The 144,179-nt window shown below is 44.8% G+C and overlaps 3 protein-coding genes across 12 annotated transcripts; 1 reads left to right on the forward strand and 2 right to left on the reverse strand.

The window, feature by feature from the left end:
• The first annotated feature begins 3,917 nt into the window (after window positions 1-3,917).
• AHNAK2 (AHNAK nucleoprotein 2) lies at window positions 3,918-34,106 on the forward strand. The gene is made up of 8 exons (XM_069857030.1): window positions 3,918-3,938; window positions 5,405-5,509; window positions 8,851-8,940; window positions 9,664-9,720; window positions 10,297-10,438; window positions 11,204-11,385; window positions 12,175-20,416; window positions 20,846-34,106. The coding sequence occupies exons 1-8, from the start codon at window positions 3,918-3,920 to the stop codon at window positions 33,133-33,135; spliced, it is 21,129 nt and encodes a 7,042-aa protein (XP_069713131.1). The 3' UTR covers window positions 33,136-34,106.
• Window positions 34,107-40,263: 6,157 nt separating this feature from the next.
• PLD4 (phospholipase D family member 4) lies at window positions 40,264-53,735 on the reverse strand. Of its 2 annotated transcripts, none has more exons than XM_069858944.1 (11): window positions 53,632-53,735; window positions 51,329-51,418; window positions 49,413-49,621; window positions 48,587-48,770; window positions 47,370-47,490; window positions 46,877-47,004; window positions 46,502-46,702; window positions 45,967-46,106; window positions 43,384-43,549; window positions 41,844-41,940; window positions 40,264-40,542 (listed from the first exon to the last, which is right to left on the reverse strand). In XM_069858944.1, the coding sequence occupies exons 2-11, from the start codon at window positions 51,365-51,367 to the stop codon at window positions 40,334-40,336; spliced, it is 1,494 nt and encodes a 497-aa protein (XP_069715045.1). In that variant the 5' UTR covers window positions 51,368-51,418; window positions 53,632-53,735; the 3' UTR covers window positions 40,264-40,333. The 2 variants fall into 2 exon arrangements, with proteins under 2 accessions (XP_069715045.1, XP_069715044.1); XM_069858943.1 differs by having other exon boundaries at window positions 53,583-53,686.
• Window positions 53,736-59,914: 6,179 nt separating this feature from the next.
• Window positions 59,915-119,591, reverse strand: CEP170B (centrosomal protein 170B). Of its 9 annotated transcripts, none has more exons than XM_069858951.1 (21): window positions 119,532-119,591; window positions 117,929-118,064; window positions 105,774-105,863; window positions 102,656-102,736; window positions 99,811-99,867; window positions 98,371-98,509; window positions 88,757-88,858; window positions 87,734-88,210; window positions 85,469-85,531; window positions 83,910-84,673; window positions 81,727-81,888; window positions 81,397-81,505; window positions 78,255-80,027; window positions 74,774-75,023; window positions 72,134-72,293; window positions 68,253-68,291; window positions 67,551-67,694; window positions 65,893-65,981; window positions 65,262-65,355; window positions 64,337-64,388; window positions 59,915-63,601 (listed from the first exon to the last, which is right to left on the reverse strand). In XM_069858951.1, the coding sequence occupies exons 2-21, from the start codon at window positions 118,031-118,033 to the stop codon at window positions 63,366-63,368; spliced, it is 4,986 nt and encodes a 1,661-aa protein (XP_069715052.1). In that variant the 5' UTR covers window positions 118,034-118,064; window positions 119,532-119,591; the 3' UTR covers window positions 59,915-63,365. The 9 variants fall into 9 exon arrangements, with proteins under 9 accessions (XP_069715052.1, XP_069715056.1, XP_069715051.1 ...); XM_069858955.1 differs by having other exon boundaries at window positions 74,774-74,918; window positions 81,700-81,888; XM_069858950.1 differs by having other exon boundaries at window positions 81,700-81,888.
• Window positions 119,592-144,179: the final 24,588 nt, after the last annotated feature.

A 144,179-nucleotide genomic window follows, 5' to 3' on the forward strand; every position in this document is an offset into this window, starting at 1 on the left:
CAATCTAAAAAACTCCCAGTGTTGCTCACAAGTCTAGGTCTGAGTCTTCTAACCGGCTATAGGCTCAACGCTCTTCATTTCCAGAACACTGCACAAACAGGACTTCTTGTTTCACAGCTAAGAAATTGTAAATAGCAAACACCAAAATCCTGGTTGAAAAAAAAAAGGCACAGGTTGTGACCTTTATATACTAACAAATAATAAATGAATGAGCAAAGCACACAAGTTTTTGCCTGTGAACAGATGTTTACTTCAGAACAGGTTTCAGTTTGTTAAGAGGAACTATTTGTTGAAGTGAAGTTAGATAATTCCTGCCAGTCAGGACACAGCAAGAAGGAAACTCTTACTGGTGAAGATGGTATTTAACCTGCACCTCTGTAAGAAATACGTGCTTTGCAATCATTGTTACTCTTGTCAGTTTTAAGAGTTTAAGTCCCAGGGAAGACAACACGACAGCAGCATTTTGGTTCTCTCTGACAAAAAAAAGAACCAAATTAAATTAAAAGAAACTAATCAAAGCCACTTTTAGCAGGAAAAATAACACCTAAGGAGTTGATACAATGAAAAATTATATGCTTAAAGATAAGAACAGATTACTTAGATTCACTACATTCATGTGCAAGCATAAATTTAGTATAAAATCTTAAATAATAGGAAGCCCAAGTCTAAGAATTGCAGAAAAGGGGATATAATACGTAAACAAGGAAACCACGATGATGAGCGAAGCTGTTATAGTCTCTTTTTTTAACAACATCTCTGCTATTCTCATTTGCTGTTTATTTGATTTTAATGCATACAGATTATGGTAATTTTATATGTCAGTGTCCCAATTAAAGCTAGGTTTCTGCTCAGTTTATACAATACATTAAAGCACAATTGACTTGAATTCAAGCCATTGTCATATTTTAAACTAGCTATAAAGTTTCAAATGTGTTTTTTGAGACAGTTAACCACTGAATGTGAATACCAAAAAAACCCCCTGGTTTTACATTTTTGTGGTTTTACCAAAAACAGTTCAGCTGGTTTGCTACATTAAGGATAATTTTTTTTAAACTGCACATAAAAAAGCAAATACAATTTTCAGTCTTAGGATATGAAAATGTTCCAGCCTATATAACTCCTACTGCCTGCTTTCAAAAAATTCCCTTGTTCCGAAGTCAGTTCAGCAGCTATTAAAAGCAGTCACTGAAGTAAATTCCATCTTGTTTATGAAAACATTTTGAACAAAGCATTGATTGTCCTGAGTTTATACAAAAACTAAAACCTATAATATATTGGCATCACTACTATTTGGAGCATGAGAATGACATGCATATAAATCACAGTTGATTTGCACAGTCTTTTATACACAGAAAGAAGGCTTTGCTGAAAATGGTATTCATCAATGTACTGTAATTCCCCTCTTTTATAGATTTATTTTTAATGTATTCTGAATTGGGAAAAAATCTGAAGCAAACTTCAGTCTACAGTAGGAATCACGGGCATAAGTCTTTTATGAAATGGGTTAGCTACGCCAGAGGGGAGAACTAATGTACGAGTAGGCAGAGTTTGAGGAAATTATGGCCTGAAGCTCTGCCAGGGGAGGTTCAGGCTGGACATCAGAAAAAAAAATTCACGGAAAGGGTCATTGGGCACTGGAACAGGCTGCCCAGGGAGGTGGTCGAGTCACCTTCCCTGGAGGTGTTTAAAAGACAGGTGGATGTGGTGCTGAGGGGCATGGTTTAGTGATTGATAGGAATGGTTGGACTCGATGATCCAATGGGTCCTTTCCAACCTAGTGATTCTGTGATTCGGTGAAATCAGGATGGATGCAAAGGTTGCAGTGTGAAGCTTTAGGAGAGGAGATTTTTCTGTGCAGCTGATGTCCCTCTGTGCAATCTCAACCACAACTGTATTAGCCCTGGGGGCAGTAGTCTCTTGCTCCAGTTTGTAGGAGAGAGTCCTACCATCACCATTTAGAAGATGCAGCAGTTTACTAAAGCCTTTCGCAGGAGGACTCTGTCCTTTCCTGCACATCTGTGAGGTGGGTGAAGGAGACCTTTTATGCGACAGATTTGCATCTTAACGTAAGGGGATTTTCCTGGTCACATTGTGGCAAACCTTGATCCTTGGCCCCTCTAGCAAAGACAAGGTGGGCAATTACTTGGCCAAGCATGTGAAGCCACCCTTGTGCCTCATACCCCACTGCTTTGCATGATTAGCAGCTGGTGGAAAACACAAAACTTCTCTCTTGGTCCAGGCCCAGATGAGATGTTAACCAAACCAGGTCAATCTTTCTGCATCCATGCTGAACAAGACTTGGCAGTGCTGTTTGTTGTTTTTAAAGAGGCATCCTAATGGGAAATAAATGTTCAGGTCTTATTGCAGGAAGTGATCTAATTCTCTTGGATTTTATGAGTAGCCTGGTCTTAGCAACAGGAAGGTTTTTAAGGTGTGGGTCACAAAATCATTCTAAGCATCTGTTGTTTAAAACATCTAGTTGTAAAAGTTTTACCTGTGTTAGAACGTGTAGGACAGCTGCAGTTTCCTAGACTCAAAAGATATTCCTCACAAAATCAACAGCACAGACTCTACAGGACCATTCAAGTCCTGGAAATGGAGCACTCCAAACCTGCATTGCTTCAATTCTAGACAACTAAAATGTCACTGAAGTTACATCAGAGTAAAACAAGAGAAATAGCAATGAAGCAGCCCAAGAATTCTCCCAGATAATTCTTTCCTTTTCCTTTTCCATTAGAAAAATTATTGGCAACCAACAGGGATCAATGCTGTAATTGGCCTTGAAGTGCTGCACTGAAGAGTAAATGCTCTAGCAATTCAAGTAATATTCTGTTAAGTCATTCTACCAGACTGCAGGGCTTGTGGGTGGGATTCTCCCAAGTGAAAAATACAGCAATGCCGCAAGATCTAGTCCTTACTGTTTCTTGGAATTTTAGTAACAGCTATAAAATTCACTGTTGGCACCTGGACCTTCAGAAACACTGAGCAAATAAAACAATCAAGCCTCAGTCCTGCAGCTCTTCTCCACATATGATGCTTATTAAAATACAATTGCTGAAGAGCTTCATGAATGGATTCCAGAATTTTCAAGCAGAAATGCCTGTAATTAGGTTCATAAATCCACATCTAATTTTTTTTAGCAGGGTTGTACTCATTTTCCAATTTTCTCAGGCTTCTGAAGGTTGAAAATGCTGAAGCTTTTGAAAAAAAGTCAGGCCAGTTCTTGCAGGTCTTTAATCTGAATTAGGGTCTGCATTAAGACCATTTTCTAGAGTTATTTATTGTAGGCATCAGGATTATTCCTGTGAAGGCTAATGGAAGCATGGTCTGGCAGCCCAGATGTGTTCTGAGTTCATTTAGGCTCTCTGGAGCTGAAACACCACAGGAGCACGTATTAAGAGGAAGTATGCATGGCTAATGAGGATAATGAGGATGTTCTCCATTCTATCAGGTTTGGAAACTTGGCCCACAGGCTGACATGGGATATTCCCACTGGAAGCTCACTATCACCATTCATCTTAACGCAGTGGTCCATCACTGATTATGTGGCATAATAGGGTCTTTCAAGATCCTGCTGTACCAAATAATTCTGTGTTCAGAAGATTCAAGGTAAAAATAAATGCAGGCGATCAGAAAACTATGAGGAAGTACTAGCAAAATCACAGCTATTTTAACAATAGCTTGACAACTGGCCTAAGTTACAGTGATTCCATACACACTTTAGTCATGCCAGCTTGTCTGCACACAGAGCTTGTAATATCCACAGTCAGAAATGTTGTGTTCCAGCCCAAGGAGTCTTCATTTAAAGCAGACAATGAAGGAGTTGCACAGTTCTGCTTGTGATTGTCTTCTCTAGTGTTCAGGCATATTTTAAAGCCAGAGGATCTGTTTTGGGAAAGCCAAAACTACGTATGCGAATGGCAGTTGCAGAATTTGATGTGAGAGAGCTGGACAGTCTGATGGCTTGAAAAAAAAAAATGGAGCACAGAGACAGGAAAGACACCTAGTTATAAGGACAAGGACTTGTGCATGTATTAGAATAGCCCATGCATCAGGGAACTTGTAATTCAGCTACACTGTCCTCTACTGGCTAAGCCCAGGTCGCTGAAAACGATGATATATTCATACTGTTTTCATCCTTCAGTGCCTGATGTAAGGCATTTCAACAGAATAATTCTCTCAAACAGCTCATCTCCTTCACCTCATATCTCTCTGCCCTTGATGTTTTGAAAAAACAAGAAAGCAGAGTCAAAACTTCATGATGTTTATTCTCTGGCTTTTAAGACCTCTATAAAAGGCAAGCAAGAGTATTGAGATGGGGAATTTAAACTGATTTAATTTATTGCCAATTAATGAATTCTTAAATACTGATTCTGATACTTAAAAAAATAAAAGCACTGAGGGAAAAACACCTCAGCTCTCCTCCATACACCTCTCCTCCCCTCTTCCTGGTCTCCAGTCCCCTCACGGTGGGCTATACCCAGTCCCTTTGGGGAGGTGAGGGATGGCACAGAACATGGGGGTCAGCAAACGTTAGCTGCTTTTCTTTTTCCACTCATTTTGTACTCACTTGCCTCAGAGTAAGTCCCTCCAACAGCCACCAATCAATCAGAGCAAAGCAGCTTCCTCTGTGCCCCTGCTCAGGTGGCTCTTCTTCCTCCAGCTCCTCCTTGAGATCCTATCTCACTCCAGCATTTCTCCTGCTGGACCTCCCCTCTCCTGCTCTCTCCTCCTCTTTCCTACTCTGGTGTCGTCTTCTCTGTCTTTCTAGTGATGTTGTCTCTTTTTTCTCAGCATTTGCCAACATTCCTTAAGCACATTTTCAACAGAGGTGGCAGAAACTCCTCTGCTCGGTTCAGTATTGCAAGCAGAACTGGCTGCAAGTGTCTGCATCCAGCATAGAAATAGTAATAGGAAATATTTCTTTCACCCTCATGCCTTATATATAGTAGAGATCTGTCTCAGCAAGAACCATATATAGCTAACGGCTGGGCTCAGGAGATGCTAGAATACTTAGCCAGTGCAGACAGACTTGACTGGACTTATTCTCCAGCCCCTTCACCAGCTTCGTTGTTCTTCTCTGAACACGCTCCAGAACCTCATCATCCTTCTTGTGGTGAGGGGCCCAGCACAGGATTGTCCTTGATGTCCTCCCACAAAGACCAAGCACAAGCATACCACTGGCACAACCTGCTTTTACATTTTCTCTAGTCTGGGGATTTTTTCCTTTACGAAAGTCTTTGCATCAGTATCTTTGGAAAGATGGGCCTGATGAGATCTGAGATAAGGAAACGGGGTGAAAGCAGGACTTTCTAGGGCTGGCCTTGCATGTTCCCCAGGTGTGTTGCCTCTGAGAGGTTCAGCTTGCGAGCTGTCTGCTCTGTGCTCTGCCTGCCCCCAACAGAAGCCAACAACTTGTATGCTGCTTTCAGGTTCTGGACGACAGCTGAGACCAGCCGAGCCTCCGGGAGATGCGGATGCTGATGTGGATGCAGAAGATGAAGATTCTGTGAGTTTTTTTAGAGCTGGATTTTTTTGGGGGGAAGGGAGTTTACCTTGTTAAAATGGGATCTCAAACGTTTTCTTTATAGCTGGGTCTTGCTGGTGATTTTTTTCCTCATCAACAATCTTGCATTTCTGCTTGGGGATCTTCTGCCAGCTCAAAAGCCAGAATGATGCTTCAGTATAAAGTGATCTGCTCTTTGACATGATTCACCAGCATAAGTTTAATACCAAGACTTAGCGAACTATTATACGGCTGTTGGCTACAGTAATTTTTCTTTATAGCTTTATTTGGTTTAGATTCCCTATTGTTTGAGTCGAGAAGGAAGCATGCCAAGAGCTTGTCAGCAGAAATTCCTGCTGGGACTCTTCCATGATGTGCTTGGTTACAAAGGGTAATAAAGTTTGTGTGGCGTATTAACAGACACGGACTCCACTTTCATTTCAAGCTAAGACCAAGTTTATTGTTACAAGCTCACATTTATACCTTAGTGAAAATGTCAACAACGGTCCTGCAAGTCCTTCATAAAAATTTCCACAGTATGTTCTTCTCTTTCCAAGCTCCTTGTGACCTCTGTTATTGTTTTCATCCCTTCTTGTTTTTGCCACTGATGCTGATTCTTCTCAGGCCAGAGGCTCGCTGGTTATCAAAGCTCTCTGCACTCTGTCTCCAGAGGCTCAGCAGCACTCATGGTCATTTTTTGCTCAGCATCTCTTCTGACATTTCCCCCTTTTCTTGTTTTTGTGAACTACTCATATTTGTCATAACACACTTTGCACTAATTTGATTAAGCAAGGCACACAAATCAATATGCTAGAAAAAAAAAAACAAGTAAAATCATAAAACCTATCATGATTAATTTTATAACCCAAGGTCCAATTTCAATAAAAAGTCCTGCAAATGTATTCCATTCATTCTATAGTTGCAATTTTTCTGTTAAATCTTCTAAGGTGTTAATACTTTAATGTATAAATTCTGAATGGTCTGATAAATACGTCAAAACACTAGATAAAGCTGCCAATGTGGCATTTGTTTGATGACGGAGAGCCAAAGTGTGGTTTAAAAATCATAGAAACATTCAGAGTTAATTATGCTACTTTGCCTAATGTACATGGGCCTCCTGAAATATAGGAAGGAATATCTGCCCATGCTCCATCTCCTCAAATAAAATACAGTTCTCTTGGTAATTGCAGGGAGATGTTGTTGGATTTGGATATATCTGCAGATATGCAATTACATCATATAAAATAATTTCTACACACACTAAGTAAGGAATTAGCATTTTATATGTGTTACATTTTTGCTTATATAACTAAAATATTTACTAAAATCTACTTTTATCACACCTAATAAAGTACATCATCTTTCGGCAAACATACTAAACAGGTGCTAAATAGATTGGTCGGAGCTGCTACAGACAAACACAATGAATCTTGCTGTGCCATATTATCAAGGGTTACCAAGATGTTTTCCTGGAATTGTTCAGTGATCCATGGAATAGCGGTTGCTCAACACGAAATTCCCACAATTATTGCAATGCAGGTCATACACATCTTGCTGGCATCCACTGCAGTCGACAATCTGTAGCGACACAAGCACCCTCGCCCCCACGTTATTAATGGCCATGGACCTTCCTATTGTCTCGTTTCTAAGTTACGTATCATTACTTTAGCTTTACTCATGTTATCATCTGATTTTGCAATAAAATGTCATTCTATTGGGGGAATACTGTCTTGCTAACGATTTAAAAAATTTAGAACGTACATAGCTTTTAATAGTCTCTCTTGAGGGGCATATCCCGTGCTCCCCCTTTTTTGTTTTAACAACATATTTTTTAATGTACCATGAGCTCATTCAACTATGGCTTGCCCTGTCGGTGAGTGAGGAATGCCCGTGACATGTGTGATTCCCCATTGTTGAAAAAAGGATTTTGTTATATTAGAAACATATCCTGGGCCATTATCTGTTTTTACTGGTTTTGGCACCCCTAAAATAGCAATTGCGTATAATAAATGGTTTTTTATGTCTTTTGCTCGTTCCCCCGTATGTGCAGAGGCAACAATGCAGATAGAAAACGTGTCAATTGACAAGTGTACCCGGGGATGTGTGTTACATCAGTTTGCCATATTTCAAGTGCACCTAATCCACAAGGATTTACACCACCAAAAGTAGTGTTTGGGATTAACTGACAATCAGGGCACGTCTGTACAATTTGTTGAGCTTGTTCATGAGTTAACTGAAATATTTTCCTAAGGGCTGTACTACCGTGGTGATAAAAATCATGTGACATACATGCTTGTTGTAATGTATCTGGAATGATTACAGGGGCTGCCAGAGCATCAGCTCAGCGATTGCCTTCATCTAAATATCCTGGTACATTTTTATGAGAACGTACATGCATTATAAAGTAAGGTCCATGTCGATTGTCTAACAGATATTTCAATTCCTTTAAAAAAACATATAGCTGTCCATTGTCTACATACTTTAAATAGGCATTCTCCAAGCATGAAACAATGCCAGCAACATAGGCTGAATCGGTAACAATGTTTATGGGTTGTGAAAACAGCTTAAAGCATCTAACAGCCACAGCTGATTCCACAATTTAAGGTAATCCTGACACTTGACAAAGGTCTGATTTCCACATGCCTTGTTTGGTCCTCCAAACAATCACTGATTTTCCAGTTTTCCCTGATCCGTCTGTAAAAAGTATCAACGCCTCCTTCTCCCTGTATGCGATTTGCTGCATGGGGTACAATTGCTTGAAAACAGATAAGCTGAGCAATTCTCCAGCCGCTCCAGTCGGCGCCACAGCAGCTGGGGGGAGAGGGGGGACTCGGCTGGGCGGCTTGGCTGCAGAACAGTTAGTGCGTCCGCTTTTGCAGCTTTTGGAATCTCCTTTATCACTTCCTAACTAATTGGTTCCCAGCACGGAACGCATTTTTTGCTCAGCATCTCTTCTGACAGTTTGAAGCTGTGGGATGCAAAGGTTAGGTGTGCAAATACAGCAAGGGAGGGAATTCTTATTGTCTTGTTCAATTACTACTAATTAACCATCACTATTTCCAGTCTGTTCATCCCATAGATGCATACAGTTCATAAGGAAAACCAAAATCAGCATATTATTGTTTTTCAGGGGTCTGTCCCTTGTGTTCTTGAGTAACACCCTTAAATGAGAACTGTATTTGTTCTTGATCTAAGGAAAGAATTACTGATCATTTTACATCCAGCATTACTAATGAAAGATTTGTACGCAGGAGAGTATGCCTAAGTAGAAAAGCGCTCCTAAAAAACTGGGTCACTGTTTAATGGTGGATGTTCTTTTTGCCCCACTCATTTCTTTTCTACAGGTTAATGAAGTGGCAGTAGAAGACATCCGTCCAAGGCCACAAGGATCCTCTCCAGTGTATGAATATTCCATAGAAGAAGACTATTTAAAGGCAAGAGACTGAGTTTTCATGCAGGCCCAGCTTTACCAATTTGATTCAAGAGGCTTTAGCTCCAACAAGCAGCTAGACTCATATATGTCATGTAACAGGTCCATGGTCATTGATGGTTTTATATTGTACTAGACTTGTTGGCCATGTTCCTATTTCTTGGCAAAAAATATGTTTAACTTTATTCCTTAAAGGACTTGGAGCATAGACTGTCAAGACATTGCAAAGCTTTTCCTATTAGAATATTCAACTGAATTGAATGCAACTAACACGTTTCAAAATTAACTGCACTTTTTGGTTATTAAAAGTTAAAGACCTAATTAATACTGCCATGTTAAGATAAGCAGGCAACAGTTTGAAATTCATGCTAAAGTAGAACAGATGAAGCAAATGTATGTTCATGAAGATGAAAGCATAAGAAATGTGCAACATGAGTAACATACAGAAGAGTTCCCAACATCTTAATACGACTGGTCTCTGGTGTTCATTTCATGAAATTTTTGGTACAATGCAGGGAGGCCTTGGCATCTCATTTACTACAGGGAATAATATAGTTAAGCCATTCACATTGTGCATTGCACTCATAGATCCCAATGTTACTCTGTTGCCATTAAAGTCAGCCTCAGTTCTTAGTCTAAACCAGGGATTTTAACTGATACAGGACTTTTGTTGTACTTTACAACAGCATGACTTATGAATGCTAAATAATTGCAAATTATTTTTCAGCATCAAGAAGAAAACAAAAAATATTCTACAGACAAATCAAAACAGAGTCATCCGCAGGTCAGTCTAAAAGCAATCTGTAGTTTTAAGGCATGTGAGTTGCAAAATAGTAGAGTCCGTTACAACACACAGATGCGGATGGGTGGACAGAGGGAAGGACTAACAGGCAAAGAGTCACTTAGACTTGTTTTGACCAGGAACTTCACAAATTACCCAGTTGTGGCACAGGCATGAACATTTGCTTGTCCTTTTTGGGGTCCTTCCATAATTGTTCCTAGCTTTCTTTAGTTTTCTCTAGCTTGAGTACAATACAGCATTGGCTCTTAGTCTTACTTTTCTGGCCCATTGACTCTAACTGAGGTGCTTAACATCATCACAGAAAATACAATCTTTCAGCCCTAAATTATAAAGTATTTTGCCTATGGCCCTGATCCAGCAGAGCCCTAACACATGTTCAGTTCTAAATTAGAACAGAATCAAACCCACACTGAATAAGTACGTTCTCTGTTTTAGATAACCTTTCTTGAGGTACTAACAATATACCTAAGGAGACTCATTTTTTTTATGGTACAATAATGTAGAATACTTTGATATAAATGAGTAAAGTTACAAATTTGCACCTTTTTCTACATCTAGGAGACAATGGAAGTGACCCTGAAAACAGAAGTGGAAGCTGGTGCTAGTGGTTTTAGTGTGGCAGGTGGAGGAAATGAAGGAATATTTATCAAAAAAGTACTTAAGGAATCTCCTGCTTCAAAAGTATTTAGCCTGAGAGAAGGTACAGTCTGATTTCTTTGTTTGTTTGCAGGGACAATGTCTTAAAATAGCCAGGTGTGCAGCTGTGTGTGTTTATAGATACCTACCTGATCTGTCATCTCTTTATGTAAAAGAAATAGTGGATCCAAAACCTACTGATATTATATGTGAGATCAACCTTTCCATATTTATAATTTCAAAGACCACTTTCTTAAACAATGATGAAATGTGTGATTTTTTTTTTAATACCATAAAATATTTCTCATTTTCACTGGAACAGTGAAAAGGATACACAGAAATTAGTGTGTACGCAACTAAAATGAAAATAGCTGAACACATAACATTCATGAAGAACCTACCTTTATTTCTTTCATAAAATAGTATGACACAAAACTACAATAAATAATGATGTTAACAAAAACAGAAGTCCAAATGTAAGGAAAAAATGTAGTTACTCTCCAAGTGGTCAGATTGGTAGAAGGTTTTTCCAGAGAGGTTGTGGAGTCACCATCACTGGAAATACTCAAACCCTGACTGCACATAGACCTGAGCAATCAGCTGAGGTTGAGCTTTCCCTGAGCAGGGTGGTTGAACTGGGTGATCTCCAGAGGTCCTTTCCAGCCTTAATCATTCCGTGATTCTATTATGTGAACATGATTTTATAGTGAAATAAATGAGATGTATTTTTTTAATTTTTTTTTATTTTACATGAGTATTAATTCAGCAGAATTAAAAAAACTGTAAGAAAACACGAAGTAATTAAAATCATGCCTGATTCCACTTGCAGGTGATCAGCTTCTAAGTGCTACAATATTTTTTGATAATATCAAATATGAAGATGCACTCAAGATTCTCCAATATTCTGAGCCATACAGAGTCCAATTCAGCCTCAAAAGAAAAATTGCTGGGAAAGAGGAGCTAGAACACATTCACTCGACAGCCCAGTACAAAAAGGAAAGAGTAAGACAAGTGGGTATTTGATTATGTCACAAAAGTTTGGATAACACTGTAGTAATGTGTGGAAACAGACTAGAAAATACACGCTTATGTCTTCTTAAGATTTAGAGAGATGTTTAAACATACTGGTATGAATATTCATGAGAAGAAAAAAACCCCAAATATCTGAAGATTAATAAATATCCCAAGCAAGACCATAGATTTTGGATAAATTGAGATTCTTGTGTTAGGGTAGAAAACAATTCTTTTCTACTGTGTCAGCACTTTGTTGTTGTTAAGTGTTCACTGACTGACCAGGCTCAGATGAGCTTTGTAAATATTTATATACACTATTTCCCAAAATGTAAAATATCAGGAAATATTTTTTTGCAAAAGCTCATCGATGAAATATTCACACAAAAATATCTGTTTAATCACTGATGTCTACGTAGATGTGATATGCTCATAGGTCTGCATCACATTTAAAATAAGTTTTCTCTTCATATACACATGTAAAATTATAATCTATGTACTTGTACGGACATACATAGAGAGAGATACGTATGGAAACCTCTGTTTGCTGGAATATTTTGCAAAGGATATAAACCTTCATGAATTCACATATTATAGTCATATAATCAATTTGTTTTATACAGTTTCTGTGAATTATATATACCACTTTTCAGGAGACTCTTATATAACACATAGATACTGTAACTAAAAAGCAAATTTTCCTACGTATTTTATAGTATGTATTTGACATTGTGTTGTATCTGTATTTAGTTTACTTATAATCTAACGAATATTATTTCTTTTTTCTAGGAAAAAGAACTGAGTGAGAGCATTCCAGAAGAAATGGTGCATGATTCAGGAAAAGCCATTTCAGAAGAAGACAGAGAAACACTAATTGTAAGCCAAAGGGTTGGGAGAAGCAAGAGACCTAAGAAAGACAGATTATCATGGCCAAAATTCCAGTCAATCAAAAATAAAAAGATACTAGCGCACAGAAGATCTCATAGTACATCAGATGCATATGAACCTGCTACACAGGATGTTTCCCCTACAAGCACAGACACAGAGTCTCAATTTCAACAGGAAGGACACATCAAAGAGAAAAAAGGAAGCCAAAAGAAACTGAAATTCCCTAGCATTGGATTCAAAATGCACAGATCCAAAACAGAAACACAAGAGAAGCCAAAAAAAGAAATAAAAACTACATTGTTATCTGAAAGAGAAAAAATACATGAAGAAGAAATCAGCCTGGAATATCCTGAAATACTAACAGTTGAATATACAACATCTCCTGTTTATGAAATTAAAACAGGGGATGAACATGAAACTTTAAAAAAAGAAGAAAAAGATATGAAAAACGGCATTCTCTCTAATGCAATAAAATGCCCTGATGTTGAAATAAGCATTGAAAAAGAAAAAGAAAAGGAAACGATATCAAGATTTGCTGTAATTGAAGAACCAACTATAACTACACAGCTATCACAGCTGAGTTTGGAAACACCAGATCTGAAACAAATCCCAACTAAACAATCACCACAAGCCTCATCAAAATCTAGAAAAAAGAAACAAAAAGGAATGGCAGCTAAAATGAAAGAAGAAAGTGGAATAAATATAAACATGATGAGTGATAAAGCGCAAGGACCAATACAGGTAAAAGAAATAGGTACAGCTAAAGCAGAAATGCCAACAACTACTGCCACATTGAAAACAACACGAAAAACTGCAGAGGAAATAAAACAAGAAATACAGAGATTACAGGTCCCCTCCAAGCCAACTGTTGAGACTCCCAAAGTGGACACTGAAATCAGCCTACCCAAAGTCGACGCCAGCCTCCCACAGGCAGACCTCCAGGTCAGGACTGGCACCACAAGCATCACGGGCCCTGATGACAAGATTCCCTCCAATGAGGGCTCCCTTGATCTCCATGTGTGCGAGGTAGACATCAAAGTACCCTCTGGCGAAGGATCATTTGATGGAGCTGAGCTGAAAGCCACAGGCCTGAAAGGCAAGTTTAAGATGCCCAAGTTCGACAAGCCCAAATTTGGAATGTCTGCTCCCAAGGTGGAAGGGCTGGAAGGCCAGGTCAGCCTGCCCACCACAGAGGTTGACCTCCCCTCTGCCACCATGACGGCTGAAGGTGAAGTGCTAAGCGTCAAAGTAGAAGGGGCGGAGGGAGAGGTGGAGAAGCCCTCCCTCAAAATGCCCAAAGTGGACATCAGCCTCCCATCCGTCGATGTCACCCTACCAAAGGCCAGCCTCGATGTCGAGACACCCGCGGCAGCCCTCACCATTGAAGCGGCATCAAAAGCCCCAGAGAAAGAGGCTGCAAAGACCAAGGACGGCAAGTTCAAGATGCCCAAGTTCGGCATGCCCTCCTTTGGCTGGTCTAGCAGCAGAGAGGCCAAAGGCACCGTGGCAGCCGATGTGGACATCAGCCACAAGGAGCCCCAAGTCACGGTGCCCTCGGGAAGCGTTGATGCTGACGTCACTCTGCCTGCGGCCGAGATCCAAGCGCCTAGTGTGGACGTGACGGCTGCCGCAGGAGACGGTGAAAAAGGTCGATTCAAGACGCCCGACGTCAAGATACCCAAGGTCAAGGTGCCCAGTGTGGACTTCTCCAAGCACACTGTCAAGGCTCCCAAAGTCCATGACAGCCTCCCAGAGGCAGAGCTCCAGGTCGGCACCGGCACCATCAGCATCACGGGCCCTGATGTCCACATGCCCTCCATCGAAGGCTCCCTTGATCTCCAGGCACCAGAAATAGACCTCAAAGTGCCCTCTGGCGAAGGATCATCTGATGGAGCTGAGCTGAAAGCCACAGGCCTGAAAGGCAAGTTTAAGATGCCCAAGTTCGACAAGCCCAAATTTGGAGTGTCCGCTCCCAAGGTGGAAGGACTGGAAGGCCAGGTCAGCCTGCCCAGCGCAGAGATTGACCTCCCCTCTGCCACCGTGATGGCCACAGGGGAAATCCCCAGCGCCAGAGTAGAAGGAGAGGAGGGAGAGGTGGAAAAGCCCTCCCTCAAAATGCCCAAAGTGGACATCAAAGCTCCCAAGGTCGACATCAGCCTCCCATCCGTCGACGTCACCCTTCCAAAGGCCAGTGTCGACCTCGATAAGCCAGAGGCAGCCCTCACTGTTGAAGGGGAAGGAAAAGCTCCAGTGAAGGAAGCTGCAAAGACCAAGGACGGCAAGTTCAAGATGCCCAAGTTCGGCATGCCCTCCTTTGGCTGGCCCAGCAGCAGAGAGGCCAAAGGCACCGTGGCAGCCGACGTGGACATCAGCCTCAAGGAGCCCCAAGTCACGGTGCCCTTGGGAAGTGTTGATGTCGATGTCTCTGTGCCCGCGGCCGAGATCCAGGTTCCTAGCGTGGACGTGACGGCTGCCGCAGGAGACGGTGAGAAAGGTCGATTCAAGATGCCCGATGTCAAGATGCCCAGCATCAAGATACCCAAAGTCAAAGCTCCCCACGTGCAGGTCAGCCTGCCAAAGGCAGAGGGCTCGCTACCCAAAGCTCAGGCAGAGGTTCAGCAGGGCGAACTCGTCCTGCAGGGTCCCGAAGCCGGAGGTGCCCTGGAGTTCGCTGCTGGCAAAGTTGAGGGCGGCAGCATGAAACTACAAATGCCCAAAGTCAAGGTGCCCAGTGTGGACTTCTCCAAGCCCACTGTCAAGGCTCCTAAAGTTGACGCCAGCCTCCCAGAGGCAGACCTCCAGGTTGGCACCGGCACCATCAGCATCACCGGCCCTGATGTCAAGATGCCCTCCGTTGAAGGCTCTCTTGAGCTCCAGGCACCAGAGGTGGACCTCAAAGGGCCCTCTGGGGAAGGATTGCTTGACGCAGCCGAGCTGAAAGCCACAGACCTGAAGGGAAAGTTTAAGATGCCCAAGTTCGACAAGCCCAAATTTGGAGTGTCCGCTCCCAAGGTGGAAGGGCTGGAAGGCCAGGTCAGCCTGCCAACCACAGAGGTTGACCTCCCCTCTGCCACCGTGATGGCTGAAGGGGAAATCCCCAGCGCCAGAGTAGAAGGAGAGGAGGGAGAGGTGGAAAAGCCCTCCCTCAAAATGCCCAAAGTGGACATCAAAGCTCCCAAGGTCGACATCAGCCTCCCATCCGTCGACGTCACCCTTCCAAAGGCCAGTGTCGACCTCGATAAGCCAGAGGCAGCCCTCACTGTTGAAGGGGAAGGAAAAGCTCCAGTGAAAGAAGCTGCAAAGACCAAGGACGGCAAGTTCAAGATGCCCAAGTTCGGCATGCCCTCCTTTGGCTGGTCCAGCAGCAGAGAGGCCAAAGGCACCGTGGCAGCCGACGTGGACATCAGCCTCAAGGAGCCCCAAGTCACGGTGCCCTCGGGAAGCGTTGATGTCAACATCACTCTGCCTGCGGCCGAGATCCAAGCGCCTAGTGTGGACGTGACGGCTGCTGCAGGAGACGGCGACAACGGTAAATTCAAGATGCCCGACGTCAAGATACCCAAGGTCAAGGTGCCCAGTGTGGACTTCTCCAAGCACACTGTCAAGGCTCCCAAAGTCCATGACAGCCTCCCAGAGGCAGAGCTCCAGGTCGGCACTGGCACCATCAGCATCACGGGCCCTGATGTCCACATGCCCTCCATCGAAGGCTCCCTAGATCTCCAGGCACCAGAAATAGACCTCAAAGTGCCCTCTGGTGAAGGATCATCTGATGGAGCTGAGCTGAAAGCCACAGGCCTGAAAGGCAAGTTTAAGATGCCCAAGTTTGACAAGCCCAAATTTGGAGTGTCCGCTCCCAAGGTGGAAGGGCTGGAAGGCCAGGTCAGCCTGCCCAGCGCAGAGATTGACCTCCCCTCTGCCACCGTGATGGCCACAGGGGAAATCCCCAGCGCCAGAGTAGAAGGAGAGGAGGGAGAGGTGGAAAAGCCCTCCCTCAAAATGCCCAAAGTGGACATCAAAGCTCCCAAGGTCGACATCAGCCTCCCATCCGTCGACGTCACCCTTCCAAAGGCCAGTGTCGACCTCGATAAGCCAGAGGCAGCCCTCACTGTTGAAGGGGAAGGAAAAGCTCCAGTGAAGGAAGCTGCAAAGACCAAGGACGGCAAGTTCAAGATGCCCAAGTTCGGCATGCCCTCCTTTGGCTGGTCCAGCAGCAGAGAGGCCAAAGGCACCGTGGCAGCCGACGTGGACATCAGCCTCAAGGAGCCCCAAGTCACGGTGCCCTTGGGAAGTGTTGATGTCGACGTCACTGTGCCCGCGGCCGAGATCCAGGTTCCTAGCGTGGACGTGACGGCTGCCGCAGGAGACGGTGAGAAAGGTCGATTCAAGATGCCCGATGTCAAGATGCCCAGCATCAAGATGCCCAGAGTCAAAGCTCCCCACGTGCAGGTCAGCCTGCCAAAGGCAGAGGGCTCGCTACCCAAAGCTCAGGCAGAGGTTCAGCAGGGCGAACTCGTCCTGCAGGGTCCCGAAGCTGGAGGTGCCCTGGAATTGGCTGCTGGCAATGTTGAGGGCGGCAGCATGAAACTACAAATGCCCAAAGTCAAGGTGCCCAGTGTGGAATTCTCCAAGCCCACTGTCAAGGCTCCTAAAGTTGACGCCAGCCTCCCAGAGGCAGACCTCCAGGTCGGCACCGGCACCATCAGCATCACCGGCCCTGATGTCAAGATGCCCTCCGTCGAAGGCTCTCTTGAGCTCCAGGCACCAGAGGTGGACCTCAAAGGGCCCTCTGGGGAAGGATTGCTTGACGCAGCCGAGCTGAAAGCCACAGACCTGAAGGGAAAGTTTAAGATGCCCAAGTTCGACAAGCCCAAATTTGGAGTGTCCGCTCCCAAGGTGGAAGGGCTGGAAGGCCAGGTCAGCCTGCCCACCACAGAGGTTGACCTCCCCTCTGCCACCGTGATGGCTGAAGGGGAAGTGCTAAGCATCAAAGTAGAAGGGGCCAAGGGAGAGGTGGAGAAGCCCTCCCTCAAAATGCCCAAAGTGGACATCAGCCTCCCATCCGTCGACGTCACCCTTCCAAAGGCCAGCCTCGACGCTGAGACACCCGCGGCAGCCCTCACAGCTGAAGTGGAATCAAAAGCCCCAGAGAAAGAAGCTGCAAAGACCAAGGACGGCAAGTTCAAGATGCCCAAATTCGGCATGCCCTCCTTTGGCTGGCCCAGCAGCAGAGAGGCCAAAGGCACCGTGGCAGCCGACGTGGACGTCAGCCTCAAGGAGCCCCAAGTCACGGTGCCCTCGGGAAGCATTGATGCAAACATCACTCTGCCTGCGGCCGAGATCCAAGCGCCTAGTGTGGACGTGACGGCTGCCGCAGGAGACGGCGACAACAGTAAATTCAAGATGCCCGACGTCAAGATGCCAAAGGTCAAGGTGCCCAGTGTGGACTTCTCCAAGCACACTGCCAAGGCTCCCAAAGTCGACGCCAGCCTCCCAGAGGCAGACCTCCAGGTCAGCACCGGCACCATCAGCATCACTGCCCCTGATGTCCACATGCCCTCCATCGAAGGCTCCCTTGATCTCCAGGCACCCGAAATAGACCTCAAAGTGCATTCTGGCGAAGGATCATTTGATGGAGCTGAGCCGAAAGCCACAGGCCTGAAAGGCAAGTTTAAGATGCCCAAGTTCGACAAGCCCAAATTTGGAGTGTCCGCTCCCAAGGTGGAAGGGCTGGAAGGCCAGGTCAGCCTGCCCAGCGCAGAGATTGACCTCCCCTCTGCCACCGTGATGGCCACAGGGGAAATCCCCAGTGCCAGAGTAGAAGGAGAGGAGGGAGAGGTGGAAAAGCCCTCCCTCAAAATGCCCAAAGTGGACATCAAAGCTCCCAAGGTTGACATCAGCCTCCCATCCGTCGACGTCACCCTTCCAAAGGACCGCCTCGACCTGCATTCGCCCGAGGCAGCCCTCACTGTTGAAGGGGAAGGAAAAGCTCCAGAGAAAGAAGCTGCAAAGACCAAGGACGGCAAGTTCAAGATGCCCAAGTTTGGCATGCCCTCCTTTGGCTGGTCCAGCAGCAGAGAGGCCAAAGGCACCGTGGCAGCCGACGTGGACATCAGCCTCAAGGAGCCCCAAGTCACGGTGCCCTCGGGAAGCGTTGATGTCAACATCACTCTGCCTGCGGCCGAGATCCAAGCGCCTAGTGTGGACGTGACGGCTGCTGCAGGAGACGGCGACAACGGTAAATTCAAGATGCCCGACGTCAAGATACCCAAGGTCAAGGTGCCCAGTGTGGACTTCTCCAAGCACACTGTCAAGGCTCCCAAAGTCCATGACAGCCTCCCAGAGGCAGAGCTCCAGGTCGGCACTGGCACCATCAGCATCACGGGCCCTGATGTCCACATGCCCTCCATCGAAGGCTCCCTAGATCTCCAGGCACCAGAAATAGACCTCAAAGTGCCCTCTGGTGAAGGATCATCTGATGGAGCTGAGCTGAAAGCCACAGGCCTGAAAGGCAAGTTTAAGATGCCCAAGTTTGACAAGCCCAAATTTGGAGTGTCCGCTCCCAAGGTGGAAGGGCTGGAAGGCCAGGTCAGCCTGCCCAGCGCAGAGATTGACCTCCCCTCTGCCACCGTGATGGCCACAGGGGAAATCCCCAGCGCCAGAGTAGAAGGAGAGGAGGGAGAGGTGGAAAAGCCCTCCCTCAAAATGCCCAAAGTGGACATCAAAGCTCCCAAGGTCGACATCAGCCTCCCATCCGTCGACGTCACCCTTCCAAAGGCCAGTGTCGACCTCGATAAGCCAGAGGCAGCCCTCACTGTTGAAGGGGAAGGAAAAGCTCCAGTGAAGGAAGCTGCAAAGACCAAGGACGGCAAGTTCAAGATGCCCAAGTTCGGCATGCCCTCCTTTGGCTGGTCCAGCAGCAGAGAGGCCAAAGGCACCGTGGCAGCCGACGTGGACATCAGCCTCAAGGAGCCCCAAGTCACGGTGCCCTTGGGAAGTGTTGATGTCGACGTCACTGTGCCCGCGGCCGAGATCCAGGTTCCTAGCGTGGACGTGACGGCTGCCGCAGGAGACGGTGAGAAAGGTCGATTCAAGATGCCCGATGTCAAGATGCCCAGCATCAAGATGCCCAGAGTCAAAGCTCCCCACGTGCAGGTCAGCCTGCCAAAGGCAGAGGGCTCGCTACCCAAAGCTCAGGCAGAGGTTCAGCAGGGCGAACTCGTCCTGCAGGGTCCCGAAGCTGGAGGTGCCCTGGAATTGGCTGCTGGCAATGTTGAGGGCGGCAGCATGAAACTACAAATGCCCAAAGTCAAGGTGCCCAGTGTGGAATTCTCCAAGCCCACTGTCAAGGCTCCTAAAGTTGACGCCAGCCTCCCAGAGGCAGACCTCCAGGTCGGCACCGGCACCATCAGCATCACCGGCCCTGATGTCAAGATGCCCTCCGTCGAAGGCTCTCTTGAGCTCCAGGCACCAGAGGTGGACCTCAAAGGGCCCTCTGGGGAAGGATTGCTTGACGCAGCCGAGCTGAAAGCCACAGACCTGAAGGGAAAGTTTAAGATGCCCAAGTTCGACAAGCCCAAATTTGGAGTGTCCGCTCCCAAGGTGGAAGGGCTGGAAGGCCAGGTCAGCCTGCCAACCACAGAGGTTGACCTCCCCTCTGCCACCGTGATGGCTGAAGGGGAAGTGCTAAGCATCAAAGTAGAAGGGGCCAAGGGAGAGGTGGAGAAGCCCTCCCTCAAAATGCCCAAAGTGGACATCAGCCTCCCATCCGTCGACGTCACCCTTCCAAAGGCCAGCCTCGACGCTGAGACACCCGCGGCAGCCCTCACAGCTGAAGTGGAATCAAAAGCCCCAGAGAAAGAAGCTGCAAAGACCAAGGACGGCAAGTTCAAGATGCCCAAATTCGGCATGCCCTCCTTTGGCTGGCCCAGCAGCAGAGAGGCCAAAGGCACCGTGGCAGCCGACGTGGACGTCAGCCTCAAGGAGCCCCAAGTCTCGGTGCCCTCGGGAAGCGTTGATGTCGACATCACTCTGCCTGCGGCCGAGATCCAAGCGCCTAGTGTGGATGTGACGGCTGCCGCAGGAGACGGCGACAACAGTAAATTCAAGATGCCCGACATGAAGATACCCAAGGTCAAGGTGCCCAGTGTGGACTTCTCCAAGCACACTACCAAGGCTGCCAAAGTCAATGACAGCCTCCCAGAGGCAGACCTCCAGGTCAGCACCGGCACCATCAGCATCACGGCCCCTGATATAAGGATGCCCTCCATCGAAGGCTCCCTCGATCACCAGGCACCCAAAATAGACCTCAAAGTGCCCTCTGGGGAGGGGTCACCTGATGGAGCTGAGCCAAAAGCCACAGGCCTGAAAGGCAAGTTTAAGATGCCCAAGTTCGACAAGCCCAAATTTGGAGTGTCCGCTCCCAAGGTGGAAGGGCTGGAAGGCCAGGTCAGCCTGCCCACCATAGAGGTTGACCTCCCCTCTGCCTCCGTGATGGCCGCAGGGGAAATCCCCAGCGCCAAAGTAGAAGGAGCGAAGGCAGAGGTGGAAAAGCCCTCCCTCAAAATGCCCAAAGTGGACATCAAAGCTCCCAAGGTCGACATCAGCCTCCCATCCGTCGACGTCACCCTTCCAAAGGCCAGTGTCGACCTCGATAAGCCAGAGGCAGCCCTCACTGTTGAAGGGGAAGGAAAAACTCCAGAGAAGGAAGCTGCAAAGACCAAGGACGGCAAGTTCAAGATGCCCAAGTTCGGCATGCCCTCCTTTGGCTGGCCCAGCAGCAGAGAGGCCAAAGGCACCGTGGCAGCCGACGTGGACATCAGCCTCAAGGAGCCCCAAGTCACGGTGCCCTCGGGAAGCGTTGATGTCGACATCACTCTGCCTGCGGCCGAGATCCAAGCGCCTAGTGTGGACGTGACGGCTGCCGCAGGAGACGGCGACAACGGTAAATTCAAGATGCCCGACGTCAAGATACCCAAGGTCAAGGTGCCCAGTGTGGACTTCTCCAAGCACACTGTCAAGGCTCCCAAAGTCCATGACAGCCTCCCAGAGGCAGAGCTCCAGGTCGGCACTGGCACCATCAGCATCACGGGCCCTGATGTCCACATGCCCTCCATCGAAGGCTCCCTAGATCTCCAGGCACCAGAAATAGACCTCAAAGTGCCCTCTGGTGAAGGATCATCTGATGGAGCTGAGCTGAAAGCCACAGGCCTGAAAGGCAAGTTTAAGATGCCCAAGTTTGACAAGCCCAAATTTGGAGTGTCCGCTCCCAAGGTGGAAGGGCTGGAAGGCCAGGTCAGCCTGCCCAGCGCAGAGATTGACCTCCCCTCTGCCACCGTGATGGCCACAGGGGAAATCCCCAGCGCCAGAGTAGAAGGAGAGGAGGGAGAGGTGGAAAAGCCCTCCCTCAAAATGCCCAAAGTGGACATCAAAGCTCCCAAGGTCGACATCAGCCTCCCATCCGTCGACGTCACCCTTCCAAAGGCCAGTGTCGACCTCGATAAGCCAGAGGCAGCCCTCACTGTTGAAGGGGAAGGAAAAGCTCCAGTGAAGGAAGCTGCAAAGACCAAGGACGGCAAGTTCAAGATGCCCAAGTTCGGCATGCCCTCCTTTGGCTGGTCCAGCAGCAGAGAGGCCAAAGGCACCGTGGCAGCCGACGTGGACATCAGCCTCAAGGAGCCCCAAGTCACGGTGCCCTTGGGAAGTGTTGATGTCGACGTCACTGTGCCCGCGGCCGAGATCCAGGTTCCTAGCGTGGACGTGACGGCTGCCGCAGGAGACGGTGAGAAAGGTCGATTCAAGATGCCCGATGTCAAGATGCCCAGCATCAAGATGCCCAGAGTCAAAGCTCCCCACGTGCAGGTCAGCCTGCCAAAGGCAGAGGGCTCGCTACCCAAAGCTCAGGCAGAGGTTCAGCAGGGCGAACTCGTCCTGCAGGGTCCCGAAGCTGGAGGTGCCCTGGAATTGGCTGCTGGCAATGTTGAGGGCGGCAGCATGAAACTACAAATGCCCAAAGTCAAGGTGCCCAGTGTGGAATTCTCCAAGCCCACTGTCAAGGCTCCTAAAGTTGACGCCAGCCTCCCAGAGGCAGACCTCCAGGTCGGCACCGGCACCATCAGCATCACCGGCCCTGATGTCAAGATGCCCTCCGTCGAAGGCTCTCTTGAGCTCCAGGCACCAGAGGTGGACCTCAAAGGGCCCTCTGGGGAAGGATTGCTTGACGCAGCCGAGCTGAAAGCCACAGACCTGAAGGGAAAGTTTAAGATGCCCAAGTTCGACAAGCCCAAATTTGGAGTGTCCGCTCCCAAGGTGGAAGGGCTGGAAGGCCAGGTCAGCCTGCCCACCACAGAGGTTGACCTCCCCTCTGCCACCGTGATGGCTGAAGGGGAAGTGCTAAGCATCAAAGTAGAAGGGGCCAAGGGAGAGGTGGAGAAGCCCTCCCTCAAAATGCCCAAAGTGGACATCAGCCTCCCATCCGTCGACGTCACCCTTCCAAAGGCCAGCCTCGACGCTGAGACACCCGCGGCAGCCCTCACAGCTGAAGTGGAATCAAAAGCCCCAGAGAAAGAAGCTGCAAAGACCAAGGACGGCAAGTTCAAGATGCCCAAATTCGGCATGCCCTCCTTTGGCTGGCCCAGCAGCAGAGAGGCCAAAGGCACCGTGGCAGCCGACGTGGACGTCAGCCTCAAGGAGCCCCAAGTCACGGTGCCCTCGGGAAGCATTGATGCAAACATCACTCTGCCTGCGGCCGAGATCCAAGCGCCTAGTGTGGACGTGACGGCTGCCGCAGGAGACGGCGACAACAGTAAATTCAAGATGCCCGACGTCAAGATGCCAAAGGTCAAGGTGCCCAGTGTGGACTTCTCCAAGCATACTGCCAAGGCTCCCAAAGTCGACGCCAGCCTCCCAGAGGCAGACCTCCAGGTCAGCACCGGCACCATCAGCATCACTGCCCCTGATGTCCACATGCCCTCCATCGAAGGCTCCCTTGATCTCCAGGCACCCGAAATAGACCTCAAAGTGCATTCTGGCGAAGGATCATTTGATGGAGCTGAGCCGAAAGCCACAGGCCTGAAAGGCAAGTTTAAGATGCCCAAGTTCGACAAGCCCAAATTTGGAGTGTCCGCTCCCAAGGTGGAAGGGCTGGAAGGCCAGGTCAGCCTGCCCAGCGCAGAGATTGACCTCCCCTCTGCCACCGTGATGGCCACAGGGGAAATCCCCAGTGCCAGAGTAGAAGGAGAGGAGGGAGAGGTGGAAAAGCCCTCCCTCAAAATGCCCAAAGTGGACATCAAAGCTCCCAAGGTTGACATCAGCCTCCCATCCGTCGACGTCACCCTTCCAAAGGACCGCCTCGACCTGCATTCGCCCGAGGCAGCCCTCACTGTTGAAGGGGAAGGAAAAGCTCCAGAGAAAGAAGCTGCAAAGACCAAGGACGGCAAGTTCAAGATGCCCAAGTTCGGCATGCCCTCCTTTGGCTGGCCCAGCAGCAGAGAGGCCAAAGGCACCGTGGCAGCCGACGTGGACGTCAGCCTCAAGGAGCCCCAAGTCACGGTGCCCTCGGGAAGCGTTGATGTCGACATCACTCTGCCTGCGGCCGAGATCCAAGCGCCTAGTGTGGATGTGACGGCTGCCGCAAGAGACGGCGACAACAGTAAATTCAAGATGCCCGACATGAAGATACCCAAGGTCAAGGTGCCCAGTGTGGACTTCTCCAAGCACACTACCAAGGCTGCCAAAGTCAATGACAGCCTCCCAGAGGCAGACCTCCAGGTCAGCACCGGCACCATCAGCATCACGGCCCCTGATATAAGGATGCCCTCCATCGAAGGCTCCCTCGATCACCAGGCACCCAAAATAGACCTCAAAGTGCCCTCTGGGGAGGGGTCACCTGATGGAGCTGAGCCAAAAGCCACAGGCCTGAAAGGCAAGTTTAAGATGCCCAAGTTCGACAAGCCCAAATTTGGAGTGTCCGCTCCCAAGGTGGAAGGGCTGGAAGGCCAGGTCAGCCTGCCCACCATAGAGGTTGACCTCCCCTCTGCCTCCGTGATGGCCGCAGGGGAAATCCCCAGCGCCAAAGTAGAAGGAGCGAAGGCAGAGGTGGAAAAGCCCTCCCTCAAAATGCCCAAAGTGGACATCAAAGCTCCCAAGGTCGACATCAGCCTCCCATCCGTCGACGTCACCCTTCCAAAGGCCAGTGTCGACCTCGATAAGCCAGAGGCAGCCCTCACTGTTGAAGGGGAAGGAAAAGCCCCAGAGAAAGAAGCTGCAAAGACCAAGGACGGCAAGTTCAAGATGCCCAAGTTCGGCATGCCCTCCTTTGGCTGGTCCAGCAGCAGAGAGGCCAAAGGCACCGTGGCAGCCGACGTGGACATCAGCCTCAAGGAGCCCCAAGTCACGGTGCCCTCGGGAAGCGTTGATGTCGATGTCACTGTGCCCGTGGCCGAGATCCAGGTTCCTAGCGTGGACGTGACGGCTGCCGCAGGAGACAGTGAGAAAGGTCGATTCAAGATGCCCGATGTCAAGATGCCCAGCATCAAGATGCCCAAAGTCAAAGCTCCCCACGTGCAGGTCAGCCTGCCAAAGGCAGAGGGCTCGCTACCCAAAGCTCAGGCAGAGGTTCAGCAGGGCGAACTCGTCCTGCAGGGTCCCGAAGCCGGAGGTGCCCTGGAGTTGGCTGCTGGCAAAGTTGAGGGCGGCAGCATGAAAATACAAATGCCCAAAGTCAAGGTGCCCAGTGTGGACTTCTCCAAGCCCACTGTCAAGGCTCCCAAAGATGACGCCAGCCTCCCAGAGGCAGACCTCCAGGTTGGCGCCAGCACCATCAGCATCACGGCCCCTGATATAAGGATGCCCTCCATCGAAGGCTCCCTCAAGCTCCAGGCACCAGAGGTGGACGTCAAAGGGCCCTCTGGGGAAGGATTGCTTGACGCAGCCGAGCTGAAAGCCACAGACCTGAAGGGAAAGTTTAAGATGCCCAAGTTCGACAAGCCCAAATTTGGAGTGTCCGCTCCCAAGGTGGAAGGGCTGGAAGGCCAGGTCAGCCTGCCCACCACAGAGGTTGACCTCCCCTCTGCCACCGTGATGGCTGAAGGGGAAGTGCTAAGCGTCAAAGTAGAAGGGGCCAAGGGAGAGGTGGAGAATCCCTCCCTCAAAATGCCCAAAGTGGACATCAGCCTCCCATCCATCGACGTCACCCTTCCAAAGGCCAGCCTCGACGCTGAGACACCCGCGGCAGCCCTCACAGCCGAAGTGGAATCAAAAGCCCCAGAGAAAGAAGCTGCAAAGACCAAGGACGGCAAGTTCAAGATGCCCAAGTTCGGCATGCCCTCCTTTGGCTGGCCCAGCAGCAGAGAGGCCAAAGGCACCGTGGCAGCCGATGTGGACGTCAGCCTCAAGGAGCCCCAAGTCACGGTGCCCTCGGGAAGCGTTGATGTCAACGTCACTCTGCCTGTGGACGAGATCCAAGTGCCTAGTGTGGACGTGACGGCTGCCGCAGGAGACGGCGACAACGGTAAATTCAAGATGCCCGACATCAAGATGCCAAAGGTCAAGGTGCCCAGTGTGGACTTCTCCAAGCACACTGCCAAGGCTCCCACAGTCGACGCCAGCCTCCCAGAGGCAGACCTCCAGGTCAGCACCGGCACCATCAGCATCACTGCCCCTGATGTCCACATGCCCTCCATCGAAGGCTCCCTTGATCTCCAGGCACCCGAAATAGACCTCAAAGTGCCCTCTGGTGAAGGATCATTTGATGGAGCTGAGCTGAAAGCCACAGGCCTGAAAGGCAAGTTTAAGATGCCCAAGTTCGACAAGCCCAAATTTGGAGTGTCCGCTCCCAAGGTGGAAGGGCTGGAAGGCCAGGTCAGCCTGCCCAGTGCAGAGATTGACCTCCCCTCTGCCACCGTGATTGCCACAGGGGAAATCCCCAGTGCCAGAGTAGAAGGAGAGGAGGGAGAGGTGGAAAAGCCCTCCCTCAAAATGCCCAAAGTGGACATCAAAGCTCCCAAGGTTGACATCAGCCTCCCATCCGTCGACATCACCCTTCCAAAGGCCAGCCTCGACCTGCATTCGCCCGAGGCAGCCCTCACTGTTGAAGGGGAAGGAAAAGCTCCAGAGAAAGAAGCTGCAAAGACCAAGGACGGCAAGTTCAAGATGCCCAAGTTTGGCATGCCCTCCTTTGGCTGGTCCAGCAGCGGAGAGGCCAAAGGCACCATGGCAGCCGACGTGGACGTCAGCCTCAAGGAGCCCCAAGTCACGGTGCCCTCGGGAAGCGTTGATGTCGACGTCACTGTGCCTTTAGCCGAGATCAAGGTTCCTAGCGTGGACGCGACGGCTGCCGCAGGAGACGGTGAGAAAGGTCGATTCAAGATGCCCGATGTCAAGATGCCCAGCATCAAGATGCCCAGAGTCAAAGCTCCCCACGTGCAGGTCAGCCTGCCAAAGGCAGAGGGCTCGCTACCCAAAGCTCAGGCAGAGGTTCAGCAGGGCGAACTCGTCCTGCAGGGTCCCGAAGCCGGAGGTGCCCTGGAATTGGCTGCTGGCAAAGCTGAGGGTCGCAGCATGAAACTACAAATGCCCAAAGTCAAGGTGCCCAGTGTGGACTTCTCCAAGCCCACTGTCAAGGCTCCCAAAGTTGACGCCAGCCTCCCAGAGGCAGACCTCCAGGTCGGCACCGGCACCATCAGCATCACCGGCCCTGATGTCAAGATGCCCTCCGTCGAAGGCTCTCTTGAGCTCCAGGCACCAGAGGTGGACCTCAAAGGGCCCTCTGGGGAAGGATTGCTTGACGCAGCCGAGCTGAAAGCCACAGACCTGAAGGGAAAGTTTAAGATGCCCAAGTTCGACAAGCCCAAATTTGGAGTGTCCGCTCCCAAGGTGGAAGGGCTGGAAGGCCAGGTCAGCCTGCCCACCACAGAGGTTGACCTCCCCTCTGCCTCCGTGATGGCCGCAGGGGAAATCCCCAGCGCCAAAGTAGAAGGAGCGAAGGCAGAGGTGGAGAAGCCCTCCCTCAAAATGCCCAAAGTGGACATCAAAGCTCCCAAGGTCGACATCAGCCTCCCATCCGTCGACGTCACCCTTCCAAAGGCCAGTGTCGACCTCGATAAGCCAGAGGCAGCCCTCACTGTTGAAGGGGAAGGAAAAGCCCCAGAGAAAGAAGCTGCAAAGACCAAGGACGGCAAGTTCAAGATGCCCAAGTTCGGCATGCCCTCCTTTGGCTGGCCCAGCAGCAGAGAGGCCAAAGGCACCGTGGCAGCCGACGTGGATGTCAGCCTCAAGGAGCCCCAAGTCACGGTGCCCTCAGGAAGCGTTGATGTCGATGTCACTGTGCCCGCGGCCGAGATCCAGGTTCCTAGCGTGGACGTGACGGCTGCCGCAGGAGACAGTGAGAAAGGTCGATTCAAGATGCCCGATGTCAAGATGCCCAGCATCAAGATGCCCAGAGTCAAAGCTCCCCACGTGCAGGTCAGCCTGCCAAAGGCAGAGGGCTCGCTACCCAAAGCTCAGGCAGAGGTTCAGCAGGGCGAACTCGTCCTGCAGGGTCCCGAAGCCGGAGGTGCCCTGGAGTTCGCTGCTGGCAAAGTTGAGGGCGGCAGCATGAAAATACAAATGCCCAAAGTCAAGGTGCCCAGTGTGGAATTCTCCAAGCCCACTGTCAAGGCTCCCAAAGTTGACGCCAGCCTCTCAGAGGCAGACCTCCAGGTTGGCGCCAGCACCATCAGCATCACGGCCCCTGATATAAGGATGCCCTCCATCGAAGGCTCCCTCGAGCTCCAGGCACCAGAGGTGGACGTCAAAGGGCCCTCTGGGGAAGGATTGCTTGACGCAGCCGAGCTGAAAGCCACAGACCTGAAGGGAAAGTTTAAGATGCCCAAGTTCGACAAGCCCAAATTTGGAGTGTCCGCTCCCAAGGTGGAAGGGCTGGAAGGCCAGGTCAGCCTGCCCAGCGCAGAGATTGACCTCCCCTCTGCCACCGTGATGGCTGAAGGGGAAGTGCTAAGCATCAAAGTAGAAGGGGCCAAGGGAGAGGTGGAGAAGTCCTCCCTCAAAATGCCCAAAGTGGACATCAGCCTCCCATCCATCGACGTCACCCTTCCAAAGGCCAGCCTCGACGCTGAGACGCCCGCAGCAGCCCTCACAGCTGAAGTGGAATCAAAAGCCCCAGAGAAAGAAGCTGCAAAGACCAAGGACGGCAAGTTCAAGATGCCCAAATTCGGCATGCCCTCCTTTGGCTGGCCCAGCAGCAGAGAGGCCAAAGGCACCGTGGCAGCCGACGTGGACATCAGCCTCAAGGAGCCCCAGGTCACGGTGCCCTCGGGAAGCGTTGATGTCGACATCACTCTGCCTGCGGCCGAGATCCAAGCGCCTAGTGTGGACGTGACGGCTGCCGCAGGAGACGGCGACAACCGTAAATTCAAGATGCCCGACGTCAAGATACCCAAGGTCAAGGTGCCCAGTGTGGACTTCTCCAAGCACACTACCAAGGCTGCCAAAGTCAATGACAGCCTCCCAGAGGCAGACCTCCAGGTCGGCACTGGCACCATCAGCATCACTGCCCCTGATATCCAGATGCCCTCTATTGAAGGCTCCCTCGAGCTCCAGGCACCCGAAATAGACCTCAAAGTGCCCTCTGGGGAAGGATCATCTGATGGAGCTGAGCCAAAAGCCACAGGCCTGAAAGGCAAGTTTAAGATGCCCAAGTTCGACAAGCCCAAATTTGGAGTGTCCACTCCCAAGGTGGAAGGGCTGGAAGGCCAGGTCAGCCTGCCCAGCGCAGAGATTGACCTCCCCCCTGCCACCGTGATGGCCACAGGGGAAATCCCCAGCACCAGAGTAGAAGGAGAGGAGGGAGAGGTGGAAAAGCCCTCCCTCAAAATGCCCAAAGTGGACATCAAAGCTCCCAAGGTCGACATCAGCCTCCCATCCGTCGACGTCACCCTTCCAAAGGCCAGTGTCGACCTCGATAAGCCAGAGGCAGCCCTCACTGTTGAAGGGGAAGGAAAAGCCCCAGAGAAAGAAGCTGCAAAGACCAAGGACGGCAAGTTCAAGATGCCCAAGTTCGGCATGCCCTCCTTTGGCTGGTCCGGCAGTAGAGAGGCCAAAGGCACCGTGGCAGCTGACATGGATGTCAGCCTCAAGGAGCCCCAAGTCACGGTGCCCTCGGAAAGCATTGATGTCGACTTCACTCTGCCTGTAGCCGAGTTTCAATCACCAGTCCTTGATGCTGTAGCAGATTCTTCTTCCAGAAAAGAGGCTGAAATAGGTAAATCTAAAAGTTCTATTTTTAGAAAACCTACATTTTCTCTTTGTAAAAGTGCTAAACAAATAGCATGTAATTCTGAAGTTGACATTTCTGTTCCAGAATCTAGTTGTTATTCAGTTACAGAGGGAAGTCCTTCTGTTCTGTCAGTAAGTGTCAGGTCTAAATATCTTCCTGACATTACAGGGGAGAGTGGCTCTGGCCATAGTAATTTTAGATTTACTAGCCTGGGTTTCTCCAAGGTTGATATTGGTTCTTCTAAATTTCTAGAGGATTCCCCATTACCAAAAGTAGATGTTACTCTTACTAAATACCAAATTAATGTTATAGATACTGAATCAAAAATTTCACCTCTTTCTGATGAGAAAATTTCAATAACAGGTGTTGGAATTTTAAAGGAAGATGGTTCTTTGCAGCGAGGAGGCCTGAAGGCAGAAGAGGAAACACCAGCTGTTGAAACACATGGGGGTGACACTGAATTTGTAGTCAAAATTCCTAAATTCCGAGCACCAAAATTTGGAATTTCTTGGTCTAAGGGAAAACCATCAGAAAGTGACACTGGTTCCAAAGTCGAATCTGAAACTTCCCAAGAAAGAATAACTTCTGATATGACTTCTACCGATACTGAAAAAACAACTCAGATTCCTGATGCCAAATTAGGTGTAAAGATGCACAAGTCTTCACCTGATATTGTTCTGCATACACCAAAGTTAGATGTCAGTCTCTCAACAACGGAAACTACCATGCCAAACTTAGAAGTGGAAATCTGTAGCCCAGATTTAGAGAGGAAGGCAGAACAGGAAGTAGTTTCAGGAGAGAAGGATGCTGAGGAGAAAGAAAACAAGTTTAGAACACCAAAATTCAAATTACCTTCCTTTAGTTGGTCGCCAAAGAAAGAAGCTATTGTTGCTTCTGAAGTTGAGGGTCATATGGAAGGACCCACTTTGCCTAGTTTACCCGGAGACACAGAAGCTGAATTAACATTTCCTACCCCTGAGAATCAATACCTTCAAGTGGAATTTGATGAATTAGCAGAAAAAGATGGTGAAAAAGGCAAACCCAAGAGGTCTCAATTTATGATGCCAAAGATCTCATTCCCTAAAATGAAGGGTGAGAAACTCCCAGTCTCTCTGCCCGTATTGGAAACTGAGGTTTGTGGTCCCAAACAAGAAAAAGATTATGTTTCTGTTTCGAAATCTGAGCAAGAAAGTAGTGGAGAAGGGGCAGGAATGGGCCTGAAAATGACAGAAGTTACAGTCCCAACTTTGGAATTTTCCAAACCAGAAGTTCAAGCTCCCAAAGTAGAAATGGATATTAGCATGCATACAGGTGAGGTCATACTTCCCACTTATGAAGAAGATGACCTGACACTGAAATCAGCTGCTGCCAATGCCAGCTTCTCCACCTCGGATAATAAGATGATAACTGAAGGCTCCCTTGAGGTGAAAAGTCCTGACACAAGTGTTGAAAGAACATCAAGTGAAGTTGGTGTGGGTGATGTAGAAATAAAAATTGAAGGTCCTGAAGGGAAAACTAAACCATCTAAATTCCATATGCCAAAGTTTGGAATCACACATTCTAAAGGGAAAGGATCGGAAAAGGATGTCAGCCAATCCAAAACAGAAGTCAAGGTTCCTCAGCTAAAAGCAATGGTAGAAATAGCTGACATTGCCGTTGAAGCACCTAGTTTGGAGGTGGAATGTGGTACAGGAACTTACAGCCCTAAAGTCAAAATGACCAAAGCTGACAGTAAGACATCAGAGTCTAATGTTCATCTCCCATCAACTGACATTTCTATTCCAAAACCAGACAGTGGTATTCAGGAGTCAGATGCAGTGCTAAAAATCAAAGGGGAAATAAAGCAAGATGGAGATGGAGAAGAGAGAGAAGGGCATTTCAAAATGCCAAAATTCAAACTTCCATCCTTCAGTTGGTCACCAAAGAAGGAAGCAAGTGTTAAACCAGATTCTGCAGCAAATTTGGAAGATCAAAAACTTACTATAACATCAGGCAGAATAGACGCAGAAGTAAGAGAAACAGCAACTGATCATCAAGGTACCGAGTCAGCCCTTGATCTGGAAATATCTGCAGGAAAAGTTGAACAAAACAGCCCAACTAAAAAGCCTCAATTTGTCATGCCTAAAATTTCACTCTCTAAGATCAAGGTTTCCAAATCTCAGGCACATTCACCAAAAGCTGAAGCTCTAGATCATATGGAAGCATCTGCCAGAATAACAGTGGAAACAGTGGAAAAATCGCAAGATGGCCCAGAAGTATATATAAAAATTCCCAAACTAAAAATACCAAGATTCACTTTCCAGGCTCTCCCAATTGAAGCTGATGTTTCACTGTCAACAGTGGTAACAGATCAAAAGGGATCTAGTAGTGACATTGAGATAGTGCAACTGCAAGCAAGCTCTGCTATCAATGAAGAAACAACAGGGGCTCTACAGGGGGGTATTCAAAAAGCAAAAAGCAAAATTCTAACACTGACAGAACCTGACATTAAAACAGCACAGATGACTATTACCACAGAGTCCTCCCTTTCAAATGCAGGGCAAGATGTCCACTGGTCGTATGTAGAAGGCCAAGAAGTTAGCGAGAAAGTAGAACCTGAACATGTTGCCATTGAAAGATGTGAGATTTACACTACTGAAATACTGAAAGAATCAGAGATTCTCTCATCAGAAGTCAAAACTGCTACTTTGGGATTTTCATTGCTCAAGACGAAGTTGCCTGAATCACACAGCAACTTAGAAGTGCTAGTCCAGCAGTCACCTTCAACAGAAGATGAACCAATGAGGAAACCTAAATGTGCTGATGAAAGCTTTGGAGAAGCAGCACAGACGACTGGCAGTGCTGAGCTTAAACTATCTGACAAATCACATAGGGACACTGAAGAACCTTGTGGAGAAGTAAGTTTGCCAAAGGTAAAAACATTTGCCATTGAAGTAAAGCCTTCCAGTAAACCTGAAGAGAGTCATCCTGATAAGTCACCTGAGGGTATAACTGCAGGTTCTCTCTCTAAAGATGAGGATGTAGCTGAAGCAGTAGAAGATGCAGAAAAAGATACAGCCGAAGAAAAAGATACATCCAAAGAAAAAGAAAAGACTGATAGTAAAAGATCTCCTGGAAGATTCAAATTTTGGCTTCCAAATATTGGCTTTTCATCCTCTGGTGGTGAAGCAAGCACAGATTCAAAAACAGAAGTAAAAAAATCAGTTTTAGAAGATGTGAAACCTGCTGACGCATCAGATAATGATTATTCTAAGCACACTGAAAAAACTGGGTGGTTTAGATTCCCCAAGCTTGGTTTCACATCTCCTTCCAAAAAGGCTAAGACTATTGACAAAGAAGAGTTAAGTCACAAAGAGGGAAGAATCTCAGATGAAGACAGCCCGTCAGATAAACCTGAGATATTTTTTGATGCACAAGAAAGCTTATCACCTAAGGAAACAACAGAATGTGAAAAAGTTGAAACTGATGGGGCCTCATCTAATGCTCCTGTTTCTCGAACCATCGTGACATCTTCAGCAAGAACTGAACTAATATTGCTGGAGGAAGAAAAAGATAGTCCATCTAATATTCCTGAAGATAAAGCCAAATGAAATTTGTTTTTTCTCAACTCCCAATGAAACTGGAATAATCTACATATGCTGAGAAAAAATGTTTTCTCAATTTTCTAGTAACTGAAATGAAACAAAACACAAAGCTGATATTTATTAAAACAGTTGAATAGAATTTGCTACATTTAAATTTTCAAGTACATGGATATGCTACATTGTGCACTAATAAAAATACTGATTTATTCAAATCTGCCCCAAAGGCTACATTTACTACAGGTACAGAGGAGCCCATAGTTTTAGCAAAGGCTGGAAAGAAATGTGAGACATGAAAGTAAACCATTGAAAGGCTTGATGAGAGCAGAAAGACTTGTCAAATAGGCTTCTTAAAAATAAACCAATCATGTTTAGAGTATAGATTATTTCCAGAATGGACTATAGACTAGTACTATGAGAACTACACTTACTTGTTTATATTTTGGACCTTTCTGACTCAGTTTTGCCTTCTTATTAAAGTATTTTTCTTTATTTCCTCTAAGGTAATATGTATATTCTACAAACATTTTAAAAAGCAAAATAAAATACTACTGTAAAGAGACTAATGCTTTACCCTTCCTCTCTTCTTATTTTTTGATTATTGTGGTGGGTCACATTTAGCCTTAAAAGAATTGAAAAAAAACAACAGGATAAATTCAAGACCAAAACACATATAACTAATTCACATTTTTAAGATACCAAAATAAAACGTGCTGACAAAGAATACTTATTACAATGTGGATAAATAAATTTTAAAGTATATATTTACTAGATAGATAAATGCACAGAATGATCTGCCACGCTGGTAGAATTGCTTCAAAGATTTTCTGGGAAAGGAGTTGTATATAATTATTTGCTTTTTTGTTTATATTAGTGCTTCTGTTAAGTGCACAACAAAAAACAGTGCATATGTGACAGCCGTCATATGTATCATTTAAACACTGTATTCTTAATTCACAATAAACTCACCATATGAATAAGTCGAGTAGTGTGAGTTACTGATAGCACTGTTGGCATATTCTGATTCTGACAATCCCAGCTTGAACTTGTGGAAGCTTTAGTACACTTCCCTATCTGCTGAAGTGGCCACTTAATGACAGCAGAGCTTCTTGGTACGGTGGGGTGACGTTTACAAACTAATCTGAGGCTTCTCACTCATTACAATCCCGAGTTTCATAGTTTTGCATATGCAGACATGCTTCACTGTAGTAGTTTTCTCATCCTGTATTTTCTTTCTCCATATTCCACTTAGTACAGGGAAAACAAACACAGAAAAACACTTAGAAATTGGGTTGTAAAGGAAGAGCTCTTGGATAACTATTCATCTGTAGCTTGAGATGTTCCTTTCTATATCTTTGCAGTAGGCTTAACTATTCTGAAGGGAAATTGTGGCAGTTCTTCTAGACAGAACTATCTCCCAAGGGACTGTTCATGTAAGTACTAGGCATGTATCATTCATCTGTATCATGCAGCATTTCCCTGAACTTTCCCAAAGTTTAAAAACCATTGTCCAATAGACTCAGTTACCATGTGAGGCAGCAATGGCAGATACCAGGACTGAGGAAAACATTGCAACCCAGACAGAAAAATTCAATCCAGAAAAATGTGAGGTATGTAATAAAGGACATCCCATTCTAACAGCAGTTCACATCTGCCTGTAAAGCAGCCTTCACATAAAATATTTCTCAGGTAACATGCATTTATTTAGGCCCACTAATAAAAACACATCTAGATAGCACTGAATGTAGGAGTCTGTTGCAAAGGTGAAATAATCAAATGAACTAAAATCGAGCTCTGAGACACCAATGGCCACAAAGCAATAATCACTATGATGTTTTTAAAAGATGAGAGAAATAGTTAAGGGAGGAGCAGCAGAGAAAAGAAGCAGCAATAAAACTTTCCTCCACACAGGCTACTGTCAACTTTAGGAAAGGTGAAGGTTAACGTAAAAGCAACAAGGGTCTGACCACAGGAACAGTTATGGATAGAGCACAAAAGGGTGCAAGGAGCACAGCACAAACCTGCAGAACATAGACATTTTGTGAGCAAGCTCTTGTGGTTCTGACCACACCTGCACACTTAGTTTGAGAGGCTCAGATTGTGCTTTAACCATGGTAGGTTTTCTTGATAACTGTTACTTATTTTTTGATATCTGAACAAGTGGGCTGTTCAGCTAAACATCTACGTGCAGTTTCCAGTCAGACAAACCTACAACTGTGATTTGACAGGCAGAACAAGGTATAAATGCATTACAAAGAAAGAGATTCCAATCCAAATAATATCTTGCATTGTTAAGACATGACTACATCTCTACTGGTTGGCTATTTTGTTATAATAGACGCAAGACCTCACATATATCCCAGAGGCAAGACAGCCCAAATTAATCCTCAGTGAGATAATACATATGGAATGGAATGGAATGGAATGGAATGGAATGGAATGGAATGGAATGGAATAGTTCAGCTAGAGGGGACCTACAACAACCATCACTTCAGGGCTTACCGTAAGTTAAAGCATGTTACTAAAGGACTCAAATACTGACAGGACTGAAGCATTGGCCACTTCTCTAGGAAGCCTTTTCCAGGGTTGGATTGCCCTCTCAGTAAATAAATTCTTCCTAATGTTCAGTCTGAACCTCCCCTGATGCAGCTTTGAATTATTCCTATGCAACCTATCACTGGAGAGCAGGGAGAAGATATCAGCACCTCTTTCTCCACTTCCCCTCCTCAGGAAACTGCAAGAAGCAGAAGTCCAGGAGTTGGTGCCTATGACAGAAGAGCCAGCTTCCAGAGATTATGGAGATATTTATGACTGTCAAAAAATTAAGTGTGCATTGATATAGCATAAATGGTAGATGAAAAGTTTTCTCGGTACCTGGATGAAAGCAATAAAGGTGTAATTTATTTGGAACAAAAGGGAAAGGAAAATCCTAGGCAATGGGGTGGGGGAAAATTGAAAACAGATAATACTACAGCTTTTGGAACAATCTGGGGTCTAATGTGTGAAGCCAGGTGACTTCGTAGTCCCGCTAGAGCTCATATGCCTATGGAGCCAGCTAGGTTCTGCCTTGCTGTCCTTCACTTTGCTGTCAGCAGTATGGGAGCTGCAAGACGTTGCACTAAACCAAGCACCCAGAAAGGAGAAGAGCAGCACAGCAGCTCTGCACAAAATCCACTTGGGTAAAGCAGGACTGGTTCACGTAAGTTTTACTCCATCATAACACAGGTACATGAGAAAAGCTGGTCACAGGAGAGTATCCATGCTTAAGACTCAAACCAGCAACTTTTCTTAGCCCTGAATAAACGAACAGTGACAAACATCGGAACTGCCTGCAACCAGGGTATAACTGAGCTCCAAAACTAGAAAATCCATTCAGGATAATAAACATCTTCAAATTAATACTACTGGAGGCCTCAGCTTACAGCTCGTACAATCCTTAGCTTGAAGAATCGTGAAATCATAGAATCACTAGGTTGGAAAAGACCTCTTAGATCACTGAGTCCAACCATTCCTATCTGCCACTAAACCATGTCCTTGAGTGCCTCAAGAAATCACAATCTAAATGAAAGCGACAAGCACTAGGTGGGTGAATAAGGACTGTTATTAATCTTGTTTCATAAATGGAACAGAAAAGTACTAGGAGAGTCCAAAACTGGTTATAATTTATATCACAGCCTACCTTCGTAACACAGTAAGTTAGAATCAAGCTGCAAAGGGGCTTAAAAAGTCTCACAAGAAGCCAGGGAAATAAAATCAAGTTCCTCTTAGATCCAGTTCATTGTCTTAATCATAAGCCCCCCCCTTCATATGTGGGGGAAAAACAACACATGTGAAGCCAGTAAAGAAAATAAAAGTGCCCTCTCATAAGCATCAAATTTTTCCCTTATACGCTGCTCCTTACCTCAAACGGGTCTTATATTTCCCCAAACACAAGTCTCCCAGCTTGCCCAGAAACTCTGTCCCACTGAACAACGTATCCAGCACTGTCAGATTTGAGTTCACGAGTAAAGCAGGAGGAAGTTTTCCTATTCCTGCAGTATTTATCGCCTCAGCACAATTGAAAACGTAGCTTCGGGTGCCATCTAGAGGAGGGCACGCCACTGGAGGAACTGGTTAAAGATGATCCGAGAGATAGAGCAGCTCTGCTGTGAGGGCAGGCTGAGAGAGTTGGGGCTGTTCAGCTTGGAGATGAGAAGGCTCTGAGGAGACCTAAGAGTCGCCTTCCAGTACCGAAAGGGGCTACAATAAAGTTGTGAAGACAGGCTGCTTATCAGGGATTGAAGGGATAGGATGAGGGATAATGGTTTTAAGCCGAAAGAGGGGAGATTTTGATTAGATATTAGGACGAAATTCTTTCCTGTGTGGGTGGTGATGCAGTGAAACAGGTTGCCCAGACAAGTCATGTCTGTGCCATCCCTGAAGGTGTTCAAGGCCAGGTTGGATGAGGCTTTGAGCATCCTGATCCAGTGGGAGGTGTCCCTGCCCGTGGCAGGGGTGTTGACACTCTCTGATCTTTAAGGTCGCTTCTAACCCCAACTATTCTATGATTCTATGAAAGATGTAACTTCTCAAAAAGATTTTCAGACTGAGCCATCATTGAATCATAGAATCACCAGGTTGGAAGAGACCCACCGGATCACCAAGTCCAACCATTCCTATCAAACACTAAACCATGCCCCTTAGCACCTCGTCCACCCATCCCTTAAACACCTCCAGGGAAGGGGACTCAACCACCTCCCTGGGCAGCCTCTGCCAGTGCCCAATGACCCTTTCTGTGAAGAATTTTTTCCTAATGTCCAGCCTAAACCTCCCCTGGCGGAGCTTGAGGCCATTCCCTCTTGTCCTGTCCCGTCACTTGGGAGAAGAGGCCAGCTCCCTCCTCTCTACAACCTCCTTTCAGGTAGTTGTAGAGAGCAATGAGGTCTCCCCTCAGCCTCCTCTTCTCCAGGCTGAACAACCCCAGCTCTCTCAGCCGCTCCTCATAAGGCCTGTTCTCCAGCCCCTTCACCAGCTTTGTTGCTCTTCTCTGGACTCTCTCCAGAGCCTCAACATCCTTCTTGTGGTGAGGGGCCCAGAGCTGAACACAGGATTCGAGGAGCGGTCTCACCACTGCCGAGTACAGAGAGAGAATAACCTCCCTGGACCTGCTGGTCACGCCGTTTCTGATACAAGCCAAGATGCCATTGGCCTTCTTGGCCACCTGGGCACACTGCTGGCTCATGTTCAGTCGCTGTCAACCAACACCCCCAGGTCCCTCTCCTCCAGGCAGCTTTCTAGACAGACTTCTCCTAGTCTGTAGCACTGCACAGGGTTGTTGTGCCCCAAGTGCAGGACCCGGCATTTGGCCTTGTTAAACCTCATGCCATTGGTCTCAGCCCAGCGGTCCAGCCTGTTCAGATCCCTTTGCAGAGCCTCCCGACCCTCCAGCAGATCGACACTTCCACCCAGCTTAGTGTCATCCACAAACTTGCTAAGGGTGCACTCGATGCCTTCATCCAGGTCATTGATAAAAACATTGAACAGGGCTGGACCCAGCCCTGAGCCCTGGGGAACCCCACTTGTCACTGGCCTCCAGCTGGATTTCACACCATTTACCACCACTCTCTGGGCCCGGCCAGCCAACCAGTTTTCCACCCAGGAGAGTGTGCGCCTGCCCAGGCCAGAGGCTGACAGTTTCCCAAGCAGAATGCTGTGAGAAACTGTGTCAAAGGCTTTACTGAAGTCCAGGAAGACCACATTGATATATGCTGATTGCACCAGGAAAGGTCTGTCAGAAGTCGTTCTTCCATGCAAGTATTATTACGGAACAGTCAGGTGTTTTTGTTGGTACAGAATAAAATCCCCATGAAATTGAGCTAGTAAAAACCAGCTGGGGAGGTTCAACTTTGCCAGAAATTTTAATTAGTGAGTGGAAACCTAGAAGTATTAACCAGCCTCTAGAAAGAGTGCTAAAAACATCTGCGTCCTCCTCAATATGTTTGCACAGATGTGAATACTCACAAAGTTTCAGTGTTATCTGTAAATGTAACTACATGCCTTAAAAATCTGCCTTAATAACAACAAGCATTGATCTGTAATCACAGAATCATAAAATCATAATGAACCCAATGATGTATAAACGCTTAAAGGAATCTTGGAAGTATCTGGAAGAGATAGCTAAGGAGCAGCCTGGAAACCAAAAATTGTAAAATTAATTGGAATTATATCTGAGAGACCTTATGAAGAACAGGCCTTATTTGTGTGGTGTTTTGTGTGTATTCACAGAGATATAAATCAGTCCACACACAGACTATCATAGCAGGTCCCTTTGTAATTCTCAGCACAGGGGAGGGCTTCAGAAGCACCAAAATGTTTCCTCTGGAGGATGGGGAGGTTGCACCTTGATGGGGAAGCCTAAACTCCTGCTACCCAGTGCTATCACTATCTGTGATAAGAGAGATGACCTCAGAGCCAAAATGCAACCAAGCGGGGTCTGCCAGGACAGAAGTGAAGCCATAAACTCCCACATGCCTGTCGGGACTGGAGAGATCTGCTGCACTTTCAGAACTCAGAGCCAGAGTGCCAGGACAGGAGGATTGTCTGACCCTTTTGTGAATCCATTCCTTGGGCTTTCTCACCTCTGCTGCACCTCAGTCCCAAAGTAAAAAGCTCACTTTGCAACTCCGTTTCCAGCGTCAGGCAAAGGTGTACAGCCCTTGTGAGGTTCACAGAGCCCCAAGCCCTGTGTCACTCATACCATTCCACAGCTGGAGCACGTGCCTGGCTTCCCTTTCCTACCACTTCTGGGAGCCATCCAGAGTGGAGCTGCCACACAGTGGCAGATAAGGACATAAAGCGCCAAATAGCTCTGGTTTATGGTTCCTGTGGCAGCCCAGAGGTACAGCGCTGTTCAGGGCCAGCACCAGGACAGCCATAAAGGATCAAGGAGGCTCTCTGAGCACTGCCCGCAGTGCACATGGAATGCCTTTGCCACACCAGCACTCACACAGCAGCTTCACTCCACTCTTGCTGCATGAAGTCAACACACGCTGACTAAAGACATTGCAGATAGAGTCAATTATGAGAAGTTCTTGCATCACCACATAGTGTGCACACCATGAGAAACGATTTTTCTGATAAAGACAAAGAAGAATGCTCTTTGTTTTACACAGGAAACAAAATTCAAATGTATTTTTGTTACTATTTAAATTGTGGTTTTCAATTCATTTCAGAGTCTGCACATCCAGTTACAGTCTTTATGTCCCTGCACATCTTCCAGGCTCACTGCGTATTTGGAATTCCAGTCTCGTTCAAAAAGGTTTTTTAATTGTTCCTGGATAGGCAGTTGCCTTCTTTGCAGGTTGGTTGAATTCTGTTTGATAATTAGTCCCACGCCAGCTGTATTAACGAAGTAATCTTCTGACCAATTGGAGGTCCCTATGCAACAGAAACGTAGCTAATTAGAAAACATTCATTTCCCGGTGTTCTGTTTGATCTCTGTCCTTGTTAAGTCCACATTGCCTGGCTTTGCTGATTTGCTGTACAACTGCAAATCTCATTAGGACTAGCAAAAATCAGGTCACCTCCTTCTTATTCCAGACCTCAGGTTTCAGAATGTCAATATTAGTTGCCTGGAGCTTCATAACACTCTGATTCCTCACAGCTTGTGACAGAGATGCACTAATCTATTCATTATAAATATGGGAATAGAGTACAGCACTTAGATATTAAGAGGTGTAAAGACAGTGTTTTATATGGGTTTCTGTGTTTAAAGAAAAAAAATCCTTAACAGACTTAATTCTCTTTACTTGCTTAAGGAAAACAAGAGGAGAAACTAGACCCTTGATCAGTAAATCCTCAGGAGCTGTTCTGAGCTCAGCAAGCTGTGCCCACTTTGAAACCAAGGAAAGCTGGAAATCCAGCTGTAGGCATTGTCTAGGGCTCTCTCCAAAGCTAACAGCATTCAGAAAGTCAAACACTGTGGGAAAGCCCCACTTTTTGTCACTTAGCACTTCTCCTGGTGTTAAACTTAGTCAGAAAAATCTGCTGTCAGTTCCAGAGGTGCTTAGGCATGAAATCAAATTATCTGCATATCTGTCTTCAAAAGACAACTCAGTAAGAAATAAGTGCTATTAAATGCAATTGGAGCTTATTGGAAGATTGGGCTATTTGTGGAGGATGAGCTGTCTGAAATGACAGAGCCCTTTCACATTCACTTTTATGAGGGACCCTAATAAAAGAGTAAAAAATAAACACCATCCTGCCTTTCAGAAATTAAGCAGCAATAGACATTACTGTTTTCTCATTTCCATTCCACGAGTTCTGTTCAACAAACAGTGCATGGAATTAATTGCTCCCAGCAATTTCTTTTTATTAAAGCACAGTAACGTTATATAGCAGAGCATCAGCTATCACTATACTGTTCTGAGCACCCAGTCTGTGAAATCCCTACTGTGCTTGTCACAGGCTGAGCACTCAGACTTGTCATGCTCCATTCTTAACGCTTCACAATCATGTGAAATAATCTCTTACTGGACTTGACCTACATTATTTTCTCCCCTTCATGTCTCTACTTATTTACCCAGAACAGACACTCTGATAAAGCCGTATGCTTCGATATGTTTATCTGCTTTACATGGAAAAACAAGGTCTTCTTTGATATTGCACCCCATCCTATCTCAGCCTCAGTCCTATAGATCTGAAGATACAGTAAGTGTTTGGAATAATAGAATACGTACCAATATAGGCTACTTTATCAGTGACCATATATTTGTTGTGATTCACCCTCCCATGAGGAATATTTGTGTGATTCAGAACTGGAACAATGAAGAGTTTCTGGATGGAGAGATATTTAAAACATAAATAGAAATACCAGAGTAAGGAATTGACTAAATAATTGGAAAAAACAGATTTTCTATATTTTCTAAGAATAGTTCAAAAAGAACAGAAAAGAATGTTCCACACACTGTTATTAAATCTACCATGAAAGAGATTTTTCTCTTATCCAAGAAAACTAACAAAAGTACTGAAGTACTTCCAATATACATAAAATTGCATAAGCAATTGAGATCAGATAAGGATAATGTTTGCTTCACAACGTTCCATTAGTAGCACAGCTACTATCATTACAGGGCAGACAATTAAACGCTGGTTTAGGCAGCTGTTTAATAGATCTGCATTTACCACTAATTGCTGCTCTTATTTTGTGCTAGAATAGGCTGATCAGAGACATGAGGGGTACTGCAGGCAACAACAATGGATAACTTTTTGCATTAACTCTTACTAAAATCACAGAATCACAGAATCACAGAATAGCCAGGTTGGAAGAGACCCACCGGATCACCGAGTCCAACCGTTCCTACCAAACACTAAACCATATCCCTCAGCACCTCGTCCACCCGTGCCTTAAACACCTCCAGGGAAGGTGAATCAACCACCTCCCTGGGCAGCCTGTTCCAGTGCCCAATGACCCTTTCTGTAAAGAATTTTTTCCTAACGTCTAGCCTAAACCTCCCCTGTCGGAGCTTGAGGCCATTCCCTCTTGTCCTGTCCCCTGTCACTTGGGAGAAGAAGCCAGCACCCTCCTCTCTACAACGTCCTTTCAGGTAGTTGTAGAGAGCAATGAGGTCACCCCTCAGCCTCCTCTTCTCCAGGCTAAACAACCCCAGCTCTCTCAGCCGCTCCTCATAAGGCCTGTTATGTTATGTAAATCTATGTTTCTGTTCCTTTTTTAAAACAAACAAACAAAACATTCTTGCTTACTTCTGTGACTTCTGCCTGTCATGGTAACTGCATCATGCTGGGAGCTTCCAGACTACACTGGATGCATTCCAGCCTGGCACCTGTGGCCCATGCGTAATATTTAGTGTTCAGAAATGGGGCCATTTGTATAGGTAGTCAGCAGAGCTCTCAGTTATAAAAAAGTGATGGTAATTAGACCCATTTAAGATGCTCTACACAGGAGAAGGTCTATGAGAGGACCACTGAGTTGTCATATAAACTGTTACAGTCACGGTGCTCAGCAAAAGCAACTGCCTGGACAATGTCACAAGATCTGCGCATCCCCTGCCATCACCAGTAGCTTGTAATAGCAGCTGCCTCAAAAACACCTCTTGGACCTTGCCTTCTCAAGGACTCAAAACCATTATCACAACAATGGAAACAATTTGCTTCTCTACAACCTTATACTTGCACATACAACGGGCAGCTTAGAGTCAAAAATCAGTGTGGGGCCCATATGCTCAAGCTGTCTCTCCAAAATCATATTTCTTATCATACCACGTCAACACTGATGTGGGCTCGTGGGTTGTTGAGAGCACGCAGGGACCTCAGATAGTAGAGCATGGCTGGGTCAGAGTGGGTCCAGCAGCTGACCAGAAGCCGGATTTGTACTCTGTGGTTGAAAGCCGCACGTCTCAAAGCATTGTCGATGGCTGGCCAGTATCTAGAGAAAAGTAGGTGGGTGGAAAGAGGAGTATTTTTGGAACCGTTCAGTAGAAATCTGTGACAATAAACTGAGAATACAGGTGATAATGTACAGATGGGATCCCTGATGCCTTGTAAGAAGAACAGTTGTACCTTCACTGGAGGTACAAATAAGATTTCTCCCTTCTACCCTACCCAGCCACTTCTTTTCCCAGTGTGTTTTGAGACCTCTGGTCTCTGCCAAATTGGGCTGAAATTGATAAAAAATTTAAAACTTAGTAAAGTGCATGTACACAAATACACAGCATGGTGCCATCGTGCTCGTTTCCTTAGCAGCCAGAAATAAACAATAGAAACTCCAGTATAAATCCAGATAATTCAGCATGAAGTTTAAAGGACAATGCAGACTCCAGAGGAAAGCCTAAGAGCCATTTTGCAGAATATGCCCTTTTCAGGATCCTGGAGACAGTTTCTTGTGTCTGCAGCGGTCTTGTGCCATCAGCCAGGGTGGACAGTCTCCATCCCTTCTCATCCCTTCCTTGCCCTCTTTAGTATGCCGTGTGCCCCTGAGGTACCTAACACAGTTGTGCTTTCAGGAACACTGGGCTGTCTGTTTTCCTGACACTTGTGCTGGCAGTAGCTTAGGGGAAAAAAAATGACATCCTTCACACAATCACACAAAGCTAAGAGCTGGACAATGTACTTCCCAGGACTAGCAACTCCAAATGCTTTTCATTCTGTGGAATTGCTGCACAGAGGAACACAAGAACCTTCAGTACAGATTGGAGGACCGATATAGAGAGGGTCCAGCACTCACAGTCCCATGAGCAATGACGAATTAATTTGCCTAACTTATTCCTTTCGGTCTTATGTACAAAGGTCTGAATTCTCTAATCCTTTCTTGTACATTGTCCTATCACAATCAACGAACCAGATGTGCTCTCAGGTTCAGGCTGATTTGTAGATCCTGAAAATGCAGAAAAACATACTACTTAGAAATGTTATTTTTGAGCAGTTTCCATTTTGTAAATATAGCAGTTTCTAGCTGATTCACACTTAGGCATTAAGACAGCAGCTTTGTTTCCTCTGCCTCAGCTGCTGGAGGAACCTAACCTGAACTAATCAGCCTCAATTCATTGTTCTATCCTGGGTTGCTGTGGAGATAGCCCGAGGCCCTGCGCTGCTTGGTCTAGGCTTTTCAAACTCTTGTTTGAATAAGATCGGGCCAAATATGTCACAAATGGTGGATTAAGGCTTCAGATGAAGAATGAAGAGTATTAACACATTCACTCCTATGAGGGAAGGGAGAATTTCTGTGAACATATTCTTAGCTAAAAGCAGGAGATGAGAAACCCAGAGGTGCAACCATACAACACAGAAACTGAAAATCCTCTAAGCTGTTTGATTTATAAAAAATATCCTCCAAGAAGGAGCTAGTCTTTGAGATTTTGTTTCAAGAACAGTGAGATTATCTGTGCCTACCTATCATCCTACCCTTTCTGCTAACACTCCCCTCAGCTGAACAACAGAGGCTTTACACAGTCATGTCACAGGACATGACGTGTGGTATAATTCTGGCTACATGGCAACCTAGAGCTCACCCTCTTCCTTACAAGCCACATTGTATGTAATTATTTTGCTTGAACTTCTTTCTTAGTCACATTATTCAGATGATTGGAAAACTCAGAAATGTTATAATCAGATAATACTCAGAACACTTGATTGCATGTAAACACATGATTCAAGCGTATCTAAGAGGATTTAGAGTTTTAGTGGTTGCCCCATGACAGACCAGCTTTCTAACAGCAGGCTGCTCTAAAACACTTGTGAAGCACATGGGCAGTAGTGGACACCTTTTTTCCTGTAGCATCAGTATTTGCACAGTCCGCAAGGCAGCTGTGAATGCAGAATAATGCCTCAGTTCTCCCCAGTGAAATATTTTCATTGCCAAAGGGGAGAAGTAGTACATTTTTCCTCTAAATACTTCAGTCAACTGATTCAGTCAAATCCTTTGCCCAGGATTAAAATCATACCCTTTAAGGACAGGCTGAGAGAGTTTGGGTTGTTCAGCCTAGAGAAGAGAAGGCTCTGAGGAGGCTTTGTAGCAGCCTTCCAGTACCTGAAGGGGCTACAGGAAAGATGGGGAGGAACTCTTTATCAGGGAGTGCAGGGATAGGATGAGGGGGAATGTTTTTAAGCTGAGAGAAAAATTAGATAATATATTAGGAGATATTTTTTACTGTGCAGGTGGTGAGGCACTGGAACAGGTTGCTCAGAGAAGTCATGAATACCCCTTCTCTGGAGGGGTTCAAGGCCAGGCTGGATGAGACTTTGAACAACCTGATCCAGTGGGAGGTGTCCCTGCCCATGGCACAGTGTTGGGGCTGGATGATCTTTAAGCTCCCCTCCAACCTAACTCATTCTATGATTCTATACCTTTCTGGATGAATGAAACGGCTGGTAGGGAAATATTCCATAACAGAAACATAGACAAATTCCTGTGCTTCACTGATAATACTGGTTATAGCAAAAAGGTCATAGGTTCGACCTTCTGGACAAAATGCTGGAGGAGAAGCCTGTAAAGAAGAAAACAAACAGCTCAGCGATTTCATATTTTTTCTGTCACTGTGATTTGTTTATATTCAGATCTGTTCAGTCTTCATTACGGTAGCAGCAAAACATTTGAGGGGGACTGCTACTGTTCCTCATGCTTTCCATATCCTGATTAGAAGGATTATTATTGATATATTGAGCCCACAGGTGATTATATTAGATCTACACCCTGTTCTTGCGATGCTACCTGACAGCCAGAACTGGGTCAACCCTTTTTCCTTGATTTGTTCCAGAGAAACTTTTTGAATTAATCGTTACCCAACTGGAGCACAAGCAATCGAGAACCAGTGAAGAAACTTTTCTGGCCAATGCTTAAACATAGCTTACAGTTTATCTTGTTATTTTAAAACATACTTACAGAAAAATAGGCTTTTGTCAAGATTCCATTAAATTCTACTTCCAGAGGCTGATGCTTGTTAATGTGGGTAGAATAATTAAAAGGCCAAGGGAATGGGACAGTGGCATTAGCGTACCCAAGATCCCAGTAAGTACTAAATGTTTTCCACAGGTCTTTGGCCAAGCAGCTGCAGTTGTATATCACAGCACCAAACTCTTTCACCTGCAAAGAGAGCAAGCTATGTCACAGTCCCACATGGAGTTGCCTCCACCTCCAGGGGTTTCTTTGCCTTTGCTCCCACTCCCTTGTTATTTTACATCATTATGATTTTTCTCTGTTACATGCTCAGACATGAATTTTGCCCCAGATTTTTGAATATTCAGCAGCACAGCTTACCTGAGATAAAGATCTCCAGTCCATATTCGCACTACCAATATATACGTGTTTCATGTCTACAATCCAGAATTTGCTGTGCAACACTCCTCCTGTCAAATGCCCAAAATCAATCTTTTTTACATGAGCCCCTGAAGAAAGGTGAGGAGAGAAAAGAAGGGGTTAGATGTAGTGAAAATGGTGACGTGTAGTGCTCTCCTGCCTGCAAGTACATGTCTGGATGTCTAACACTCATGGCCAACAGTAAATACTAAAATTCACATCACTCATTCCTGGGGACACAGTAGCATACGCAAAAATATATGAAATGTGAACTTTCAGAAAAATCCCTAAGGGCATAACAACACACAGAGACATCACAAACTAGTGAACTCATCATGCTTGTCCTGTGAACCCATGTGAGCACCATGCCAGAATAAGCCTTGGTGACCAGTATCTCTCAGATGCCTTTTTGCAATACTAAGTTCTGAGTGCACCACTGAAATGAGATAATTACCTTTTTCCTCTAGAAACTCAAGGTCAGTTGAATTTGTAGCCAAAGTTGGTACACTTGCTGCAACATACACAGAGACATTCTCTGTGAGTAATCTCTCGAACCTCTTCAGAATATCTTCACCCTGTACAATACATTGTTTGTTATTTTTTATATTTTGTTACAGAACATTTAGTAAGATATAAGAAGATACAGTGTTACTAGCAGATGCTTCCTCTGAAGAACCCCAACACAAGGAAGGACAGAAATTTCGTGTTTCAGGAGGAAAAAGAGGAAACAAAGCTTCTGATCCAACTTAAGAATAAGAGTTCATTTTCTGTCATTTAGTGCTATTAGATATAAGGTTTAAAAACAGAACCACAACCATCCCAAACTTCAAATGTGAATGCCCCAATGAAGATCAACTGCTGGATGCTGATGCTCAACAGACGTGCTGTGTCGTTTCTCCCTGTTGTTTCTCCTACACCAGGCTGTCCCTTTAGCAGTGTTAGGGCTCAGCCTTACACCTGTTACTTTTACATCTTCTCATGTGGAGGAAATGAGTCGCTTTACAACCAGAACCACCTGAGGAGGAAGACAAGGAGAGCAATCCCAGACAGCCCGTGAGGACAGTGAGGAAGGCAGAGGGTCACAACCCACAGTAATAAACAGGCTAGCATCTTATCTATCAGCAAACAGCACGATTCCTGATACGTGACTAAGCCCCATACCTGCCTGAAATAGGGTGTTCTTGCCCCTTCTGGCCCTTTTCAGAAGAGTCCCCCAGATCCTCCTCAGGATTGCCTAGGAGGTTGCCAGCTGCCACAGGCAAAAAGAGAGCCAAGGGACAATTAAACAAGATGGACAGTTGCAAGGTGAGCCTGTGCCATGTCCACTGTCATTTACTTTCGATGATGAAGCCAGAGAGGCCCCATGGGAAGCCTGGTGACACAGGATGCCCATAGAGACAGCCCTGCAGGGGAGAATGAATGTCTCCAGCTGCTGACCAATGGCATGGGTCAAGTTTCACCCTTCAAAATGGGTGAATGTAGATGTTATGTTTTTACACAGGGGAGAAGCAGCCTCTGACACAGTCAGAAGTCCAGCAGACTTTGCTTCTTGACCCTTTGAACTAGTGGGTATATGGGATCCTCTAGGCTCTTCAGCCATGCCACTTGCTGTCTGCTGCATGTACACGAGACATACGACCAGAGATACACTTACCATTGATTTTCTCCTACCTGCTTGGAAGATGAATCATTGACACTGATATCCTTCCCAGTTAGAGACCAATAGTAAGAAGCCACATGAATTTTTTCCTGGGCCATATCAAGGAGTCTCATCCAGGCCTGGTACAAGGGTTTGGCTGCTGTACTATTTATCTCAAAAGGTAAGTCATAAGGAACGTTTTCCACAAGTTCAAAGCTGCAATGGTAATGGCAACTATGATCCAAACAGGAAAACAAGTGCTGTCATGTAGTACAGTTGACCAGTTTGAACGTCAGCCTCAAAAGCAAACAAGCTGAACTGGACAAAAAAGGTGGGAGTAATTCTGTATCCCCAGTTTTTGAAGCCAACTCTATACATACATTGTCCTCCCAAAGCCAGCAGGATGGCTTCTCAGTAGCATTTCTGAGCCTTGAATTTTACCATCCTAAAGATGAGGACAGAAATACTCTCCTGGGGCTGGGTGTTGCTTTGGTACCCTCTCCACATTCTGCCAGGACAAACACACACTGCCCCCTCCAGCCTCTGAAAGGGGGGAGCTCAGCAGAGGCTGCTTTGCTGCCTCCCACCACTGTCTCAAAAGGAGGATGGCTGGAGGTGGTGGAGCAGCTACAGAGCTCTGCTGAGCATACAACGAGCTGTGGAGCTGTGATACTGCCCCTACTGTCCTTCAAAACAGGCAACTAAAGACCCAGTGCCTAAACGACACCTTCAATTTCCCAAATTAGTGGTAATTTATCACTTATTAAACAGTAACAAACTCCATGGTGACATTATCAGCACTGTAACTGTTTCTCCACCTGGTGGTTACTTCTCCATGTACCATTGGGCATGGCTTACCTGCAGGAATCATTGGACTTATTGGTGTCCTCTTCAATTATTCTGGCTCCTAGGACATCTCCATAGAGTCTTTCTTCCTCCTCCACCTCTTTGTAGATGCTGACAAGTGTTTCTTCTCCCTTAGGATCAGTTATGCTGTCCACTCTCATGAAGTAAACAGCCATCAGGACAACAAGACCAAGTAACAGAATTGCCCATAAGATCTGAAACTAGAACAGAATCCAAATACGAGATTTAAGTGACTGCCAGGTCACTAATACACCAGCTAATGGATGACTATCTGTTTCAGGTGAGTGGATGACAATCATTGAATCGTAGTTCTGCTTTCAGCTACTGGTAGGCAGAATTCTTAGATACATCACTGAAAGTGAGGACCACAAGCTGCATAGGGGTTGGTTTATGTGAGTTTCACAATTTTAATTTGGTTTTAATTTTTCCTGTGCCAACATAACATAAACCTGTTTTTTCCCCAAACCTTATGATTAGTTTGGAATTAATTAGCTTTATTTTAGCACAAGACAAACGAGGGTTCAACAAAATTTCTACCAAAATCAAAACAAGGAAATCCATAACACAAGATTAGCCGTGGGATCAAGCCCAGCATTAACATAGAGAGGACGTTCATGAAGCACTGAACCAGGTGAACCTGCTTTAGAAGGGCATTGGACTAGATCTCCAGAGATTCTTCCAACCTCTACTATTCTGTGAAGTCAGGAAAGAAAGAACAGATTGAACATGTCAGAAGCAGGATGACATTTTGTGGTTTCTGAACACGTTCTGGTTTTGCCTTTTAATTTAAGCCTCGCTTAAATGAAACTACACAAATCTCATTATCCCTGTGGCAAGTGAAAAGTATGTTCTTGCCATCCTAGTGTGGTGAGTTGGCTTCATTTCCCTTTCTTTATACTTCCTTTTTTCCTGAACATAGAATAGCCTGGCCACCTAGTACATTCAGATATGGAGTCCAGACACTCAAATGCTGTAACGTACAGCACCAGGCTCTATCTGCTGCCCTATACTAAGGAGGAAAGGATAGCCACCAGTTCAGATCTGTTTCCCACCGACTATTATCATGCCTGGCTCCCAAGGGCAATTCCTGGGAGCTGGGACATTGCACCACCCTGTCATAGGCAATACATGCTTCAGAGTTGAGCTTTTGAAACTTCAAGCAGGAGAACAGAGTCTGGGAGTGGTTGTGAGGCTGCAGTTATAAAAGTGAGCTCCCAAAAGGGTCCACATGAAAATTGCACAGAAACCAGTTGCCTCTCAAAGTATATATTTCAGTTTCTACGCAGATAATGGTTTTGGCTTTTCACTTTCTGTTTTTCTCAAGATCTACAGTGCCTCATCTATTTCAGGCAGTGATTTGAATGAGAAAAAATTTTTAAACTGACTGTCTACTTAAAATTTGACCCTCTGGCTTGTTGCATCTTGTTGACGGCAAAAAAAACCCACCAATTTTTAGCAGTTCTGTATTTCACACCCTGAAAGATTTAAACATCACACAGGCTTTACAAGACATTTCTAAGGGAAAAGATCTATTTTTATTAAGTCACAACTTGGCTGTCAATATGCTGTGATGTCAAGATGCTCTGGGCATGCTGAATAAACAAATAAATAAACATGGTACGAATGGTGGAGGTGAGGCTACTGGTATGAGCAAGGTTTAGTGTCCTGAGCCAGGGCTGCAAGATTAGGCTCCGCGCTACTCCCTCCTGGCAATATTTGATCGGCCCACCAGATAGATCAATGAGGGTTTTGTCACTCACTTATTTACAAATAGGATCGAAACCTACACGGATTTCCAAAACAGGCAGTACATTCATTCTTCTTAATCTGTTATTTCTTTCCAGAAATAGTAATTTTCAGTGTAATCTTAGCTCTTGTAAGGAAGTGTAATATATCCCATTAATTACCATTTTGATGTCTTTTTGATTGTTCATGCATAATTTCATGTTGGAGGACTCATTAAATATCAGGGGTGTTTTCAATGCTTTTTTCACAATCTGAAAAACAAAAATATATGGAAAGGGTAAAACAAAGCTTTATAGCAACATTTATATAAAGCCAGTTACACACTAAAAATGCAGGTTACTGCCATTCCTTTATATAATGCTCTAAGTCTGCCTCTGTGCAACATCCTCACTGTGTTATGGGTCTTTAGTGATGTTAACAGACTCTGAATTGAGAGAGACAGGTCCCTGCAGTTTTTTCCCGGTGTTGTCTCCACACAAAAAACACTGCAGTAATTAATGTGTAAACAACTGCATCACTGCCTCTTCAAGTTATCCTCCAACGTCCACATTGGTCCTGTTACAGACTAACGCATTTGCCAACAAGCAATAATTAAGTGCAGAAGCTGTGGGTGACAACATACAGCCTCATTGTCATCCTCGGTGCGACTCTGTTAGGCTCCTGTTCCCTTCCTATACATATAAGTTGCCTCCAATGCTGGTCTCTTCCAAAAAGGACTCTGTTCAGGGGACATGGAACAGGCTGAAATCTGAACTCCTCCCCTGTAGCAACCATGACCCTGGGAAATAAATTAACTCCTTTTTCTCTTCGGACACAATTCTAACCTTGTGTTGTTACCAGCAGAGGTGCCCACAAGAGGAAATACCAAAATCATCTTTGGATGTGGCTTTGGACAACCTGATCCAGTGGAAAGTGCCCCTGCCATAGCAGGGAGTTGGAACTGAAAGATCTTTAAGATCCCTTCCAACCCAAACTATATTATGATTCGATTATCTGGCCTTGGACACCTCCAGCAATCGGGCATCCCCGACTTCTCTGGGCAACCTGCGCCAGTGCCTCATCACCCTCACAGTAAAAAAATTTCTTCCTAATATCCAATTCAAATCTCCCCTTTTTCAGCTTAAAACTGTTGTCCCTCACCCTATCCTTGCACTCCCCCTCTGTAGCTTTCTTGTAGGCCCCCTTTAAGCCCCGGAAGGCTGCTATAAGGTCCCCAGAACCATCTCTTCTTTATGCTAAACAACCCCAACTCTCTCAGGCTATTCTCATCTGGAAGGTGGTCCAGCCCTCTGATAATCTTTGTGGCCTCCTCTGGACTTGCTCTAACAGTTCCATGACCTCCACAGCTCCAGCAGCAACTGTCCCAACCAGCCGGGCTATCTGGTAACAAACAACTGCCCCAGCTAGTCCCTCATCACATAACCAGAGCCTGAGAGGTGTTGCCTTGACCCTCTGACCCCAGAGCTGAAGGGCTCCCCATGATATTAGGGAGAAATTTTTTACTCTGGGGGTGGTGAGGCAGCGGCACAAGTTGCCCAGAGAAATTGTGGATGCCCCATACTGGAGGTGTTCAAGGCCGGGTTGGATGAGGCATTGAGCAACCTGATCCAGTGGTAGGTGTCTCTGTCAGTGACAGGGGGGATCTTTATGGTCCCTTCTAACCCAAACCATTCTATGATTCTATGATACGTCTAGTGACCCAAGCAGTGACTTGGTAAGGAACTGCAATTGTAAGCAAGCTTACAGCCTTGTGATGGCTTTGGAAGGATGAAGCTTAAGAAAAACAAGTTGTTTCACTTCTCTTTTTTTCAGAAACAGTTACAAAATGGCTCCAAAAAGCAGTATTTCTCTTAAAATATCAAAGTGAAGAGATGTCATCTGTACCATAGTAGAATGATCTACCTTTTGGTCCTTGATATTTCTGACCAGTGACAGGTTAGGTTCCCAGCTACTATACAGAAGTCACAAGAACTGCACAGAAATATGCAGTTTAATTTTCAAGAAAGAAAACATCATAGACTCAACCAGAATTTTTAAGACTCATATTGTAGCTAGTCAGTAATTAATTACGGCTCCCTCTAAGCTTTCAGAGCTTTACTAGCTGCCAATTTCAATGACTAAAGTCCAAGAGCAATAAATACAAGTGTTACTTAGTGTTGCTCCACAGACTAGAAGAAAATTAATACCACAACCTGCTAAGCACACACAGGAGACTGCAGTTCATAACATTAAGGCTGCTTTCTTCCTGCCCCCCAAATAATCTGTTTCAGATTTTGGATTTTAAACACAAGAATGAGACTTCCACTATACAAAATCCTCCCCAGAAGCTGTTTGAAGTTCCTTAGATGAACAAAGTGCGTTCACCTCCCCATGACCACTCCCCAGCACTCTCAAGATGATGGCAAATGTACTTACCATCCTGGAAGATCAACTGTAGTCTGATGTTACTCCCAATTCTACTTACAGGAGGCAGCGCATACAGTTTTTACCAGCAGATTTGTTCTGGGTTCTTCTGGTTTTTTCCTCCTCCTACTGCAGATAACTTCCTCTTAAACAGCAAGTTTCAAAACACACACTGTCAGAGTCCCGGGTTATCATCTAGCTGTACTACCCAGTTCTTTAACTCCGGGTCCTTATCTTTATCTGTTTGGCATAATTTTCTGTGGTGCCTGACCTGGCTTAAACTCTGTTAAATGGCTAAATTCCCATTGCACTCAGTGGTGTAGAGCCTAGACAAGCACTAGAAAACACTGGCTGGAAGGACTGCTCACCTTCAGTGCAGTGTGCATCCCAGACATAGAAGCATCAGCGCTACTTCATTCTTAATCCACCAGTAACTTCATTTTAAAGAGATCAACAAACTCTCCAAAACCACCTCTTGACACAGTTTCTCTTGCAAGCACACCCCTGCTCAATTATCCATGGACAAATATATGAAAGCAAACTAGCTCCTTTGAAATAACACAGCTTTCATCTTAAACAAACGATATTTGGAATTTACAGTAACATTGTTGAGGAAGACGGTTGCACATAACCTTGAGATGGAGCACCTCTAAAAAACAATGCTTTCTGTAAAAATCCAAAGGCTGCACCTCAATCAGCACAACGCAATATAACGTTGCTGCTGTTGCTCTCCAGGCAGCCCCTCAATGCTATTGAATTTTTTATTTTTGAATTTTTTATTTTTGAATTTTTTATTTTTGAATTTTTTATTATTATTTTATTATTGAAAAAAAATTTTCACAGAAAGAGTCATTGGGCACTGGAACAGGCTGTCTGGGGAGGTGGTTGAGTCACCATCCCTGGAGGTGTTTAAGGGACGGGTGGATGAGGTGCTGAGGGACGTGGTTTAGTGATTGACAGGAATGGTTGGACTCGATGATCTTGGGGGTCTTTTCAAACCTAGTGATTTTGTGCCTCACAGTAAGCTGCTGAAGACTGAAAAGAGGAACCAGAAGATAGGTCTGATATGACAGAAAGTGGCCTTTCTCTGGAAAGCTGACAGTGAGACAAATTGTCTGCTTCCCCTGGCACCAGAACACAAGAAGATAGGACACCTGTCTGACCAGCCACCTCTTTCCTGAATTTACTGCTATACACAGATCACCAGTCGCCATCCCGAACCTCTATTAAATCAGTGCTTAAAACCAAGACAATGTCCAACATCAACCCTTTAGTCTCTGGTTACCAGGAAGGCAAAAGCAGGATCCTGCTTGGCTGAGGTTTCATCTGCAGTCGGGGAAAAGAGGCAACTCCAGCAAGCCACCATGCTAAAGGTCCACATCTGGGAAGTGTCCCTGTCCCTCTGCTGACTTCAGAGGCTGAGGATCCTCACTAAATATTTCAGCTAAGCATTTCCTGAGTTCAAGTCAGTGGGTGTGCTGTGCAAGTCGGCAAGCTCAGCAGCGAGCCACCTTCCTCTGCTAACGTGCAGGTCTGAAATCCTGGCATCAACTACGCCAACAGAAATCACTAAATCCCCTATTGACTCTGAATTCAGGATTGCACCACACAAACAGCAGCATATGTGTATGAAGTTCAGGACTTATCATTTATTACTCCAACATAACCAGTTTAGTTCAAATGAGAAGCAGCTGAGATATATCAGGAGAAAGAGCAACCTCCAGAAAACAAATCTGTATTTCTCCTCCTCTTTGGCAGCTCTCTAACCACTTACATCTCTGATTTATCTCCTCCTCCTTTCCAGCTTGCAAAAGCCTAGTTTCCTTCTGCGTATCTGATCTCACATACCAGCCCAAGATTAACTACGGGTTTCTGATCTCACTAGCAGTGCTGGAGCTCTGACTGTTTAAAGACCAAAGGGGGTTTGCGGAGAGAAGTAATACAGTTTATTTGACCAACTCATGCAATTGGAGGGAGGAAAGAAAAAGATCAGCATCTTTAAGGGCAAACAAGCAATCTTTTTTATTCTTCCTCTTCCCCGTCTCTCGGACAAGGCTTCTTCTACCAGTTGCTCTGGTTGGCTTGCCACCTTCCCACACATTTGAGTAAATTCAGCTCTCACTGTACAGTTGGATGCCACATCGTGGTTAATGTATTCACTCTCAAAATCACACTCGGGCTCTAGTTTGTTAGAAGGATGCATTAAAAGATACAGTGAAAGATCTTTTAATGCCTGTGTGGGAGGTTTGCTAAGCAGAAACTGCCAGTTTAACACTTCCTCATCTCCAAGAGCTAATAATAGACAAGAATGTCGCTACCATTGCAGAGATTACTACAAAACTACACTTTCCATTTCACAAGGACTAGGGGGTTGGGCTCTGAACACCAACAGAAGGATGGGAGGCAGGAACAGCCAGGGTCCTTACACTTCAAAAGAAAAATACTCTATTAATATTTTGTGCCAAAAAACTTGTTTATTCAAATGAGTGGGGGGAAAAAAAATCCATTTCAAGTCAAAAAATGGGAAGTGATTTAGCTGACAAGCCTAGAAAAATTTCAAAGTTTAATTAAAATTGTGATTTTTGTTTGGAAATACTTTTAATCAATTTCCACTTTTAGAAAAATTTGATGAATTCACTAAAATGTCTAACAACGGACTTAAATATTTCAAGTCAATTGTTTCAACATTTACTTGGAATTTTTTTTTTTCCAGCCTAAAATTAAATGCTCGTCAGCTGTGTTTTGTTTGGAAGAGTATTTCAATTAAAATAGCTCACGTGATTGCAGTGTTCTTTGCTCCCTCAGCCTTGCCATGTCCCCCGTGTGGCGCTTGGTTTCCAGTTGCACCTAGGAAAGATGACCTACAAGTATTAGGAAAAGCTTCAGTGCGTGCTGTCTGTCCGGAATACACCTGGATTTGTATTACAAAAATTACACTCCTTTTCTTCTTTCTGCAAAGTACCTGGCAACTCAGGAAATCACTGGCCCAATGCAACTACTCTTGCATCCTCCTGAAAATAAAGAGTATTTCGTTTGCTTCATAGAGGTTGCTTTGCCTGTGGTGATGCTGCTGGGGGCTGTGTTAAAACCCATCCTCTTTGAGCCTGCCCGACTATCAGTGACTAGGAGGGAGACGTGTTGTTGGTGGGTCCTGCTATGCTAAAGCCTCAGGTCCTCTTGCTGAAAACAAATTTTGCCTGTGCCTGTGGCTCTCTCCTTGTCTATGAAGGAGCCCAGTTGCCAGGTGCCTTGGATTTCTAGTTTTTTCTCATTCTCATGGCTCCTGTGAGTCGAGTGTTAACAGAAGTGGAAGTGTTACTGCTGAACAAGTCTTTTCTGGGACTCTAGTGAGTACTAGTCACTTACATTCATTTTTCTTGGCTTCCTTTGCTCCACCCACGCCATTCAGAGACCTAAGCAGTCAATGCATTAAAATAATACACTTCTTTGTAGATAACTGGATCAAGTGAGCTCCTGTGTGCAGGCGCTCCAAGTCTCTGCAAGGCTGCATGCAAATGGTTGTACCCCTTATAAGAAAAGCAACACACTCCACAGCCAAACTGCTCACTGTTGCTCCATGCCAACTCCATCCCACCAGAAAAAGCTGACAGCAGCAGAGCTTTGCTTTTGAATAGTCCAAAAACACCCTTGTCAAAAAAAGCATGCATGGTCCTCCCACACCATCACGGGGGCAGGACCCAAGAGACAAGCATCTAGTGGCAGATCTTCACACAACATCAAAAAAATGAGAACCTGCCTCTCTGATGACTTTAAGTTTGCTCTAAGAAAGGTTCCTGCAAGCCCCACTCAAGGCAAGACTTTCTGGTGTTTGCTTCTACACACATTTGGAAAAATTGAGTATTTCCACCTGTGAATGAGGATGTTGAAGAACCAGGCAGGATTGCAGCTTAACACACAGCAGGAAGAGGCACCAAGGAGATCGTTACTTTTGCCATCTACCCTTCATTTTTAAATTCTGCCAGAGAGCAGCTTTCATTACATTACAAATAGTTTTGTCCATGGTTCCACTACCTCTCATGTTTACTCAGGCTGACTGTTAAAAATTATTAAAGTGGATGCATTATTGATTTCAAAAGGGCACTTCGCACAGCATCCCAACTCAAATACCACTCAGTATTGCTGGAGACGCCTGTGGAGAGGCAATACAGTCAAGTGTGTAACAGCCCTGCATTTCAGAGAAAACAGAAAGCCTTCTCTGCAAACATAGCATATGCAAACTCAGGTTAAGAAAGCTTTTTAAGAGGGAGAAGAATTCAATTTTTTTATTTTATGGTATTTTAAAACAAAAAGCCTCCCTAAAACTTTGAACACGGAATCATAGAGTAGTGTGGGTTGGAAGGGACTTTAAAGATCATCTCATCCCCAACCCCCCTGCCATGGGCAGGGACATGTCCCACTCGGTCAGGCTGCCCAAGGCCCCATCCAGCCTGGCCTTGAACACCTCCAGGGATGGGGCAGCCACAGGGCAACCTGTTCCAGTATCTCACCACTCTCATAGCGAAGAAATTCTTCCTTATGCCTAGTCTAAATCTGTCCCTCTCCAGTTCATAGCCAGTGCCCACTAGATGCCTTTGTAAACAGCCCCTCCTCAGCTTTCTTGTAGCCCTTTCAGGAAGCGGAAGGTCACTGTAAGATCTCCCCAGAGCCTTCTCTTCTCCGCGCTGAACAACCCCAACTCTCTCAGCCTGTCCTCATATGGGAGATGCTCCAGCCCTCGGATCATCTTTGTAGCCCTCCTCTGGACCCATTCCAACAGCTCCATAATACTTCTTATGTTGAGGATTCCAGAACTACATAATAGGTCTCATACTGATGTGTCCACTGCGAAGATCACCAAGGGATGGGAATTGTCCCACTGATCCTGGTTAGGTACTGATTTTCTTTTCCCCCTTTGCCTGTGTGTTAGTTGTTGCTGGCAAACAAGGCGGCGTTTCCTGTAGAAGCTGTGCTAATGCAGAGGGTGTGGAGGCAGAGTCCTATGTGGCACCGAGCAGGGTGGGGGAGGCTGCAAGCACCTGAAGGCTGTGCAGGGGTGAAAGAGGAATTAACGTCATTTTGAAAGTGCCAGGAAGGATGCAAAGGTCAGACAGTAGGAAGGAGGGCAGTGATAGAATGGAGAAACCAAAACAATTTCACAACCTCCAATATATATATAAATACACATACACATATAAAAAACCACTTATAAGGTGAGAGCAAAAGCGGGAGTATAATAAAATTGTCTATAATCACATACCTGCTGGGGAATGATTATATCCAGGCTGGATTTAATTACCACCATTAATTGTGGCAATGAATTACAACAGTACTAAAAATTAAACCAAGTATCACCATACTGGACTCAGAACACCCTCAGGTGACGGAGACTTGCAGACTTCAATCCTGTAAGTACAGGGGCAGGGGAAAGGGAACTCCTGTGCTATTAGAGAGGGATATGTCCCAGCCATAGGTGTGGGTAGCTAAGGCCTGGCGGTCAGAAGATCTCGCGATGTACGGAAAGGTAGGACCCCCTTCGGATAGCCAATTCCGTTTAGTTCATGATGTAAGCGGACGGAAGTGACGTCGTAAACCCAAGCTATATAAGGCTGTGTTACGTATCAACAAACGCCGTTTGCCGTCCACCACATTGGTGTTTGTGAGCTCATGGACCGAGCGGCCTGGGGTTGGTCGCCGTGCCGTTCCTGAACCAGGTGCCACGCCTCCGAAGGCAACACATAGGTGGCACCAAGATGGATCCAGCCACACCGTCAGTCTTCACAGTTGCTGACAATTCTTTATTTATGCTGCACTATATACACCAATGCAAACAAAGAGTGGAAATATTTAGTCCACCACACACTCTCCCCAAATTAAGAGATAAAATGCAGACTCATTGTCACATGATAAAAGAATGATTTATTAGAGCAACTTTATGATAAAATTATATAAAATAACAATTTTTTTTTAAAGACATCCACAATATCACCTCGAAACAAAATGTACAGATACTGCCTATAATCCAAACAAAAATAAATTACCATTCAAAAAAAACCAAAACAAAAGTGGAAAAAAATCAGGGCAGGAGAAACAAATCAAAATTATACACAGCATTTCAAGAGGGTGTGGAAAAGAGAAAGTCATTAATTGATTCAAGTTATACAAACGTGTTTCAGCTTTACTCTCAGACAGCTCAGCTTGCATTTGTGTTGCATGCAAATGGAATGATCCAGTGAACAGTTCAGAACAGCAGAATCAGCAGCATAACAGCAGAGAGTGAAATAGGCACAAATTCAGCACAGGGCACATCAAAAGTGAACAGGTAGTTCTGTCTGGTATTTTTGCAAAACTTACACACATTTACTGAACTTCAAAAATAGCTAGTGTGATCTGCAAAACAAGAAAAAACTAGTAGAATCTTGCACTTAAATACTTTACCATTTTCTATCTATCTTTTTTTTTTGTCTCCTCTTTTTTTCAGTAGGCCGTATGTAAACATTCCACTAGTTGTACCTTTACTAAAATACTCAAATGATTGCAGACGTTATTTTCTCCCGGAGCATGACCACAACATGACATCACTGTAGATACACCTAGGTCCTCGCTCACAAAGCTCGTGCACATTCTCACAGGAATTTACATTCACGCCATCAGAACAGTTAAGAGGTTTTTACATTTGTAAGCATTGAACTGAGAACACAGTTTTCAAGTATTTTTGAAAGGTGCACAGGTCATCAGGCACCCAAAGCATATGGAAACCCAGAAGGAACTGAGCACCCCCTTCCCCAAGACTTTGAAAATCTCACCCTTTGTTACATTTCTTTAGTCAGATAAAAAACACACGAAAACGATGTGGTATAAGAGTGACCCACAGGTCAGCATCATCCCTGCCAAGCTCAATGCAAGGCCTGTCTGTAGCTCCCAGAAGCCAGCAGGTACCCAATGCACTGATCCTGGGCCACCCAGATACACCGTTACACATCCGTTACGATCACACTGGAGTCACACAGAGGCATGTGTTGATGGTTGCATACAGTACGGGCTCGTGGAAATGAACAATGACTGAAGGAGTTACAGCCAGGTGGCTAGCGCTCTTTGGCTTATCTGGAGCAGACAAGTGCAAATGGGGGATACTTCAGAAGCAGTGAATACAAGAAAAAAACACGTTGCATTTCATCATCGACTAGCAAAACAGTTTTAAATGCGATGATCCAAGGATGAACATTGTGTCAGGACACAGAAGCATTTTATAGTTTGGCTGAGCCACAAATAAAACAAATCGACCTGTGCATCTTCCCCCCCATTCACACACACATTTCCAAATTACAAACAGACACCGACTGTTGCATCCTTATTAGTCACTTGAAGAGGTTACCGTATTTTGCAGGTTGATTTAACTGATCTAAGACGTCTGCGGGCTCTCTCTCAAGTTCAGAACAGAGCAATCAAGGAAGAAGCTCTGTCCCTGATGTTTTTATGAATGACAGAAGAATCAAGCAATTTTCAAATGATGGTAAACGTAAGTCCTATCAAGGACACGTTGTAGAGGAACAAAATATACTACGGCATAGCCATAAAGATGTGGCAATGTGGTTAACAATTAATAATAAAAAAGTCAGATGTCTGAGTAATTCACATGTTTATAGCAAAACTGAAACTAGCAGTGACACCTTATCTGTGAAGGTCCTTCAACTCATAGTGAGTTGGGGTAGCACCTGGTTGGTTCAAACCCTAACCAAGAAGGGCTTGAAGAAGTGTCTCCTTTGTTAGGAACAAGACCACCACTTATGATATTCATCAAGGACACAGTCAAGTATTTCAGTAAAAGACAGATCAGAATAAACAGCTGAATAAAGACATTCACATAGTGCGTATATTACAGGCAGAAGAACATCAAGGGCACATTCATTTTTTATTCTGCATTCACCTACGTGAAATCCAGCAAATTTCTTATGGAAAAGCATCTCCAGACAAGTAGATGAGCCTTATAACCTACTGGAAATCTTGAAAGGATATTTGCACCTACTGTTTGTCAGACAGCATCTTGCACGCTCAATGAAACTAATGGCCTGTTGGCATACTCCCATTTTGGGACTGATCCCTTTTCTGCTGAAATCTATAGAAAGCTCCCACTGGCATCACCAGGAAAGCACTCATGCTCTTCGCTAGTAAGATTAAACACTTTGTGAGCATCCCTATTTATTTAAATTACGTTAACAGGTTCCCACTGTTACAACATTCTAGCAGAAAAGCTCAGGTAACTACTGAAGCTAACTAAGGAATCCACTACCCACCCCAAAATATAAAGTCAGCACACAAAAAGCAGTCAGGCTTAGGAAACCATTTTCACTGGTTAAACTACGCACTGTATGAGGGCAAAGTGGAACTCATCTGCTCACCTTTCTCAGCAAACGTATCCTCCACAGCTACAAAATAATTTCTTTATCTGATTATTTATTGACCAGGAAGAATGACAGAAAAAAATGGGAGTAAACATGTTTGGAAGAGGGCCCCCCAAAACCAAAATTTTTGTTCTTAAAGTGACAAAATTTGCTTATTTTTTCAGTTTAACTGAAAGACAAAATACAAAACCCAACATTTTTTTTTTAAACAGGGAATTGTTGAGTCCAACTGCACATAATCCTTGATGTTTCTAGGATTATAACAGACCAAAAATCCCAAGTGTACCAAGTGCCTGACACTCTTTCTGAAGGATATCACAGAATGGCAGGTTTCAAGCACTTTTGCATTGAAGAAAAACTCAAACAGAACTTGACATAAAGGTGGAGCTACATTTAAGCCATTATTTTTTCAGTGCTGGCAAGTGAACACCAGTTCACAGCAACTGTGCAATTAAGTTTATTACATGAGCCACTGGAACAGATGTTTTTCTTAGCAATCAGTTAATTGCAAACATCTTAGTCTTTGGCCCAGCCTGGAGAATTTGTAGCTCATTGTAAAAAGATTGTATATTTAAGAGGAAAAAAAAAAAATAGCAAGCAGCTTAAATACAGCATTTGTACCAAAATAATGAAAATTTGACAAGATAAACCGTAAAATATGCCCTTTTGTACCTACCCTGCACTTTGGGTCTTAAACATCATCAAAAATAGTAATTGCATTAGTAGTCTTCACATTCACACCATTAACAACTTTTACACTTTTTCCAAGAGAAAAACAAAGGGTTTGCTCTGTCTTATTTTGTGATTTGGACTGAAAATATGAGGATGCACAACTTCAGCGTGGCCACTTCCTTATGACCACTGAAAAGTGCTTCTTACACAACTGTATTAAGAGTTTCTCCTGGAAACCCACAATATTGCACAATCACTCTGTTGGATTTGTAGGTTGATTCCAACGGAGTCACAATGCCTCCCTTGTACAATTAAAAAATAAAAAAAAAACCCAAAGCCAAAATATAATACCAAAAAAAAGAAAGAGTTTTTTAAATTGCGCCGCATTACAACTGAATAATTATAAACAGGCCAATGCAAGAACACTTTAGCTTCAGCAGTATTGAATGGAGCATATGCAAAGCCTGTTTTTTTTATGGCACACTGGAAGAGTAATTGTCTAAAAATCAGCTTGCCTATATGCTGAACATGTGCTGCTCCACAGTGCTAGTCCTGTTTAAAAGGCATACACAGACTTTCCATTCACCCTCACAGCATAGGTATTTTTTTTTTGTGCAATGTTAGCAATCTAAACAACTGCTCCACACAAATTGTCCACAAACCACTCGTACACAATACTAATGCGACAGTAGATTACAATATAAGAGCAATACAAAGTATTGTATCAAATCATATATTTCTCCCCATCTGGAATGAAATTCGCATCTTGTAAGCTAGAAGACCCGCGGTTCGATTTCTGTGTGTAGTTTCTCATATGTGCTGGAGACAAAGTCTCCAGCGTGGACCCAGAAGCATTAGCAGTCCTGACTTTAGTGGCTGTAGATTGTTTAGCAGCAGAAGATGCTTTGTTACTGGCAACTACATCCAAGTTTCCAGTAGGGTCAATGATAGCATTTATAACTGTGGGAGGGAAAAAAAAAAGAAACAGAAAAGAGACTTGCAGAGACATATTAGCAGCACTCAGTGGAGTTTCTAAACAGAAGGTAGTTACCTTCATTCTGAACACAGTAGAACCATAGGCAGTACTCCCGTTCATTTTAGTCACAATATTTTCTTCATTACTGCCTTCAGATCTAAGCAGCTTTCACAAGCAAAACCTCTTCCAGACTAAAGCTAACTTAACCAGCTTCCTGGTTAAATCAGACAAGACAAACTACAGCAGTCAAATGGCAAGCTTTTAGCAGGAGCCCCAAATGACGCCTATGTGTTTTTATATAGCTTTATTAAGCTTCTAGATGATGCAAGAGCTTGTCTTGCTTTTTCTATTGCACAGAGCACTATCTTCAAAATTCAAGTCCAAAAAGTATTGCATAGCTTATAGGCTGAAAGAGTTGCTAAATATTTCTTCAGCAGAACAGGCCTTTGCCAGTTCATCTCATGGTAATATACTAATTACCACAAACAAAGCATTTCCACAGTGACAGCTTCCACATTTCAAAAGTCGACAACTTTCTTAAAAATTGGCAGCACAAGATAAATCTCCTGTTCACTCCATATGCACTCAGAGAGCACTGTGCTAACAAACTTAACTTCTGCATCCTTTCCCAGCTTTCCCTGACAAATCAAGCCACATTATTTTATTTTGTGCAACTTACTGGCATAAGAGACAAAACCCAAACATTTAAAATAACCAACCTTCAAGCTGTTTTTGAACTCTCCTGAGCTCCTTCAGGATAGAACTGATTTCCTAGAAACAAAAGCATAAGAATGGAAAATTAAGCAAGAAAGTACTCAATCAACAGAGGAATCTAGTCTTGCTCCTTCTGCATTATCTGATCAAGAAGACTCAAGAGTCAGTTCCAACCGTGCTTATCTAACAGAAAAAACAAAGCTACTATCTGTATCCAGGCACATTTGGTCAGTGCCTCTGCTCTGCATCATTTCACCAAGTGCTACTACACCAAAAAGTTCATAGCCGCAGTGTTTGTTTTAGATTTTCAAATGCTAGCCAGATTTACTGTACAAAGGCTCCTCCACATCCTCCTTAATACCAAATACGTGAAGATATTTATAAACTCAACCCCAGCACAAAGCAACTGGCCACATATATGCTGCAGCAGCACCAGGCTACGCAAGTCCTGCACAGAATTATATGTACGCTTAGTACTAACCGTATTTGCTGGGGCCATTATTGTCCTTAAATCCCTACTGGCAGTCCCAACAACAATAAAAAGATGTAACAAGAGCACAAATATCACTCTGCTGTTGAATGGAAAACAAACATTCACGGGAAACAACTGTCTAAAACTGAAGCTGTGGCAACCACGTGGTAGGTGATGCTTTGGTAGATGTTTACATGAGGCCTAGTGACCCTGAACTTGAATGTCTGAAAGGAGATTGGGTCTTTGAAGATGAACTATGAAGAGTTTGGTGAAAAACTTCTGGAGGAAGTCACTTTGTCACACTTGACACAGCAACAAAACACAGCAGTTCAACACATGTAAGTGGCCTAGGCATTTCAAAAATGTATTTGAGAAGGGCCAAAGCTTGCTGGCTTGGTTTCTTACAAAGCTTTCATGGATGAAAGCCTTCAGTATTTCACTTGGTTTTATGGTCTTACCTTATTTGATGTCTTCAGAATTGGCACCTCATTTTCTGAGTTAATTTTGGCCTCCATCTCTTCCCAGGTCCCTTCAGAGTTTTGAAACAGAATCCTGCAGCACGAGAATTGGAGCAGGTCTTAAAATCGCCATAAAAAAGCTGCTTGCTTAAAAGACTTAATTATCACAAGATACAGCAACAAAGGAGATTACTGGATTAGTGACCGGACAAAAGCATCTTTCAGCTGATTTAGGAACAATCCGAAGTACTTCCCTAACTGACACCTTCTACAACAAGCACTGAAGAAATTTCACAAGCTTGGTGACCTGCAGGCTTTCTGAAAGCCTTGGGACAGAGGAGGAAAGAGGAGACACAAACCACAAATTTTCAGTTTTATCTTTGCACAGGCAACATTTCAAAGTTAAAGCATCAACAGGTATTACAAATCCAGCATTAAAATTCCAAAGGCCAAACATATGACAAACAAAAGAAATGGCAAATAATCGCATTACCCCTCATTCACTACAGTTTCCTACACAGAGTTTTCCTGATAACAAGAATTCCCGAGGCAACAATGCATAAATAGCAATTCGACAAACTCAGCAGCAAGTCAACATTTCAGGCCAGTGAGAGAAAAAAAAGTTACTTACTTCATTTTTTCAGCTAGGTTTTCTGTATTTTCACGGATAGTATGTGATAACTGGGACACCGGGTTCAACATCAGATTGTCAAAGATTACCTACATAAGGACAGATCAGAGAATTCAGCAGAAGAGGCACATTTGAAAACCGTTGTGGGTTTTGTTGGTGTTTTTTTTTTTTCTTTCTTACAGTAAATGGTAACACTGAAACATTTACATCTACAGGGATCATACTTGAAGTTAAAGGGAGATTAAGATGACATGCAGCTTTGTGCATCACTGGCAAAAAGATTAATACTATCTTGTTCAATTTTTTTTCTTGAGAAGCATACAAAGAGACAGAGTTGTTTGCAGTAAGATAACAATAAAGCATTTCTGAAAGAAAAAGCTTAAGGCTAAGCCTCACAGGTACCTCCCCACTCAAAATAAACCCAAAAGCCAAATCATAGTGCAGGAAGTCCCAAAAGCAGTCTCCCTGAAACCATGTAATATGATTTATGGAACTTCAAGCCACCTTCATAGCCATGTGATCCCCCCATGATACATGCTGCTTTAATAAAAGTAACAAAAAAACCCCAATCCTCAAATATTCAAGTCCTGTAGTTCGAAACAGTCCACAGGATTCTGCCAGGAAAGGCTGCATGAGCTGGGGGCACTCTCAATCTGCATCTTTTATTCAGCCGTGGCACATCTCTACAGGGGAGGGATTACTTCAAGTCAGTGACAGGACAGGATCAGTACCAGCGGCTCAATCCAAGTGCCTGTTAGAGTCACACCTTCCCCTCCGGAGCAGCAGAGCCCAGCCCTCCCCTCCTGCCCGCACCACCTCCCTGAAGCCTCTGCCCCAGTTTTTCCTTCTCAACTGAAGCCAGTAGGCAGAAAGCAAGCAGAAGCATCAGCAGACCATTGCATCAGAAGTTTGCTCTTCCACACTCTCACCATCACCCCACTGCAGCCCTCTCCCCAAGCCCATCTGCAGCCTCAAGTTTCAGGCCAGGCTTCCTCACTCTTCAGCATCGTCCTAATGACCTCCAGGCTACCCTGCTCTCTCACCCCAGCAGAATTGCATCAAATCACATGCATTGGAGGGATCAACACAGAACAAACACCTTGCTGTCTGTAGAGCATGGCAGAGCAAGCCAGCTGTGCCACAGTACTCAAGCCCAGCTGCAGAAACTCTCCATAAGGTCCAGATCCTTCCATTGCTGCTTTACGGGCAGCTCTGACCAGCATGCCCATTACAGAAAAACAAGGTGCCTTTATTGATCAGGAACAACTGTTGTTGTGCTATGACTTCCTGCCATTAAACTATTGGTTCCGCAGACTGCAAAACTGATTTTTGAGTTTTTCTTTAAAAGAGCAGAGTACTGAAATAGCCTAAGTGGGCCCTGACAGTGAATTCCTCCTTGCAAACAACAAGCAACCAAGCCTCAGGTTTTAATGTTAATGGAGTTCTACACAAGAGAGGAAACTTGCAGTCACTATTGCCAAGAAGGATGATTCTGTTGGTCTTCTCTTTCTTTTTTTAAGCACTGTTTCTATACCTACAAATCAGGGCTCTTGAGAAGTACTTTTGGGTTTTTTTTTTTGAGCAGCTTAGAAAGAGCAAGTATGCATTCTGCACCTTAAAGTAACATTATGTATAAAGCAAAGGAAAAGGTGGCCTGCCTCTTCACGGTTTCTTGTCCTTGTTTTTCTTGAGGGATCCTCTTCTCTATTATCATTCATATTTTGGTCAAAATCCTTCAGTTCCACTGATCCCGGAGGCACTTTCTGGTAGTTCAGACTTGCTTCTGGAATGTGCTGCACCAACTTGGAAATAATGAGTAATGAATGAGTCATTAAAAATTAGTAGGAAAGGAGGCACACTGGCACTCAGTGCAGGTATTGCAGACTTTCAGGCAAGCCCCAGAGGAACACCGATTCATTTAAGTCTTGTTCAGACAGGTATATGTTCCTAAGCAAATTACTAGACTGCAGTCCTGCAAGCACCTACCCACTGGAGTCATCCTATGAAACTCAGTGGGGCTGTCTATAATTTTAAGACTTGAGCACATAGTTGAAAAGTACATCTTGGTCTTTTTTTAATTTAGGCTTTAGCTCAAAAAGGCACAGTTTTCCCATCTCTTATGTTTTAACATACCAATGCGACATTAAAGACACATTAAATTAATCAGAAACCACTTAGTAACACATGGAAGAGATGAAAAAGCAACACAAAACCACTGATAATGCAAATACTTAACAGGAAGAACAGAAAAGGCAAGACACCCACTTCTATTTCATTGACTAAAAGCCAAAAACTCTAAAAGAAGGGGAGGAAAAAACAGTGACAAGACAAACACAAAAATAATGGGATGGAAAGTGCACCTGAGATGGATATGCCAGCCGAAAAGATCTACGAGCAATCTGTGTTAAAACAGAAACAAAGAGATCAATGCTAGTGAATGGCTGTGACAGCAGGTATCAAAGAGAACATATATTTTGGGGTTATTTCAGGTTGAATTTCCCACAAGTGCATTCCTGAGGACCAGCACTCAGTGCCCACCCCCCTGCATACACTGAAGTCCATGGCAGTCCTGGTCACCAACCAGTTCTGCTGAGGAGGTCTCAGACAGTGCCCCAATTACATTGAAAGAGACTGTACTGAATGAAATCCAGTACCCTCCAAGGACAAAGAATGGGCTAAATATACAGCCCAGGAGGCTTTTTGGTTGGGAAACCATACAGTTCTTTAGAGGAAAACATATGCCATCCAAGGTCCAGGCTCCCCACACTCTATGCAATTAGCACTTTGGTTATACTCAGGCAGAAGGTGTGAGATATTATGGTCCAGGGGCACAACAGCCAAAATAAGCTTCTCTTTTTTTTTTAAGCATCCTTTCATAAAGTGCAGAAGTAGTAAGTTAGGCTCCTTGCAGCAGTGAAACAGCATCAGGACAGAATGAGATATTACTACAGTCCAGCAGTTTTTAGCATAACCAGTTAAAAACACAGCAAGGACAGCATCTGCTCCACCATCATCAGGAAATGTTCATATGTGACCTGGTCTCTTTTCATGCTTTCTCTTCTGTCACCTCCATAAACATTTATTCTTGTCATACCAACACTAGTACTGAGTATGTTAAACAACAACTTAAACATTACTGGGCTCTTAAGTTTTTTGCTACGTCATTATCAACTTTAAAAAAGATCAACCAAAAGAATTCCATACAGGGCTAAAATTTGCAGAAGTGGCCAGTGATTTGGGACAACCACTTGACTAGGCTTGCAGCAGCTGAGCTTTCAGTTTAAGTGCTCAGATCTGCAGAAAGCTGGGTCTTGCAAAACCTACACACCTCCAGCCCATGACATCCCCAAAAACCCATGGCTTTGGTAAACAGGAATCAGGAAGGTTTTGTCCTTGTTGGACTGTTTTGCTTAGTTTTGTTCAGGGTATTTGGCTAAATTTGTAGCAGTACTCAGCTCAGTATGCAAAGAATCTCAGTTATTATAAACTATGCAACTGAGGCTACAAAACAAAAAACCACCCCAAATATACACTGGGGAAACTGAAAACCTCCCAGGCAAAAGTCCAAGCCAACACTGGACCTGAATGGACAGAACATCACGAATAAGGTTTGAATATAAGGTTCCATCTTAACTTTTAAAAGAATACTCGTTATTTTAATCTTTAACCAATCTTCATAATAACATTGATTTAAAAAGCAATTCATTTGAGGCTGAGAAATGCTGTGCCACAAAATGGTCCAAAATGAAGCCTCTGGTACAGTATTTAAGCCTCAAAAGTAATTCTAGCATCAGCACTTATTTTTCCTGCATTTTTTCCCTGCTTTATTTGAACAGATATAAATATTCAGCAGTAGGACGGCATACAACACTGCAAGAGCCATATATATATATATGAGACAGTCACACATAGCAAATATTTCTTATCCACATATTTGCTTTTATCAGATGTTCCAATACATTACTATTATAACTACAGTAGCTGTTTCTCATCAGTACGTCCTTTCCTAGAATATTTAATAAATACTCTCAAAATTCAGTGCTTAGCGTCACATGCATTGATCCTCACATTTCCTAGAAACTTCCCTCCATTAAGCCAAAATAATTATTTTAGCAGAGATTCAGAAGCACCCAGGCTGAGGCAAGCATGTCTGCTGATTCTTGTCCAGTTCCAAAGATGTGATATGCGTTTATTAAACCCGTATCAGTTTATATTGCTGCCATTCATCGTAGAAAGTCCTGCTAATTTAACCTGTGCCTAGCCATTGCTAGCACAGTGCAGCTCCACTGATGCACAGCAGTGCTTTGGTTGTAACTGAAATAGTCTCCCAGCCACTGGCCATGCTGAAGTCACAGTGCTATCCAATCCTGTTTGGAGAGAGTCTAGTTAAAAGCCTTTACAGTGGTTTCAGACACCACTGGCTGAATACACTAAAGTTTATGGCTCCCGATCTGTCTTCATAGGCTCCTACCAGTGTTTCTTCATTTACATTACTCTTAAGATCTCAAAAACTGCTCCAGCAGTGGGTACTGCCAGCAGCATAACCTACAGCGTGACACAGCCCTACCTTTGCTCTCCTGGCTATTGCGAGGGGGCTCACTGGTACATCCTACCCAGCGCACAGCAGCTCTGCAAAGCCATGTTGGCAGAGAAACCCTCAATTCACACAGGTTCAAGCAATCCTGGCTTTGTGATCCTACCATTCAGCATTACAATTGTGCTTTCAAGCCCATAATTTTGCAGATTAGAAACACTGCAGCTTGCAGGCGTTATTCCTCTAGCAGCAGAAGGCACCCCTCTGCATGCATTCAACAAAAAGAGTAGGTAAGTGATTTTCTAGAAGGATGTGGGTGCTGAGTACTGGTCGTTGCCAATCCACCCACAGCAAATGTCTCATCTGCAAGTAAGGTCACCTAAACTGCTTGAAAAGAATAACACAAGGCAGTTTTGCAGGAGTGGCACTTGAAAAAAAAAGCAAAGCAATAAAACACTATCTCAGAGCCTAAAGTTATTGTGAAACATTTGTGCATTGTGACTCCAAACATCCCCAGGAATAAACCCCTCCCTGAGCAGGCTGCAGCTGACCTTGGCTTAACACAGGCACAGCCACGCTCACCTGATTTTCTGGGCATCTCCTTAAACTTATGCTTTGCACTTCTGTTGATGATCACAGCAGGGTTACAGGATTTCCAAGGATAAGTTTGATCCTCAGCTCTGAACTCTTGCTTAGGACAGGTCTACAATTTTCACAACAGTCAAAGACAACAGAAGGCCGAGAGGCCCATCTGAACAGCAGATACAGTGAGCTGTGTATTTTTAAGCCCACACTGGCAGTAGACAAAGAGAGAATTTCGATTTAATCAGCAGCAAAGGCAATTTTGCTTTAGCAGCTGGACCCTCCTGGTGACCTCACAGCCATGTTTGAGCTCAGCTGAGTTCCTGCACTGCGGCATTGGTGAGGCAAATTCAGAAATCGCCTCTCTTCTCAGCACTCCAGTGCAAACAAACTCTGTTACGTGATTCAGAAGGAAACCACAGCTCCACTGAAGAGCTGGAGGACAGCATTTCCCAGACTGCCTTCCTCCTTTCCCACCTCGCTGGCTGGGGAGTCTAGTCCTTGCCCTCACCTATCAGTACACAGACGGACAGAAGGGATTCAATAAACACCTGCACAGCATTTCAACAGTCTGGGCAGAAAAGACATAGCAGAGATACTAAATACACAGTTGATACAGAGTGTGCAGCCAGAACACACAGTCAGTGTCTTGCCTGAAATAAGAAGGGAGGCTCAGGCTCCCTGGTACAGCAGCACAGCACACTCACCCCCATCCTGTTCCTCAGATGCAAACTTCAGGGACCAATGTACAACTAGAGGCCACGAGATCCTTTGGAAATAATATGAGGGATCTAACATTCTGACACTAGGGCCTTCCTGCTTCCTAGAGGCACAGTAAGGAATCCCTCAACAAAAGCCAAACCTGTCCAGATCCAATACAGCTCTTGACCCATGCAGCCCGCTCCCACCTCTTGCAAGCCTGGATGTGGCACAGCGGGGAGTAAAATAAAGAGCATCCTAAATAGATTGCAGTCAATCTTTCTGCTGGTGTTTTTTAGGGGGACATCAGGTGAGGGTTTTTGATGCTGCAGGAACTAAGGATGCTGCCCTGACCTCCCACCACAAATGTACCCTGCAAGCTCGCTTGCATTCAGATGCAGAGATTTCTACTATTTGGGATCTTACCTCTTCTCTCGCTGATATGGTGGAAGCAGGAGTGTTGGGCACAGGGCCGAGGGAGGGGCTTGGTCCTGTCCCCGATGAACTCTGTGAGTCCCCATCTCCAGCAACATCATGAATCTCTCGAGCAAGGATGGCCACATCCTTCACCAAGGTCTGGCTGAGTCTGAAGCACAGGGCACACAGCAGAGCCATTAGGACACAATTTAAAAAAAGCCTAATCTCATACTCACACAACACAATAAGAGCAGCCACCAAAAGTTTGTATCAATTAGAACCTCTGCAGAGGGCAGGGAAAGGAGGTTTTTTTGGGGTTGCCTTGGCAGGTTGCCGAGGAATAATACGAACTCATTGAAGAGGAACAAAATAGAATCATAGGACGATTTGGGTTACAAAGGACCTTAAAGATCATCCAGTTCTAAGCCCCCTGAGGGTCACCTCCCACCAGATCAGGCTGCCCAAAGCCCCATCCAACCTGGCCTTGAACACCTCCAGAGAGGGGGCATCCACAGCTTCCCTGGGCAACCTAGGGAAGGAAGTGTCAACACCATTCTCATGGTGAAGAATTTCTTCCTAATGTCTAATCTAAATCTTTCCCCTTCCAATGAAAAGCCATTTCCCCTTGTCCTATCACTAAATGCCCTTGAAAAGTCTCTTCCCAGCCCCCTTCAGGTATTGGAAGGCCATTACAGATTCTCCCCAGATCCTTCTCTTCTCCCCAGCTTCAAAGTAGAGATTTGATAAAAACCAAATTCTAGTGACTACACACTAATAGAAAGTACTGGAAGCAATCCTTAACACTAAGTTCCTCTTCTTTTAACAGAACTTTGCCACATTTTCTTCTTGAGACTTCTTTCTTCTCCCTTAAAAAGCCTATACAAGGAAAAGCTTTTTACTACTTAAAAAATAAAATTTCAAACTCTTTCCTTTTCCTTTGTGGTTTATAGACTGTAAACCAAAGTACACCTCCACCTTCTTCAGAGGGGCTGAGGGATTTCCAGGGTAAACACAGCACACCTTAGAGGGATCTGGTTTTCATAAACCAAGTCTTGAAACTTCAAGCCCCTTGACAAGTGACCAGTTAATAATTAGTGATTGTAGCACTCTGCTCTAGGTCTCAAAACCAGTTCTTAAGTTTCTGGACTCTTGCTAGCAGAACTTAAAAAAAAGTCCCTTTAGACCAAAAGTAGCTGTCATGGTAATTTTGAAGAAAAGATGCTAAGAGAAAAAAGTAACCTTCCAGCTAGCTAGCTTCATCTGAAAGACACTTTCTTCTTTTATTTGAAAAAAAACAAGCAATGTAATAAAACTGTTAGTTCATCAAAACATTTCCTCAGAAAGAAAATGCATAATTGAACTAATAAAAAGCAGTTTGATCTGCCTGCTTAAAGTGCCCCCTATCTGTGCTGGGTTGGATAGAGCTGTCACCAAACACATCCATCATGTGATTCACTTACAGTAAACAAGTGGCATTTTCCCTTTTAACTCTCCCTGACTCCTCTAAATCCCTCCCAGATAATTTGGGAGTAGCAACGGAAATCAGAACTGCAATTACGAAGCAGGCTCTGTGACCCAGCCCTGCAACATGCAGCGCCAGACAAGCCTGACGCAACCATTTATTTATAGCTGCTGCAACCCAAAGCGTTCTCCCGCGCTAAGAACACTGCTAAGAGTGAAGCCAGCATCTCCCACACACACACACTTCACACGGTACAGGTAGTGCAATCTGGTCTGACACATCTTCTAGCAGCCTGATAACAATGTTCACACAAGAATGTCCTTACAGTGTGGCGAGTGATATGGGTGATGTGAAAATACTCGCCAAAAGCAGACAGAAGACTGCTTCCTCAGTCAAAAGTATTTCAAGTATGGCCAGTACAATGAAAAACCAGTATTTCTGGAAAGCTGGCATAACACAGTTGCATATTAGAGATGTCAAACCTCAAATGTCACTGTTTAAAAAAAGAATCTATTTGCTTTACTGCTGAGGTCCTCTAGGCAACCATCAAACCAGCAGTTCACAAAAGGTCCTGTATCCAGGGACATCAAGCTAAGCAACAACTCAGGAACTTTACACAGGGCCCAGACAGATTTTCTTGTTTGGGTTCACTGTGCCAAGCAAAGAGGTTTCTGCCCCACAGGGACTACTCACTGCTCCCTCACCAGCTTCAGGCAAAGGAGCTTCAGGCAAGCAGCTTCAAGAGTTTACATATACAGTCCTGCTAATCCATTTGACTTCCTCTGCAGAGCATTAGCACAGTTCACACCAACCAGTCTGAGCACACACAGTGTCTTCCAGCAGAAAGCAGAGATAAGCAGATGCAGACAGTTCTTTTGACAGACCTTGAGCTATGAGAGGAGACTCATCCACAGTCTGAATAAGAAACAAATCAAGATACAATGCCCTGGCACCTTGGCATTTTCTAGAGAGAAGGTACAACCAGCACAGCCTAGCAAAGGCTGTAAAGCTTCATGAAAACCTGTCAAGTCTGAACAAGCTTATGTTCAGATATGAAACAGGGAGGGCACACAAACAACAGGAGAGAATGCCTCTCTTTCTACCTCTGCACCTGGGTTTGCTTTGAAAACCAAGGAAAACTGCATCCATTTTGAACATGTAGGTCAATACATCAAACCCCACCTCACCTGGCTATTTCTGCTATCTCTGCTGTTTGAGCCATGAAGTTGTAGGGGTCAGGGTGGTCATCAAAATCTTCATCGTCATCCGTTTCTCTGCCACTGTGCTTCTGCTTGCTTAGCCCAGAGCCACGCATCCTCGGCGTTTGTGTCGCTGTTGAAGTATGGGAGCGTTTGTGTTTAGGGGAGCTGTGATTTGAGCCATATTCCTCCTCCGAAGTGGAAGTGTAATCTGAACCCTGTGGTCTCCGCCTTGAGGCTTATAAAAAATGAATTGGTTTCAGATTGAGGAAAGCAGTAAATAACTACATAAGGGCAAAAAGGTAACACAAAACTAGCCCAAGAGCACAAGGAAAGGAGAGATTCTGTGCAGATTTTAAGGTAAACAGCATGTTCTCAGAGCTCATTTCAAAGCTGAGCCCTTCTGTGGCTCCTATTTACTATACAAATTTGGAGTAGGAAATTCCAGTGGAGAAACAAAACTGCTGTGTTAACAATTCCAATGTAGTAAATTATTACCACAGACTTAGCTTTCCATGCACAGAAGCTCTGTGTGTAAGTAGCATACGCTTCAGACTCGTCATAGTCCCACATAGTCCTTTTCTAAGAAGAGCCCAATTTTCAAGCCTGCAGACACCTCTCCAATTAGGTGTGAGTACAAGCAAAAGGAGGGTGTTCAGAGTGAAGAACAGACTACAGTGCCTGGTGTTATTTGCAGAAGTCCACACCCCCACATTCACCTCCTGCCTCGCAATTCACCATTAATGGCACTCTACAAGAAAAGTGTTCACACAGTCAGGACCAGCTCTAACTCCTAAAAGCCTACTGGAAGCTACCCGCTCATCCCAACTGGTTCTGCAGATTTGTAGACACCCAAGTCCTCCTAGCATGGGAAGCATTGAGCTGTCCTTATTTGAGAATTGGTCTTCACTGCTTCATTATACTCTCTATGGATACCACTTCATTCCCTTCCATCCTTCCCTGAGGAATCAAGACCTAGCACACACAGAACCAGCCAAGTTATTTAAAACTGCAACACCTAAAAGCTTCACTGTGTTACCAAAATTATTATAACACTGAAACACTGCAAGGGGATTAAGCCAGCATCATAGATCATACAAGCAAAAATAACAAATTTGGCATTTAAAATGCAGGTAGAAATTGCAGATAATTACTGTATAGTGAAAAAGGTATTCCTAGTCACAGCTATCTCAGCCATGGCTAAATAAATACATTGGTTTAGGATTAATATATATACACACACATACAAAAAAATAAATTTGCTTGTATTCCATCCGCTGAGGTTTGGGTTTTTGAAGAAAAAAAAAAAAAAGAGGTTTAGAACCAACAGAGGTCATTCTGCCTCTGAACAGCAATTCTAAAATGAAGAGCCTGATTTTCCACTCCTGTATGCCAAGGGAAATCAGAATCAACTCCCTCAGTATCATTCAAATTACACTGAGTAATAAGCAGATTGTGAACACAGAGGAGTAGGGGATACAGTCCCTTCACTTTCAGAACTGGTAACTTTGACTATTCCGATGTTATCTGTGCCTTTCACATAAAGTTACTTCAGACAGCCTAACAATCCACTGGCATTTCTTATCTCATACTCAGATAGTTCACTCTATTCCTCTGTTAGTGAGATTAACTTTCTCCCACTGGGAGAGCTGGCAACTACTGTGGTTAGCTGAACACTTTAAGAAATCCTTGAATAAATCAGCCACATCTCCCTCCTTACTCTTGAGGCTTGACACTCAATGCTTTCAAGGGTTGTTTTATCACGCTAAAAAATGTCTTGGGGGCACAGTGCAATAGTTCAGTTTATCAACATTTCAATTCTGTTCCAGGAAAGGGGTGCTAGGTGTTCATGCACTACACCTATAACAGCATTAGTATAGGAACATGGATCACACACTTGGTACAGCACAACGAAGCACGAAGCACATTAGTATACTTAGAGCTTGTGCAAGGTCCACAATCCTATCAAGGAATTAGGAGGTTAGTATTTTAAGAGCAGCTAATTCAGAGAAAAGATTAGCGTCATCTGTTGCAAGTATGCACAAGGGAAGGTGTTAGCATGCTGCTACAGAGCCCTGGAAATCAAAAACCAATTCATTTAAATCAAGAACTGGCCAACACTTATTTTTCTCCAAACGATTTGAAGTTTGTGGCCCAAAGGCAGAGGGAATGCAAAGAGTGCCTCCTGTTCAGAAAACTGACCACATTATTTTGCTTTAAGTTCATTACTGCTTAACAAGTAGTCAATAATAGCATCATCTCAAAAAAGGCAAGAGAAGAGACTGTACGTACGCTTTTAGCTTATTCATGTGGATTACATGCATATACAAATGTGTAAGAAAAAAACTATCAACATAAAAGGGAAGCCGGATGCACTAAAACAATTAAATCAAAACAAGCAGCAAATAACATTTTTAGCATGCAATAAAAATGAATACTGCAAGAAGGACTACTTTGTATGAAAAGATACAAAAAGGTCATATTGAGAATTCTAGGACCCCCTTACAAAACACAGATCTGCTGAAAACAGAGAATCCCAGCCAAAGGGGTTCTCCCTGTCCCTCTGCCTCCCCCCATCATTCCTAAAAGCCTAAACAAACAGATCTGCGTTGCCAAATCCATGGTAGGCCAAGGGCTATGAGCACAGCCTAGGGCTTAGACCAAGGGTGTCAGGGACAATCTGATTATCAATTACCATCTCAGAGCTCTCATCTGCATTGCTAGTTCCCACCTCTTAGTTAAAGGCTGAGTTCAATATGACAAATATTGAATATTGCAAGGGTCTGTTGAGCACACAGCAAGAGAGCCTTGTGGGAAACAGCTGTGTACCTGCCTTACCTATGGCAAAATTCAAAAAAACCAGGCAGTATCAGGAATCTCTTTGGGCAATAAAAGTCTAGGATCCACCCACACATTTGCATTTACAGGAAGAACAAGGGAACAGCCTTCACACACAGCGACATTTTTGTCTCATTCTCCTGTTTCAGATGCCTTCAAACCTGCCACCTTGGACAACAGCTGTCACAAACACCTCTAGAAACTCTCTAGAAGCAAACTTTGAATTTTTGAAGTTAAAGAAAAAAAAAAAAAAGAACAGATTTCCTTGTAGCACTAGAAAGGCATTACATTCTATCTTTGTTAACAGAAAAATTACTAACATGCTCCTGTCAAATGCCAACTGGCTGTTCAGAAAACTAAGTCACTGGAAAAAAAAAACCAAACCAAAACCATAACTAAAATAGCAATATCCTCACAGTCTACCACCACAATAATATTTCCCTGCATATAAGAAGTGCTACACTGTCTCCAAACTCACAAGAAATCTCAACCTCCATACTGCTTCTTAACATGAACTTTTGTACTCACCGATGCAGCACTCATATTACTGAGATACCAATTCTTGGCAATCATGTGCAGCCTATAATTCAGGGAGAGGGGAACAGGGGAGAAACAAATCATTAAGACTTACTGGATGAGGAGGAATACTTGACACTGCTTGAACGAGTCCTGCTGAAAGGCTGCTTTGCAGATGCAGCAGCTGCTGTTTTCCTCGCTGCGGCTCTAACCTCCGAAATACCCATCTTCCGATATGGCTCCACATTCCGGCCAGAAAATCCTGTCCTTGACTGCGCCGTCTCAGAGTCACTGGGTACTGTAAAGGAACCTGCTCGTTTCCTCGGCATAGCAAGGATGTCCAGACGGGAGAGCTTCTTTGTCTCTGTGGACTGCTTTGAGCCTGGAGCAGCTGCTTCAGGGTTGGAAGCAGTTTTCTCGGTATCGACACATTCATTGTCTGAAGCATCTCCCAGCCGGGCACGACGTAGTTTTGAGGCCCTCGTGGGTCGTGGAGTGGACAAGCTGTTTGAGCGAGTAAGAACCTGCTGGATTTTCTGCACATTTGAGGTTGTTTTGCTGTGGTCCTCCTTGGTGGCCTGAGCCACAGGTTTCCTCCTGGGAACCGGTCGGGATACCGAGTGCTCATGGTCAGACACGACTGCATCGGGGACTGGCAAATAGGGCAAGCTTGAGCTTCTTTCATCATCTGTGAAGTCAAGTGACCCTCGAGTCCCAGCACTCCGCTTTATCTGGAAGCGTTTGGCGGTCTCTGTGTGGTTTGATGCCTCTGGTGCTTGCGTCTTCCGCTTCTCCGTCAATCTATCCCGAGCACTTGGTTGCCCGGACTGGTCTTGGATGGATGGTGTGGACGAAGACTTCTCCTTCTGCAAGCTTGTGACCGCTTTGCGTTTTGGGGCACTCGTTGGGACATTTTTGCCACTCACCAAGCTGACCGTGCTGGCAGTGTCCACATCAGAATCCCCTGACAAGGAGTCCTCCAGCTGACCAGCAGTATCCGAGGGCTCCAGCTGTTGGCTTTGACCAAGTAATTTGGCTTCCAGCGCTGCCAAGGCAGTTTCGGTGTCCTTAAGGAGAAGATGAGTCTCCTGACCGAAGTCCATACGGGTTGACCGAACAGCCTCTAAATCTTTAAGCAGAGGATGACTTGAAATATGTGGGAGTTTATTTTGAGGAACACCACTGCTTGATTTATCTTTGGTAAAACTTTCCTGTCTAACAAAAGATGATGTTTCCTTTCCTGCCACGCTTTCCTGATCTTGAGGAAGAGTCTGATGAAGGGAAATAACCACCTTCCCTGCTGCATTAATGTAAGCACTAACATCTTTGACTGGTGCCTTTCCAGGAACTGGTGTGCCAGCAGACTTGAAGGAAAACTCCTGATCCTTGCTAGTTTTGTCTCCTCGAGGATGGGACACACTCAGAGAGAGCTTAGCAGCAATCCCCACGTTGTTGCTGTCATCACCAATGTAGAATGAAGTAGGAACTGGCTCACTTACAGCTCTCACATTTGAGACCCGGGAGGTTCCTGGCTGCCGGCTCTCTGACTTTGTGTCTTCCCCCACCTGCTCTAGCATTTTATTGTTCTCTTTGTATTTCTTGCCTTTTTCCATGCTGAAGCCATCATCAGATCTGCTGGCATCGCTGAGGCTATCTGGATCCAAGTCTTCTTGGATGAAGAGGCGGCTGCTGGGATCACCGTAGGGCTCCACACAGTGGTCCTTCACAACGGTTCTCTTGGTAATCTCAGAGTAGGACTCCTGGCAAACCAGGACTGTGGGCGTGGGACTGTCTGATTTATCACTCGGTGGGAGCTGGGGAAGTAGGCGCCTTGTTCTCAAGGGGACAGCATTTTCTGGTTCCCCAGGTTTGGGGGCAGCACCGTTTTCTGAAGAGAGTTAAGTGGACAAGAATGAACTGTTTTAAACCTACCACTTTATTTTATTTAGGAAGAGCTTAATTCTGCAAAATGCAAGTCCACAAACGCACTCACAAGACATGTTTAGAACTAGGCTTTTATGTAATACAAGACATCAATAGGGCCTAGCTCCAGCTCAATCCCTCAGATTTATCAATAGAGACACTTAAGATAAAATCATACTTAATTCCTTTCCTGGATCAGAGTGCTCAACATCTTCCCTCTGCAGAATCTCAGATTCATTCTCCCATGATCTAGCTCTCCGTACAAGCACATACGTTTAGAGGCTAACAACACTGCTGGCATCAGTCTACCATAAATAAATCCACGGGAAGTAGACAAAAAGTCACCACTGCCATCTATTTAGTCAAATGGGCTCTATTGAAAGAACGGCACTTAAAACTGCATCACTGCATTTTTCACAGTACAAGTTCTCATATGATCATATCTCACAGAAAAGTCTCAGGAGAAAGAACCTGCAACAATGAAGAGGCTCTGAATTAGAACTTGCCATCCTAGTGTGGGTGGGTTTATTGGTAGGGACACACTTCATGGAAACTGCACTCTTGTTTCTTCCAAGCCAAGACTTTGTATCCAATACAGCCTTTAAATACCAGGATAACTGGTTATTTGATTATGGCAATATTTCAAATGTTCAGAGAGTCAGGTTCTCACCTAGTGTTAAAACAGCACCAGTGACCTCAAAAACATAAATTTCTTTTAACCTTTACTGAGTATGTCTATCACCATTGATGGCATGAAGGTAATGACAAATATTTCCAACCAAAGGGGGTGAAAACATTTACGAAAGCCACCCAAGTGCTGTTCTGTAAGCTGTCCTGCCAGCTATGATGGGAGCCTCACCTCCTCCTGCTTTCCTCCTCCCCTCCATCCTCAGTTTTCTCCACACTTCAAACATGCCACCTGACAGCAAACCCCAGAACAGCCCAAGACTCTCAGCACAACCAGACACAGGAGAGTCCAAGACAACTTGCAGAGGGCTTTCATCTGGCATCATAAGGCAGCCTGAAGAATCACTACTTGGTCTTGAGTGTTAACTAGCCCCCTAACAACCAATCTTTCTCCTTCCCAGGCACACTTTAGTCATGTCAAATGTAACATTAGAACTTCTTGGATGACTCTGAAATGCAAACCAGAGGTTCCTTCCATCTTTATTCCACCGGGAACGATTCACTCTGCCCTTCCAATCCAGAAATACAATTGCCAAACCAGAAAATAAGTCACAGCCAGACACACAGAAGCCCTTAATTCCTGATTTTCATATCATCCTGGCTTAGATTCAGCCACCTTTAAACAGTAATGTCAGGACGAAACTTACCTGCACCTCCATCACCCTGCCCAGAGACAGATCCAGAGTCTGAGTAACTGTCCGCAAGGCTCGCCCATCTAGACACCCACTTCTGACTCCCTTGAGATGCTGCAGACATCTACAACAAGGTGGGGAAGGCAGTGTCAGAAAGAGGGCTTGTAAATCAGATCCTAATCACAAAACCTCTCCTTTCATACACACATCACTCAGTCTCCTCAAAATGGAAATCAATCTATGCATCACATTTCCATCCAGACAGAAACCCCATCTACACTTCCACCATCCCAACAAATCCACCTGGACTGCCCATACCTGTGCATCAGCCTGAGACCCACTCACAGCTTTTGAGGCAAATGCCTGGAGCAAGGGTGACTTCTGACTAGTGCCATTTTCACTGATTAGATGCTGATGAGAACCGGAGTCATCTTTTTCACCTTTAATTATTGGTCTAAAGGCTGAAGAGATTCTGCAAAATTCAGGTGACTCAAGAACACCAAAAACCTGAAAAGATGTTTGCATGGGAAAGATTAAAACCCAAGAAAACAGGAAAATATTAGCCCAAAATCCAAGTCCATGAAGCATTAGTCACACACAAACTATGATCCCAAGAGGAGAAACACTTGCAAACGCGTCCATACAACTACATAAATAATTTTCTTTTCTAGTCCACAGTAGCAACTTTAAATATGCTATTCATAGAATCCCACTCACGCCCACCTTTTCCCTCACCTTTGTTATTTTGGTGTGTTGCCTTTAACAGTATAAACCTTCACTGAATATGAGTCCCTTTTCAGCCTTGAGAAATTTATTAGAGTGTCAGGAAAGCTATGTATCAGCTTAAACAGAGATGTGGAAAAATCTGGTAAAGCTCCATCTCCAGGGTCTTTCATAGACTATAGCAGCGAGCCGGCTAGGCACAGCAGCCCTACATTGCCATGTGAGGGCCTGGAAAGGATGCACACTAAGAGATGGGTGGGCATTTGAGCTAGCTGGCCGGATTCCCTCTGGAAATAAACAGCTTTCCTAGAGAGGTGACTAAGATTTACACCTCAGAAGGGCTTGTTTCTCTTCCCTGACTACAAGCAGTTCTGAGGGAGATGCCACCATGGATGGTACCTAGGCTGGGCAGAGATGGCCATAAAGTTCTTCACTCTCAGTTCTACTTAAAAGTGTGCATGCAATGGTGGAAGAACAAAAAGCAGAGTCAGCTCAAAACCTCAGTAAGTCCAGAATTCCTATCTTCTTTCTTCCTGGATAGAAACACTGAGATCCAGGTGTTCCCAAGTGGCAGGTCTGCACTGCACCAAATCTATGTCAGTTAGGAGTACAATGTGGCCAGCTTGCCTGCCCAAGTCAACACAGCTGCCAAGACAACTCTCCAAAATAACTGTATTTTTGTGGTTTTCTTCCTTGTATTTCCCTAGCAGAACTATTAACAATCTAATTTCAGGACTAGAGCCTTTCTGTGGCTTAAACATCCTGCCCTGAAAGCTTCCTATCACATTTCAAACAAGATGTAAGGAATAAGCATAATAAACAAGTGAGGGAAGTTAGATCTAGGCTCACACAACACTATACAACGTTCTAAAGCCAGGTTCAATTAAGGCTTCCTTTAAACTTCACCATCCTCCTGCCTACACTCACTAAATCTTCATAGCAACTTGCCAGTTTTGTTTTCATAATAGACCACAGATGAAAGCTAAACCTGAAAATCAGCCAAACTTTGGGTTGGTTTCCCTGCAGTTTGCTTAGTGGGTGGGTTTCTTGAAGCCGCTCCCTCACTTGGTTTTAGGCTATCATTCACTTTGCAAAATGCAAACAAGTATAGATCCATCTAGGATTGCCTCTGCCCTGGACCACACCCTTCACTATCTCAACCAGCTGCCACTTGCCCTCCAGCAAGCACTCCCCTTTCTAACCAGGTACAGCCAACCAAAGAACCACCTACCACTGAGGCTTATGAAGGATCAAGAGCATCAGTCCTTAGCCTGCATTTCCTCAGGCCTGCCACAGGATGCTGCATCAGTGAAGGGCTGCAGCTCCTGTCTTTGTGGGCAGGAGCTGATGCAATGCCAATGCAGAGGCTTGGGAGCAGCCCTAGAGAGCAGAGCTGCTCCCAAACAAAGCTCTCAGCAGGATCAGACCCATCTTTATTCTGCTGTTGCATTTCCTCTAAACAGATGGCAAGCCCAGTCTTGTACTTGTGCATTCAAATCTCATTTTGGAAGCAAGGCAGCTCTTTGTTGTGGGCTTACCTTCCTTTATTACACTCTGTGGGTTTTTAACTTTCTTGTTTTGTTGGTTTTTTCTAAAGACCAGCCTCTCCATTTTGTCAAGGCCTATCCTTAACACAGGTCACTCAGGATTTCCATCTCTAGCCATAAATCCCTGCTGCATCCAATTCAAAAGGGAGCAATTCTTCACAGCAATAGCTAATTAAGCTAGGCCCTCCAGAATGAGGTACGGAAGTCGAAGCCTTCAGCCCTTAGCTCGGTAGCCAAGCACAGAAAAGCAGCATTTACCTGATCTATCATTTTTCGCGCCTCCTCCACCTCTTTATCCTGTGACTCTGTCTCGATGGTATATGTGCCTGTCTCACTCACACTGTCTTCCTCATCATTTCTCCTGCCCTGGGCTGATTTTACTTCTGAAGGCGGAGCAGGGGCAGACTCTGGTTCTGATGATATAACCACATGTGGAGCGACCGGCATGGGCAGAGGTGCTGGTTTCTCAGCACTCTGCTTCCCAGACTGAGCAGTCTCCCGCAAGTACTCAGCCATAAAATCCTGAGCCATTTTAGACTTCCTCCCAACGCTCCCGTAAGTTTTGGCTGATGCTCTGGAAGCAGAGGAGGATGAAGAGTTGATTCGGTCTTCTGTCTTCTCCCTCTTGAAGGAGCTAGTTCTTTGGGTCCCAGAGGAGTTGTTACTGGGTTTGCCTGCCGGGGCCCCAAGGTGGGATGGTGGAACCGCATTTCCCGGCTTCTCCGGTGGCAAGACATTCTTGCGCTTTTCAACCTTGGTCTTCAGCCCTGGATCGGTGTCACTCTGGGAGGAGTGAGCACTGTGTGTGAAAGACTGTGACCGCTTCTTCCGTGGCGTGTCCTCAAAGAACTCTATGACGAAGGCCTGCTTGTTGTGCAGCATCTCGTGAGGATCACGTCTCATCTGACGCTGCAGCTTGGTTTGCTCCACTGCACGTTCACTGCCTGTTGTTGTCTCCTTCTCTGCCTGGGGAGCCACAGGGTCTTCAGAGTCGCTTTGCGTCCCGTCCTCGTGCCTATTTCCTGGAAACAAGGTATGCAGATTTGATTTTCATATTCTTAGTTGCTGTGGCCCTGTTATTACCTCCCGGGTGAAATTTATCTTTTCAGTTCAAAGAAAAAAAAAAACCCTATAGGATTAAACAACTCCAAAAACATCCCTGCTATGGTACAGGGATTGTATCCTACCAGAGATAATAAAAGAGAAAGCAAAAGGTCGCCTGATCTCACTTTTCACTATTGGTTGACTATCAAGTTATTAAAAAACAGTTCAAGAAACCGTTTCAACCCCAAGGTGATTACATTATTTTGTCATTCTGCCCAGTTCCTGTGGTCCAAGATCACTTCATTAGGTTCTGTACAGAGCACAAATATCTTTGCTGGATCAGTAAATAAATCCCACATGCTGCACCCGTGAAACCAAATCCCCATGATCAAAATGCAGATCAGTGCACTACAAGTGCATACAACTCTGAGCACTCATGTTACCCTCCCTCTGCAAGGAGATAATAAACCAGACGCTGATGGAAAAGTGAATTTACAGGATTCTTTATTTTTCCTGATAATTTACGAATCAGACCATGACACCCCCATGAGTTACACGATCCTATCACCATCCAAGCAAAGGTTAAATCATTACTTACAAGTTCACTAAGCTGAAAGTCAGTTTATAATTAGTTTCACTTAATATTAGCGACAACCATCTTTACAACCTTCTCTATATATCAGTGATGTTCTGCCCCTCAGTGCCTTAGTTAGGACTCTCAGAAAGTAAATTGAAAGTTAAACAAAAAGTTAAAAGTAAAACAAAAACCAAACCTTTTTTTGGAGAAGGAAACTGGTGTGAAGGCACACAACACGATTCAGTCAACGACCAGGAACCTGTCATCGGGAGAACGGGGAAAGAGGTCTCTGCGCTCTAGACTGTAATATGCAGCAAGATATACTGGCTAAAATATCACGTGTTTGAAAGGAAAACTGCTCAAACCTACTTTGCAAGTTCTCCAGACACATGGGTGAAGACCGTTTATTACCTCAAGTTAGCCATGAAAGATTAGAATTTAATACAAGATCCATTCAACTCAGGATTCAGTCCTCTGAAGAGTTTTCCAACACCCTCACTGCAGGAAGCTAGCAAAACTTTGCATTGTGCCTGAAGGTTGAGAAGCTTGATCCTTAGAAAGGAAAGTTCTTCAATTAAAGGGTCTTGACTAAGAACTCTACTGAAAGCAAAACAGCAAGGACACTAGGAAAAACACCCGCTGTGCCCAAGGATGCCCCAGCAAAACACCATGTACGTACCCTCAAGCTGCTAAGGCCTGAACTCTCTAGTCTTGATACATTAACCCCATTGTTCCGGAAAGTGAACAAATGTTACAAATGAACCCTAACATTCAGGATCTCTGATCCTGAAGACCCAAACCTGGTAGGCAGCCAGCAGTAGCCTCCAAGACATCTTCAAAATTAGCCCTGCCAGAAGAACACGTTACACAGCTATCGCAGGACAAACGACACCCTGTCCTCTGCCAAACAAGAAGCAGATAAACTCCTCGGGCCACCAACACTATACATTTTAACTGAATGTCCGAAGATTTGATTTCTTTATATGCAAATTTTGCATTAAATTACCATAGCTTCTTTCCATGCCTTATGGACTGTAAAGAAGTAAGGGTAGTCAGTCTAGTATCGCTATGCATTGCTCAGTAAAATCCTAGGATGAGCAGCTGCCTAACTCTCTAGTTTCCTCCAAGAGAAAAGAGCAAAACTGCTGAAGGCCACTTCCATCCAGGACAATGTTCTCCAGCAAGTCAACAAAATCCAATATCGCAATAACACCACAAAAAAACCTCCAAAATCCCACCTAAGCCCTCTATCACAGTCACAGTAGACTGAAAATAAGACTCTAAATAGGCAGGGCACCTTAACACTGTACAGTATCGGGAAGAACCAGAAACAAGCAATGACAACAAAAGAGTTCAACTTCCATGCCACATCAAATCCCATGGCTGGATACGTGAGACCGTTTTGACCACAGGGGCTTCTCAAAAACCATACACGAAGTGGCAAGTTGGAGGCGAAACTCTTCATATTACAGGGTTGTGGGTTTTTTCCCCAATAAAGTCCAAGCAAATAGTCCTTTAAAGGAAAACAAGGTAATGCTCTCTTTTAAGAAGGATCTCGAGCACAAGTACATCTGGTAAACTTCAACACGATTTCATCACCTGTAGCCGCAGTTCAAAACGACAGCTTTTCCAGAGGCCTGCAAGGCAGTGAGAATGCAATGATCTCCTCCTAGCTGTTCAGTGCATTGCCCACAAAAGACATCCAATCAAGCATAAATCTTGCAAAATATATGCAAGTTATGAGATTCCCACCAGGTGCACTACGTCCTGTGCCCCAATCTACACTTCAGATCTCCAAAAATCCCCAAAGAATACCTCACAGTGACCCACTTAACAGGACACAGTTCCACAAAACCTTAAGTTTTTGAACAGAGCAGGATTTCAGAGAAGCTTTAGTTCAAAAGAAGAAACCTTCTACAAGCACAATTTTCTCCATTGGCAATCACGTATATCTCAACCCTATCACCAGCCTCCATGTTAGGACATCTTGTCATTCGATCATGTGGCTCTTTGGTCATTATAGCCATCAGATGATCACACTTAGCCTCTTCTGGACTACAGCAAAAAGAAAAGCCATTCCTTCAGCTAGAAGTCAAGAGAAGATCCACTGAAATACCTATGTTTACCAGCCTGCCTGACTGCAGGGGAATTTAGATATTTAAAAAATCAAAACCCTTTTTTCAATCACTGTTACTGCTGAGCTGGCATTATAGATGTAGAGGAACCAGATTAGAGTGTCCCCAGGCCAGCATCACACATGACTTCAGGGCCAGGTGAAGAGCCTGCTTCCTGGATTCAATTCCATTAATGCTCATTAACGAAATATTCTTCATCTTGCAAATTTGGAGCAGAGATAATTAATTCCAGTTCTCCTTGACAGGAGAAGGGGTTTCCCCCTTTATTATGCTGCATTTGCACAGCTAATAAAGAACTACAACCATGAGGCAAGACATTCACTCACCTTTAAGTGTCCTCACATGAACTGGCAAGTCACTCTTCGTACTGTACACGTCGTCTCCTGGAGACTGCCGTCTTATCAAGCTTGGATCATTCTGGACAAGCCAGTCGGCCACTTTGCTCTCTGCTGACATCACTTCTGTATGAGCTGGTTCCTTACTATACGGTCTTCTTTGTCTGAGCGAAAATTTAGTTACATGGTCTTTTATCTTTATTTTACCGGGGGTACCATCATCAAATTCAATGGTGAAAGAGGCGTGACTCTGTACAACAGGGGTTACTACAGCATCAACATCCTTTGTTGGGATCTCATGGACCTGCCTTTCTGGAGATTTTGATGGCTGATGAAATTCTTTAGTTGGAATCTCAAAGTAACTTGGCTCTCTCCGGAAAGCAAACACAGCCTGTTCTTGGGCATCTCTATAAGCAGAAATATTACCATTCAGTTCCTCTTCATGCTGGGTTATCTCTTTTGATCTTTCTACAAAAGGGAAAAAAAAAAGGGGGGGGGGGCAAGAAAAACTTAAATTCACAAACTTTAGCTGAAATGGATTAAAGAAAAAAATAAAAGTTCTGTTTTAGATACCCTTGTACTCCAGCTTCATCAGTGCAATTTATGCTTACTGCACTGCTGCAACCCAATCAACATGTTATATTCACTTTGTCCTTTCTTCCATTGCTCCCCAAAGAGAGAGCAGAATGCACACACAATTGTACGTCTTGACAGAACCTGTGTGGTTGGTAGCATTTTAAGGTTTCTGTATGCCTGGGCTGATGGAAGGAAGGTCCTGTTTCACTGTACTGAATTCACTCACATGCACACCAACTCAACTTCCCATACTTCAAAGGAAAACCTTGAGCGTGCAAAGCTAATGACAGGCATGGTCTTGCTGAATCAACACCTGATTCTGTAACATCACCAGCAATAAAACCAATTTTTTTCAGGATGGCTTCACGCAGCAAATATCAAAACTGTGCAAAAGTTTTGATCCCCCCATCTTCTCCCACCCCAAATCACCTCCATTACCTGAGTAATTTTCCTCTTGCCTTCTGTCCTCCTTGTTATTTGCATCATCTTCCCCCCACCAGGAGGGCTGCCCATAAAGAGGAGTGCGGTAAGTATTAGTTTCTAGGAAAAAGATAAGCAAATAGTTTGACACAGAAAATACCAATTTACCAGGTTCACAGAAGTCACTCTTGTGCCAAAAAGGGAAAAAACAGGAGGAGCAGATGGGATCATGTACCTGTTACACTGCAATTATAAGAAAAAGAAATTATCACAGAATAATTTAGGTTTGAAAAGACCCTTAAGATAATCAAGTCCAACCACATCTACACATCTCTAATACCTCCAGGGATGGCAGCTCAACCACTTACCTAGGCAGCCTGGTCCAGTGCTTGACAATCCTTTCAGTAACATAGTATTTCCTATTACCTAATCTAAACCTCCCCTGGCACAAGCTGGGGCATTTTCCTCTTGTAGATGCTGACTCCACCTCCCTATGCTGTCATTCACAGTTATGTTTACCAAATACTGGCTTTTCTCCCTTTCTAGCCTCATTATTCAAAGGAGTCAGAAGATTGTTGGCAAGACAGACTACAAAACTCCGCAACTCAGAGGCAATCTAGGTGAAAAGTGGACTATTTTTCCTGGTCTTAATTGGAAAGACTTTACATCTGCCTTTTCTTGCCCCACCATGTCCTTGGATGCTGTGAGGCCAAGCATTTTTCTTTCAACTATTCACCACTCCCACTCTCAATGACACACATCCCACAACAGGAAATTCTTGAAGTGTTACAAATTTAGGAAAAATGGTAGAACTGTCTTCTTACACATACATAAAGAAAAAGCAGACTTCTGCTCTCTAAAGCTTAAAGTAAACCAAGTGGATTCCACAGTCATTACAGAAGTTTTTCCTCATGGAGAAGCTTCCCCCAGAAGAGCCAGGCTTCTACCATTGTCTCTGCTCACTGGAAGATTAGCTTTACTGCAACAACTGGTACCCAAAGGTGCTTATCCACTGCTTCTCGTTTTGTCTCCCACAAAACAAGATTGTGTTTTGGCAATGCCTTGGGCTCTTGCTGTTTACACAAGTCAAAATGACACACTTCATTTTACATGTAGTATGGTTATTAAGTTTTTGTAATAGTTTGAGAGAAGCAAATAAAAATAGCATTTGTACTTTCATCTAGAGGTGATAGAAACACAAGGATAGGTCGGGGCTGAGCTTAAGCTCCAGCTTTGATAGCTGCTTCTGTCTCTACCAATAGCAGCTGTCAGCACACGCTTTACTGGCCACGTCTTAAACCCTGGCTCCAGCTACCGAGCCATAGCCAGGCTGCTACAGCCAGCTGCTGCTCAGCTTGTGGTTTTAAAACCACGCACTGCTCAGTGTAAAGCAGACCTCAAACAGCCCTGAAATTCTGCATTCCCTTCTTTAATAGAGACATGACAGAAAGTAGTCATTAGCATAAGGGAAGTCAGGAGAGGAAGGAGACTAAGTCAAAGAAAAAAAAAAAAAAGAAGACTGATTTTATGCTGCTGTTCCCAAAGCCACATAGACCCAATGACCACTACTTCAGATGGTTTTTTTCTAGCATAGTTCCAGAGGTATAAGCTCATACATCTGACAGTCCATAGGCAAAAAATTTGCTTTACACAAGCAGCCCACGGGCCTTTTTCAAGAGATCTCCTTCATGTTTCAAAATTCACCACGCTGCTTCTCTTCATGCTGACAATCAAAAGAGGCTGGAAGTATTACTCTCCTTTCTGCCTAGACTGTGAGGAAGACAAACTGTGTTCCCATCATGTAGGTGGCCTCTTAAAGTTCAAAGGAGGAAGCGTTTCTCACCATGAATAAATTGGAACTGCTAAGCAATGTGTTTCGTAACTGAGGATGGGTAAACTACTCGACACTCAAGGGAGAGGGGAAGGGAAGAAAAAAAAATAAAAGAAAAAACCTACTCACAAGCTTGACAATGAAGGGAGGCACTAAAATGTAGGGGCTGGTCTCTGCCAGACTGAGACCTTCTGTCATACAGCCCAGCAGAAACCCGCCACCTTCCTCATGCCATGATTTGCCCAGCACACTCCCACCCCAACCATGCAGGAATCTGCTCAACCTGTCCTGGGCACTTCTTCTGGGCACACACTGCCACGAATTATCACCTCTGAACTGCAGCACTGATCGTAGGGTAGATGGCCAAGATGCAGACAGGACTGGGAGACGGAGAGCCAACACTTTGGAGTGATGGACAAATCCATTAACAACAGCCAGCCTGAAATAACTCATGTCTAAAGATCAATGGGGCACAGTGAAGGGCTCAGCCCCGAAGAAACAACAGAAGAACCCTGTAAAACCAGCAAGCCTTAAGATTTTGGACACTCACCTCAGACTAATATGATCAATTAGGAAAGCTCATCAGTGGTTTATTTTAAGTTGCTAGTGAAACAATTACTGAGCATGCTACCCTAGAGATGAAACGCAAAGACCATCTTGCGCTTGACTCTTGCACAAGCAGTGTCTGTCCCAAGCATGGGTTCTGTTACTGTTTGCACCTTGCAAGTAGTCTCCTCACAACAGCTCATCTCTCCCCTGCATCCCAGCCTCTCACAGGATCCCAACGGCCCCCTAGTCCAGATGATTTTAGTTACCTGTGTCAAGAAAATTTTGTTTCCAAAGGGGCACAAGTGAGCCAAGAGACCTGACATGCATCCTGCGGGACAGACTTCTTTCCCACAGGCTGCTCCAGCCTCAAGATCTGTGTCCCATCTGCGTACTGAATGCAGGAGCTATAGCTTTTATCTCCCAGGAGCTCTTCTACTACAGGGAAAAGGCAGCTAGGTGAGCAAGTCAGCCTTGGTCAGACTTTTTCTCTTGACAGGAAACTTATTGCAAGGAAAGCTAGAGGAAAAAAAGAAGATTGATAAAGAACAATGAGTCAGCTCCTCTCCTTCCTCAAGACTTCCCCCTCTGCTCTAAAGAGCCCTGATAGGTGCTTGGAAATTCCCCAAATTCCGACTGACAAGAACTAGCACAAAGCCAAATCCCCAAGGCACATTAAGGAGCACCTACAGAGTGGCCAGAGCGCACAGACCTGGGGCCACCAGGATAGGAGTTGTTCCACTGCACTCACTGCATGACAACAGAAGGTTCCTTGGGCCCCAAGACACAGATCTCACTTGGCCTGTATCAGGTTTGAGTGGCAAGGTTTTGGTAGCAGGGGCGCTACAGGGCTGCCTTCTGCTAGAAGCCACTTGAAGCTTCCCCTGCATCTAGCAGAGCCAGTTCCAAAATACCCACTACTGGCCAAGGCTGAGCTCATCAGTAAAGGTGGTAGCACCTCTGGGACAGCGTTTTTAAGAAGAGGGGAAAGTTCCTGTGCAACAGCAACTGCAGTCAGAAAGAAGAGTGAAATTATGTGAGAGAAGACTTTGCAGACACAATGTCAGTGGAGAAGGAGGTACTCCAGGCACCAGAGGAGGGATTCCTCTACAATCACAGAATCATAGAATAACCAGGTTGGAAGAGACCCACCGGATCACCGAGTCCAACCATTCCTATCAAACACTAAACCATGCCCCTTAGCACCTCGTCCACCCGTGCCTTAAACACCTCCAGGGAAGGGGACTCAACCACCTCCCTGGGCAGCCTGTTCCAGTTCCCAATGACCCTTTCTGTGAAGAATTTTTTCCTAATGTCCAGCCTAAATCTCCCCTGGCGGAGCTTGAGGCCATTTCCTCTTGTCCTGTCCCCTGTCATTTGGGAGAAGAGGCCAGCACCCTCCTCTCCACAACCTCCTTTCAGGTAGTTGTAGAGAGCAATGAGGTCTCCCCTCAGCCTCCTCTTCTCCAGGCTAAACAACCCCAGCTCTCTCAGCCGCTCCTCCTAAGACCTGCTCTCCAGCCCCCTCACCAGCTTTGTTGCTCTTCTCTGGACTCGTTCCAGAGCCTCAACATCCTTCTTGTGGTGAGGGGCCCAGAACTGAACACAGGATTCAAGGACAACCTGCAGTAAAGACCATAGTAAAGCAGGCTATTTCCCCACAGCCCACAGAGGTCCATGGCGGAGCAGATACCCAGCAGCAGCCCATGGAGGACCCCATTCTGGAGCAGATGCATGTCTGAAGGAGGCTGCGACCCCGTGGGAAGCTCATACTGGAGCTGGCTCCTGGCAGGACTTGTGAGCCCATGGGGGACCCATCCTGGAGCAGTCTGCTCCTGAAGGACTGCACCTCATGGAAAGGGTCCACACTAGAGCAGTTCATGAAGAACTACAGCCCATGGAAAGGACTCATGATGGAGAAGTTCATGGAGGACTATCTCCTGTGGGAGAGACCCCATACTGGAGCAGGGGAAGAGTGCGAGGAGTTCTTCCCCTGTGGAGGAAGGAGCAGCAGAGACATGTGATGAACTGACTACAACCCCCATTCCCCATCCCCTCATGTCACTTGCAAGGAAGAGGTTAAAAAAAAAAATCAGGAGTAAAGCTAAGCTTGAGAAGGGATGGGTGAGAGGAAAGCACTTAAGATCTCATTTTATTTCTCCCTACTGTACTCTGATTTGATTGGTAACAAATTAAACTAATTTCCCCAAATCAAGACTGGTCTGCCCCAGACTGTAATTGTTCAACCCAGGAGCCTCTCATAACATTTTCTCTCCCCTGCCCAGCTGAGGAGGGAAGTGATAAAGCAGCTTGGTGAGCATCCAGTGTCCAGCCAAGGTCAACCCAGCAGGAGGCCCCACCTGCAGCTGTGTTACAGCACGTGCAACAGTTCACTTCTATGGGGTCCTTTTCACTCCTCCCTCTTCCAGCCTTAACAATAAACTGGAACTTCATTTTAAAGACAGCACAGACGGAAAGCTGAGGAGTCAGCATCTTGCAGTTTAGGGACAGTTTCAATATTGTAAGAGCAACTAATGTTTCTGCTGAGCCTTCATATTAATTTGCATTTAGAATAACATGATATCAAGTGGCACAGACATCCTCATTCTCAGCTACTGCTTAAAGTGGCCAGATCCTGAATCAGAGTAAAATTTCCCCAATTTCAGAAGAGCTACATGAATCTGATCTCCTGCTCTTGTCAGAAGCTTCAGTCCCATATAATTTGCCAGTACAACCAACCTGACACCTCTCTCCACTCCAGCTCTGACAACACGATATTGTACAAAAAAGGAGGAGGGGTGGGGGGAGCAGTGGGGGTGGGAAAAGCACGATAGGAAGGCAGCTAAACCAGATGGCTGTGACAAAAGCAGGCCAGGGAGCAGCTACATATGCAGTTGTGCCGCGTGGGGGTTGCTTTTCACCAGCTACAATGCATTTTGGGTAGCGACCTCTGTAGCATCCAGAGCAGTTCGTCTGCCTGTATCCCGAGACACACATATCACCCCAAAGCCACTGCCTGTCTGTTATATTTTAGTGTAAGATGGAAGCTCTTGCAAAAGCAGAGAGACTTGGGCCAGCCCAAGTCAGTGGTGAAGCAAGGAACACAAATGAAAATTAACTGCTCAGGCATTTTCATGACATGAGATTTCCTCCGAATGATGGCAGCTTGTTACCACCTCTCTCCACTCTGTGCCAGGCTGCCCAGATGGTGACAATTCATTTAGACATATTTCTTAGCTCATCGATTCAGGCAGACAGCCTGAAAGCCATCCTTTTAGATAACTGAACCGAGGTCAGCACAAGCATTTAGCCAGATAATACTGAGCTACCGCTGACAGTGTAATACACAGAAGATCACTGACATCCACATGTTCTGCTCCTGGATTTCAGTCTTTGGGGCAGTCATTCAAGAAATAATGAAGGCTGCTTTAGTGCAGAACAAGGCAGATCCATTTGTTTAGCAAGTCAGACTGCAATGTGGCCTTTTAAAATTAATACAGGACTATTGATCACCTGAAGGAGGCACCAAAACAACTGAAAGTGAGATGTGTCAGTACAAAGCATGTATTTATGGAGAAGTGAATCACACAAAAAAACAAAACAACAAAAGAGCAAGACCAAAAATACAGCCCAGGTGATGAAAAGGAAAGCAGAAAGCCTGTGTTAACACTGCTTTCAGTCAGTGAGTGGGCAGAAGAGCTTTCATGATGAGTACACAGTTCCCACCAAAGTGGGGTCCGATTCCCTTGAAGGTGTCCCCTGTGGTCATGTCTGCGCTTTGCTAGGTCCCCACAAAGCTTCAAACAATTACAGTCGAGAGAGAGACAGCAATGGTAAATTGCTTTGCTGACAGAAGCACATGCAGCTTTGAAGCAGTCGACAGCAAGTCATAATAAAAGCATGAGAAATCCAGCTTGCTTTAAGTCAAACTGTTTTTGATTCATTATTAATAACAATAACATCTTCAGAAGAGGTAGAATAGGCTTCTTATGGCAGAGGATTTGGGGGGAAAAAATAAGATGATCTATCTGTAACATTTTAAAATTAATTCTTTACATCTCTGCTTTTTGACTCTCTCTAAAATAGAGAAATTAGATGTACCATAAATAACCATAAAGCAATTCTCTGACTCTTCGATGCAGTATTTATTTCACAAATGTGTGAAAAATCTAAGCCCTGGTCTTTTGCACCTGCTGCAAACACATGCAGATGCCAGAGGCTTTCAAATCAGGTTGATAAATCAGACATGTATTTATATAAATTACATGGCCAAATATTTAACATGCTGCAGGTACCACTGCCCTAGCTCAGATGAAATGCAGATACATCACCACCAATTCCCTAAATTAAAGCCTAGGGTAGAGCTGTGTGTCTAAACAGCTATTATCATGATCTCACAGGGAAGGCAGCCAAAGACCATGGCAACCACTTCACAACTGGGCACAACGCCCACTCCCTCCCTCCATGCTGCCTACTGACCTCAGGCCTGGACACCAACAAGACTTTCAAGTTGGCCACTGTTAAAAGGACTCCCTAATAACACAGACACTAACCTGGCCAGCAAGCCTGTGCTACAGATCCTGGGAGAATCTCAAGTCCTGCTCCTGCAGTTGGTGATGCCCATTTCAGCTGGACGCTGTGGGCAGCCTCCACCCCTGGAAACTCAGGCCTGCAGCAGTTATTCAGAGGTTATTCATCAGAATCAGCACTACCTACTCCCCAGTCAGACAGTGAGGGCTTTAAAATTAAAAAAAAAATAAGATCAGCCTAAGGATTAACTATGTATTGAGAACAGAAGACCACAAAGTAGCTTAATCTCATCCAGTATCTCAACTCAGGTAGCAACAGATGGGGATTGTGACCATCTTAAAATCTGCACAGTTCAAGGCTATACCTGGTCTCCTGATTGCTTAAGACTTTAAACATGAGAACTGATGGCTGTTTTTAGCGCTATTCATTCATATCCATATCCAACCCATAAGTCTTATCAAGCTCCTCGCCTCAAACATTTAACAAAGACTGATGATTTTCTCTTAACAGGCAACATACACCAAAAAGCTGCAAGTTTAACAGCATAAAGATTAAGTGGCTGTTTCCCATTCCGTCTGCTGGAACTCTTTATCCACAGCCCCTCACCTCCTCCCATTTCTAAGCAGCTCTAATTGTTCCCATTGTTTTGTTAAACCTTTTCCTTGAAAGCTTGCATTCCCTCTGCCTCTCTTCCAGGCAGGCTCTGGGAAGTGATCCTTCTAAAGGCTTTTGTCATCCCAGACCTCGCTTTAATTAGTCAATGCAAATTCCTAAATACCTACAGGCTTAGCAAAACAGCTCTTTAGCCAAAGCCTCTTTCTGCTGCCACTAACCAAGCCCCCTCCCTACAAGCATACTATAGCCTTCTTTCCACTAATCATTTCAAATTGCTGACACTCCTTCGAGCAGCCAAGAAGAAACAGTTTGCAGCTGAAGACAAGGTGAATTAGTCACATCGCAGATTAAAAGCAGAATGATTGGTAGGTCCCTTTACGTAACAGAGATGCTTTTTGGAGAGTGAGGTGGTGATTTAATGTTCAGACTCCGTTTTTTCTTCCACAGGCTTCAGTTCAATCCAGTAAAATACTTCCAAAGAGACCTGAATTCCTCCATAGTTCAGTGGGGGTAGCAGCACTTGAGATTTTTCCTTCTCTGTCCTTCAGTCGTTACACCTACCCCAGCACTGGCCTGCAGTAAGTACTCACAGCCCTTTTTGCCTTGGTTCCGTGCCCACTAACTACGACAGAAGAGTAATACAGGTCCACAAACCACACACAAGAGAAATGGGTCACCTTGCTGAATAGTCACTCAACATCCTGACTTTGAAGGTATTCCAAACATCAACTGCTTACGCTATGTAGGTTAAAATCAACCAGTATGTATTCTGGAAGTTGGCAAGAATAAAAATGAGAATATTCATGTAACCAGGCAGCAAAGACAAACCGGTTCCAGTTACTGCCAACGCCTCTCAAGAACCCACTGTCCCTTGAAGGGCAGCTGGTGAGCTCTCCCCAGACCCGGTGAGGCTCTCCCCTTCTCACCCTCCATGGTATCATGGTTAATCATCACCAACTTCATCCCTTTAACTGAAGGCTTGTGAGGCAAAGTTGAAAACACCACATCCATGAGGAAGGGCAACGATACAGACACAGGTAAGGCCACACAAAGAAAGGTTTTGCAGTGCAGAAAATGGGAGTTGAGCACATGGAGGCGTGTGCATGTGCTTCCACACACAGCTGGAGGTTTACTCCAAGTTGCACACTTTTCTAGAAGGCTGCTGCATCTACCTGTAGGTCAACTCGCCCAACATGCCGTCCCTAACTTGCCCACATTCTCTTCCTTCCATTCACCTCCCTGCTTCTTCCTCAAACAGACCCAGTGGACAGTCTCCCTGCTAACCCTAAAGCTTTCAACTGCTCTGCCATCCTGGTGCCACAAGACCACCACTGGCAGTCATCTGTCAATGGGATGCTTTAAAATCATATTTGTCCCTCCTATGCATCACGCTCTAGAAGGCCACAAAGTGATATCTGAGCAGGACTGGGGAGAGACCTGCCAGGGAAGTACCTACAGGAGGTAGGAAGCTGGGTGAAATGGATAAGACAAAACTGCTGGAGAGGAAGCAGCTTTGACAGAGTCTTTATAGAAAGCAGCATTAGGCAGAGGTTGAGATCAGATGGAATTTTTCAAATCAAAAAGGCTTGCATTTGGGGCACCGTGAACCTGAAGAAAATGTCTCCCAGTCTGGCAGACAGTTTCAATCCCACATACTGGCACATTAGGAAATACAGCTTTTTAAGACTACACAGGCTTTTTGAAAGAAATGCCTTGTTACTTTTTTGCCTGCCTGCCTGCCAGCACCACGCCACAGCAGCCATACATTTTCTACTCTGAGTCACCACCTCTGTTCAAACACCAGCTAACGATTAGGAAATTAAAAATAGACCAGACAAGTGCCAAAGAACTCACCAAACCCGCTTGGTCTACAGGTTCTCCAGCACACACACAGGGACAAGGTGTGCGTTAGCCATCATGCCAGCTGATTTTTCTTTTGGAGGTTGTATCCCTAAAAAACTGAGTCTGGAATACTCAGAGGTTTAGAAAGGTGATACTTCTGGAACTGCTCCTAGATGCAACCTACAACATTGTACTGGATTCTGACCCCAAGCAGGGCTCAAGCTGCACTTTGCTGTGAATCTTGATTAACTGGTTCCCGAGCAAGTACCTGTAATTGCCTTCCTCTCTCCTTTCTCCAGCTTTGCTTGTGGGGACTCCATGTAGACACTATGCTCCGTGGGCTGCTCCGCCCTCTTCATTGCTGTGCCTTTGTAATTCATCTGAAGTTGGCTGGTGTACTTCTCATGCTGCAAAGACACAAGCAACAGCTGTAGGGTGCCAGCCCACGGAACACGATAAACCACCCTTACCCACAAATGGATCACACAAAGGCAAATACTGTGGCTATGTTCTGCAACAAAAAGGAAGCACACCTGAACAAAGGTCAGAGAAAAGCATAAATGCCAGCTGCAAGGGGTTCAAACTCCCCATTTGGAAGACATTGACAATTCTAGTCCATGAGAAGGTCACTGTGACTTAGCTCTGCAAAACAGCTAATTAGGAAACCCTTTAAAGAGTAAGCTGAGAAGAATCAGAACTTAGGCTATTTTCCATTCAGGATTCAAATCCTGAAATCCCCTTTGTTCTTAAAGCAACATTATAAATTCTTTAAGGGCATTCATCTGCATTATCTCACTTTTTCACCAAAGGCAATTAAAATATATTTTAATTATTTCTCATCAAACCCTCTCACCAGCTAGAAAAGTGATTCTGCCTTAAAACAGGCTCCACATTAACATAGTAAATGAGCTATTTAAAAGTGGGTTTATTACAAGGAAATTAATAAAATGGTGTACCCATCTAGATAGCCCCTGAGTAATTTCCACAAAGGATTTGCCCAGTTCCAGCTCTTAGACTTCTGATCCTCTCCAAGTCCTAAACATGGAACCAAGGCTAAGAAAACCTGTCCACTAGCCAAGAGGTTATGCTTGGCACCCATAGCCCAGTCCCTCAGCTGAACAGCTTTCCTGCCTAGAGGGGGTTGCTTTTCTGCCTTAGATAAGAGAATACTTTAAATATTTTGTACCTGCTCCTGAACCCTTTGTTTAAAAAACACCTCATTCATAAAAGCATTGTTCAGTAAGTAAGAACTGAGAGCTTGAAGGCAAAAGAGATATGATATGCAAGAATAAATTAAGTAAACTTTAGCGTGCTGTAGGAAGTGTGATGGAGCTGGCCTAAGTCGCCATGTTCAGAGAAAGGCTCCACAAGTTCTGCTGCGCTCCCACTCTTCTTTAATACACTACACTTGAATAGCCTTCTTTGTTGGCAGCCATGAAATCATAAACAACTTCATCTACACGTTAGCGCAGGGATAAGAGAGATCAGAGCTGAGATAACACAGAAACTTATCTCTCCACAAAGGAAGTTTTTGTTAAGATCCAATCCAAACAGATCATCACACCATGGAGTATTTCATTGCTGTTACGAGTATTGTAATATTTCAGGCTGCTCAGCCACTACTATACCATTTAATAAGTAAATAATCAAAGTCAAACATTCAAAGAAATAAATACATTAATAACAAGACTGTACCCAGATATCTCACCTTTAATGCTTCTTCTGGGACTTTGTGTTGAATTTGTTCCAGGACGTACATGTTCGAATGTACAGAACTCATTAAGGAAATGGCAAAGGTACTGGATGGACAGAGAAATCTAGCATTTAGTCACAAAAAGAAAACAAGATCATAAACCCCAAAAAGCTTAAAATACACAGGGCACTAAAATCCATCTGTGCCATATCCCACCATGGTGTTTGTCATGTATATTTTGCAACATAGCATGGAATCACAACTGTTGGCCAGCCCTGTGTCAACTTAAGGGTAGCATAGAAGGGGAGCTGGGTCAGAGGAAGCCTAAGGGAGCACTAGCAGCTATGTGCAGGACCCAGGGGAACAAACAGAGCCCTCACTCAACTCACACCCCACTCCTCTCTACCCATCTGGCAGCTCCAGACAGACCACTCTCTCCCCATGCTATCCTGGCCAAGATGGAAGAGTCTTGCACACTCAGGATGAGGGAGCAGAAGAATTCAGGCCCCTGCAGGGATGCCCAGAACTATGGTGCTTTCTTGCTCTGACAAAGCCTTACAGCTACTGCAGTTTCCTGGATGAAAAGTAAATCAGGTCATGAGCTGCTGTGACCTCTTAGGAATGGAGGCATTCAACACAGTTGAGCCTAGGCAATAATCCTCAGCAACACCACGTGGGAAAAAAAAAAAAAGAAGGAAGCATCTGGCAATGTCATAATGAACACCCCAATCAGGGCAGCACAGAGCAAATGGGAGGAAAAAGGAAAGATGGAAAACATTTGACTAAAAATAAACCAATATTGGCATAGGAGAGAAACTCTGCACAGTCTCTAAGTGAAACTGTAAATGGAAAAGAAATAAATGCTCTTTCAACAGTGCACAGCTGACTGAGGCCTCAGGAGATGCTGCCATCCACACCAAGCTGAACACTGTGTGCACAGAAAGCACTGCTAAAAGAGAGTGACTCCGAAGCAGCAACTGAGAGGAAGAGATTGTAACTGCCATAGCAACCATGCTAAAACTTACTTTCTCTACACTTTTCCCACTGAGGGCAATAAACTCTACTATTCATAAATGCCATCATTCATTTCACATGAATTTCCATGTAAGGGTTGCAGGACTAAGCACTTCACTTCAGCTGCTTAGTGCTCAAAATTGCTTTCTATGAGAAGTTTAAACCTGTATCACAGCCACTAAAACCTACCCATGCTCTAGGCACCAGCTTACGCCTTTGCTAGACTGATTCCCCACAAGATTCCCCACACATCTACAGAAAAGACACCTGACCAGCTACATCAGAAGAACATTTCCAAAGCTACAAAGTCAAGAAAAGCAAGAATTGAGGCTATCTTTGGGACTGTAAGAGGTTCCATTCTGTGTGCACTGAGACATCACCTTTCGTGACACGATCCCAGGTGACAGGGCTCTTGTATCTGGCAGCACTCAGCAAGGGGCTACTCAGGACTTCCCCCACCCCCCTCAAATAGGCCTGAACACTCATCAACTGCAACCTGTTCAAGTTCTCATCTGAAGGCAAATAACCTCTTTTCTCTCTCGCCCTTTCTTTATTTTTTTTTTTTAAATCAGCAACTACCTCCTTCAAAAAAAATATGGCTGTGAAGCAAGGATTTGTTTCTAAAGCAGTAAGAGACAGGGCGACACAAAGACCAAAAGTATGACCATATACAAGGCCTAGAAACCCTCTTTTCCAAATCCAAGATTGCACACATATTGGTTTAAGCACCCCGCTTGCAATACTGAGTATTCCTGCACTGTCAGTGCTTAGTACCAAGACGCTCAGATCCCTGGAAGACCAGGGAGGCTCAGTCAGGAGTATTTTAAGGGCTACAGCTGGGCCAAGCACAAACTGATTATCAGAGGGGGCAACAAAAGACACAAGAATGTGGCCTTGTGGTCAAGGACACAAAAGAATTTTCCAGCCCAACATTTCCACACTCCTAAAAGGTAAAACTTAATCTGCTTCTATTCTCAGAAATGCCCGTACTGTTTTAATGGAAATTTCCCCACAAAAGAAAAAAGAAAACTGGAGAAGACACTTGCTACTTGTAAATTCAGCCGAAGTGGGTGAAGTTTGGCAAATGAAAAAGTAAAAAAACCATTGATATACAGGCTCAAAAGGGCTATGCTTATACCTAGTCCTACAGTTACATCAGGATAAAAATGAAACAGATGAAGGCAAAGGAGTTTAAGAAGATGCTACCAGAAATTGTGATTCTACATGTAAACAATGCAGTAACTGCAGCCTGCCCTCCCTCAATAGAAGTGAAATTTGCTATTGCTAAACAGAGATTTATTCTCACATTTTGTGGCAGGAGCAATTTGCACAGACAAACTTCAATCGATATAAAGTCAAGGGTCCGGCCACATGCCCCAGAGCTAAATGTTTAAGGCTGGAGACCTGCAAATTGTCTGAAAGCAAGCATCTGGGTGAAACAGTTAACAAAAAAACACAAGTTGGATGAAAAGGCAGAAAGATTAGTTCACATAAAAGCACAGAAATACGTTTGCTCCCCAGCTGGTACTAGCTACAGTTGTCAGCCAAATAAAAGAAAAAAAGAGAACCCTTCCTTAGAAAGAACTGAAGAGGCACCTCCAGAGTCACTACTGCCCATGCAGGGCCTAATTCAAAGTCCAATGAAGGTAGCAGGCATCGTGTTTTTAATAAGCTCTGAATCAGGTCCATGGTGGAGAAACAAAATCTTAGGAGCCATCCAAAGGCTTCAGGAGGCAAAACAAACAGCCCTGCTCATTAGTCACAATTAGCACCGTTAAGTGTCCATGCAGCAAACTGCACAAAACCCAATCGAAGGTTGCATCCCACTCCCTCTTCAGAGGAGGATATCATAGCCGAAGCGAATGACATCATTCAGTTTTAGGGTAATATACTTCTGGTCAGGAATCCTCACGTCATTCACGAACGTCTGCAGGAAAGAAACACAGGAATGTTTTTTGATTGAGGGGATCAAGGTAATGTCTCTCAGATGGATACAGCTTTAGGAGGGCACCTGTGCCCATCTGCCAACAGCACTGCACGCATTCAGGGTGCACTAACACAAAGTCAGCCAGGCAAGGAGCTAAGTTCCCTAGAAAAATCAACACTGGCAAGCAGCTCCCATGGGCAAGTTAAAGTACCCCAATTATGCTTCAAAGCAAGGTGCTCTGAGGGGACCTCTGGGGAGATTTACCTTTCCACCAACTGCAATTGAAATTTTAGTCCCCAGCTTGAACATGTAAATGAGGTGCCTGCAGTTAGGAACTTCCAATGCTCTCAACTCTCCTCCATGCTTCGCAACCAGCAAGAGCAGCAAATAGTGCAATAAAAGCTACAGCAACTCAGACACTAATTACTGACCGGGGAATCAGCTTTCCACTGGATGTCAAACAAGACTGGTGTCAGTCCCAAGGCCTGATAATTTCACAAGCAAAGACTATCACAGAGGAAGGGGGGAATGAAAACGCACAGGAAAACAAGCATTTGCAGCGGCATCACCATGATGTCTAAGGCCACGTTGTCCAAGACACCATACATCAGCACACCAGGCCCCTGCGCTTCAGGCAAGTAATTGAAGCCCAAACTAACTGAATTATCCTTAGAAATGTGCAAGAAATGTACTTTGTAGCTGTGGACAAACATCTCGGATGTCTCAGATGCCTGCTCTCCGAGAGGACCCCCTAAGAAACAATTCTCACAAAACAAGGAAGGAATAAGTCAAGCACTTACAGACATCTTTCACAAATAAACCTATGTACTTTTGTAATAATCTGGGCCAAGTAAAAATAAGTCTGGAACTCAGGCGAAGAAGTGCCAGCATGCTGAGGGGGATGAGGCACTTGGTTGCACTTGGGGCAGTCACAGCCACCAGCCTCACAAGGTGGGATTCACCTCACAGACCAGGAACCCGCTGCTGGGCCTTCGTAGCCACAATACAAATGCAGCTTTGATGAACAAAAGATATGCTAGAAAATTAATTTACATGTTTTCACCACTAAGGCACAGTTGTCTTCTGCCTTCTCACCTCAGCCAAGCCAAACATGCATGATAAGACCAAGTATTAATCACAGGGGAAAAATAAATGCTACAGCAGGAAACTAGAACCTCAGCAGACAACAGCCCCCAGCTTCCTGGCAATTTACAGAGGCGCTGGCAAACAGGCCTACAATTTCAGAATAAAAGCAGTGAAGCTGGTTAAAAGGCACAAAATTCCTATGTGGCTGAATTTTTTTAATATTTAAAAATCCCAAAACAGTCAGATCAGGAACAGGAATAATTATTTGCTGATTTTTCTGCAAAAGGAAAGCTTGCAAGAAAACCCATTTTGATATTGTTACCTGTTAGTCCATGGTTACTTTAAAGAAAATAACAGTGAAACTGCTTAGTGCAGATAGAATGACACCTTCAACAAAAAAAAGACCCTTAGAATTTGCAGAATCAGCTCAACATTATAATAAAACAATACAAAACATGCCAATAATTAATACGAAACAGATTACACAGCAAAGCCATATAATGCATTGCTGACAAACCGGAAAGTAAATATAAAATAAAAGCAAAATCTGAAAATGGAATTAAAAATCAATGTCCTAACATTTTTCTTTTCTTCAGTTTCGGGGGAGAAGCAAGCTTTCATGAATATTTTCAAATAAGAACCTATGTTTCTTTCACACAAAATAAATTCGGTTTGGCCACAAAAGCCTTCTGCAAAAGCAGTATGTGTGACCAGCTGCAGAAGACAAGCACTGCTGTAACGCCTTTTACTTCGCTGCCCCTGAGCATAAGCCTATTATTTAAGAGTTGTAAATTCACGTTACTTAGCTTGTGAAGAAAGAAGAAAATTAGTGGTATGAGACTTCCCTCTCTTGCAAGCAGGAATTTCATCTCTAATTTGCCACCGTGAGTTAAATACCACAGGTCTTGAAACAGGGATTCAGCTAGAGCCCAAATCAGCTACTGGAAATATTCCCATCCCAGCAAGGCTCTCTGCCTTCAGCTATTAGGCTAAGAAGGATTAACATCCATTCTTGCTGTTTTCAGATGCCAGAAGAGGCAGAACAGTTGCAGTCTACTTAAGCCACAGCTTTTTTAGAAGGTTCTAGGTTCATCTTATAGTTTTGTGGTTCTGATGGTGGAGGGCTTCTGTTTCTAAGACCAAAACAATGACTGCAGTAAAACTCCTATTGTGAAGGCAGTTATGTGATTCCAGCCTAGAACTGGTCCTGCAGAGGAATAACTCCACTGGCATGAAGAAGCATCCAAAGAGAGAAGTTACAACATTAGGATGCTTTAACTATGATGGTGTATTAAAAAAAAAAAAATAAAATCACAGGATTCAGGCACCAGGATGCCCAACACCACCGTGTGAACAGGGACCAGTGTAAGGGTTAAGATTTAAGATTAGGCAGGATCAGCTCCTTGTTCTGTGCTCACATTACCCTTCAGTCTTCACACAAACCAGGCTCAGGGCAGGCAAAAGAGCAATTTCTATTATAAAAAGAGGTAGTTTTAAATAGTTTCTCCCCAAAGAAATTAATAGTATCATCATCCCATAAATCACTCCATGCACTGACAAATGAATTGCCAAAAGGTCACCCTGCTCACGCTGATCAGCTACTCCAGAATCTTCATCCATTTAATGTTAACATCCCCAAAATGAAATTCTTTCCTCCTCTTTTGCAAAAGGCTCTATGATTTAGTGAGCCCAGAAGCATTCTACAAGAACGCCAGAAGAAACCGAAAGATAAATACAATATTCACTAAAGCTTTCCTCTTCCAAGAGGAGATGCGACATGACCCCCACCTCCAACCTTACAAATAATTACATACGTTTAGCTTAACTCATGCCAACAGACCCTTCTGGATCACTGCAACTATCAGCAGAATTAAGTAAGTGCACAAGCACTTGCAGACTCAGCACCCCACGTGTTTCCCTCCATCAGCCAGGAAGGAGGTTTGCTACTTACGCCATTTAAGCTGCCGAGATCCTTCACCCAGTGCTCATCTTTCTCCTTGTCATAATTGATTACAGCGTGCTGCTTATCGACACTGCGGGACTGGCAATGAAAGCACAATGAATGTGAGACTGGTCAGGCATAAGAGATACTGTTAATCAAAGTAACATTTAGAAATTAATTTGATATGGAGTAGGGGGAGAGGGAGGAAGAAGCAGGAAGGATTAAATATTCTTTACTTCTATAAATAATCAAAGGATAAACAGTAAATGCTTCCATGGTTGTTCTAAACAGTTCACTGAAGACAATACAATATTTGCACTGGGGGGGAGAGGAAATTGCTGAAGGCTGTCAACACTATGCCATCATTTCAATAAATTATATCAATGCACGCTGAAAACAAAACCAGTCAGACTGAAAGCCTGGAGGGCAGGATCTCAGCCAGTGTGAACTAGAAGAGCTACATGTTTCACCAGCTAAAGCCAGTGGCCACATCACTAGGGATATTCCTATTTCTTCCTGTTTTTCAAAAAGAAAAAAAAACAGTTTTCTAAAGTTACAAACCAAATTTATGACAATGCATTTTGTTCACAGGATTAAGTCTCAGATATGATGTAAATTCTAGGATGTGTTCCAATTCGTAAACATGGAATGAAAAAGAAAGCAGCTCTAAGAAAACTCAAATTTAAAGCTAGGTTTGAGAACAACAAACTGGACAGTGATCTGGCCTCACTGGCTTTGCCACAATTCACAAACACCATCTTATCTTCAAAATAAACCATGACACTTTAGAAGAAGCAGTGTTAGACTTCCAAGGAAGAAATGTTAGAACAAAACCTCTGAGCAGTTCTGAAATATGGCCCAAGTGTTACAGCTATGAAGCCAACAGACTGTACTTAGATCTACTGCCTCTCATAACTCAAATTCTTGCAGCAGTTGACCTCAGCCGCTCACTGGAACCTGTCACTCCATCAGCATGCACACACGACCCAGACCACCCCAGTAACTCCGGCCAGGGGAGAGCAGGGTATGCTACCCAAGCAAAAAGCCAAGCCAGGCTCTAACTCAGCTTATCCTCCTCTTCCTAGGCATTGACCAACAAGTTCTTGGTGAAAAGTAAGTCTTTCCCTTTTCCCAAGTACAAAGGCTGGTTTCCACAGAACCACTCTCAGCAAGCCATTATCTACTTCCTCGTAAGCATGCGGAGGCAAAGGTTGTTTCAGGGGAATTCGTTGGTGAAAACACAAGAGGATTTTTCCAGACAAACTGCTGCTATTTTCAGGAATTTCTTCTGCCCGTCAATGTCAGGCACATTGGAATATCCCAACAGCTGATAAACGACAGCTCCTCCCCCTGCAGAGCACACCAGAAGACCAGTACTGCAGAAACATCTTGAAGCACCAACATGAAGCAAGCACATACATGACTGGAAGAGCGCCCTTCCACCTTGCAATGTCCCTCACATCATTCACAACATACCAGTGCAAGTGGAGGAGGTGACAAGACGGGCAGGAGACTCCAAGCCTCCTTCACCTGCCTCACTAATACAATTATCCATATGCTGCTGAATTTACAAGGTGTCAGCTCACAGAAGTCCCAGCTGAGAAAAAAAAAAAAGGGAAGCATCCACTGCTGCCCAACTGGTACTGCTCAGACATCAATCGCTCCCAAAAGAAGCAACCCACAGCTGGCAGGACAGGCAGAGACAAGGCATTCAGGCCCCTCCACTCCTCTATCTTGTTACGCTGAGCCCAAAACGCAGGAAGCAATGCGCTGCAACACCATCCCCAGAGGGGCGCACACAAACCTCTTGCCCCCATACAATCCCCACACTTGGCATCTGACCCCGACCTCAACGTAGGGCAAGTTGTGAGCATTTGCCTAGGAAAGCTGCTGCCTCTCTGTTACCACTCATACCACATGCAGCCCCCCAGCACAATTTGCAATCACCCAGCTGGCTGTGGCAGCTATGTGCAGCGCAAGGTAAGGATGGTCCAGATAAGGATGGTTGAAGGATGCTGCCCAGGTCTGGCACTTCAGCATATTGCCCTGAGGACAGGAATGCTCCCTGCCACAGCCTCGGGTATTGTAACAGCTGATGCTACACAAGCTGGGGTTGCACCCGACCTGCCGCATGGCTCCTCACATCTTTTGGAGGATGTGAGAGAGCCTCCCTGCCTGCCCAGGGTCCATCCCCACAAGCACAGGGCCATGCGGGCACTGCACCTGAGCTGGGGCTACCAGAGGGCTCACTGCACCTCACCTACAAAGCAGAGCAGGAAGACCATCCCTGAACACAGCACAGGGAGAAATCCCCTCTCCTCATGCATGTGCATTTACGTAACTACATTTCACCCTGCTAGACTCAAAGACAAACACGCACAGGGCCCTGCTGCACAGCACAGATGCAAGATCTTCCTCAGTCCCGCTGCAACCCATAATTGTGGGCATCACTGTACCAAATGGATGTGAAGGAATGTTGATCAACTGGTGCAGCAGTACTTGCTTTAGCTTTTCACAGCATGCCAGACTCATTTAAAGATTAACAGATTTTAAAGGCAGAACAATCCCTCTAGCCCTCTTCCAGTGGCAGAAGGGCTTTCACCCCAAAAAGCTAACCCAGACAAAAAAAATAGGGTAGATTTGATCTTGTATCTAATTATAAGTAAATCACAGGTCACTTAAAAAGGGGTTTATTTCTGGGAACCAGCTGTCTCCCAAAAACTCAATTTGCCCTGCATCTGACCCTGATGTAAACCAGCACAGCCTTTGGTCTGCTGTGTTTTACAGCAGCTGACTACAGCCATTCAAGGGTCCCAAACCAGACACTGGTCGTCGTAAGAGGGGAGCAGACATGTATCCAAGCAGTATGATATTCCCGTACACAAAAGCAGGAAGAGATCATCAAAAGAACCAATTTATGCCAAAACTTTCCATCTTCAAAGGAAATTTCAGCTGGGTTTAAGATGGCCCTTTGCCAAAGGAGTCACAACGATACACAAAATCTGGCCCACAGTCTTGATACAACCTCTCAACATCTCTTTAAAGAGTATACCAGATCACACTTCTGTGAAATTTCATGCTTTTGTAGAAAAGATGAGAAATTTCTTAGTTCTGTTTATGTTAAACCGGCAAACATCACAGGAACTGGCAGCAGAAGTTCCTAAGGGCCTGTCTCCAAGGAAACTCAACTTAAAATAACTAAAATCACATCTTATTTATTTAGATGCTAACTTGCCAAAGGTCACTCTTACTTGAGAACAGAGGTGTGGTTTTTTTCAACATCAGTTACACTTAACATAAACCGCTCTTCTGTACAGTGACAGCAGGAACCCAGATGATCATGCTTTTCTTCTCAAAGAGGAGCAGACTGCCTCAATCCAAAAAAAAGACTAACCAGTTTCCAGACTGGTAACAGCCAAAGGCCTGAGAACAGTCCTTCAGAAGCCACTCCAGTCCAGCAGGCCAGTGGTTTTGGATGCATGAACCACTGAATCACAGAAAGTGATTTAACAGGTCTGAGTCAACACACACTACAGAGCAGTCCACTGTGCGGAGCTCCCAATGGTCTGCAATTCCACTGGAAAGGCTTTGAGCATCTATAAATTGAAAAGCTGCAATTAAGTTGACTGAATCACAAATATAAGAGGACTCTCTCGCTTAAATGCACCCTTGCTTCAAATACTGAACCTTGCTTATGATCAATCACAACCTCCACAACAAAAGGCAAGACTGATCCATCTGTCAGGAGGGGATACAGTACAGGGGCCCAAGCAAAAAAAAAAAAAAAAGAAAAAAGAGAAAAAAAAGTACATTTCCAATAAAGCATTTAAAAAACCCTGAAGAGCCTACACCCAGATGTCAAAAGCAGAAAATAACTGATACACTCTTGCAGTTCATCTGTTTCACCTCTTGCAGTGGTGTGAGCAGCACTCCTCAGCTCTGACAAGGATCACTGAGACTCTGCTTGAACCCAAAGAACACAACTGGAGCTGGAGCACCTCAGATGAGATAGACAGGTCAAAAAGAAGGCAGGGAAGGGAAGTCTCCTCCTAACCACTAGTGATATCTGCAGGCAAGAAATAAGACCACACTCCAAGAGGCTGGGAATGAAGGAAAAACACTGCGTTCTCACCATGTCCCAACATGGGACGTGTTATCAAATAGAAACAACTCTCAGGGAAAAACAGTGTGTGCTTTTCTGATTAACAACATTTACACTCCTCCGAAGGGAAAACATGGACACTGATTTGTTACTACACTAAGATCACCTACAGTTTGCACTTCCAGACATTCAAATCGCTACCTAACATAAGGCTCTCCAGCTTCTCCATCATACTACCAAAAACGCATCATGTTTTAAGTACCTAGCAGACAAAATACACATGCAGCATATACCTTAATACAGAGGTATTTTATAGCTCTACTTACTTCCAAGATCATATTAAGCAGATGATAGCCCAAATCACAGATAGGAACAGCACCTCTGAGTCTGCCAATCCCATACTGGTACCAGGATCTTGGGTCACCAGCCTCCCATCAGTAATACAAGCAGGCAGGTCGCTTGTGATTCTCAAAACTGCATGCACCAAATCAGCAAAAGCCCTTGCTCGGCATGGCAGCAGCAAAAGCAGCTTCAGAAGCACACAGGAGTCTCCACAGAGGTATGTACCATGCTGGCTACGTGCGCTGCAGACCTCCTACAGCTTTGCGCTGGGCCTGATACACAGAACAAGGTACTCGGGATGACACCACAAGCTGCAGAGATGCCAAGCAAATCCCAGAAAGAAACAAGACCTGCTTAGGAAGGCAGGAGGAGAAATACAGCCAGACAGCCTGCATTTCCCCACAGGGCCAGAGAGCAGACACAGCTCAGCTGTTACATGGATACAGATGCTGCTTTTTCCCCCCAGGAGAATTACCACGGGCAAAAACCTACTGCTTGGGGTTGAGATTTGGACCTCGGCCCTGCCAGTGCCGCCAGGCATCGTGGCATTGGAGATAAAATAAACAAATGAGAGCAGTTTCCCTGTTCCTCACTGCAGTCTGCTGTGTACATCTGGCACAAGATAACTGCAGCATTCTGGTGGCAGCATGCAATAAACGTTTGCTCAAATACTTTCCACAGTGAACAGGTTACATTTCTGCCAGTACTGCGCTCTGCACAAGTGTCCCAGTAAGGAAATACAAACCTCTCCCAGTGTCCAACTTTGGAAAGGAGAAAGACAAAGCTAACTTCTTAAAATAAAATAATAATCCCTTGCATTCTGGCCTGAAATACGATTTTTGCTCCCCTAAGGTAAAACCCCAGACAACATTTAATGACAGATATGAACACTGCATCTCCTTTTTTCACCACAATGCATTCCATAGGGTTGTGTTTAGTGGCACCTTCAGTACTTTTCCAGAATGCTCCGTCCTGCCCCCACCCCACAAGCTCAGCCTGACTGCTCCCAGGGGCATGTGCTGCCAGTTTAATGACTCTGCCTAAGCAGACAAATGTCTCTTCACCAAGAGCAGCCACCTCATCCTGGGTCTGGACTCACTTTACAGCCCCCAAGCTGCCTGCCTTCAGCTTTACTGCACTCAAGATCACCAGCTTAGTGGATCTGCAACAGGACCAGGGCCTGACTATTCATGCAAAAAAATAAGGCATAGAACAAAAGAGAGAAATCCCCTAGGAAAATGAAACTGTAATCCCCACTGCCTGGCAAAGGGATTTGGAGGCTGGCATAGTTCCCACACCTACTTAACCCGTTATTCTGGAGTAGAATGGGTTTTTGCTTTGCTTGCCCTTTCCCAAAGTGTAACAGCAGTTCAAGTGACCCAGGGTCAGATCCTGAGCAGTCAGAGAACACGCTGCCCACAGATGCCCTTTATTCTACATTGAGACATGGAAAAGCATCATCTTAGGTGGAAAAAAGGACTGAATCTCTATTGTACAGCCAAGCTACATGCTACTGCCTGGATCAGGATCTCGGAGGCAATGGGTATAAGTTGGAAAGGGGCACATTTAAACTAGACATTAGGAAGAATTTCTTCACCATGAGTGGTGAGGCACTGGAACAGGTTGCCCGGGGAAGTTACGAATGCCCCATCCCTGGAGGTGTTCAAGGCCAGATTGGATGTGGTCTTGGGCAGCCTGATCTATTGGGATGCCCCTGCCTAAGGCAGGGAGGTTGGAACTAGAAGATATTTAAGGTCCCTTCCAACCCAAACTAGTCTATGATTCTATCATTCAGACATGGAAGAGGTGCCCCTTTTTCCCTGCCCACTCTGGGGAGGGACAAAGTCTCCCTCTGCAGGCCAGGCTTCCAGCACCTTGCCAGCTGTGTGCAGACCTCTCACCCTAGTAACCACCTGCCTGCAGTGCCAGCATGACCTCTCTCCACACCCTGCCTCCAGCAATGAACTCCCCTCCCAGGTTTCCTGGTCTTGCCACGCCTCCAGCCTCCTCAACCCAAATTTCATCAGACATCATAATCTTCCCACCACTGCGCATTAACAGAAAATTATGGGAGAAGCAAGAGCCAAAAAAACAACCTGGAAATACGGGATGTCCATCCTTGCTCCCACAGCTGCTGCCCAGACACCTGGAAATACTACCTGTCAAAAAGCAGTCTTCCCAAGGCTAGATCCTTTCCCTTCCGCCTGTACGACACCTGCTTCCCTTGTGACAACTAATGACTGACTCTTGGGATCACTGCAATTCCCAGTGCCCTGGGACTAACTTAGGTACTTGTTTACACCCTCTGGATAACCGCAGCAAGCCAGTACCGCTCTGTCCCAACTACAGCTTCCCACTCCAGCCCGACTTCCATGGGGAAGGAGGGCAAGACACAAAAGCAGCCAATACCCCATGGGAGTCTACCTGGACTGGTCTACAGGGAGTTCCCAATGCAGGAAATACCTCAGTGATGGAGAGATAAGACTTCTGTACCACAGTGAATTTACCTAGAAGTACCAGGAAAAACATAACCTACCAAGTTGACACCAGCAGCTTTCTCCCAGCATAATGCCAGACAAACTACACCACACCTCTTCTCACTTGTGTATGTATGCACTTACTAAACTGCACAGGAGAGACATCATATTATCAAATACGGCCTGGGGGAGGTAGGATACGTCAGGCCAATGAAATCTTAATTCGACCAAATGTCACATACATACAGAGTTCACCGTCACACTGTATTATTTGTGGAGTATGCTGTACACCCTGCATACCAAACACAGAACAGATCCCACAGGGGAAAAAATATCCACTAGTGACAAAATAATAGATTCCATCTTCATGTCTGTGTACATAGGGGCAGAAGCAGGATTACACAAGCAGTCTTCACACTGGTATGTCATAACTGCTCTGCACTTACAAACACTCAATTTAGCAGCCTTAAGAATGTTCCTTCAGAGCCTAGAAGTTCTGTAATTCTCCGGTGTTTTACCAAAGCAAGCTACAAAGAGGAAAGTATCTACTTACGCAGTATCAGGTTACCATGTATCCCGTTCACCAGCAGAAGGAACCCCAACGTTCAGCTCAGGAGCCCCTACCACTTGAACTGACTGATACCATAAGCAATATGCAATGTCTCATATGGACTAGTGACAGACACTTGGCCAATACTCTTCACAGCTCTCTGCTGACACCAGAACAAAAGCGAGTCTTGAACCCATCTCAAGCCTAATAGACATGCTTCTCAGCAGTCACATCCTATAATGCCCACTTTCCCCACACCAAATAGCTTCTGCCATATATGCACCACCCTCCACTTCACCCAGGCCTGCTGTTCCTTCTTTCACTCTGCCCATGACTGACTCCTTGTTGTGCCTCCCCACCTGGCCGAATCTTAATCTTCTGGTGAGGCTTTATAGAGAGGAAATCCAGCGATTAGATACAAAGATATGGCTTCTGGCTTCCCGAAACATCAGTCAAGAGGTTGAGCAAGTACTCTGGAGTTACCATTATACTCTTGGCTTGTTCTTGCGCTTTCCTCGACAGCGGCTTTGCCCACTGTCTGAGTCAGGACATCAGGCTGGATGCAGCTTGATCTAATCTACGGCACTTGCTCTTACATCTAAAATCCAATCTTTGGGCACCCCTGCACTTAGTTCCGCTTCGTCCAACCTGCAACAGTTCTGTCCTCCAATCCATCCCCACCTCACCCCCAGATGAAACATGACTTAAGACAATAGCATCAAACAAGCCCCCGCTGACCACAGGCAAACTCCAACCTTTTTTCAGAAGGTTCAGAACTTGGTCAAACACAGATTATTGGCTAGAGGGGGACGAAATCACCGCTTACCTAGGCAAACACTCTTGAAAAGCATCACCCTCCCCAGCTCTACAATGCCAGAACATGAAAAGAACAGGTTAAACACTTTTAAATAGCTTACACGAAGAAAATGGCATTTTTCTCAGAGCTACTCACAGCAAAGACTGAAGAAGAAATATGATTGCATCCAGAACACACTACCTAAACCAGACACCTGGAAAATAAACTCTCATCCTAAACAGTTAAGAAGTTTAGCAGAGCTATAAGCAATTGAAAACAGTGTCTCTTGATAAATAGTGTCAAGCTGTCTTAAAAGGCTCACAGGACAAAATCATAACAGAAAGCATCATTCCATCAGCACCTACTCCTGCTGTAATTCACACTCACATGAACAAACTCAGACATAGACAACAGCACACCTAAACTACCACTCTAGAGACAGGGAAATACTCAAGGTAGTACTAGTTAAATATTTGGCTTTCCCAAATTTCCAGTAAACAACTCTTAAAGAAAGAGGAAAAAAAAAAAAAAAAAGAAAGAAATCATGACCCCACTTTTACTTCTGTTAAATATTTACATTTAGTATAGATGCAAAAGATTCTTTGTTTAGGGGCAGAGGGGCAGGTTTTAATGATTAAGTGTTGAACGAAAATTCTGAGTTTGCAAAATGTTTGTCCTCCAAGTAAATACCCATCACATTAAGAAAGCTATCAAAGCTGATAAAAAATGGCAACTATATTTCCCAAAGAAAGATGGAGTAGGAGCAAGTGGAGAATTACTCTGTTCAAGATGATTCAAAAATCCTCTTGGCTTTGGTTAAGAAAAAAGAAACCTTCTCAAAGAATTATTTTCTACCAGAACCAAGCTTCACAGAAAAATAAACACTAGTGTAAATTGGTGATGATCTACAATTCCACATTCCTGCTGTTTGTTGACTGTTACCTGAAGGGAGCTGGTGTGACTGATGAAAAAAATCAAGCACTGTTCTTCAGAAAAAGAGCAGAACTGAGCCCTTGACTCTGTTAAGAACACTGCATGCCAAGCTATGCTATACAACATTTTTGTCCATGCATTAACATTCAAACCCAATGCAAATCTCACATTTACTTGTACTAGGAAGTTTACAGTGCTGCAAAACATTTTAAATATTTCTAATCCTCTTAGTAGGTATAGAAGATTTCAAGGTAGATTATGTTTCCTCACTACAAAACCTACTTAATTTTAAGCTTAAAGACTCCGAGTTTCTTCACCTCTTTCTCAACCAGAAAGCCCAGTATCTGTATGAAATAAACACAGGTGAAACTAAAGTTTAGTTGTCTGATGACAAAGCCACCATTTTTTGCTGTTTAGGGATCAGATATCTTAAAACAACACATTCCAAGGAAACATCAAAAGACCAGACACTCCTGTAACAGTAAAATGAGAAAGGCAAGGCAGCAAGGTCTCCTGGACAGGGGTTCTCTGTTATAAGTTTGCACACTAATACAGATGGTTTCCAACAGGGAATCTCGAATCATATAATGATGAAATCACTAAGCAGGAAGTCTCAGAGATGGAAAAACACCAACTAGGTAATCCAGTACCATTCCCAGACACTGCCAGTCTGTTCCCTGTAATGCACTTTAAAGGATTAAATGCCAGTATATAAGCAAAATAATCATCCAGCAAATATACAGTTTCAGGGTCGGTACCACAGAAATTCTACAGGTGCAAATGCTGTCATGAGAGCTCTGTCCATCTGCTCTGCTTCTTAAGCTTTCCCCAAGAGAAATGATTGTGCCAGCCTGCACAATTTTGTGACATGGACAGTCACAGCAGGAGAAAAGTCTATTTGTAGGTCTCATCCTCCATCTGCTCTCACGCACAACTTCACTTGGATTTCAAGTCTCTGTTCACAGCCTCTCCTCCCCACTGAGTCTGAGTACAATCATCTCATTTGGAGCCCAAGGTAGCTCTGGAAAACATCTTCATCAGCAAATCGCTAGGAAAATAACGTGCTCTGTTGTTCAAAATAAGAACTTATATGTGATCCTAGAAAAAGCTTTATTACTGGAGATGTAAACTAACATGTTTAGAAAGGGTTACATGTAATTCACTTCATGAACATGAGCAGCTGGCTTTTACAGACAATCTAGAGCCTTCATTCTAATGAAATAATGAAAACCTCCTTCACTACCAGCACCTATGAGCCCCCAAATACAACCGCTTCACTCAGAGATACTGCTGTTTCCTCTAGTAATCCCTATTCCTTTACTGTTTAGAAAAACGCATGGCAAACGTGGAGCACCACAGGGTTGCTAGTGCACATGCAACACTGACAAGCCAGCTCAGACTTGCAAAGAAGCGTGTAACACTCCATGTGGTATGGAAGGGCTCACAATCCATGCTGTCCAGTTAACCCCATAAATAACCATCGAGAAAAGCAATACATTTTAAGCATAACTGATATTTGGGGTAATTTTATTTGGGGCCATGCAACTCAAACTGTGCGATTCTCAAGAGTGCTGAAACCTTGACAGTGACAAAACCTCAAGCATCTTCAAAAGGTATTAAGACAGGCACCCTAATAATCAGGCTGATTTTGGAAACGAAGGCCACTGCATATGTTTTTCTCCCTTCAAGTCACAAGACAACATAGCAATCACATTTTTGAGCAGTCAAATGCAGACTTAAAGAAAATATCAGGACCTTTTTAATGTCTCACCAGTCAGACACACAGAAACACAAATTAGAAGTGTGATTCATGGGTAAACCCAAACAAATGATCTGCTGTCAAACAGACTAGCACTGCAGCACAGCCATGCCATTCACTGCCAGCTAGCAGAGCAGTACAAACCCTGCACACTCTCCCTTTGTGGACACTAACATTTTATTACAGCTAGACAACACCTTCCCTCCAAGTACACCGCATACAAGAAATTCTACTCCCCTACACAGATCTCCCACTAACATATGATACAAAATCCCTGCAGCAACCACAAACACAGCCTGCTTAGTAGAACATTGGCAAAGCATTTAGGGCATACCTGTGCCAGGTTAGCAATGGAAATTAAGGGGAGCAAGGCCTTGTTGTGCAGCTTCCTAAGTTTGCTGCCAACAGGCACACTTGCCACCTCTTTAAATGGGTAAAAGAGGGACAGGTAAGTGTAATCAAACTTGGGGGGTTTTTTGCATTTGAGTACTCACAGCATGGGTCTAACAGAAACACTAATTTAATTCTGAGCTTTTACAAATTCCTGAGCCAAACTGCTCCAGTCAAAAGCTCTTTGCGAGACTCCAGTTCCATTTGCTTGGAGTGACATCCATTACATTATGCTGTCAAACATCAGATCACAGCGAACACTTCAGACACATTGGATTAGGTCCAGCAGAGATAGAAGCTTGTATAGAAAGCACTCATATAAGCTGCAAGTTTGCCCGAGTAACATAATTACTTTGGGAAGAGGTCACCACCTTACCCACCCCGCCCCAACAGCTAGAGCTTCTCTGCTAAACATCAGTAATTCCTACCTTGATAAAAAAAGCTAAAGGACAGATAGAAACACTGATAATCTAATTAAACTTAAAAGGGGAAGAAAAGGCAAACAAAAATCACTGCCCACATTCAAATAACACGAATCACACAATGCTAGTAGCATCAAGATAGTTAACCCATTTGATTAATCTCCCACCACTACCACTCCTATCCATCTGATGTCAGGGCAATTTGAAAGAAACCTCAGTTGCACTAACACAAACATATGACGTCTTCATGGGAACCACAGACTCAACATAAAAAAGGAAGTTCATTTTAAAAGATGTCATTTGAAGAAAGCATGAAACATCTCCACAGATCCCCAACATTATATTCACACCTACTGTACCTTCAGAAGAAATAACAAAAATCAGCCAGGTTACCTGTAGCATCAGTTCACAGTCATCTCGGCCAACAAATATCATCTCCCGAGGCAGCCGATGACGAATGCCAGTGCTGCTCACTAAGAACCACGAAGTCACGCTCATTTTGGCGCTCGGCACTTAATCTTTATACATCCTAAACACAAAAAAGCATGACGCACAGTGAGCTCTTAGTGAAGCAGGAGAGTACACCAGTCACTACAGCATAGCTGTAGTTTACAAATTTCCCTGTGCTGTGGGACCCAGCACTGCCTCTCGCACTTCTGTGTTCAGGTCGCAAACACCTCGTGGCAACAAGCAGCTGTGAAGTGCCTGCCAGGATCTACTGCCCACGTGTAGGAGCTCTGCAGACCTGGAAATATTCCCACAGCAAAATCAGACTAAGGGTCTGAAGAAAGGATTGTTTAAAAAAAGAAGCATGCAGCTGAATCCAATCAATGGAATGACGAAAGATGGTGGGAAGGGAAAAAAAAAAAATCCAACACATCTTTTCCAGAACATTTCCTCATCGCTACCAGTGTGAGCGAATCGCAGCTCGTGCTTCCCCCATCCTCAAAGACCTGGACCAGCACAGCCGTAGATGACATAACGCCTTTCAGGGCGCTTACACAGGTGCTGGGAGGAGAACAGCCTCCCTATTGCTCATCCCACTTCCACACCGATAGAACCCGTGAGCCCACAAGTCCTCCCTCGCTGCACCAGCTGGTCTAACCCCCCAAACCAGGCTGCAGGAGGCCCTGGTGCAGCCCCCTCGCCGGGTTCTGGTGCCCAGGACCCCTCTCTGCCCCGCTCCAGGCAGATGAGCCGTGACCCGGGCGGGCAGGAGCGGGGAGCGGAGCTTCTCGGGAGCTCGCCCGGCCACACCTGTTCGCTGTCGCGGCCTCTTCCACCGAACCGCGTCGTCCTCTCCCCCGGCTGAAAGGAAATAGAGCGGCACACGGCAGGCTCTCGCCTTCCCCTCACCCACCTCCCGGGAGCCGCATTCCCTAAGGAAGGAAATCTCCATTTTATCCAGGCCGGACCGCCGCGGCGGCCGCGGGGTGACACCGAGAGGGAGAAAGGGAGGGAGCAAGGGGGGTGACACCAGGTGGGGGTGAAGCACGGGGGAGGACACCGGGCGGGGGTGGTGGAGGAGCACGGGGGTGACACCAGTGGTTATACGGCGAAGTGGGAGCAGGAGGGTGACACCAAGAGGGGTGGGGAGGGAGCAGGGGGGGTGACACCAGGCGGGGGTGAAGCACGGAGGGTGACACAGGGGGTGACACCGGGTTGGGGGGGAGGAGCACGGGGGTGACACCTAGCGGGGGTGAAGCGAGGGGGGGGGGGGTGACACCACGAGGGGACAGGTGGAGCCGGGGGGCTGACAGCGGGCGGGGCGCAGGCCTCGGGGACACGAGGAGAGCCCGCACCCCGCCGCGCCGGCAGCCAGCGCCGAGGGCTCCCTGCGAGCGGCCCCGGGGAAACGCCGCCTCCCCGACCACGCGCCCGCGGAGAGGAGCCGCCGGCCGAGCCCCGCGGCCCAGGGTGTCCCCCAGCCTCGGGGCGGGCCCGGCTCTTTGTCTGCCGGGGCCCGGCTCCCCAGTCCCGGCCCCAACGCCCTTACCTGCTGCGGCCCTCGGCGCGGAGGCAGCCGGGCGCCGCGCCCGCCGCAGGACACGCCCACCCGCGTCTGGCCACGCCCACCCCGCGCCGCCAGCTCAGCGCCCCGCCGAAGGCCACGCCCACTCTCGCCCCAAAGCCACGCCCGTGTCATTTAGGCCCCGCCCATCCACACCCGTCAGCCCCCTGGAGGCCACGCCCACCACGCATCAAGCCACGCCTCTCTCGGCGAAGCTACACACCCCCTGCCGGAGGCCACGCCCACCCCAGCTCCATCCCGGTGCCGGCTGGTTCATAGAATCCTAGAATCATAGAATAACCAGGTTGCAAGAGACCCACCAGATCATTGAGTCCAGCCATTCCTATCAAACACTAAACCATGCCCCTTAGCACCTTGTCCACCCGTGCCTTAAACACCTCCAGGGAAGGTGAATCAACCACCTCCCTGGGCAGCCTCTGCCAGTGCCCAATGACGCTTTCTATGAAAAATTTTTTCCTAATGTCCAGCCTAAACCTCCCCTGGCAGAGCTTGAGGCCATTCCCTCTTGTCCTGTCCCCTGTCATTTGGGAGAAGAGGCCAGCTCCCTCCTCTCCACAACCTCCTTTCAGGTAGTTATAGAGAGCAATGAGGTCTCCCCTCAGCCTCCTCTTCTCCAGGCTAAACAACCCCAGCTCTCTCAGCCGTTCCCCATAAGGCCTGTTCTCCAGCCCCTTCACCAGCTTTGTTGCTCTTCTCTGGACTCGCTCCAGAGCCTCAACATCCTTCTTGTGGTGAGGGGCCCAGAACTGAACACAGGATTCAAGGTGCAGTCTCACCAGTGCCGAGTACAGAGGGAGAATAACCTCCCTGGACCTGCTGGTCACGCCGTGTCTGATACAAGGCAAGATGCCATTGGCCTTCTTGGCCACCTGGGCACACTGCTGGCTCATGTTCAGTCGCTGTCAACCAACACCCCCAGGTCCCTCTCCTCCAGGCAGCTTTCTAGCCAGACTTCTCCTAGTCTGTAGCACTGCACAGGGTTGTTGTGCCCCAAGTGCAGGACCCGGCATTTGGCCTTGTTAAACCTCATGCCATGGGACTCTGCCCAGCGGTCCAGCCTGTTCAGATCCCTTTGCAGAGCCTCCCTACCCTCCAGCAGATCAACACTTCCACCCAGCTTAGTATCATCCACAAACTTGCTAAGGGTGCACTTGATGCCTTCGTCCAGGTCATTGATAAAGATATTGAACAGGGCTGGACCGCTGAGCCCTGGAGAACCCCACTTGTCACTGGCCTCCAGCTGGAGTTAACGCCATTTAGCACCATTCTCACGCCCCGCTACCAGCCTCTTCTCTCGCCCAGACCCAGCATCAGCTTCTTCTTTCAGCCTAGCCCCAACATCAGCTGCTTCTCTTGCCACAGCATCAGCACCTTCTCCCTTACCTTCCACCAGGCTTGGAGGAGTAGGTTGACAGCCATCTCCATGCACACCCCTCAGGTCTTTTTTTCAGGGCAGTACATAAAGTAGGTTAACGGCTCTAAATTAATCTCAGGGATCTGAGCACGGAACAATAGCCTGAATCGGGTGCTGTGAGTGCATGTGCCATTTTATGGACTCTTCTGTGGTGCGGGTAACTAGAACGTTCCTGAAAAGCAGTTCATGTAGAGCACGTTGACTACCTTTTTTTCCCCGTTGGAAGGAAAACTGAGCATTGTGATAGTGGATCACCAGCTGGAAGAGAAATCTTTGCATTTATAACCTGCACATTTGTGTTTGAGCATTGTTTTGCCTTCAGGAACTTCCCTATGTGTCTTCAGTGCTGTCTTTAGAATTTTGCCTCTGGATATAGCCCTAATAATGTCTGATGGCATGGAAACCATAGGTCCAGTATGCCACTAGACAGGGGCAGTCCTGCAGCAGCATCACTCCATGGACTTACTCCTACAGCTTCCAGTTTGGCTAACGTCACCGCGGCCCAGACAGCAGTGGGACCCATTGCCCTGGAATGGTGGCAGGAAGAGTCAACCACTGCAAGGCTGAAGACCCAAAGATCATGAAGGAAAACAGCATTTCTTCTTTTCCTTCATCCTTTGGTAGAGCAGTAGGACTTTGTTATTATTTAACTAATAATGTTATTGCCTTCTTTAACCAACATTTGACTTCTTCTCTGGCAAATACACCCCAGGGTGATTTCAAGGTGTGATTATCTTCAAAGGCTCCAAAGCTGGCTGAGGCTGCAGCATCTGCATTTTATTGGAGTGCTCTTAGTATATCCTTGAAGCAGAACACCACACCCTTGCAGCATGCTGTGTCCCTCGGACACCGGGCAGGAGGACTGTATGAGCAGCCACCACTATGGGAGGCTTTAAAGGCTTTTACACTGAGCGCTGCCATAAAGTAATCAAAATCCTTGATTAAAAACATTTAAAAAGACTTCCACACTATTTGCCAGCTTGTCCTGTCAATTGAGTGATGTTTTATTGATTTAGCTGACCTATAGCTTAAGTTTTTATAAATATTATTCACTCTTTTCTGAAGCACATCTATTTACTGGAGGGTCTGCTCTATGAGCTGATCTGCAGGGCACCTCTATGCTGATGTAAGGTAGTAGGATAATTTACTTCTTTATACAAGCCTGCCATCTAGGCAAATCTTTGTTATAAGTTACTATGAAAATGTTAGCATTTGCTTTAGTCTCTCTTTAAGTCTGGTTTTACCATTGATTTATACATGTCTATTTATCTCAGCAGTCAGTACTTCACTATTTATAGGGAAGAAAAATAGTCCCTGTTCCCAGTGGGTGCCTTTTGACCTGATTGAAGATGCAGTTTAGGCCAATACACTGGGCCTGGAGGAAAGCTGCATTACAGCCTCTTTATTTTATTCTGGTAATCCAAAACAAATGAAAAAGCTAATAAGTGGAGTCCTTCCTTCTCTCTCCTCACCTTTCCCAAAACAGCATGTGGGCACTGGTGGCTACTACACCATCATCTTTACGTCCAGGCAGAAGGTGCTTCTGTGGGAAAGAGAAGCCTCCTGGCTTTGATTTTTAGCTTTTTGTCTTTTGGAACAAGCCCTGTTGGCAGCTACTGCAGCCCATAGACTGCTTTAGTTTATACGGCAGGCTGACCAAACACACAACTGCCTTTGAAAATGTGATACTGTGGGAGTGTCTTAAAAACCATCTCTTGCACAGGAAGGCAGGAAGGCACAAGGAAAGTATCAAGAAGTTGGGTGCAGCAGCAGAAAAACGTGGCTCATGCTAAGTTTGCACCAGAAGGTGCTTATAATGCAAATCTCTCTATGTTCATCTGCTGCTGTCCCCTCCAACTACAGGGGACAAGCCTATGGCTGTATTAACCTGCCTGACCTAGCTGGCAGGAGGTTCATTGTACCGTACATAGCCCAGATGCAGAGCAAGGACTGGTCCCTGTCCCATAGCACTCTTATTTCCAGTAACAAAGAGTCTGAAGGTGAGATAAAATATCCAGGCAGAAGACTAACAGTAGGTCACAGGCCAATAAGAAAGCCAGATGTCTGTATCCAGAGCTGTTGAATAAAGTCGTCTGCTGTACAGAAATACCTTTTGTCTGACACCTTGAGCCCACATCTATCACAGCTTGGAGCAAGGGGTCACAGCAGGGATCATTTAGATCCCTGCTTCAAGACAAAGATCCCACCATTCCCAGAGGAACTGAACTAAATCAAGCTCTCTCTGCTGGGCTCTGATGTGAGGGAGATTTTTGACAGAGTTCCCAAATGTGAACCATCTTGCTGCAGAGGAGGCTTCTGTTCCTGACCTGTCATAGATCTGATCCAGATATCCTGTGCGGCTCCCCTCTGAAGGGCAGTTTTCCCTGTGTGTGAGCTAAAGAAAAGAAATAATTTTGCTTATTTCTTAGATATTCACATGCTGGGTAGTTTATAAGTAATCCTGCAGGACTGCTAGGTGAACTCTGCCCGTCACAGGCTGAAAAGCAAAGTTCACAGCTGCATGTGCATATCATATATTCACAGGCACATGTGCAGCTTGTGAATTCCTGAGTGCTTCACATCAAAGAGACTGTAGAAGTAGTCGTCAGGCGCTATTCCCCAAGATTATTTAATTTCCTCTTCGCTAACTTTGAGATGCATCAGGAGAGGTTCACAAGCAGGTCACGCAGGGATTCTGCTCCCCAGTGATGCCTTTCTTTACCAGTGAGCCAAACCTGCAGCCAGAACAGTTCTTTGCACCCCACTGCATGGAGCTAAACCTGTGCCTTTTACACAGGTAATGGTGCTTTGGTCTGCCAGCAGAAAATTGAGCCCTCTCTGCAGAGACTATGACCAAAACTTTTAATCATTGGTCCTGGGTATCAGCATGAGCTGGATCGTCACAAAAAATGCAAATAATCCCACTTCTTAATATGTGCTTTTCAGGTGACATTTTCAAAATCTTCCCCTTGATTTTTTTTTTTGTTTCTTGTTGATTGATTTATTATTTTTTGGATGTTTATCTTAATTTTGGTTGAACTGGTGTAACAGCATTGCTGAATTGAGTTCAGACCAGCAGAAGCAATCTGCTCGTCTTGTCTGCCTAAGCATCAATCTTTCACTCTGCCCAATATTTTGATTGTGCTGGTTGCCAAAATTCCCGTCTCCCCATACAGCCGAGAAAAGCCCCAAACCTGCCTAATAAACTGGAAAACAATAAGACCATTCATGTGCATGGTTATTCACTTGCATAAGTGTTTGCAGAGTAACAGTCTGACAGGGACAGGCCTCTGTCATTTGAATGGTTCTACAAGATAGATTCTTACAAGACTAGTATTTTTAACCCATTTTTAACCAGTTATAGAGACGAATTCTTAGCTGGAGTGTAGTAACATTGCACAAAATAGATTCATTTTGGCGTCCTTGTTTTATACCAGCTGGAGAGTTTTTACTGTATTTATTTTTACCCACAACATAGTCCCATGTACCAAGACAACATTTAATTTTACTAGTATGGAATTTACTAAAATAAAACCCTATGTGTGTTGGCACTTCTTTTCAGAATGTGCAATATGGCCTTCTCCAGTCGTCCTTTTTTGTTCCCCTGCTATGCCACAGAAATTATTTTCTTTTTATTATGTAGCCTAAATTGTAGAGCTATTTTTAATTTATGACCCTTATAACTCAAGGAGAAGCAGGAAGAAATATCAACGCAATAAAAGAGTGGAGCTGGTATAGTGTGAACATTGTCAGAATGTCTCATCTAGGATTTGTGTGGTATAAAAACTTTGCTGAAAGAATTAAAAACATACGCTTAACTGATCCCATATTTGGTGTTTTTAATTAGTAAAAGCTCAGCAATGATGATGTCGTGCTGCCTGATGAGATTAGGTCAGATGATACATGGTTTTATGGCATCTTAAATAGGAATCACCTTATGGCAAGTCATGGCTATTTCAATATCACATTTAAAGAAATAGCTTCTCAGGGAATGTTGATTGGTTTCATAAGAGAAGCAGCAGGGTTTTGAGGACTCCTGTGTGGGAGAATGGAAACAACAGGCAGCTTGACATCTTCTCTATTTCGTTTTTTTTTTTCTTCTATTCATTCAATTAATTTTCCAGTATGTACATATTTATTATTAGAAAGGTTGCAAGCCTCCTTAGACAGAAAAAAATGATTTAATGTGGCCTGGAGAACCCAGTGCAACAAGCATGTCCAGAGGGCTGTACTTTGCCCTCCAAACCGTGAGCAAATTCCTTCTCCCATTCCTCTGTGGTTGTTTTGCTATTATAATGGTAAAGCAAGAATATTTGGTTGAATACCATAGATGCAAGATTTGCTCAAGCAGTTTTGCTCCAGTAACCACCTCTGCTTTTCTTTTCCTTCCTTTTCCCCTTGCACTCCACTCATGCTCTTGCACATTTTCAGAAGCAGCCCAAGGTTTGCTTCAGGAGTACATGTACTGTAGACTCTGTTCCGCGCTGCTGATCCTCTGCTACTCTGTCCCAGGGCCTTTCTAGGAAAATCCTCTTGGTATTTAGTTTGCTGGGGACATTTGATTGATATTCATAAAGAGGATGAAAATCCTGGTTTCAATTTAAACACTAGTTTACACTAAAGAAAACTGAATTGCAAACAGGAACTCACTGATTTTTGAACTACACAAAGTTGTTGCTTGCTGGAGACTTATTAAGAGAAGACTTAGAGACTTGACAAGGGGTGAATGAGAACTCATGAAAAAGAACCATTCCTGTATGTTTTTTTTTCATATTAATGTATTTTACTGGAGATCCAAGACTGCTGAACTTTCTTTGTTGGCCTTATAAACAAGGCAAATAAAGAAGGGAGATTTTAGGTTACAGTAGACAGCTGCATCTCTAGAGGGATGATTGCTTTTGTCTCTGTAGCAGGGTTTTTGCTTTCCTAGCTAATACTAGGTCATACCATTCTGGTTTAATGAAAGTGTCAGTTGTGCTTGAAGCTGTCTTCTTGGATTCTTGCAATCCATTGCATTATAATTTTTGCCTGCAAGATAAAAAGCTTTGATAAAATATTTAACATACTTTTCAAAAAAATCATAGTTCCCTTTAAATTGAAGGATATGTCTATAGTAACACAATGTATAGGTGAAAGGCCTCAGAGGAAAAGAAAGTTCAGAATTTGCTGGTCTGCAGGGAATAATTTATTGAATCACTTAGAGATTCACCTTTTTTTCTGCTCTGTGAAGTTAAAAGTATATTCCACTGTGTTGATCTTCAGCGATTCTCTGCCTTCACTTGAGAATGGTGGGGAAGAAAATTATGAATATGAGTGAAAAGTCAGGGGCATCAGGACAAGCCAGTCTGCTTCGAAGAGGTCAACTGTAGGGGCAGCTTTAGTAATCTATAGCGTACAAACCTTCACTTGGAAATTTGTATGTTTGCCAGGCATTTCATAAGAACTCATCAGAGCCATATTTATTTCTATAGGGAAAGAAGTTGGATTAGCAGCACCATAAGAGAATAAAAGCCACCAGAAGAAGACCAGAAGAGCAAAATTTTAAAGGTGTAGTAGTGGATTGGTTACATGCTGATTCTTAAAAGCTTCAGGATACTTTGTGATAATCTTCTTTAGCAAGGAGGTACATGAACTCTCATGAGTTTCACATTTATTAAATAATCTCAAAGCCCTGCAAAATATGTGTGTAGCTAACTGCACATACATGCTTGGGGATGTCCTTCTCACCATAGATTTTGTAAGTAGAATGTCCATCCGTTTCAGGTAAACATGGCAATCCCTACTGACACAAGCTCTCCAGTAAGCTGGGCACGGATCATTGTATCATTTCAACACTCATGGCAAGTCTCACATTCCAGGTTATTTCCATGCTGGTGAAATTATCTCCTGAGAAGAAATTGTGGGTAGGTGGGATAATCAATGGAGGAAGGCGGAGGGACATCTGAAGAACAGCCAGAGGTGCCATACTGTTGGTTATCTACCAAGTATGAAGCAACAGCATACTTCTTACACACAGAGGCTGCTTTGGTTAAATTGTCCAAAAGACACTCACAATACCTCTCACCTCCACTGAGTTTCATTATGTTGCAGTATTTTTCAAGATATATACAATTCTGGGCCCTTTTAATACCTATACTTACAAGATAGATGCCTACTGGAACATGTTGGCACCATCTAACTGCCATTGTTAATATCAGCTTCAGTGTTTGGGGATGAACTGCATTTTCTCCATGAAATGTTTTAGCAGAAACAACTATGAACCAATCATATCTGACCACTGTAGGCAGAAGGACTCTGTGGCAGCTCACTGGCCAAATCTAATATCAGGGGGTTGTAGAAGTTCTCAGAGGAGAGTTCAGCCATCAGTTTGGGCTGATGCCTCTCATGCTCCTGGAACACAGCAGATTTGTGCAGATTTCCTCTTTTTTCAGTGACTAATGTCCCTGGCACCATTTTGAGTGAGACGGAGGCAGAAAGCACCAGCAAACAGTGCCTGTAAGAGAAACCCGTGACTATAATATCAGTCACTGCTACTGACACCTGCCCAAGAGTTGAGTACTTAGGGATGAGAATGGATTAAACTACTAAATCTCACCAAGTGGCTATAGCCATCCTTTCCATCCTTTTTTTTTGTTGCACTGGGACATGTAGGATAGTTTCTGCATAGGATCACAGGGCAGATCTGCATCTCAGTCATGTCTGGCCTAATTTTGCCTTTGCCACTAGCTGCTACCGGTCAGATTTCTTCTCTTGGGATCTTGAAGAAACATCCTAGAGCTTTCTGCCCACTCACCTTGAACTGAATTTAAAAACAGAGGTATTCGTTTACACCGTATTATATCTTAATTTCTTGTTCATTCTCAAGGGTTATTTTCCCCATGTTTCTCAGTACCTGCATATGTATCAGCTCAAACTCGTAGTGGAGAACAGAGGAGTCAACATAGCAGAGAGATGCCAAGTAGTGTGGTTGAGACTGAGTGGTCAGGAAAAAACAAATGTAAAAGAAAATGCAAGGAAAGAATTTCTTTGTACTGTATACCTCGAATTTCCTAGGACTGTACGCCTGGTGTTATGCAAGAGTGAGAGGCGGAAACAGGAGATGGGACAGAAGAGTCGTCCCTCTTTGTAGCTGGTTTCCTTCCTGTCGTCTCTGATACCTAACCAGACTACAAGCATTTTAAATCAGAGACTGTCTTTAATTTCTTGGGTTTGCTATGCATAAAGCTTCTCAGCACTCCTGTAATATAAATAATCGTTCAATGAAGGCTAATGTAAACCTGGCAGAGTTGAAAATCAGATCCTTTTGAGACCGTAGGTGAACTGGAGGTAATGACTCACTGGAATTTAACTATGAAGACAACAAAGTGAGGAGGGGACAGAGATGGTGGTATAGTTAAAATTGATGATGTGGTCTATAATTTCCTTCTTTAATGGACTGGTAATAGCTGAGCAGAAAAACAAAGCTGAGTGGCATCTTTTACTCAAATGAACACATTTAGAACAAGTCATCTTATTTACTTAAGGAAGGAATTGGAAATTCTTCAGTGTGTAGTTCAACTGGTCCTATGATCTGTTGTTCAGCCGTAAGCTGATTGCTTGGGACGTGTCTGGACAAGGAGAGGAGCTGAGGTTAACTGCACTCTGTGGAGAACTCACTATGTATGCCCTTTCACAGTGAGTTCAGCAAACTTTATGCAAATGTCTCTCAGAAGTATTTGAAGAGAGGGGGAAAATACAATACAAAAGGAAATACAATACTGTCCTAGTTGCACAAAAGGACTTTTGAAATTTCCAATTGATATTTGAAAGCATTTTGAACTCTGACTACTGCATTGGCCAATTATTTGCCATGTTTCTTTGTTCCACACTGAAGTATAAAAAGTCATGTAGAAGAATTGCTTAGGCTTCCTCACCCCTAAACATCAGCTTTTGGAAACAGAAATGGGCACAACAGCTTTCAGAGAGACATTTCCTTTGCTTCAAAACAAAATAAAACCAACCACACCCCAAATAGCTGTCTTTTAAAATATGCTTTTTATTTTTCCTTAAATAGAGGTGTGATAGAATTGAATGATGAGAGTGACTAGATCATTCCTAGTGTGCTGCAGAGTCCCATGCACCATGAATAGGAGAGGCATTGTGCTGGTGGGTCTAGGGTGGTGCAGGCACCTTCTGAGCAGCAGGAACACAGCCCTCTCCCTCTGCCTTACTCACAGCAGCATGAAGCTTGGGCCTAAGAGTGTCCAGGAAGAGAGAAGTCTACCTGATGTAATGCAACCCACATGAAAGGATGTCGGTACCTTCAAAGCCCTAATCACTTGAACAGGTCATAAACCATAAACATTAACAGTGGCAGCAATGATGTCATTGGCCGTTGGGCACTTCCTGACGGTGCAGTTTTGTATCTCTGTGCCATTTCTGAGATGTGCTACTAGAGTTAAGCCATTTTCTTCCATCTCTGAGACACAGCTCGTTATTTTTTTACATTAGAAGCACTTAGAATGGATGGTGCATAGAAACCAGCTTTTAAAAACATATGAAAAATGCCTGCTGTTGCACAATAAATCTAAGGATGCCACTGGCTTAAGAAAAGTGCTATGCTACCTTTCAGACTAATTTAAAACTTGAATTTCAGCCATTTTTAGCTATAAGAAAATCAATGAGACTGTATGCCATGTCAGTCATTGCCCATTTCAATCTTTGAAATAATTTTGGCAGCCAATAACAAAGTTACCAGCATCTGGGAGGCTGAGTTCACCCCTGAAAATCCTTTAGGATTTCAGTAGGATTTTCATATTGCTGCAGTCTTGAACAATCAGGTCCTAAATTGGTCTCAAGTACATTAAATAGAACAGGCCAATAGGATGGCACATGGCTCCAGTTTACACTGAAGATGATGCTTGCCTCAAAAACACGTGTCACTAGATGGAAATAGTGAAATTGTTGATGATGATATGAAAAAGACTGAGGTGTTCAATAAATATTTTTGTTCTGAATTTGGAAACAAGAAGAATCATGCACTGATGTCATGAGGACAGTGCACTTTCCATCCCATTAGTAACCAAGGAGGCAATTAAACAGCATTACTGGAGATAAACATTATTACCCTAACAGGTCCAGACAACTGTCACCCTCACAACTGAAATGATTTGACTCAAGGGATCTCTGACCCACTCCCACTTAATCTTGGAGGACTGCAAATATTTTAGAGGACTGAAGAATTGTTGCATTTTGGGACAATTATTAAAAAAAAATCACTAAGGCAATCAAAGTAATTCTAAGCCAGTCAACTTAGCAATTCTGGGCAAAGTAATGAAATACTAGTATAGAAGTCAGCAAATAAAGACTGTCAGTAGAAATAATAGGGGTCAATACGATTTACAGAAAAGAAATCTTGTGAAAGAAGATTTTCTCTTTTTCTTTCATTATTGGTTCAGTTGATAACAGCTACTAAATAGATGTAAGATATTTGCATTTTGTAGATTGCTTGATCATTTGCAGTACTCATTTTAAATTACCACAATAAAAGTTAAGTGAATTAAGAACCGACAAACTGGCAAGTCCTAAGTAAAACATAGACCTCAGTAAAGACTATGTTACAAACACGAGTGTTTCTAGCAGTTTTCTCTAAGGTTTGTGCAGCTTGTGTAAAACTGACTCTAACTAAAAAAATGGGGATGTCATGGTTTATTAAAGTGCCAGATGAAGCTGGTTTTATAACACTGCCTCCTGTACAATTGGGTGTGAAAAGCTATGTCTAACTGGGCTGCAGCTGGTCCCTCCAGGTATACAAAACCCAGAGCATGTGTGGGGCTGGAGCTCAGCCCTGGGGCCTCTCTCCTCGCTGTGGTGGAAGTGATAAGTGCTGTGGTCAGATGCAGAAGCAAGTCAATCTGAACGCCTCCCCTTCAGTGCCTGTGCGGAATCCCCAGATTCCCTTCTGACCCTCTTGGATAAGGAGATTGCTTGCTGGCTGGACTCTGGTTCAACGCTCCTAGAAACCTCCCAGCCCTGCCTGCCATGATCCAGCTTCACGGACCCATAGGGGCACAATAAGCTCAGCGTTTGGGATTCTGGTTTTTGGCCACCAAAGCAATTGTGCTGGGAATATTTAGCACAGCCAAGCACTTAATCTATGCTCTAACTGCCTTTGCTAGACAGCATAAAAATAGAAAGCCAAGAAATAAACCTGGAGATATTAACATCCTTTCACAGCAAGATTTCATGTCCCTGAGAATTTAGGCTCTGAATTCCTCTTCGGGGGAAGAAGAAGGGCAGGAGAGTTTTGAACACTCTCTTATAGTAGGAATAGATCCCTCAAAATCTATTTATGTTAGCAGAGGGCCGAATCGCATGCATTTATTCTGCTCTGTGTAATTACTGGTCTTGCCTCCTAGTCATTATTTTACTATTACAATTTAGTATTACTATTTGGATTACAAAGCCATTAACCTGGAAGACAAAAAGTAAAAGCAGGGGCATGTGAGAAAGACTTTGAACACCGAATTCATTCACCAGTTGGAAACAAAAGTGCATGTTCAGAAGGTTAATTAACAGAAAGCCTGTCTCAGGGCAACTTCTGCTTACTACTAATGGATACCATGAAAATTCATAAATTCACTGCTGCCAACAGCAGGATTTGCTGACTGCAGAATGCTGTGTGGGACTGCACCTCTCTTCTCCTTCACAATGGGAAGGGATGGCCAGAAAGCCCCTCATTGAAGTGAAAGGGGTAAAGTCCTGCTGACTTCAGCAAGGCAAGGTTTTACATGCTGTGTCCTTGCCCGTCAGTGACACGCATTACCTCGTGCTCAGGAAAAGTTTTAAACTGCAGCCTTTGCTACTTGAAGGGAAACTTAAAGTTCTTGACCTAAAATTAGCACTGTCGGCTGCATGTGGGGAAACACAACAGTGTTTGCTTTACTCTTGGCATGAGACAGGAAGGTCCAGGCTAGAAAGATGCTCTGGGGACCTGCTTCCACTGAGGACAGCTATGTGCAGGCAGAGCCTGTCTGGTGAGACCAAAGAGCTCACACGTGCTCTGGGAAGCAATAGCTTTCCTGGGAATAGCCGTGCTTCATCAGGCTAGGGGCCACCTTGGCAGCTATGTCTCTCTGGCCACAGTTAAACTGAATTCCTGGAGAAAAATGTGCCTGGGTATCACCCAGCTGCCAGCCGTTCACTGCTCGGGGGTTTCCTGAGGTCTCTGTGTATTCCCTCTGCTAAACGGCCTTTTATGAATCTGCTCAGCCTTTCCTTGAACTCAGGATAATCTTTATCATGCAAAATGTATTATTGCACCAAAGAGATATAAGACACATGGGGCCATGTTATCTCTTCCTTTACCAGGGGACAGTGGGCTCCCTAGTACCAGTGGAGGCAAAAGGAATTCAGGACACCTGTATTTGAAGGCTGTTACAGATCAGCTTGCTTTGTGTTTCCCTTCAGGCCTTTACGCAATTACTGTGATTTCTTGGCACTGAGGACTTATGATTCACCTGAGTTGAGTCATGCACAAGGCAACGTGTATCTGGAAATCTTCCCACTGCAATCACTGTGCTCAGCAAGTTCGCGAGGTGAATACAAAGGATCTTGCAACTGCTAAGCCTTCTAGGGAAAAAGAGAGGCTTAAAAGAAGTTCAGCAGTCGCCTGCACTGATCACAACTATAGACTTTGTAAATCAAGCTTAGCTCCTTTGCTAGAGAAAAGCAGCTTTCTGGGTATTTAAGACTCGAAGGTAGGTGGCATAGCTAGAAGGCTGGGTTTGGGGCAGGGGTAGGGATGAGTTTCCACAAAAATTACCAAAGCCAAGGAGCCAAAAAGCAAAACAGAAGTAACTCTTGAGTTCACTCTCCTGCAGCAGACATGGGGCAAATAGCGTAGGCCAGAGGAATGGGTGAAATCCTGGTTAGAAAGACAAAAGGCAGAGAGAAGTGCCAAGAAAGCAGCAGAGGTGCAACATCATTCTACATCTGAGGAGCAAAGTGGTGGTTAGTGCTGCAGGTGCCATTCATCACGTGTTAAAACAGAGAGTGGAAGAAAATATGGGATTCACCAGCACCTGTTTCAGTGCCCATTTCAATAGGCAGCTAAGCCACTGCTCTTTTCAGCAGAGCAAGATGGGAAATGGCAGGGGGTTGCAGGATTCTGCATAAGGTTGTATGAATAAATCTGGCAACACCTCCCCTCACCACTGTTGCTAGACCAAGTATTATTAAGAGGCTTTTATTATTAAGAGGCTTTTTATTGACCAAACGACTCATCATTTGGCCCCACCTATGTATATTCATTATACGTATTTATTGCAATGTTTCTATTATCTATACTGTCCTACTGAAGCCATTGCCAATATAAACTGATCTTTGGCTGTGTGCTCTCAAGGTGGGATTGCAATAGGTTTCCCAGAGAATACAGGATCAAGACAGGGCAGGAGGTGAGCAACGAGCCCTGGAAGTCCAAGGACGAATAGCAATACACACTTATACTGCTAATGCACAGAACCACCCCATCTGTGTTGCTTGAACCTGTTTATATTGTGTTTATCTCCATGACCTGATTAAATCACAAATCAGCAAAAGGAGTAAGCTCAAAATTGTAAGCTAGGTGTATGCCCAACTGTTCTCTTTAAGGTATTAGAATAGAATAGTCCCAGGTGGAAAGGATCTACAATGATCATCTAGTCCAACTGCAATATTTGCCTATAAAAAGCTATGTATGTTCCCACCAGAGCCACCTGACTTATCTAGTAGGTATGCCCAGTACCTCCCAGTAGAGCAGGCTTTACTCAGTTACTGCTAGTTTTTTCCCAAGAAATGTTTATTTTAAAATTTGACATGCCAGACGTGTTCCTTAGATTGAACTTACTTAAGTTCCTTGATGCAGGTGAAGATGACTTTCTGGAAATCCTGCTTTGTCAAGGCTCGAAATGATGTGTAATAAAAGGGGACAGGAAGCCTGAGCTGCAAGGACTGTACCATGTTCAGATGCTCTGTGTTCATCCAGGTGCTGTTTTGCTCCTTCATAAGCACTAAATCATGGAATCACTTAAGTTGGGAAAGACCCTTAAGATCATTGAGTCTGCTCTGAAGACTGGGAAGTGGCAGGTGAAAGGGTACAGGGGGCAACTTGGCTATCTTTGATAGGAATGGTTGGAATCAATGATCCGATGGGTCTTTTCCAACCTGGTGATTCTGTGATTCTGTGATCTCCATTTGGTCCCATGTCAGTGTGTCCGAGTGAGGTCAGGTGTGGAAGAGAGGCAGGTGTGAAGAACAAGGTCCTGCCAGATCTCACCAGCTTGTTGAAACACAGCATAATGCTAGAGTTTCTGACGTAAGTGGGCTGCCAGCATTTCTTTCCCATTCTAGTCTACAGAAACAACTAAAAAGACACTTGGAATTGGTTTTGGGCCTGAGGTGAAGAGAGAATGGAGGGGTTTAACCCAAATGATTAAGCTTTAAACCAAACATAACCGAGTGAAAATGGTTTCATGAGAGGAACCTCAGCTATAAAGGGCATTATGTCAACTGAGTTCAACATTGTGTGGTTTCAGTCCTCACTAAGATTTGTAGTAGGCTGTGAACTTCTTCCTTCATATACTTGATCACATCAAGAGATAGTTGTATTTAGAAAATCACAGAGTATCTAAATGAAATAAGGGAATTCAAGATTCCCTTGTGTATAGTAGACTTTCTAAGTTCCTGCTTTTGCTGTGATTCCTTCAGCTGTTTCAACACTGCTTCCATACAGGGCAGCACATGAATACCACAATGATTGTCTTTAAATACAAGTGTTTAATCTTTCTACACACTAGTGTGTGCTTAATCAAAACAGAAACCCAACTTCAAAGAATCTTTGAGAATGTGAACTCTGTTTTTTGAAAGTTATTGTAATGCAGCCAACCAATGTAAGTCCTGCTTACACCTGTCTAGCCATCTTCTTTCCAAAAATACATGAAAGTATTGTTACAATCCCTTTTATATTGAAAACTGTGAAACTGTGCTTGCATGAATGAGGGGTATCAGTGAGGAATTGCCTCTAATGTTGATGGCAGTATAGTTGAAGAGGTAGAAACAGAAACGGAAATAGCTTCTGCACCCAAGTGACTGTGTCTAGGATGCAATATAGTGGTCAAACAGGAGGAAACAGTGCCTTAAAATGAGCTTTCCTGTGACAGCCACGCTTGATGTGGGATACAGATGATCAGTTCCTTTCACAGCACTCACTCAAAATTGCCTTATTTGACTTTCTTACTGCTCAGTATTCCACATTCCTCCTTTTCAGTTTTCAAGTCCTTTTCCTTTCTCCATTTCTCTTTTTTAGCATAGACTTCCTTAGTTATATTATAAAGCTTAGCTACCTCCCAGGTTAAGCCTGATCTTGTTAGCCTCGGGCAACTGCATCACAACATCCCACACATAAACCAATCCTGGAAAATCATTCTGGGCTTCTCTTCCCCATACTCATCCCCACAAGAACACTCTTCCAGCCCCAAGAGTTAGAAGCTGGCCCAACCCCAACCAAAACCACTCATGGGACAACCTGGATCTGCTGATCCTGGTGCCAGCCTTGAAACCAGAAACCAGTATCTTCGCCACCCCCACCAAATGATCCCCACACCACAAAGCACCTCAGCAATGTGGTCAGAAACATGGCCATGGCCCCTTCATCTCCAGTTTGCTTGACTGGCCCCACTGGTCAACTCCAATATCTTTTGTGTGAGAGGTAATGGTGGAATAACATGTTCCATATTGTACTGAGTGACAGAATCCTGCAAATAGTCATCCTTCCTCTTCCTCAGCAGGGCTGCAGCTTCCCACCTACTCCTTACTTGTGCTAGTGCAAAATTCACATTGGGCATGCAATTAAAAAAAGAACAAAACACATTGGTTTTAGCCTGGAACAGGTCTTCAATGGCAGGACTGCTCCCTTCTGTGGCCACACCATCTTCAAGTGCTCCTCTCTTATTGCCTCTTCCTACATTCATCTTCCTTTCACACAGAAGACCAGGCTGAGCAGAGTATCTCAAGTGAAGTCTCACCAGTCTCTGTATCATGGCCTTTATCCCACCTTATATTTACTGAAAATACACGCCACTCATTATATCCAAGGAGGGAGCAAACCACCATCAGGTCTATGGCACAGTGGCTGTGATTCTCAGTCCTCCTGCTCTCAGAGGAGGCATTGAGGTATTCTCCTTCCCAGTGATTCCCAAGTGTCAAGCACCTGTTTCGTGGCAGAAACTCTGTTGCTGCTCCACAAGATCACACTCACTGAATTTCACTCCTTTCTCCTACTCTTTCCATCTGTTCCTCATGGGGACACACCAGCTCCCCTGTACTGGCAATGATTTCCCAGTCTCCTTGAGGAACTGCTCCAGCAGCTTCTTCAGAGGCTTTTCTAACTACGCACATTGCCCTGGCCAGTTCCTTACCCACCAAAACACTCCTACTAATTCCCATCTTAATGCATAATTTCCCAAATGGCGCTTTATCAACTGCTTTGAGAGACAAGGAGAGTAATGTATGGATGCAGTATATCTTATGTGGAAGATCAGTTCTCTTATCAAAGAATGCTAACAGGTTAGGCTGGCATGGTTTACTTTGGGTAATCTCTGTTGGATGTTATCTTATTTTCTATTTGCTTTCATGACAGTAAGCATTCATCCCTTCAAAGTTTCTTTCACAGCCTTTCATCCCACTGAGGTGAGATTAATCTAATCTGTGGCTGTCCTGATCTCACCCTTCCTCTCTACTCATTTCAAGTTTGCGCACAAATAAGGTGTGTTACTTGTCCTAATATCAGCGCTTCTCTAAACCACAGTGTATGTGCTGCCTTCCTTTCCTGCAGAATTTCTCAGCAGTGTTTTGCTGCAGGCTTTCAGCAGGCAACAACAACCAAAAAAACAATCACCCTGATAGCAGGATGGTTTCAGTATTTAAAGGGGGCCTGCAGGAAAGCTGGGGAGGGGTTCTTTATCAGGGAGTGTAATGACAGGAGAGAGGGTAATGGTTTTAAACTGAAAGAAGGGAGATATAGATTAAATATCAGGAAGAAAATTTTAACTGTGAGGGTGATGAGGCGCTGGCACATGTTGCCCAGAGAAGTCGTGGATGCCCCATCCCTGGAGGTGTTCAAGGCAAGGTTGGATGAGGCTTTGAGCAACCTGATCCAGTGGGAAACGTCCCTGCTCATGGCAGGAGGGTTGGAACTGGATGATCTTTAAGATCTTTTCCAACCCAACCCATTCTATGCTCTTTGATCTATGAACATGCGTGCACAGAGTTGGGCTTCCAGGAGACTTTCTGCAAAAGGACATGGCAAGAGAAAATTGTGTTGGTGCCACGACTTCATTGGGAAGGGGTAGTTTTCCAGCTGAGGAAAGCCAAAATGCAAAGGCCCACTGAGGTAGGTAAGGAAAGTCCGGCATCTTTTCTCCTGTCCTAACATTGGAAGGTAATACATTGTCATTGGCCCCTTGTCCACCCATCTATAATGTTTATATAGCTCATCATCATCTTTTAGCTGAGCACTCAGAGTAATAGTTTTATTCCTTTCAGAGGAAGGTAAATTAGCCTTTTTCCATTTTACAGGAGAAAAAATAAGGTGCAGAAGGACTAGATTTGTGTCATATAATAGTATAATGGCATAAATACATGTGATAGCCATGTAATGGCTATTTTAAAATCTTTAGCTGCACTCTTCATTATGCACCATTTTTACAGAGCAGTGAAAATCAAAATGTACCAGTCTGGGAAAATTGCTTACTGTTACTGAAAATATAAAGTAGGTTTTCACAGCAAAAGGAAAAATCCCCCAGCCTCCAAGGTGGTTTCACATACGTTTTCTAATCAGCAAAATACATATATAGTCAGAACGTGCCCCTTACAGATGTTACTGTAAACTGTAAGCACATAATATATATTTTATTTCATTTTAAGGTGTCTGTCTGCAGGAAGTTTTCAAATTTTTTTGTATACCTGGCCACATCAATACATTTAATGTTATAAAACGTTGTTTCTCAATTTTGCTTGTAGCTTCATAAATGAGAGCTACCCCGTTGCCCCATAGAAAGGCTTAGCCCCGTGGGGTTTTCAGTGCTATTACATCCTCCTGAACACAGCCTTGAATGGGAGCAGACAATTTCTACCTGTGTTTGCATTTGCTTCTTTAGCATCTTGAACTGCTTTTTACCATGAACTTCATGCTCCTTTGCTCTGACAATCTCATTTTTCCTAAGGCAACCAGGCAAACAACGCGTAAGTGTTACCTTAAATACACACTAGAGGATGCTCTTGGGTCATCAGTGAGAGACAAACTGCTTCCTTCTACTCTCAATTTGCAGAAAGCTCTGAAAGAGTTTCCAGGCTTATCCAAGGCTCAGTCAGGGACTTAGACAAGTCCAATAGTTTCTGTTTTAAAAATAAATAAATAAATAAAATTACCTCTTCATTGTTCATTATGTGGGGCATTATTTTGGCAGGCAATACAAAGCAAATATCAGATAAAGGACATTTCTAAATTCTCATGTGCTGTAACTGTTTGTTGCAGATAACAAGGAAAGGAAGGAGAAAATTTGGGGCTGTTGTGCATTTCTGCAGAGCTGCAGAGAAGCAGCCACCCCACAGCTGCACCCATCTCCCATTGGGCAGGAGCCTCCAGGACTCAGCAAAAATCCTGAATTTCAGACTCAGGGGCTCTCAGTTCTCAGGCTGCTGGGCACAAGCGGGAGTTCCTGTCCTCCCAGCAGCTCTAGGGTAGCAAAGGGATGTATCCTGTCCAAGATGCCCTCACACAACAGCCTGGATTTTGCAGGTCAACAGAAGGTATAGACACACTCTTAAGCACCCTTGTTCTCCTGTTGATCCATGGATCCAAGATTAGATCTACACATGTAACCTTAGGGGTTGGAACTAGATGATCTTTAAGGTTCCTTCCAACCCTAACTATGCTATGATTCTATGTAACCCAGAAATAGTGGTGCCCTCCCTCCCACTGGTAGCAAGGGAACTTCTGAGATCTGTATTTGTACCAAACACTTGTTTATAATGGCCTAGTACCTTGACCTGCCATGGTTTTATTTTGCTGCTATGAAAGACTTTCTCTAAAAGCCCCTTTTCAACAAACTGCCTCATTATGCAGGATGAAACCCATTGCAGCACACTGGAACAAATTCAGTGTTACGAAACACCTGAATGCAAATTCAGTCTCTCAGGTGAAAATCACACTAATAATGAAAAAAAGGATTTTAAATGAAGAGCTTGTGATTTCAGGGGAGTTGGAAAACCCAGGGGGGACTTTTTGTTTTTTTAAAAACAGTCCTGGCAAACTCAAAATGAAAGAAAAAGGAAAACCCACCATAAAATGCCACATTAATTTCAACACAAAGTGACTAGAGAATGCCATGTCCATCATAACCATGCTAAAATTCCAGTTCAGGTGCCTTCTCAGGGTTCCAGCGCCTGCGAGGTTGCAGCTGAGAGAAACCTTTCCCAGGAGCAAGACTTGCTCCAGCTTTCAGCCTTGCCAGTCTGTCCAACAGAGTTTAGTTCATACACAAAACTTTCTGTACTTTGCTCCTGTCTGAAGGGAAGGTAGATTTTGACCTCGCCTGCAGCATGAAGTCAAGCATCAGCCGGAGGAATGGGAGAAGCTACCAATGCCTTTTCTGCCCAAACAAAAAGCCACCAAGCCCAGTCCCTTGTAGTGCTGGTATGGACCTGAGGAAGAAGGTAACATAAACTGTACCACTACTGAAACACCTCCAGTGGGGAAGTTTGTGCTGCTGGGTGAACAAATGTTAGGAAAAACAATTATAAAAGCAGATTAATGGTGTAACTGGTAGTTGTGACACTCACCTGCAACTGCAAGTTGTAATTCAAGAGCTTACTGCAGTCCAGAGAGCATCTTAATTGCTCAAACTGAAGCTGAAACTTCTGGTCTGAACTTCAGGCCCCTCATTCAAATTCAAACTTTTTTTCCTGGGAAAATCTGTTTTCCGTATAATTCCACAGATACCTTTTCCTTCCCTAAAGATGTGCTAAATGTTTGGCCTAAGCAGCTCCATGTGGTAACAAATCCCAAAGGCTAATTGTGTGGAAAAGCATTTCCTTTCATCAGGTTTTTATTTTCTGCCTTTTAGTGTCGACCGTACCATTTTCCTTGCATCATGGGAAAGCAATGTTTAATGCACAGAGCTGGAAACAGCCCAAGACCATCGAGCCGTTGCGTGAAGACCAGCGGGCTGCCAGCAGTTTTAAACAACTGTTGATCACCACCGCCACCATCAAATTCCAAACAGATTACCAAAAAAGGCCAAGGCCAAACCCCTATTTCTAGGCTATAAAAGCAGATTCTTCCAGTTCTTGTTATGCTGAGGAACTCAGCTCGTTTGCAGATGACAGGCAAAGTGGAGCTGTCAGCTGCTGGCACCCAAGGCCTGGGAAGTTGTACCTTTCTCCTTTATTTTGCCTGGGTAGTTGCCGACATTGCAGACATCTTTTCAGAAGAAAATGCCAAATATATCCTCTTCTATTTTGTAATGAAGCTGTAGTTATTAGGACTTGCCCCAGCGGCACCTCTGGGATACCTGTGGAATGTGAAGATTTTTCCTCCTCCCTCCCCAGCTTCACTTTCTCCCCCCAAGCATCTGCAGGGGCTGGTGGCTCCGAGGGCACCTTGGGAAAAGCCACGACAAGGATAAAAGGGAAAAGCAGCAGTGCCCTGCTTTGCTCTTGTTAAGGAGCATAAGCAGCTTTGTGCAGAAGTTGGTTCAAGCCCACCAGCCCGGGCTGATCTGAAGAGCTTCAGGCCCATGTCTCATGGGAGTGAAGCTGGGACAGCAACGCAACTGACAGCTTCAAACCACGCAGCACACACCAACCTACACCACAGCAAGGGGAGTCCAAGCTCAGACCCCTTTTCCTGCTGCCACCTCCTTGCAGGTGCTCAGCCCTCAGCCTGTAGCAGAGGTGAACCCCAAGGATGGGGCAGGGTGGAGCACACCCACCTTTTCCTTAAGAAATCCAGAAGCAGCCCAAATCCACCCTTCCCGAGAGCTGGGAGAGCATTACCTGTGCCAAGCAACCCCATATCAGGCCTACAAACATAGTTTTGCTTCCATTTTTGAAGAAGATACCTGAAAAAAAGGCAAACTCACTGACAGGCCAGTAAGTCAGATCAGCGCGGTTTCCTCAGCTCATTCTCCTGGCTGACACTGACCCATGAAGCCATCGTTCCTGGCTCCACCTGCTTCTTCCCAATGGCCCAATGTCTTGCTCCGCCATGGTTTTATTTTGCTGCTATGAAAGACTTTCTCTAAAAGCCCCCTTTTCAGCAAACTCTGCACCTCTAGACACACCCACACCAAGCCCTGTCCAGGCACAGACCTATGTATGCTGGGCAGAAAAGGCAGCGACCAGGCTGGGAAGCCACAGAACCCGTCCTGCAGGGCTCACAGAAAGTTTCCTTCCTTTGGGTGATGACTTCTGTATCTCAGCTCTGGGAAGCTTAGGCAGAGACACTGAGTTTGTCCTCACCGGCAGAGTATTGCAGTGTTTGTTCAGAGCAGGCAAGGCAGAGGATGACCTTGTGCACATAGCTCTGCTCCCCTTCCTCCCTGCCCAGCCACTGCTCATGGGGATAAAATGATGAGCTGATAATTCTAATGAAAATGCAACTAAAAATTAAGCTTCACCACCCAAAGTCTTTGCTGTCATAATATACAGGGTAGGTTTTCCGCAGGTTAGTTGGCAGATTCCAGTTATCCCATATTCATGCACATAAATTCCACTTTTCTAAAATAGCTGTTCCTCAGGTGACAGCTAAAACACCCTGCATCCTCAGACAAGCCAGCACTGCTTTGCTGCCTTTGCTGAGAAGACATGGCGGGGGAGGAGGAGGCTAAATGCTTATCAGAGGCAATAAAGCTCTGGGGCAAAAGTAAAAAAAATAAAAGGGGCAAACCCCCTTTTATTATCCATAGATGTAAACAGAAGGGCTGAGAAGTCAGCTTAGAAAAGATCCGGATACTACACATGAAAAAGTGATGTTTGGGGAAGTTATCTGGAGGGCAGCAGCCTTCCTGAGGCTCCAATCTGCTTCCATTTAAGTCAATAAAAACAAACCTCAGCTAAATTGCTTAGCAGAGATTTCTTCACAGATCCTTCATTCAAAATCTTTGGGTGAAAGAAAGGACAACTATGCTTTTTGTAGGTTTATGGCCAAGAAAACATAACCAGGTTATTTTAATGGAAATGGTGTCACTCTCATCAGCACACAGACCAAGTCAAATTTAGGGTTGAGATGGAACTATGAACATGCATTTTTGGAGTGAAACAAATACACTTTTGGTTCTATAATATAGCCAAACATATAAGTAAGTAAATTGCAAAAGTCACGAGTTCTGAGTTTTTTTTTTTTTGAGTTTTTGAGAAGGTTTTTCTGCTACTCAAGTTTGAAAATGGTGGAGGGGGGAGGCAGGGGCCAGACTGGCTGTATTAGAGTTTTTAATATAATCTCCTTATTTAACTGGTCTCATTTCCTCAAACAAAATTCCTCTAGGATAAAAACATTACTCTACTTCATCCATGCTTATAGTTATCTTTCCTCTAAAAAATTTTCCATGTTCAGTTCAACATGAACGTCTTTTCTGTGCACATCCCACACACATTCGGATGGGCAGTTATGCAGGTTCATAACCTCAGCAGTTAAGATTTTGTTTAAACACAACTCGCCTCAAAGAGCTCCAGAACAAGCCAAATTTGCTGCCTGCTGTACACAGGCTTCAAAGCAAAGTCTATTTGTATTCATGTGTCATTAAAGACAATATTAATGAGCTAATGAAAGGTAGAAGTGGAGCAGAGCATCAAACACTTGACAATAATTCAGGGACACCTTTATACTGGGAGAAGAGCTGCTCTAGTCTAAAGAAGCAAAGGAAGAAGTTGAAGCAGCAACAGAAGTGCAGGCAGATGCTAAGGCAACCTGGGCATGCAGAGAAAGGGATTTGGGAAGAAACTCAACTACAGGTTCTGCTTGTTGTCAGCTAAAACCAGCTGAAGACACACAGATAATTTTGCTACCTCAATTTATTTCCCTTTCTTTATGCGTATAATGTGAGTAGAGATTAACCTGATTTAAAATAAAACCCTGAACTGTTGCATAAATCCATATGTAAGTTCATTTCATAGGACCTAAGGTTTCACCCAAGTGACTTTTGCTGTTTGCTGTTCCTAAGGTTTCACCCAAGTGACTTTTGCTGTTTGCTGTTCTATGGAGAGAGGGCTTTCTATGGGAAACGGCAGCATTGCAGAAGTGACTTCAGAATTATTGGCTCTTCCACAGCCAAGAGACAAATGTTAAGTGCTATCAACCCCTCAAACTCAGGTCAATATTTACTGTATTGTCTTCAATACATTAATGAAGACATTCACTCACATCTGCTGCTTGCCAAAAAGCAAGTTAATTTAGCTCGGTGATACTGTTGAAAGCCTTTTGAGTCGTTTACATCTCTGGTTATTGGTGTCCAAATAGACACCACATGCGTCCACGCATTCATTAATAAAGACTTAAAAATAGACCATTGATTCCTCTAGACCTGAAGTAACACGACTGATCCCAGGAATGCAAAAGACTCAACAGGAATGACCTCAGTCAATGGGGTACAAAGCAGGTGGTTTTCCTAATGTATCTTCAAGTGGTGATAGCAAGTTCTCTTGCTCTCCTGATGCCTGTGGCTGGCAAGCAAGTTCTGGAGATGCCTCAGCAGTGCTAGTGCTGCACTTTGTCTGGGCTTAGGTGCTAACGAACAGCGGATCAATTATTCATCAGCTAAAAGGCAGACTTCTATTACAACAGATGTTTCTCCGAATGTTTGACACTGCCCATTAACTCACCCTTTAATTTTAATTGCTTAACTAATGGCTATGTTCAAGGTTAAATGAGTTTAAATCTTCATTCTTCTCTTTTGCTGCCTAATATAAGGATACCATCCAACCTAACAGAGAAAAGGAAGGGAGAAGGAACCAAACAAAATGTCATCTTTGACAGGATACAAACAAGGGGCCAGGAAATGCTCTGTGTTTCTGCCCTGGGATAGACATAATACTCAAACCTGGTCTTCTCTATTGCAGAGAAGTGAAGAAAAGATCTTTCTGGTTGAAGGTGGCCATGAGGTTGCAAAGCTAGGCTGGAGCTG

This window comes from Phaenicophaeus curvirostris, chromosome 5 (genome assembly GCF_032191515.1).
Source record: "Phaenicophaeus curvirostris isolate KB17595 chromosome 5, BPBGC_Pcur_1.0, whole genome shotgun sequence".
Lineage (NCBI taxonomy): Eukaryota > Metazoa > Chordata > Aves > Cuculiformes > Cuculidae > Phaenicophaeus > Phaenicophaeus curvirostris.

Excerpts from the sequence above, each read along its gene's own strand:
- AHNAK2 (XM_069857030.1), top strand. The coding sequence starts at position 3,918 with ATGGCAGTTGCAGAATTTGAT. Across the intron at positions 8,941-9,663 it reads TAGAAGAAGACTATTTAAAG|CATCAAGAAGAAAACAAAAA; the intron begins GCAAGAGACTGA and ends ATTATTTTTCAG. Across the intron at positions 10,439-11,203 it reads AGTATTTAGCCTGAGAGAAG|GTGATCAGCTTCTAAGTGCT; the intron begins GTACAGTCTGAT and ends TTCCACTTGCAG.
- PLD4 (XM_069858943.1), bottom strand. Across the intron at positions 47,005-47,369 it reads TGAGTTTCTAGAGGAAAAAG|GGGCTCATGTAAAAAAGATT; the intron begins GTAATTATCTCA and ends ACCTTTCTTCAG. Across the intron at positions 46,107-46,501 it reads TGACAAAAGCCTATTTTTCT|GCTTCTCCTCCAGCATTTTG; the intron begins GTAAGTATGTTT and ends TCTTCTTTACAG.
- CEP170B (XM_069858950.1), bottom strand. The coding sequence starts at position 118,033 with ATGAGCGTGACTTCGTGGTTCTTAGTGAGCAGCACTGGCATTCGTCAT. Across the intron at positions 85,532-87,733 it reads TCATGTGAGGACACTTAAAG|GTTCCTGGTCGTTGACTGAA; the intron begins GTGAGTGAATGT and ends TCCCGATGACAG. Across the intron at positions 84,674-85,468 it reads GTTTCCTTCTCCAAAAAAAG|GAAATAGGCACGAGGACGGG; the intron begins GTTTGGTTTTTG and ends CCTTGTTTCCAG.